The sequence below is a fragment of the Lissotriton helveticus genome, chromosome 6 (genome assembly GCF_964261635.1).
Source record: "Lissotriton helveticus chromosome 6, aLisHel1.1, whole genome shotgun sequence".
Lineage (NCBI taxonomy): Eukaryota > Metazoa > Chordata > Amphibia > Caudata > Salamandridae > Lissotriton > Lissotriton helveticus.
Window position 1 is genome coordinate 190815911 of NC_136067.1, and position 144179 is coordinate 190960089.

A 144179-nucleotide genomic window follows, 5' to 3' on the forward strand; every position below is an offset into this window, starting at 1 on the left:
CAGTTTTTTCATACCACTTAAAGCCCTGAGCAAGCCTAAAAGCACCATGTGTGCTCTCAGAATCACTGTAATATATTATTGACTCTGAAAGCACACATGGTGGACTTCCATGTACATTCCCCCCCTGCATATCCAGGAAACCATCTACAGATCTGATAAGTGAACTCATGATTATCAGTTTTAAAGAGTGGAGTAACCCCCGCCTTGGTAGAGCCATCTCTTTTCTGCAGAGTCTTACCCTGATGACCTTGAAAAATTCTTAAACAATTATTGCAAATAGCATTTTACTTTCATTTCTTTTGAATCTGGATAATGTGTGAGATTGTATTACAGACATTTTATGACAAATGTGTTTTTGTTTCATGCAACATCCATAATTTTTTTTAATTTTAGATCCAAACAGGATATCAGGTATGAGAAATGGGAGGATTTCACAGGGATTATTTGCAGTAGTATTAGTGAGCTTCTACTGTGTTACAATATTGGAAAAATACATCACTATCCCTGAACATTAACTATAAACGCATTTAGAATAAGAACCAGTACGTCTGTGCACTGTTTGTGATCTGGTCAAAAGGACACGAGAAAGCTGAAACTGGATCATAAATTCAAAGCTGATCCGCACAGAGGCCCGCAAAATACGTTTGGCCTAGGGCGCTCAAAGTCCTTAAGATGTCCCTGAGCCACCACTGTGTAGTTAGTTAGGAAAGAAGAGGTCCACTGGCACTGTGAAGGAGGCATGTTGACCCGGTTTCCTAACATATATTAGCATAGCTTTCCTGTGGTTGCAGATGCTCCGCACTGCACTTTCTCATTTCAAAGATGACACAACTACCAACCCCCTCCTCCCCCCCCCCCCCCCCCGGCTGGACTGACCTTAGCAGGCATTGTGCATTTGCCTGGGAGGCTAGAAGGGTGGGGGTCAGTTTTGGAGCAGTAGGGGCCAGTTGTGTTAGTGGGGGCAGTTTTGCAGCGATGCTGCAATATGGGCCCACAGTAACAAAAGCACCAGTTGCATGGACCGGTTTTAAGCAGTGGTGCTTGATACTTGCCCGCCCCCTCCACCCCACCCCTGGTGGGTGGGAGGCGGTGCGGCAAAATTGCCAGGGCTATTTTTGGTTCCCAGTCCGGCCCTGCCAGCCCCATCAAACAGGCCTCCTCACTTCCAGTACTTATCTGCACAATCAAGCAGGAACCCCAGTGTCAGAACCCCTGTTGCTGCACCCACACACGTGGTCGGGTTCTTAGCGCACATTGCCGTGGCTGGAGCGCACAGAGACCTCACACTGCCACACACGGAGGAAATAAATTAGAGGGAACATTGGCTGCAAGTGCCATGCCCACCCCCTGTTGACCCTTAGCCTGCTCGCTGTGCCCCTGCCATAATGCTTCCCAAGAGCACAGGTTTGATCTGCTCCTCTTTGGCTTTCACGCTCTGTCTGCTGTCCCTCTGTGCTGTCCCACGCCTAGCCTGAGCCCATCCGCTGCTTGCAACTGTGATGCCCGCATAGTAGGTGTGGGTGGGTGGGTTGGGTGGGTTTCACGGAGAAGGCACATGTCCTGGGTGGGGGAGTTTCCACGTCCTTAAATTCTGGTGTGCAACCAGTAATTTCCCTTGCTTACTGGCTGCCCGCTCAATGTCCCGCCCCCGATATGGGTTTGTCGCGGGCCCCTCACAGGTCCGGCTTCGCCTTCCCAGCCCACGTGCTATCTCAAAAGTATGTATACATTTTCTATACCTAGCTTCATATCCATCTACCTAGATTATATAAATATTGAAAGTATGTGATGATTTTACATACCTAGCTCCTCATCTATGTACACTGATTATATAAATATTAAAAGTATGTATAGATTTTGTATACCTAATTCCACATCTATGTACACTGATTATATAAATATAGAAAGTATGTGTAGATTTTGTATACCTAGCTCCACATCTATGTACACTGATTATATAAATATCGAAAGTATGTGTAGATTTTATACACATATCGAAAGTATGTGTAGATTTTCTACACCTAACAGCACATCTATGTACCTTGAAGTTATAAATATCGTCAAGGTACATAGCAGGTATAGATGAAAGTGTAGAAAATCTATACATACTTACCTTTTGATAATTTGTCCCTCAATATTTTGTCCATGATATTAGTCTCCCGTTTTATCCTGTACTCCATATTCAGGGTACAGAACATTCACTCTTTGTCAGGATATGTTTAAAATAAACATGTCAGAGACATGCCGACATGCTCTTAAAGTATTAATCTAGTCATTTGTAGAAGGACCCCATCTGGGTCTGGTGGCTTAGTGGACAAGTGCATCCACTGGAGGGCTCTGTGATCGACCTCATGGTCACAGGTTCAAACCCAGGACTTTAACTCAGTCTTTCATCCTTCTGCGCTCGATAAAATGAGTACCATTGAGCATTTGTTATTCAGCTTCAAGCTGACCTTGGGTGAAGCTGCGCTTTACAGTTATGTTATGCATCTCTTAGACATGGAATTCCACGGCTGAAATGTATTTACTGGGCTTTAAATGGAAATATAGACGTAAAATATTTTAATCCCGGAGAACCTGGTAGCTGCTAAAATTTATTCGTACTCTCCCATTAAAAGGGCTGGAGCGCTGATAAGTGTTGGTCCCCTTTCGAATTTAAAAAAAAGTGCTGGCACTATGTATCTGACAGAACCTACCACTTTAAAGCTGTGTGTGTATATATATTGATATATAATCATTTAATGTTTCCTTCTTGAATGCAAGAGGTGCTCGGTGGCATGCAATTGACCAGAGCGCGATGGCTATGTACACACCAGTAACCGGCCAAAGTGAAACACATGCCTAAAAAAATATGTTACTCTATAGTGTGTTGTCGCGATGGCATCTCGCCCGGACGGGGGCTGTGCGTCCTTCGGCGATGCTGGTCCCTTTCGCAGGAGGCCCCGCTTCCGTCAGTATATATCCCATCTGACAAGTACAAGCACTTTGGGCCCTAACTGAATGTGAACATTGTCAAAAGGAATTTGGGCTAAAAGGCGGCATCTGCAGCGCGGTTCAGATCCTGCTCGGCACCCAAGCCACTTCTGCCAACGTGGCAGGGTGGCTGGTGGGCAGACACCGGTGCAGATGGGAACTTCACATAATGTGTGCATCATGACCAACTGGAAAAGCCGTCACAACGAATCATCTGTTCCGCTGTAACTCTCTCCGGACCTTTCACATAAGATTTCAGTCTCCTTGACGCCGATTGCTTACGGTGGTTTTATTTTTTCGAAAGGCAGTTGGACTCAGTTCAAATGCAGCAATGGACGGGTTGCCTTTGTTGTGATACCAAAACACGTCGTTCCGACAACAGTCGCGGCACGTTGTGCATCTGGGGAAGGTATGGCGGGGAGCAGGGAAATAAGGTGGTGCAAAAGTGCACCTTTTCTATGTCACATGCATATGACTTACCCGAATTTCTATAGCTGCCGGGAGAACGAGCTGCAAGGCCTCGTTAGGGCTCAGCGCTATAAAAATGCAGTTACAATATAATACAATACTGTTGCAGTGTTGTGATGCCGATGCGCTTTGGGGCCAGACGCAGTCCTTTTAATACAGTACTTTTTATAAACCACAATTAAATATTAATAATTACATCAAAATGTTTTGTAGGTGATATGCTAATTTCTTTTAGTGTAATACAGCGATTCAGAAGTGCACAGTGATTTAGGGCCATATTTATGACCAGCTGTGCGTCGATCTTGCAACCACGCATAGTGGTTTAATAGCGACGCAAACCTTAAGTCATACTTTTGAATCCACGCAAAGCCACTTTAAGTGGCTTCAAAAATATGGAATAAAAGAACGCAAATTGCTGCATTGTGATCTTCTTCCCTGGGTAGGCATTCCATAGGCATTGCATGGGTGTTCCAACACAACTCCCATGGTATTCTGATGCATTCCCAGATTTACAAGACCTTGCAAACCTGGAAATGCGCCAAACGAGGAGAAATATCTTTATTTCTCCTCATTTTATCTCTTTCTATGTGTGCTGTATTCTGAAGCACATTTATAACGGGGAAAACGCCTCTCAGGATTGTGCCCCTTCATGCACAAAAATAACCCTGCCTGTAACACAGGCAGCGTTGCAACATGGTACAAAGTTTTCAGCGTTGGCACTAGGCTGCGCACAGAGCCATCCACGATCAAGGACCTGCGTACCTGAGGACGCGTTTTGCGTGGTATTTGCCGGGCCGCCCTTTACGTTCCACTTCTCAACATCTGTTGGCGGTTCCCCGCTTTAAGTGTTCTCGTCTTGGCGACCAGTCTATCACGATGAAGGCAGCTACGGGCTGGAACACTCTGCCGCTATCACTTCGCGCTACTGAGGATTTTATTCTTTTTAAAAAAGCACTCAAAACTCATTTGTTCAAACTACCATTTTAATTTCTTTAGATTTTTCTGTCTTCATTGCATCTCCACGCGCCAGGATACTCTTGAGTAATTGAGAGCGCTACAAAACCTCCAATACAATACGTCTTCCCCATACTCGCACCATACGCCCAGATCACGGTGGGTTGTGATTATCATGACGGTATATGCTAAGTTGGTGTTGGTATATAAATGGCCTTTGATTAGCCTGGTTGGTGACATTAAGTATGAATATACGTTTGGCACAAATAGACTCCCTGCGGAGCTTAATCCCTGATATGCAAGTGAAAGAAGTGAATACAAGTAACACATTATTATAAGTGTTTATCAGAAGGATGTATTAAATGGGTCCTTTTGATGGATGGTGGTGTGTTTCACTGCCAGGAGTGTCGAATGTGGATGATATATGATACAGGAGTTGTGTGAGTTTTACAGAGCCAACAATCTAATTGTACATGCTTATTTATTTATTTTAATATGTATTTTGATGCAAATAAAAAATGGTATTAAACATAAAATGTACAAATTGTTTATGTGCCTGATTATATACATATATATATATATATATGTCTTTAAAGTTTTGCCAGATAAGCACCACACGCACTCAGAAGAAGTACAGCTATAGGCGTTCATTTTCCAAAATAACGCTACGCGTTTCAGCACAGAAGTGCCTTGCTCACACGTTTAACCTGTGTCAGTGAGGAACAGATTTAAGTACAAACTTCCTGATTGAAAAATAAAGTAAACATAAAGAAAGTACAATTGACATCATGTTTTGCGGCGGCCATTAGTAAGTACCAAGTGGACCCTATTCCTCTATGTAACCAATATGTCATTGATCAAAAAACATGTTTTCCTATTTACAGACTGGTATATTCGTCAAAATAGCTTAACATTGTCTCTGTTTAAAGCTAAATCTGCAACGAATGGGCCAAATTGTTGTTAGACATTGCAGCATTGCCCATGTATCCACCATTTTGGAAAGGGGTAATCGTGATCAATTTCATTTGAAGAATTTAACCTGTATATACTACAAAAATAAATGAATAATAAAAAAAAGGGGATTGTCATATGCAACAATACAATATCTTGGTACATATTACCCTAAATAAATATTTTTAAAAGGATTCACTCGGTCTAGTGCCCGACACTTACGGACCCCATTTCCAGTTCTATTGGAGTTTATAATCAGTCTATAAAGAAGATCTAGTCTGTACAGTAGTGAACGATCAAAGTCTGTCACTAAATGTTCCTTCACAAAAAATCAGAGTGCGGAGTGCAATACAAAGGGATATTTTAGTCCCAATTGATGAATATCAATAAAAGTGAAGGTGAGTATCTTATCTTAACGTGGTGAAGTGATTCTCTTCATAAGTTGGAAGCCTTGTGGGAGTCAGTACAGTGCTCAAATTAATAAGTGATGTCCCACCAAATGCTCCTAGAAGGAAAATTACCGAAAAATGTAAAAATTATTAAAATGGTTTAAAAGCAAAAGTTTCTAATTCTTATCATTTCAAATTGCAGAGACTACTCAAATAACACATTTGATTGTACCAAACATAAGACACTATTATATCAGATCAATCTCAATAGTACATTCTTTACAATTGAACCACAGAATTTTTTATTCTATATGCAGATGGGTTGCAAGTTCTTCATCCCAGTTATGTCTCCCGGGGAATTTGGTTTCCAATTCTAATATCCATTTGGATTCTTTCTTCCTCAGGGCAAGTTCTCGATTTCCGCCCCTTTTGCCAACATTGACCTGTTCAATTGCATAATACCTTAACAGGTCGTTATTACATTGATGTCGATCTTGGAAATGTCTGGCAATAGGGTACTTGGGATCTTTGTTGGTAATTGCCCTCAAATGTTCTTGAACCCTTTTCTTTGCCATGCAGGACGTACTACCCACATACCTTTTCTGACATGGTCATTCCAAAATATAAATCACATGGGTAGAACTGCAAGTAAGAAATTGCTTGATTTGCCATCTTTTTTCCGTGCCTGGTATTGCAAAGTCTTTGACCATGACACTCGTGCGGCACGCCCTGCAGTGACCACAAGGATAGAATCCCTTAAGCCCTTGAATATGTTGGCCCTTTTTATCACTTATGTCTCCTTTAACCAACATATCTCTCAAGTTACGCCCTCTCCTGTATGTTATAAGAGGCCTGTTAGTGAGTTTAGGGCCTATGATGGTATCTGCTTTCAGGATTTTCCAATTATCAGCCATGATTTTCTGAACCTTATTGGACTCTTGATTAAATGTGGTAATGATTCTGGGAGGTTCTGTTGTTTCATTAGATTTGAGCTTTGGCACCAGAGTATCAGGTCTAAGGACTGTAGATGCTTTGGTGACTGCCTTAGTAAGTACCCATTCAGGATAACCCCTTTCTCTAAAACGTGTGAGGGTGTTGTTTTTTTCCTGTTCGTAATCCTCATCTCTGGTGCAATTTCTTTTAGCCCTGAGCAATTCCCCTTACGGAATGCTCCATTTTAGGGGGTCAGGGTGGGCACTGAGGGCATGTAGAAGGCTATTGCCTGAGGTTTCCTTCCTATGTAACTTGGAGATCAGTTTGCCATCCTGGACCTCAATACTGGTGTCCAAGAACTCAACCCGACTTCTATTGATGTTATAAGTGAGTTGGATGTTATAGCTGTTCTGATTTATTTTGGCAATAAAATCCACTGCTTCTTTTTCAGTACCCTGCCAGATTGAGGGAAATCAAAAATCCCATCTCAGGGGTTTGCACTAACACCTGATCCTTTAAAGCAGCATGAAAAAAGTTGGCACAGAATCTGTAATCAAGAGAAACATATTTATTAAATTACAACAAGTGAGGCCATGTCACACAGAAGCCGCAGCACTCTGTATGAGATGGTCTGAGGACTGAAGGCCACAGTATCTCTTATATACCCTCACAGGGGCTAAAAAAAGGCAGTACAAGTGCACATAAGAAGAGTTACACGCATAGATGGTCATACAGAAAATGCACAGTCGACTAGTAGGAGGAGCTAACAGTTTTGCCAATGCTAGCAAGCACATCCTGACAGTTACAGAATATTAGCAGCTGCAAGCACCACTGAGCATGTGCAAAGTAGAAGGAAGAGGCTAAATATACCGAGCAGAGAACAGCAAGATAGGACTGAGTACATGGTGAGCACATGGCCATCTAAAATGGCTGCCAAATACAAAATGGATTCCATAAAAAGACAAGATAGTCTCTAAATACAGGATGTCTTCTGCTAATGCTTAATCTAATCGCTGCTAAATTACGACAGACGACCCTTTCAGCATTAGCTGAAGACATTCCCATGATCCAGTAAGAACATAGAAAATATTTGTACATTCATTTTCACAATTTATCAATATCCTAATTCATTGCTATGGGAGCATTTTCCAGTCTAAACATTTCACTAAGGGTATCAGCAGGAATCCAAGAAAAACGGGCATTGGATCATAATAAACATACAGACAGTAGGAGAAAGCAATGGCCACTATTATAAACAGAATTATCATTTTTCTTGGCCTGAGCTAAAGCAAATCCTAAAATTATCTAGTAGACATTTTCAGGGCTCCTATGCATTTCAGTGACTATTCATTTTAAATTTCAGAATAGCTAACAGCTCATATCTAATAAAAACATTTTCCAATTGACTGTTACATTTTCCTTTTATGATGGCTAGAACATCAAGCATATCTGGGACCAGGAGGACCACACAGGGCCATAGGAATTAGGACCAAGAGCTGCAAAGGGCTGCTCTTCAAAAATGGGACAACTAAAGGGATACATTATTGACAAAAAAGAGGAAGTCCTTGGGGAAATTGAAGCCGTTGTACAACCAACCAGAGGGGGAGTCTTCTCCCTGTGTCCGTTTGAGCCTCACAGGCAGGCTCTTTGTTGTTTCCACGGTGGAGCTGCACAACTCGCAACTCAAGAATCACAGTCCAGTTTTAAGGAAAAAAGTCTCTTCTTTCAGGATAGGGCAGTCACCCAACAGGCAAATGCTCTTAGCGATCCTGTCCAGTGTCTCAAACAGTGCACCACTTTTCTTCACTTCAATCTAACAGGCACCAGAGACACAGCACTTGAACCCTAATCTCAAGTCCTTCCCTAACTCCTATATTGCTCTGCTGGCGCACTGCTCATTCGTTGGGGCTACACATTTCCATCCAGTGTACCCAGGTATCTCTTGACCAACAAACAAAGGTGCAAACTTGTATTCACTTTAGGACCAGAAATCAGAGGCCTCATTCTAGGATCTCTGAAGCAACCCTTGTTTCAGAAGGGGTCACCTCAAGCAAAACCTCCTTGCCATTCTGGTCGGTCTGTGACTCTCAGCTGGGCATGATCCACGATTTCTCCTTTCTGATTTGTGACCCCGTCTTTCGCTCAAAACAGTGGCAGGGGTACACACTTAATCACAGGGCTTCCGCCTTCACTGAGGTCCTAGTTGCCAGCAATGCCTGTGCTGGTTACCTTCACTTTGGCTTCAAGCTGCACTGGTGCTGACGCTGACTCCCCAGGCTGAATCTGATGTCCGGGCCCCTCTGGTAGTGGTTTGTACAGCAGCAAATATCTATTGGTGGACAGAACAAATTGTCTTTAGACAAGGCACAGAAACAGTCTATCAACAGAGTGTTAGAAAATACTTCCTAGTCTTGGGATGCCCCATATATTAGCAAGGCACCCAAGAACCACTTCCATCTATCTATGTGAGAGTAAAGAAAAACACAGGCTGGACTTATTGGCAAGTATACAAAAAACAATTCATTGCAGGGGATTTGCAAGCAGGTGGCCTGCAATCTTCAAAGGAGTGGCCATACACCAGGGGACTATAGTGATCTAAAACAAAATACTGTCATTGTCATAGAGTACAAAGACAAAAGGTAGTAGGTAAAACAGCACCTCTAGCCTCTTCAATTGGGTTTCCATGTGAGAGCATACCCTCTACCATCTAAAGGTAGACAACTACATAATGGATGTCTTCACACATAGTGGCATTGTCTAAGGGGGTAAGCACACTTTCCTCAATGATTAAGTCTAGGTGTTCCTAAATTCCTTATCTAGAACACCTCAAAAAGAGAAATCACATAATACAGATTATCAGGGACATGTAGACTAATTGTGCGTCAGGTGGACTATACAATACAAAAGCTAATAGCAATGTAGAAACAACAGACAAGAACTAGAGTCCTGGTATTTCTATGATTAGGACACATCTGATCCCACCAAAAATTAAAGCAGCAGGGAAAAAGAACTAAAAACCAAATTAGAATAGGCATTTGAATTTGTCATACTAAATACACGTGAAAGTATCTCCTATTGAGGTGGACAACTGATCTTACTATAATCTATCACTACCCTAACAGTCAGACTAGAAAACATCAGAGTAGGCCTGAAGAAATTTTGAAAACCAGTTTGGTCATACAAAAGGGAATTACACATATTATAGAGGAACCTGATACATCACTGTAGTCTGGAAATGTAAACCTCTAAATGGTGAAAGAAAAACAAAAAAGAAAATAGGACTAGAACACAGCTAAAATCCCTAAAAACTAGGCACAATGTGACATCAATCAGGGGAGAAGCAGCAAAAGAAAAAATCCATAGGAAGGACAAAAATTGACTTGGGTGATAATCAAGTTTGTGACATAATGCCAAGAGCATGGGTGATACAAAAAAGTCAAAAATAGTACACATATTATAACTCTACCGCTGGCCACTACACCATCTACGGTAATCTCAGCTAGTGATCCCATTCCTTCCTTTCTCAGGGAAAATGAAACCTGGTTTCCTTTTAAGACAGAACATCATTTAACTAATACTATATAGAAATTAGGTCACCTTGCATAAGAGTCACAGATCTATAATTGCTTCCTTAGGTCCAATCAAGGAAATATAAATGTGAGGCTGCCTTTTCCTTAAGGGAAAAGAGCAGTAACGTGAGTAAAGGTGACACACTTTGCTGTATATATTATAACCACATAGGCATGCACTTGGTGAAGTGCTGTCTGTTCTTGCTCACAATATAACAATATCATATATCATAATTTAGTATCAGCAAGTTTTACCTCTTAACAAGTTTTAACCACTGTTGCTCAAAGGATATACATCGTCATGTCATCCCTTCACAACACAGCAAAACTTACAAAAGCACCAACATGGATCACAAACATACATAATATAGGACATGTCATGCCAAGCCATCAGATATACTTCGCTGTATACCTAAGCACAGAAAAAACACAATAGCATGCAACACCATTTCATGCACTTTCTGCACAATAAACACTCCAATAACATAAAAAAAACATTCGGGCCCATTTTTATTTTGTCAGAATTATACCTAAATAACACCTTCTTTTAATCCATCCTCACCCTTTTGACAGCAGATCAAGCAGTCAGTGAAGATCAGCTTGTCAAATATAACTTACTGTGTCGCGTCAGACACACAGGAAAAGCAGGGAAAATTCATAGAAGAAATGCAAAAAACATAAAAATGCACAGATAATTCATTTCAAAGAAGTCATAAAAACACATCTTTGTTTCATCATACAGCCAATACTTCACATAACACGCAAAATCTCAAGTAGAACCACCCAGTTTTTGTAAATGTACAAAATCTCTTAAGCAAAAACTCTTTCACAGCCTCTGCGTGTCCCTTACACCAACCCCCCAGTTTAGGCCCTGCTGTTTATAAAAAGCCGTGTCAGGAATGCACTCTTCAAATGTCGACGTGAATGGCTCCTTTGCGTGACGCTTTTCCAAGCAATCATTTCACCAGTTGTTGTCACATACTCCTAAGCCCCCACCACACTGACGTAAAGGTCAAAATCTGGCTGGAGCACCAAGCTTTCTTGTAACCCCCCTGTGAAACTGACAAAGACAATAAGTCTCTGCAAGTCTGTGCAATAATCAACCCTATTTAAAAAAGATATTTTAAATATATTACTTTTTTTAGATAACTACAATTTATTTATTCTCAGAGCATTAACACATTTACTGTGAATAATTCATGGAACATAACAACACACCATACCAGCTTCAGAATAAATGTGTGTCACTGTGCCATGCAATATTTTATCAACCTTAAATAAATTAATGGCTCAGTAGGCCCTGCTGAAGTCAAAAACTTTCAACCCTGATATTAAACATAAGCCTCTGCGCTGGGCACATTGACTCACTAAGCCATGAAAAAGCAAACGTGCACATTTGTATTATACTTGAATGTATGCATTCACTGAAGCCTAAGGCACTATAAAGCTAGTTTAAATGGCAAGAAAGCCTTTTAAAATGGTCTATTTAACACAATATCGACTTTGCAATTTGAGGCACTTAGAAATAAATAACCTATAATTGTGTTACATATTAATCATCCTCAAAATGTTCTTTAGAGATTGCAGAAATCGGACTGAGACATATCTCATGTAAATCTTTTTAAAAAAATGAGTTCTTACGCCTGCGCCAAGTGAAGGTCCCATACATAAATGTCCTCATTATGCAGTACTGCACAACTTAAATTAAATTATAATGCTAGGAGGTCACAATATGAGTATTGAACTTTATGAATATCAAAAAACGATTTTAAAAAGCACTTATTTTTTTTTCAAAATTTTTTTTATGTCATAATTCAAAATTACTCTCCATATTTCGTTTTTGTAATAATCCTATATTTAAAACCAAGCTGCATCCCTATCATAAATCTGCCCCTTGCTTATGGTTTTAGAGCAACTATTCACAAGCCTAAGTACATAAGCTCAATTTTAAATATACGACAACTTCGCGCCACTTTTGTTTGAAAAGGACAAGGATTTTAGCAACAGAGCCAGACATGTGCTGACGAGAAAAATGCTAAAAGAGAAGGAAAACCGAAATTGAAATGTCTGTCTGTGATACAAATAATTAACCTTATTTTTGTAAACCTTGCTTCCAAAATAACACTCTGAGATGCAAAGTTGCACGTTTAACTAAGGAAGAAGTCCTGGCTAAATAAACATGGCCTGCGAAAACAACAGCTGTGTCCTTGACAGCAGGCCCTACCCAGTGTTAAATTTCCTGGAGGCAGCCTTACTAAAAACAGACATTCCAAGCTTTGAAATGCGTGTTTAAGAATACATATTTTAAGTTCAGAAAAACTCACTCCAGCTAAACTGTTTTGCCTGTAAGCATCTTAATGCAATGTATATTAAGTAAACACGCTATGAGTGTGTTGTCTACAAAAACACACAATTTCATTTTTCTGCTATAGGCCTTTAATATTCCTAGTGAATAAGAATTTTTAGTTTCATCCCTTAAACATTTAACAGTTGTACATATGCGCTATTCCTTACCCTATAACTTTAAGGAGAAACATATAGTTATGTTTAGCACATCACATAGGTCATTCCTGAATTTCTATCGAATTTTTATCCAATATTAATTAATCTAACAGTATGTTTAACAGACTGAAAACATCAAAAATAACCACAAAAATACATATGAGCTCAGTTCAGACATAAACAGAAAGGGGTAAAACAGAAAAGACACACAATACAGCGCGCTTTAGCCATGTTTCATAAATAGCGACAACGCAATGTACAAGCAAAAGTTACATGAATGGGGAAAAAACCACAAGCCAGCTAGACAGTTAAACACACCTTTTAAACCATGGGTCAACACTAAAACCAGAAACAAAACACTGCCCACAGACTGCATCCAAACCACCTATGTAAATTCCAGTTGTAAGTCATATTTACAAGGAGAAACCCTATTCTCAACAGTATTCTAAAAACTGAAGTAGAAATACTTTCAATTCACTAATTCAGGCTGGCAGAACACCAAAAACCGCTCTGCATATCTTCATACATAAAATTGCACAGAACAAAGGATCCTCATGTGTATTATGGGCATATTTAAATTCCCTGGGGAAAAATTTCACCAAGGAAGAAATATGTTTTCATACCTAAAACCTATTTTAAGTTTTCCCTCTAGGGGAAGCCGGCTAATTCAATTCATATCTCACTATGGTACCTCTCATAAAACTACACATTTTACATGTGAGTTTGGAACAGGCATGCAAACATAATGCAAAATGCATTATCATAATCTAAAATGGCACTTAATCGTTGCGCCGCTCATAACCATAAATGGAGAAACATATCCACATTACCTGCCTACATGTGTTGCAACGCATATATCACATAATCCATATCATAAATATGATCGATCATCCATACATATCCATATCCATATCCATAAGCCACAGCAAGCGTATCCTAAAACTGCCTTGCGAGTCACTGGCTACCATAAGCTCACAGTAATTACCATACAATGGTTCTTACCAAGCACGAGCGTCCAGGTTCTATCTGCCAAGTTTTGAATGACCTAACAGTCTTTTCTTTTAAAATATTCACGCCAGAAATGTTCTCAGTCAGGGGTGCCATCATGTGGAGGATCAAAAATCAGTAAGATCAGAAGTAGACTGGGCTACAGAGACTAAGAACCCCCAGAATTGGTACCTCCTTTAGTAGAATCCTGCCTTGTCTTCCTCAGTAAACTTCTGTCTCCTGACCGCTCCTTCAGATAGTCACCGCTCTGATGAGCCCCAAGTTGGCGCGCCAAATGAGGGAAATCAAAAATCCCATCTCAGGGGTTTGCACTAACACCTGATCCTTTAAAGCAGCATGAAAAAAGTTGGCACAGAATCTGTAATCAAGAGAAACATATTTATTAAATTACAACAAGTGAGGCCATGTCACACAGAAGCCGCAGCACTCTGTATGAGATGGTCTGAGGACTGAAGGCCACAGTATCTCTTATATACCCTCACAGGGGCTAAAAAAGGGCAGTACAAGTGCACATAAGAAGAGTTACACGCATAGATGGTCATACAGAAAATGCACAGTCGACTAGTAGGAGGAGCTAACAGTTTTGCCAATGCTAGCAAGCACATCCTGACAGTTACAGAATATTAGCAGCTGCAAGCACCACTGAGCATGTGCAAAGTAGAAGGAAGAGGCTAAATATACCGAGCAGAGAACAGCAAGATAGGACTGAGTACATGGTGAGCACATGGCCATCTAAAATGGCTGCCAAATACAAAATGGATTCCATAAAAAGACAAGATAGTCTCTAAATACAGGATGTCTTCTGCTAATGCTTAATCTAATCGCTGCTAAATTACGACAAGATGACAAAAAGGTCATCAATGTATCTCATCCATGTATGGACTTTCCCAAAATCCTCTCTAAGTTCTTCATCCGTCATGATTTCTTCCTCCCACTTGCCCAAAAAAAGATTGGCAAAGTTAGGAGAAAAGGCTGAACCCATGGCCGTGCCGCGAATTTGTTTGAATAAGACTCCATCAAACATAAATATATTATTCCGCAGGCATAGTTTCATCATCTCGATGAGCATTGCAGTGTGGTTGGTAAATCCCAGTTCTCTGCTTTTCAGAAAATAATAGCATGCCTCCATGCCTTGAATGTGGTCAATGATAGTGTATAATGCACTAACATCCATGGTTATTAATATGGAGCCTTCTGTCCATATAATTGTGTCTATTTTACTTAGGAAATCTGTCGTGTCTTTTATGTAAGAAGGAAGTTTAATGACATATTCTCGAAGGAAGTGATCAATGTACACTGACAGATTTTCATTGACACTTCCTATGGAGGATATAATGGGTCTCCCTGGAGGTTCTGACAGATTTTTATGGACCTTTGGGAGTAAGTAGAAGATAGGTAGTTTAGGATAATCACGTTTTAAAAAACAAAATTCATGCCAGGAGAGGAGCCCCTCTATTTGCCAGTCATGAAGTCTGTTCCAAGTCTCCTCGATGCTCTGATTGTATTCGTTGGAGTTTGACTTCGTATAAAAGATATTGCCCTCCAGTTGTCGTAGGGCTTCCTTAATATACAGATCCCTGCCCCATAGAACAATATTACCCCCTTTGTCTGAAGGTCTTAACACAATAGAATTGTCATCTGCCAGGGAAGAAATAAAGTCTTGTTCTTGTTTAGATAAGTTCATGTTCCACGAATTTATGTTATACCGTTTATGTTTCAATTTAACCAGTTCTTTGGAGACAACTTCCTGGAAAGTGTCAATAGGGTCGTGTGGCATGATGGGATAGAATACTGATTTAGGTTTAAAGTCTGTGCCCGCTGACCTATTCATGTTTGTTTCCCTTACACCCACAATCTGAACATCCTGTTCACTTTCCGCCATCACTTCCCCTAGATCATACATGTCCCGTAACAGTTCTTGATCATTAATGGCAAGTTCAGGGAGACCCATCTCCACAGCAGGCATTTCAACACATTGTCTAGGTTTAAGGAGATGCCATTTCTGTAACTTAAGTTTCCTCACAAACTTATAGATATCTATGCGGGTGTCAGAATAGTTAAACAGCTCACTGGGACAAAAAGTCAGTCCTAAACAGAGAATACGTTTTTCTTTGAGACTGAGTGTTCTAGAAGATAAATTAATTATTGTTTTATTTACCATTCCATCATCCATGGTTAGCGTCTTCTTCTGTAGCCGCCCCTTTTGGATCCCACCGGCTTTGTATTATTTTTGTCTTCTCTGCTGGAACTTGAGTCGTCTCTTTTGTGATCGGCTCTTCCTCTTGCTTGTCCTCTTGGTCTCCCCCGTGTAGGTGTTTTCTGAAATGATTGCTGCTGTTGCAATTCCGCCTCCTTTTTCCTTCTTGTTCTGAGGACCCTGAACTCCTCTAAAAAAGATGCCGGTTTCTTGGTAATCTCTATATCAGAAGCTGTGCTGGTAGATTGTCGTGACACATCCGAATCCGGTTCACTTGCGATAATGGTTGGTGAACTTTCTCCCCTGGCCTCTTGATACTCTGCTGTTGCCATTATTGTATTGCTTTGTTTGTACAGGTAATCATATTTTGGACTGTAGGTTAGTATTCTGCCACTGTCATAATCCCCACAGTCTCTATGTAACTTTCGTTGTTTACGGTATTTAATATCTTCTTCATTTTTCTTAAGGCGTCCCTTTAAGTCATCCTTAAATTTGTTTATGGTATCCTGATTCGGGTGGTTGCTGAATTCGTCCTCTAATTCTTTCAGTTGTTTAAGTATTATCTCACGATCTTCCCATGCATATTTTATCAAAATGCAGAGCATGTTTTTGCTGCTGGTAGCTGAATTCTCCGACCATTCCTCTAGCATTTTGGCATTGGGGGATTCATGTGACGGGGTTATGTAGATTCTTAACCCCCGTGGTACCATCTTTTTATCCACATAATCTTGACGGGAGATGGCCTCCCACCATTTAGATGTTTCTTGTTTCTTTAATCTTTCGTATTTTCGTAGTTGAGAAATTAGAGAACTATTATCCGTTTTTTCAAATACAGCTGGACCAATTCCCCTTTTGCCTGGTCCTCTAGCAAACAAATTTATTTTTCAAATCTTTTGTGCATTGCTGTGCATTGCTGTGGCAAAAAACCAAACGCGTTTCGGCGTTCCCTGACGCCTTGCTCGCTGGTATTCTGTATATATATATATATATATATATATATATATATATATATATATATATATATATATATATATATATATACATATATATAATCATGCACATAAACAATTTGTACATTTTATGTTTAAAACCATTTCTAATTCTTTGCATCAAATTACATATTAAAATAAATAAATAAACATGTACAATTACAGATATATATATATATATATATATATATATATATATATATATATATATATATATATATATATATATATATATATATATATATATATATATATATATATATATATATACCTTCTCTACATAGATTCAAAGTGCTGGGATTTTAATATTGTCATTGTAAAGACTGAAGAAGGTGGTTGGACCTGCTGATACCACCAAAACGTGTCGCTTCTTGGTAGTTTTTAAGAAAAAATTCATTTAAAAAAAAAAAAAATCTTGGAATCAGAATGTATAGTATAATAGGATAATGTCCTCAAGTTTGATCTAGGATGGAATGTCAAGGTTGATAACTAATGTGCACTTTGTATTTAATATACAATATTTGTGTAAGTTACTGTACAATAACCTTGAATGCATAGTTGTGGTATTGTTTATGAATTTTAGGGTGGATTGCTCTATTTGATCTGTTTTTAATTGTGTTACAATGAATTTTGATGAATTAATGAATAAACATTATACATTTGAGTGATTGGCTATTGTGATAGGCTCCTGAGGTTTGAGTGCAAAGTGAGAATTTGGTGTGCATATTTTGTTTCCCAAAGGGATCAATCTTTTGAGACATTTTGTTAATGCAGTGCAGCAATAATCAGTAGGTAGTTATAGGTAGGACCTAATTTCCATAGAAAACCCATTAATTATTTTGCCAATATCTATTGCGGCGTTCGAATCTGCATGATATTTTCAAAATAAGGGTTTACCTGTCGGGGGCCTTGGCCAAGTTCGGCGTGGGTGCGGGGTTCCGTCGTGCAGTTGGCCTGCTGTACAGTAGTCCAACGGCGCGCCTATTGGTCAATGGGGATCTGTCGTACCCCTTCTCCATAACCAGAGGGACATGGCAGGGCTGCCCGCTCTCCCCCCTACTGTTCGATCTTTATATCAAACCTCTCGCGCAACAACTGAGGGGAGAGACCTCTATTAGACCCTTTTCTTACAGAGGGTGGGAGAGGAAGGTTGCCCTTTATGCTGATGACCTGCTTATCCTCACATCAGATGTGACTACCGCTCTCCCTGTAATTTTTGAAATTGCTCGGGGGTTCGGTCGGATAACGGGGTATCAGATTAATACGTAATACGACAAAAACAGAGATGTTGGTCTGGAACGATAACGTGAGTGCATTGGAGATATAGGCAGGCGAGTCAATGCGGTATTTGGGCCTAAACATAATAAAAATATATCAATAAACTTGCCCTAGTAAACCTTACAGCAGTGGCTAAAGAATGTAGAAAGTTAATGCAGTCATGGTTCCACCTCCCATTGTCCTTGATTGGGAGAGTTAATTTGATCAAAATGTTGATTCTGCCCAAAATTTCATTTCTCTTTAATACCATTCCCCTTTATTTTGATCAGGCTTCTATATCCAAAATACAGTCAGATATTACATCTTTCATTTGGAACAAACAATTACCGAGAATAGCCTGGAAGAAGCTTAGACGGCGATGGGAGAAGGGGGGCTTAGCCGCCCCTGATTTAAAACTATATGCTTGGGAGTTTCAGCTGTCCCATACTCGTATGCTATTAAAAAGGCCCGCTGACCACGGTGTGGGCTTAATGTTTTCTGCTATGTTGGACGGGGAAGGTATTAGTCAGTTGGGCTATCTATTTAAATTTGGCAACCCGAAATTTTTTAAAAAGATTAAACTGAAGGTCCTTTATGGACTGGCAAAAATGTGGGGTGAGGTAACAAACTCGATTAAACAGGGGTATTTCTGCGATAAGACACCGTTATGGGGGCTACCTGAAAGTCCAGCATGGCTAGAGGACATCTTAGCCATGCCCTTAAGAGAGGCGGGCCTTGAAGTATGGGGAGACCTCTTCTACAAAGGGGACTTGCTTTCATGGGAGCACCTTAGGGAAAAGTACATTTATAGCAAACATTCAATTAACATGTGCCAACTCTCTCAACAAAAGCATTTAAAGTCATATCAAAAACAGCGACCTTGAATGTATTGCTGAATATATGATAACATAATTATTATTGATATACATATCTTTTTATTTGATATAAATAATAGAACCAATTATTGTTATTTCATTTAATATTATTTACCAGGTCAGATAGTCATTCAAGAGCGTATGAACTAAATCTTAGAAACAGATTACAATCCTACAACAAAAAAAACACACATATATTACAACAAGTCACACTGGACCGGTCAATGTTATATTGTAGTTGGCAAAGCGGTTGGATTTTGACTACGCGCGTTTCGGCATTCTGCCTTCATCAGGTGACCGTCATTCGCACATACATTGGACAGGACAAAAAATAAGTTTTATAAAAAGTTGGTAAAAGTCGATGGTTGATTTTAGATATTCTGTGGTGACATCATCAGGCTTCTAGTTATATTAACGATATTAATTTAGGCGTACAACAACCCATGTTAGAGATAGGCTATATCTTGAGTTTGAAAAAATTCAAACAGGAAATCTGGGTACACAGTAGGAAAACTCAGAAGGAATGCTTGATCACAAATAGTCCGTATCAACCTTAGGGTGGTCTAACCGTGTCACAAAAAATCGTAGATCCAAACGGGAGCAATGCTGGCTGGGATATATGCTGAGAACAGCGATATTCTTTAAATGTAACAGGGATTCACTGTTATAGACTAATTCTATGCCATGGTGTATCGTCATACATATTCAGCGAAGTCTTAGTGTAATGGTCCTTCTTAAGAGCCTTTTTATTTTCAAGCCAGATCTCCCGATGGTCTTCAACAATACGTGCGCCAAAACGATTTCATGGGAGCACCTCCAGAACAGGATAGGCTCAAACATATCGAGGTTTAAATACTTACAAATGAGCAGCTGGACGCAGGCCTATAAAATTGTACCCATTAAAAGAAACAGGTTTCCACTTGGAGGATATAGCCAACTAATTACCAACTTAGTGAACATCGGACCAACTAAGAGAGAGATCTCGCAATGGTACAAACTTTTACTCGAGGAAACTGATGGGGAATTTAATTTACCAGTCCAGCTGTGGGGTTACTCATTAGTAGACCAGGATGTGCAAGAACTTTGGTCCGCCTCATTTGAGCTCTTAAAGAGTATTGTAAAGCCTTCATGGCTATGCAGAAACCACCTCTATACCCTCCATAGGGCGTATTACTCTCCCCTGAGACTATCTAAATTTGCCATAGGTAATCCAGTTGCATGTGCTAGGTGTGGGATGGTGGCAGCATCAGACACACACATGTTTTTTGAATGTCCTTGATTAGCTACATTTTGGGAAGCAATTGGTAATACCCTTACAGCATCTTTAGGTTTCCCAGTTATCATTGATCTGTCTCTAGTTATTTTTGGGATCCTAGCAGGAACACAGAACGCAGCTAGAAGCCTAGTTTTTTATACTGTTCTCCTAGCAAGGAGGGAGATTTGTAGGAAGTGGAAGGACTCCTTACCTCCTTCCCATGGTGACTGGTTGGCATCTATTCTGCAGACGGCACGAATGGACCTCGCTAGGCCGGGGAATCAAAGCAAAAGAGCTTTTTGGCACATGTTTGTTTGGGCACAATGAAATATCCGGGTTTTTTTTCCCCGGGTCCAATGATTACACTACTATGGTGCCTTCTCGGTGTGTTCACCATGTGCACAGCAGTTATCAGGTCGTAGCCCGGTCCACGCCTGGCTGTAACTATCCCCAATGGTTGCCAAGTATGAAGCTAAGCCCAAAACAGCTGAGGGATGGTTGGTCCCCCAATACGTTTGCTCCCTTCCGGTTTTAATACTGAGACAGCTGATTTAAGGCTTGTTCTGTACAGCATTTTTATACCATGGTGGAAATGACGACAAAAAAAAAAAAGATATTTTCAAAATAAGTATGTTGCTCAGTTCAGCTGCTGTTTTAAAAGTTTCTGGGTGATCTGTCAAGCAGGGGCCGAGTAAAAGGGGTGTCCCCAAATGTTTCCCCATTTTTATATCCATAAAGATTTTAGACAGTCTGATTATTCAGTCGGAACTCACCCGGCTGCAGCGAGTTCAAAATGCTGCAGCCAGAGTGGTGATAGGTCTGCCAAGGCGATGTTCGGTCTCCAAATCGCTGCATTCTCTCCACTGGCTCCCTGTAATTCAGAGGATCAAATTCAAGGTACTTTGCCTTGCGTTTAAAATCCTCAAGGGTACGTCACCTCAAATTCTGGAGAACTTGTTGGTGCCGTATGTACCCTCGCGAACCCTCAGATCTCTGGGTCAGAATCTGGTAGTGGTTCCGCGTTTCAGGCTGAGTAGAGCTGGTGGCCGCTCTTTCCGAGTGTTAGCAGCAAAGTGGTGGAACTCTCTTCCTCCTCATATCCGGGTTCTTGATGACCTCCTCCAGTTTAGATGCGCCATCAAGACTATTCTATTTGTTTAGCTCCTAAACTGCATTCGGTGACCTCCTCTTTCTGGTCTTCTATTAGTGTTGTGTTTTGTGTACCTTGTTAAAGCGCCAGGACGCCCCTTTGCTGGGGCAGCTGTGCGCGGTATAAGTGTGAATAACATAACATAACATAACACAACTACAGCCTAAACCGCTAAACGTAATTATACCAAATTTGGCAGAAAGGTAGTTCTTGGTCCAGAAAGAGCCCTTTTTAGGTCTTGCCTATGCAGCACGCATGCGCTGTATAGGAAAGAGACCTAAAGCCATCGATTCCCTTTTTTAGGCAAACTCATGCCCGCGTTCCATTGCATTCAATGGCAACGTGTGCACCTGGGGAGATTGTCTCGCGGGAACGAGCGGCGATAATCAATAACATATGGTGCTGTGAGTGGCAGCGCCATATGGTATTAATTATCGCCGCTCGTTCCCTGCGAGGGAATCGGCAGGCCCCCTCCCCGTGCTGCGGTGCTAGGCACTCACGCGTGTTTCTTTCATCAAGTCCTGGCTGCCTTTCGGCATCTGACCTCTCCCTCCCACTGTCAGCTCGTCATTTCTCTGGAAGCACCCTTTCTCTTGCAGGAACTAGCTTCTCTCTGTCAGTGACCATCTTTTCCCTGTCTCTCGCCAGCCTTTCCCTATTGGTGACTACTCGCTCCCTGTCACAAATTACTCTCACACGCTCACTGATCAATCTTTCTATAAAACTTCAGATACACGTTTATGTGTGTACTCTGATCATACAGTACGTCATTCCATGGATTACGACACCGCTGCTCGTGAGGACGTGCCCACTGTTGCTTGGTAACGAGTGAGCATGGCAGGCGATAGCAGAGGTGCACGCGCAATCCTCATGGACAGCGCGTGGCCCCTCTGCAGTAGATTGAAGGGAGAGGAGGGTACGCAAATGCAGTGATAAGCAGTTATGTTTATTTTCGTGGGTTTCAGTGTTTTGCCAGGTGATGAGACGGTGTTACTTCAAGCTCGTAGCCCAACAGGTGAACGACATTCGTGCTTAAAGGCGGCAACTTGCGAGATAATCAGTGGGTTACTTTTCACGCATGCGCCTATACATTTTTTATTTTCCTAACTATAAGGTTGTTAAAAATGTTTAATCTTTTTTTCCCGCCTGTCAAACCAAGTCCCTACTCTTTTGCCAAATTCCGGAAACCGCCCTCCCTTTCTCACCGTGCATACCCGTACACCCCCCCTGCCCTCCCCTTCTCGCCGTGCATACCTGCCTTCCCCTTCTTGTCGTGCCTACTCCTCGTCGTGCATTACTCCGCCCGCCCTCCCCATCCCTCCCCTACCCTCCCTGCATTACCCCGCCCGCCCTCCCCTCCCCTCCATGCATTACCCCACCCATCCTCCCCTCCCCTCCCGTTTGTGCATTACCCCGCCCAACCTCCCCTCCCCTCCATGCATTACCCCCCCGCCCTCCCCTCTGTGCATTACCCCGCTCGTCCCTCCCTTCCCCTCCATTCATTATCCCGCCCGCCCTCCCCTCCATGCATTACCCTGCCTGCCCTCCCGTGCATTACCCCGCCTGCCCTCCCCTCCCCTCTGTGCATTACCTCGACCGCCCTCTCCTCCCCTCCGTGCATCACCCCTACCGCCCTCCCCTCCCCTCCGTGCATCACCCCACCCACCCTTCCCTCCGTGCAATACCCCGCCTGCCCTTCACCTCTGTGCATTACCCCGCCCTCCCTCCTCTCCGTTTATTAACTTCTCGCCGTGCATTACCCCGCCCGCCCTCCTCCTCTCATTGTGCATTCCCCCGCCTGCCCTTCCTTTCTAAGCATGAATCCTCTGTTCCTGACTTCAAGAGCTTCCCTCTCTCGACTTTCATCTGTCTAGCCTACTCTCCAGTTCCTGACATTTATCTTCACCTAATCTCCCATTTCTGTCCCCCACACATGCATCCTCACATTTCCTACTTTGATCAGTCACCGCCCTTGTCATCCCATATGCTCCAGGTCATGGACAAGGCCCTGAGAGTCTTTGATTCGGGCAATTCATTTCTGCTGAACATCTTTGGTTTGTCTGATGCCTTTGTACTGTCCATATTGGGGTATTGATTAGTTCTTTCAGTATTCTAATGTATATATTGTGGTAGTGTTCTCAATTGGTTATAAACCTATCTGGTCAACCTGATCAAACAAGGTCAATTGTTAGGACTCTCTTCTGCTGTTTGTACTTCTTGCAGCATGGATGCTTCACTTGTCTCCTTATACTGCTCCTTTTTTAAGCAATTCTTTTTGTTCTTTTTAGTTAAGTGGTCCACAAGAGTGCATGTGTTTTCCATCAGTCACTCTCTCCACTATGCTCCTTGTTGCTCTTTTCTTTCTCACCCATGGTCCCTTCGTGTTGTTCTCTTCTATCTCACCCATAGCCTTCTCCACTGCTCCCTCCCACATTGCTCTATTGTGAGGGTACTGCCTCACATTGCTCTCTTCTGATATTCTTCTTAAATACTTATACGGTCCAAAAAGCGAGACCTATTGGCTATGCCAAGGTTTGTTGTTATTTGGTGTAAATCCATTCAGTAGCTTTCAAGGTATTTAAAGAAAATCTAATTTGCACCTCTAGATTGAAGAATGCTAATCGCGAATGCACGTGCCAACATGAATGCCGTGATTGACTGGCCGTAACTTAAGCAGAAAGTTGTGGCTGCCATTTTATGTAACGGGTCCCAGTCCTGAGGGCTCTAAACATTTACCAAGAGTAATAGAAGGGGCAAGGCCATAGGTACCATGACCCCATGGCTGAAATATAGGAGTGTTTGTGGGACCCCTTATGTGTAAAACACATTGAAAAGCTGTTTATGATGCGGACCCCCACATGTAATGTCACGATGAATTCATGAATATAGCCAGAACATTAAAAAAAATATATTCACAGACTCATTCAGACACTAATGCATTCATTCACAGATGCCCTCACACTCTCTTACAACCACTTACAGACCCACTCAGAGGCTCATGCACCCACTCACAGACCCACTCCAACACTCATGGGGGGAGAGGTGTGGTCTGCGGCCAGGGCGACTGACGCTGGAATCTGGGGATCACGGTTCGATCCCCGGCTCCGGCGGCAGATTAGCCCAGCACCATGTGACTCTGGGCAATAGCTCGCTTAATCTTCCCGGCGGCCCCCAGCGCCTAGAGACCCTTACGGGTGATTGTGCGCTTTACAAATGTGGACTTTACTTTTTACTTACTCATGCAACCACTGACAGCCCCACAAAGAGACTCACTCACACTCTCACAGACACACTCTGAGACTCATGCGCCCACTGACAGACCCACTTAGAGACTTACGCATTCACTCACACACCTACTGAGAGATTTATGCACCCAATCATAGAATGAATCAGATACTCATGCACCCACTCACAGACCCACTCAGATACTCAAGCACCTACTCACACACTCACTCAGAGACTCACACACCCACAAACAGACCCATTTAGAGACTTACACACCCACTCACACACCTACTGAGAAACACATGTGCTCACTCAGATACTCATGCACCAACTCACAGATCCAATCAGACTCGTGCCCCCACTCACAGACCCACTCAAAGACCCATGCAGCCAAAGACACACTCAGTGACTCAAGCACCCAGTCACACACCCAGTCAGAGACTCATGCACCCACTCACAGACCCTAGTGATTCACAAAACCATTGTCTTTTAAACTGAGAAATCTTACATTTTAGAGTACATTTGGAGCAGTTTCAGGATTCATTTTGCAAAAAAAGTTTCAAAAATCCATAGCAGCCACAGATTTCCTGGTGGTCTTTTACTATTGTGTTGTCTATGTGGTGGAAAACCTGTATGTGGGAGATAGGTGTGTATGTGCACATTGACCGATATTTTCTTTCTTTCCACCACAAGGCAAGTTGGAGGTGTTCCATATTGTTGGAAAGTGGATTCTTAGTAGAGGTAAATATATATTTGCCACTGGCAATAAGGCCACTACCACAGTCTAGGGCTCAGAGTAGGTGTCAGAAATGTATTCCCATGCTCAGCCCATGGTAGCTTGGCTGCGAGCAGACAGGCTTAACTGAAGAGACAGGTATGTAAAGTATTTACAAACACCAATTCAGTAAATAATTAAGGCACAATACACAATAAAAATCCTACACCAATTTACAAAAATAGGAAATATTTTTATCATTAAAATGCCAGGGATATGATTTTTTAAAGAGTTAGCCCTAAATAGCACATAGAAACCTATAGTGCCTTTCGGGACATCTGGTCACACTAGACCGAGATTAATTCATAGTTTCAGGCCAACCACAATAGAGCCCTGTGTGGCTACCCCTCGCAGTAGGCCTCGGTCATAGTTTTTAGCTTCTGACTTAGAAACATTTTGGGAGCTTTTTCTCAGGAGTTCCCTTGATGCTCTTCACCAGGCTGGTTCTGGTGAGGGTCTGCCGGCTTGGCTTTTAACCACCTCCCGGTCAAAGTCTGAAAGTCGGACCTCCAGAACTTTTCAGCAGGATGAACTTGGAGGGTAGGCCGGCTTGCGGTTCAGGGTGACAGGCTTGGCTGGCCAGTGTGAGTCAGTCCACTTATAGAGCTTTTTTCAAAGTTTCTCCAAACTTCTTCCTGAAGTTCCTTTGAGGGTCTCAAAGTGTCCAACGCTTACTCTAAGGGGCTTGAAGCTCCAAGATGGTCCTTGAAATTTTGGGACTTCAGTTCCCACAATCCACGTGGACAGAACCCTTTCAAATCCCCTAAAAGCACTCCTGGCTGGGGATTCATTGTGGTGATGCTCCAGGTGAGCTCTATTAACCTCTATTTTGCAGGGAGTCTACTCTTTAGTCCCTTTGAAGCAAGTTTGGTCCACAGGGCTGCAGCTCCAGATTGTGCAACAGGTGCAGTCAGTCAGAATACAGGGTCTGGTTGGTGCAAATAAAACTTCCTGCATGAACCCTTCTTCTTCTTCTTGTCTCAAGCAGCAGATCTGAGAGGCTCTGCACCTCTCAGATACGTATTCAGTGTTCTCTGGGGTCAAACAGGAGGGCATTCCTGTCTAATGAGGTGCTGGGCAACACCCCAGAGCATGACCATTTCCTCCAAAGTGTGGCACAATGGTCTCCCAGAAAGCACTATTCTTTAAAAATGTAGTATGGCTGAACTCTCGGCAGAGAGGCAAGAGCTAGCTAAACCAACTTCCAGGATGGCTCATCTCCATAGTCTCCCTCCCCCTGGCATCTACACATTCCTTCCTTAAGTCTGCCATTAGGCTGTGTTCAGAGGGCATGGGTGTAGATGGACCTGGCTTCTACTGCCTGTCTCCTTCTTCCGTTGAAGCTCATGGTTTATGACCCCTTGCCCTGGCATTCCAGTGCAGCAGAACTCTCTTCTCCCAGATGGCTCCTCGCCCCAGGTGTTACTTATCACTTCATCAAAGCAGCTTGGCTAATCCACTTAACTCTGACCTATCAGGGCAGACCATTGGAAGGCTGAATCTTAGCGTACAGGCAAGAAAGTCTTATAACTTATTTTCTGTACATTTTAGGATAAATTCAACAATGGCATATTGTTGGATTTATTAATACCATTCTCCTAGGTCTTTGAATGATATTTTTCCTCAATCCCTAGCATTAGTTATTAATTAATAACTTATTGCCATATTAACCTATGTGGCTAGGGACCTAGAATGGGGAAAATGAACTGGGCAATTTCTCCAATACCTGGGCTTATAACACATCCTTTATAATGGCCCTGCCTATTTCTACAGAACCCCCACACTACTGGAACACCTAGGGGAGACTTTAGGAGTGCTGAATATTTAAATATAGTGTAGATCCTCACTCTACAGTTATCCTAGGACAAAGGTTGATTTTGGGAAGCACTTTACTTCAATGAGGTAAGTGAAATGTGCAATTTCTCTGTCCCCAAGGCATTTAAAACTTCTTTTATAAGGGCCCTCCTTATAAGTACCTGCCCTACACCCCTGGGACACCCAGGGAAGATCCAAGGTGTATCTAATATGTCCCCAAGGCATGTAAAACCTAATTTATAAGACCCTCCTTATAGGTACCCGACCCCCACCCCTCGGACATCTAGGGAAGCACCGGGGGTACCTAATATGCGAAAATATTATAGTTTGTCAATTTGTAAGTGCCCCAAACACGAAAGTCGAGTTTGGGCACAATTTACATTTAAAAGCAGTCCTGAAAGACAGGGCTGCTTTTAAACTGACCGCAGGCTCTCAGCAGTGCACACAAGCAAGTTCAGAATGGGCTGCAGGCCTCTAATCTACCATGTCCTATTATATGCTAGGGACATAGAGGTAATTTTAATTCCCCTGCCCTATTATGTACTAGGGCCTTATAGAGGATGTCATGCCAATGATAGGGGCACCCTAATCCACAGTGTACCTTAGTGTGCGTAGGTGTTTTCACTGTATTTTGCCACCAGTACCAGTCAGCAAAAAATGGGGGTGCCCAATGCAGAGGATGACTTTGCAACACATATCTGTTCCTATCATGGAAGCACTACCAACTCCTGTTACCAAACATCAACCAGCTGAGAAACACTTTAGGAGCAACAATATAACTTATCCCAGAGGGGTAGTGGTCATGCAAATTGCTTGAGAATACGCACAAACCTATGAGCTTGTGTGTGTTCCATGAGTTATCATGACCAGCCCACCTCCTTCCTCCTTTCCTACAATTAGCACTAAACTAATCGTACAGTTGTATTTTCATCATCATCAGTTCACTGTATGACTATTTATACCATATTTGGACTCTGTGAATAAGAATGTTGAATTTAGAATTTCAAATGCCCCTTGTGTATGCTGAAAATGTATTTAGATGCGCAAAAGTCTTGTGAATTGAACCCTCAATGGGTCTTAGAATAGTGACGTATAGTACAAACCATTAGAAATATAGCAGAACTCAAGAAGCAATGAGGAGACTCTAATGTTCTCTGGGAGGTTGTTTCACGCTTTGGGGGAGATGTACAAGTGGGCATGACCTGCCCGGATTTTCTGTATGTGGGGTACATGTGCTAGTGAGAGTTTGGCTGAGTAGTTGTGCCTGGAAGGTGGAAGTGTATACACCTGTTGAGGAAGGCAGGGCCTATAATGTGCATTTTTTTATGTGTTTATGTGTGGAGAGATAGTGAAGTTCCTTTAGGTATGACGTGATGTGGGTGCAGCACACTGTTCATGAGCAGTACTATCATTAAATCATTGTTGAATAGAAACGTGCTTCATAGTTTTTCTTAAATTTTTACAGACCACATAATATGACCATATGTCCAACCGGACAGGGTTCCTTCATTCTAGAGCTCAAGAACAAAAGTTCCACCTAAAGAGTACTTAGGTTCATTATAACCTCTCCTGGGGATTATAAATGTACTATCCCCTGAGATTTACAGTGAATTTTAAGGGTCATCGAGGGAGGGGCTTGGGGCAGGGCCGGCTCTAGGCTCACGGAGGCCCTGAGCAGAGCAGGGAGTGTAGGAAGGGGGCCCGAGCCCGCCAAATCCCTGCCAGGGGCCGCCACGCAAATATGTATCTAAGGATATATATTGGCGTGGCGGCCCTGTGCAGGTGCACAGCTTGCACATGCCTTAGGCCGGCCCTGCTTGGGGTTGCTGCACCTCCTGCAGTCCCCAACAACATGACTGAAATACATTGGTGATGCTTGTACCTCCTCTTGGGGTAACCCATCCACATAAATATGTAAACTCGATCCCTTCGCAAGGGATTACGGAGCCCTCCATGCCTGATTTCATGAATAGTTAATGAGCTGCTCTGCTGCTTTGTTTTTCTGAGTGCAGCCTCATGCCCTGTGTACTTTTATGCCATTTTTCTTTTGAGATCCCAGGTGCCCTGTTTTACCCAGGGTACCCACGGCCTTAGGGTCGTAGGGGGCCATAGGGTGGGAGCCCCATGGCTCTTTGGCCCAGCAGGCTACTCAGGAGCCGGCAATACTCTTACTGAGCCCACACCCTAGATGGGAACAATGCTCTCTTGGTCTCTCCTCTCTCCTGCTTGTGCTGGCAGTCAAGGAAACCCGCACCCCAAGATATGGTCACAGGGACAGGGCTATGTGCCTGGCCTGCAAAGGCTCCTCTCCTTTGTTCTGAGTCCTGGGGACGGGGTCAAAGAATCTATCGCAGGTGGGAGTCTGTTTCTGAAGCTACCTTCTCTACAGTGGGGGCTGTTCCGGGGCAGTAGTGGAAGGGAGGTGGAGGGGCTTTAAAAAAAAGACATGAAAAGAAAATATTACCTACCTGTTGGCCAGCAACCGCCTCTCCACCATCCTCTTTTCTTCCTGGCAGCATGGAATCACATAGGCTCCCAGACTCCCCTAGCCAATCACAACGCTACTGTCACCAGCGTGACAAAACTGTTGTAATTGGTCTGAACAGCCTGGTTCTGCACTTAGACATGGAGTGGGAGCCTGTGCATGTCCTCCACCCAGGCGGGGCAATACAGCCAGGTGCAGAACATGCTAAGTGCACATGACTGGCCAGCCCAAGATGGCCGGCCAAACCATCATGCGCACTTAAGTGAGCCAAGCACTCCTCCCCCCACTGGCTGTGAAGACAGCCAAGCACCACCCCACAACTGGCTTCAGCATGGAAAAAAATGATAATAGAATTGTGCTATTATCCTTTTATTTTTCCTTTTTTTGCACTGCTGAAAAGCAGTGGGGCGATGCCCCTTCGCCTTATCTGCTTCTCTATGGTTCTACAGTAGCATCTTCTCTCTGCTCAGAACACCCCCCACAAGGCAGCAGCATACTGCGCTCAGGTGCCGCACTGGGGGACCACAAACACCGCCTCTACGTGACTGGCTGATGGAAGGGAGCAGGGACATGAGGCGACAGCTGTGAATTAAAAAGGTTACTTACTACAGCGGTAGAACTGACAGCAACATACCCGCTCAGAGTGCGCTCCGAAAAGCAGCATTATGAAAAGGTAAATTAGGTTTTCCATTCTGACGGAAGGCATTTTATTTTAATGCTGCTTCGGATGCCGTACAGGTGGCATTATCCACAACGCCTCGAGCCTACAGTGCGGAGCCAAGTGACATGACAGCTTGTAATAAGTAATTTTTATACAGTTACATTTATCACTCAGGGAGGCTGGCAGCGTTTGATGCACAGGCTCAAAAATGCAGGGGAAACAGAAAGATGGAAGCGGGAGGCCAAGGTCTTTGTTGCTGCTTTTTCCCCCGCAGGTACTGGTTAATGTGGCACCTTTTAAAATATGCACTCAAATGCCTTCTAATTGTTAATACATCACCAGAGGTTACAAATAGCCCTATTGTGCCTGGGTGATGTTTATTTAGACTGTAATGAATTATGAGATTGCAACTCTTTTCAAGCAAAAATCAATTGCTTCAATTAGCGGATTTGCAGAGTTCCAAATATTTACAGACTGGCCAGGTGCACAAACTATTTGGTCGTCTAGGGGTATAAAGATAAGTGGGGCCCTAAATTCAAGGACAAAATTAAAAGGTAATGGAATTTAAATGTAAATAATCTGGGAACGCATTGCATTGTTTGACTAGGGCAGCAATGTATTTACGGTTTTATTTCACATGCAAACGTTGATTCCTTCACAGTGCAGAATAGGATCGGAGCCCCACTTCTATTAAAGGAAGAATAAATGTTGCTGGAATGGGAAAATGTGTCCAAATCACAGCACGTAGCTAATGTTCTGTGTTCGCAGTCCCTACTTTTGAAAAGGTGAAATTGAATATGGTGGTAAGCAAAGGAGAAAATTCAGTGGTACCATACAGGGAGGAGGAGCTCGCCAGCCAACTGGCACGTATAGAACACAACATAAGCCAAGCACCAAGCAGCTTAGAATAGAATATTTTCTACCCAAAGGTTCTCATAGTAATGGCTCTTCTAAGCAGGATGAGGCACCAGCTTTGGGGCCACCACACCAGGCATCAAGCATGGGAGTGTGCCATTTGCGCATTCAATCTGAATCACACGCCATTTAGCATTACCACTACAATGATCATTAGCTTCTAAACAATAGCATGTAAAGATACATTTCTAGGTAACCAGAGGACACTAGTGCCTGATTTAGAGTTTGGTAGACATTGTACTCCATTGCACCCCTAAGTGGCTTTATTTAGCGACTGCTCGACCTTCAGTAATCTGCTGACAGTGGCTCCATTGGTTCTCTCAACAGAATTCTTCCTCCAACAACCTGATGTAGTAGGGGGCCGTCGGAGGAAGTAAATTACACCATCTGTCCTAATTAGACTAGATGGTGTAATGCCTTTTGTTTCCTGTGTGTTGCCAAAATTAAAAACCTGATATGAGAGACAGTAAAGAAACAGTACTGATAAGATGTGGTTGGCGAGGCACCTGTTGATGGCTTTCTGTAGAACCTTGGCCGGGTAATTAAGGCGGGAGATTGGTCAGTAGTTTGAGAGGTTGGATGGGTCTGCCATGGCCTTCTTCAGGCGTGAGTTGACAGTTGTGTGCTTCCAGGCTTCTGGGAATGTGGCTGTGTCGATGGAGGTATTGGGAATGGTGGAGTGAGACCTTTATCGAAGGCGCGGTGGGGCAAGGGTTCTGATGGGGCCCCGGAGTAGATGGTCTTCATGATTGCTGTGGTTTCCTCTGTGGTGATAGGGCTCAATGTTGTCAGTGTGTCACTCATGACACTTATGGCTGCGAGTCCAAGGGGGAGGTGAGTAACCTGTAGAATGCAATTAAGTAAAAAAGCTATGGAAAGGCAAAGGACAGGCTTTTAATTATTTCATACTTAGCTACTTGTGAGTGCCTTGTAACTGAGAAGTTTCCGCAGCATGTCTTAATCTTATGAAGACATATGTTGAGCCCCATCTCTTCCAAGAAATGATGACATGAGGTGTCTGGTCTGCCTGCAACCACACGCTTCAGGCAGGGACGTAGCTTATATTGGTGCATCAGGTGGACTAGTGCCCATGACACAATGGCTACACCATTGACTTCATGTCACAATTATCAAAAACAATAACATTTACATTCATTTGGTGCTTTTCTGCTCCTCTTTGATGCATTTTTTCTGTTTTTTATTTAGGCCAATCATTCGAAAACTGACTAAATGTAAAAAGTGTATGATGGCTTAATGGTTTGTACAGTTTTTGAATAAGAAATATTTGAAGTAATTCTGTTGTTGTTCGTGCCCTGCCCTAAGAAAATAAAAAAACAGCACAGGGACATTTTTTCACACACAATCTCTTTACTGTTCCCTTTTTCTTCATAACTTTTTATTCAGGTATGCATGTGGTGTATGAAATGTTGTATGAAATTGATGGCTGAATTGGAAGTTAAATGTATCGATGCCAGTTCCTTTATATATCTGCACTCCGTCTTCACTTTCTTGTAAATATTCACACGTAGTTTTTAGTAAAAGGAGCTCTCCCCCCGTCGACCTATGTAAAAATGAAGGTTGTTTTGACTTAAAGGAAATTGTCAAACACTAAAAGCCTGTTTTTTTGACAATAAGAGAAATTAATTCTAATTAATGGTAAAACAAAATAAAAAGTTTTTTTGAGATAAAATTCTGGACTGTATGAGTGGTCTATAGAGATGAGAGATTGGTGGGTCGTCTTAGAATAGGTTGGAACAAGTTAAGCAGTATTGGCATTTGTTTTGTTAATCTTATGAAGACATATGTTGAGCCCCATCTCTTCCAAGAAATGATGACATGAGGTGTTTGGTCTGCCTGCAACCACAGGCTTCAGGAAGGGACGTAGCTTATATTGGTGCATCAGGTGGACTAGTGCCCATGACACAATGGCTACACCATTGACTTCATGTCACAATTATCAAAAACAATAACATTTACATTCATAGTGTGCTTTTCTGCTCCTCTTTGATGCATTGTGTGATTTTGGTCAGATATGGTTTTCCCTGTGCAATCTTGCTTGATGACATTAAGGGCCAGATTCATCAAGCCGAAAACGGCCCGCAAAGGGCCAGATTCTGAGAATCTGGCCCTTTGCGCGCGCTATTTTTGCATTTGGGATTCATCATCCCAAATGCAAAAATCGCATTTGTAGAAATCGCAAATTTGCGAATAATTGCATTTAAGGAATCTTAATTAGAGATTCCTTAAATGCAATTCATGAACCATTTAAAAATTGCGAATTCACAATCTGGGGCCGCTCTTTACCACGAAGTCTGACTTCGTGGTAAATAGCGAAAACTTAGAAAAATGCACTTTAGTGCATTTTTCTAAGTTGTATGTTACACACACACATGTCCTTTGTGATGGATCAAACCCAGATCTTTTGACTGGGTGTGAGTGTTTGATTGGTTCAGATGCTCCGTTCATCACCACCCCCTTTTGTACCGCTTGGCCGCCATAAGTGTGGCAGGGTATGCTCAGACGTGAGTCCCTTGCTCACTTTGCCACTTGTTTCAAGCAAGCTGGGCTGAAGACGGCTGGAATGCCAGAAACTGGTCCTCGGAAGCTTGTTTCCGGTCCAGGGAAGACATGGCTTGGCAGGTCGGGCTGGACTGTTCCCATGAGGCACAGGGTCAGACTGATTTGCATATAGCCATGTCTGAACTGGGGTGGCAGAGTGGGCTAAAGAACGGTGATAGATCAAACCCAGATCTTTTGACTGGGTGTGAGTGTTTGATTGGTTCAGATGCTCCGTCCAACACCACCCCCTTTTGTATCCCTTTGGCCGCCATAAGTGTGGCAGGGTATGCTCAGACGTGAGTCCCTTGCTCACTTTGCCACTTGATTCAAGCAAGCCGGGCTGAAGACGGCTGGAATGCCAGAAACCGGTCCTCGGAAGCTTGTTTCCGGTCCAGGCAAGACATGGCTTGGCAGTTCGGGCTGGACTGTTCCCATGAGGCACAGGGTCAGACTGATTTGCATATAGCCATGTCTGAACTGGGGTGGCAGAGTGGGATAAAGAACGGTGATGGATCAAACCCAGATCTTTTGACTGGGTGTGAGTGTTTGATTGGTTCAGATGCTCCGTCCATCACCACCCCCTTTTGTACCGCTTTGGCCGCCATAAGTGTGGCAGGGTATGCTCAGACGTGAGTCCCTTGCTCACTTTGCCACTCGATTCAAGCAAACCGGGCTGAAGACGGCTGGAATGCCAGAAACCGGTCCTCGGAAGCTTGTTTCCGGTCCAGGAAAGACATGGCTTGGCAGTTCGGGCTGGACTGTTCCCATGAGGCACAGGGTCAGACTGATTTGCATATAGCCATGTCTGAACTGGGGTGGCAGAGTGGGCTAAAGAACGGGGATGGATCAAACCCAGATCTTTTGACTGGGTGTGAGTGTTTGATTGGTTCAGATGCTCCGTCCATCACCACCCCCTTTTGTACCGCTTTGGCCGCCATAAGTGTGGCAGGGTATGCTCAGACGTGAGTCCCTTGCTCACTTTGCCACTTGATTCAAGCAAGCCGGGCTGAAGACGGCTGGAATGCCAGAAACCAGTCCTCAGAAGCTTGTTTCCGGTCCAGGGAAGACATGGCTTGGCAGTTCAGGCTGGACTGTTCCCATGAGGCACAGGGCCAGACTGATTTGCATATAGCCATGTCTGAACTGGGGTGGCAGAGTGGGCTAAAGAACGGAGATGGATCAAACCCAGATCTTTTGACTGGGTGTGAGTGTTTGATTGGTTCAGATGCTTCGTCCATCACCACCCCCTTTTGTACTGCTTTGGCCGCCATAAGTGTGGCAGGGTATGCTCAGACGTGAGTCCCTTGCTCACTTTGCCACTTGATTCAAGCAAGCCGGGCTGAAGACGGCTGGAATGCCAGAAACCGGTCCTCGGAAGCTTGTTTCTGGTCCAGGGAAGACATGGATTGGCAGTTCGGGCTGGACTGTTCCCATGAGGCACAGGGTCAGACTGATTTGCATATAGCCATGTCTGAACTGGGGTGGCAGAGTGGGCTAAAGAACGGTGATGGATCAAACCCAGATCTTTTGACTGGGTGTGAGTGTTTGATTGGTTCAGATGTTCCGTCCATCACCACCCCCTTTTGTACCGCTTTGGCCGCCATAAGTGTGGCAGGGTATGCTCAGACGTGAGTCCCTTGCTCACTTTGCCACTTGATTCAAGCAAGCCGGGCTGAAGACGGCTGGAATGCCAGAAACCGGTCCTCGGAAGCTTGTTTCTGGTCCAGGGAAGACATGGCTTGGCAGATCATGCTGGACTGTTCCCATGAGGAACAGGGTCAGACTGATTTGCATATAGCCATGTCTGAATTGGGGTGGCAGAGTGGGCTAAAGAACGGTGATGGATCAAACCCAGATCTTTTGACTGGGTGTGAGTGTTTGATTGGTTCAGATGCTCCGTCCATCACCACCCCCTTTTGTACCGCTTTGGCCGCCATAAGTGTGGCAGGGTATGCTCAGACGTGAGTCCCTTGCTCACTTTGCCACTTGATTCAAGCAAGCCGGGCTGAAGACGGCTGGAATGCCAGAAACCGGTCCTCGGAAGCTTGTTTCCGGTCCAGGGAAGACATGGCTTGGCAGTTCGGGCTGGACTGTTCCCATGAGGCACAGGGTCAGACTGATTTGCATATAGCCATGTCTGAACTGGGGTGACAGAGTGGGCTAAAGAACGGTGATGGATCAAACCCAGATCTTTTGACTGGGTGTGAGTGTTTGATTGGTTCAGATGCTCCGTCCATCACCACCCCTTTTGTACCGCTTTGGCCGCCATAAGTGTGGCAGGGTATGCTCAGACGTGAGTCCCTTGCTCACTTTGCCACTTGATTCAAGCAAACCGGGCTGAAGATGGCTGGAATGCCAGAAACCGGTCCTCGGAAGCTTGTTTCCGGTCCAGGGAAGACATGGCTTGGCAGTTCGGGCTGGACTGTTCCCATGAGGCACAGGGTCAGACTGATTTGCATATAGCCATGTCTGAACTGGGGTGGCAGAGTGGGCTAAAGAACGGTGATGGATCAAACCCAGATCTTTTGACTGGGTGTGAGTGTTTGATTGGTTCAGATGCTCCGTCCATCACCACCCCCTTTTGTACCGCTTTGGCCGCCATAAGTGTGGCAGGGTATGCTCAGACGTGAGTACTTTGCTCACTTTGCCACTTGATTCAAGCAAGCCGGGCTGAAGACGGCTGGAATGCCAGAAACCGGTCCTCGGAAGCTTGTTTCCGGTCCAGGGAAGACATGGCTTGGCAGTTCGGGCTGGACTGTTCCCATGAGGCACAGGGTCAGACTGATTTGCATATAGCCATGTCTGAACTGGGCTGGCAGAGTGGGCTAAAGAACGGTGATGGATCAAACCCAGATCTTTTGACTGGGTGTGAGTGTTTGATTGGTTCAGATGCTCTGTCCATCACCACCCCCTTTTGTACCGCTTTGGCCGCCATAAGTGTGGCAGGGTATGCTCAGACGTGAGTCCCTTGCTCACTTTGCCACTTGATTCAAGCAAGCTGGGCTGAAGATGGCTGGAATGCCAGAAACCGGTCCACGGAAGCTTGTTTCCGGTCCAGAGAAGACATGGCTTGGCAGTTCGGGCTGGACTGTTCCCATGAGGCACAGGGTCAGACTGATTTGCATATAGCCATGTCAGAACTGGGGTGGCAGAGTGGGCTAAAGAACGGTGATGGATCAAACCCAGATCTTTTGATCGGGTGTGAGTGTTTGATTGGTTCAGATGCTCCATCCATCACCACCCCCTTTTGTACCGCTTTGGCCGCCATAAGTGTGGCAGGGTATGCTCAGACGTGAGTCTCTTCCCCACTTTGCCACTTGATTCAAGCAAGCTGGGCTGAAGACGGCTGGAATGCGAGAAACCGGTCCTCGGAAGCTTGTTTCCGGTCCAGGGAAGACATGGCTTGGCAGTTCGGGCTGGACTGTTCCCATGAGGCACAGGGTCAGACTGATTTGCATATAGCCATGTCTGAACTGGGGTGGCAGAGTGAGCTAAAGAACGGTGATGGATCAAACCCAGATCTTTTGACTGGGTGTGAGTGTTTGATTGGTTCAGATGCTCCGTCCATCACCACCCCCTTTTGTACCGCTTTGGCCGCCATAAGTGTGGCAGGGTATGCTCAGACGTGAGTACTTTGCTCACTTTGCCACTTGATTCAAGCAAGCCGGGCTGAAGACGGCTGGAATGCCAGAAACCGGTCCTCGGAAGCTTGTTTCCGGTCCAGGGAAGACATGGCTTGGCAGTTCGGGCTGGACTGTTCCCATGAGGCACAGGGTCAGACTGATTTGCATATAGCCATGTCTGAACTGGGCTGGCAGAGTGGGCTAAAGAACGGTGATGGATCAAACCCAGATCTTTTGACTGGGTGTGAGTGTTTGATTGGTTCAGATGCTCTGTCCATCACCACCCCCTTTTGTACCGCTTTGGCCGCCATAAGTGTGGCAGGGTATGCTCAGACGTGAGTCCCTTGCTCACTTTGCCACTTGATTCAAGCAAGCTGGGCTGAAGATGGCTGGAATGCCAGAAACCGGTCCACGGAAGCTTGTTTCCGGTCCAGAGAAGACATGGCTTGGCAGTTCGGGCTGGACTGTTCCCATGATGCACAGGGTCAGACTGATTTGCATATAGCCATGTCAGAACTGGGGTGGCAGAGTGGGCTAAAGAACGGTGATGGATCAAACCCAGATCTTTTGACTGGGTGTGAGTGTTTGATTGGTTCAGATGCTCCATCCATCACCACCCCCTTTTGTACCGCTTTGGCCGCCATAAGTGTGGCAGGGTATGCTCAGACGTGAGTCTCTTCCCCACTTTGCCACTTGATTCAAGCAAGCTGGGCTGAAGACGGCTGGAATGCGAGAAACCGGTCCTCGGAAGCTTGTTTCCGGTCCAGGGAAGACATGGCTTGGCAGTTCGGGCTGGACTGTTCCCATGAGGCACAGGGTCAGACTGATTTGCATATAGCCATGTCTGAACTGGGGTGGCAGAGTGAGCTAAAGAACGGTGATGGATCAAACCCAGATCTTTTGACTGGGTGTGAGTGTTTGATTGGTTCAGATGCTCCGTCCATCACCACCCCATTTTGTACCGCTTTGGCCGCCATAAGTGTGGCAGGGTATGCTCAGACGTGAGTCCCTTGCTCACTTTGCCACTTGATTCAAGCAAGCCGGGCTGAAGACGGCTGGAATGCCAGAAACCGGTCCTCGGAAGCTTGTTTCCGGTCCAGGGAAGACACGGCTTGGCAGTTCGGGCTGGACTGTTCCCATGAGGCACAGGGTCAGACTGATTTGCATATAGCCATGTCTGAACTGGGGTGGCAGAGTGGGCTAAAGAACGGTGATGGATCAAACCCAGATCTTTTGACTGGGTGTGAGTGTTTGATTGGTTCAGATGCTCCGTCCATCACCACCCCCTTTTGTACCGCTTTGGCCGCCATAAGTGTGGCAGGGTATGCTCAGACGTGAGTCCCTTGCTCACTTTGCCACTTGATTCAAGCAAGCCGGGCTGAAGACGGCTGGAATGCCAGAAACCGGTCCTCAGAAGCTTGTTTCCGGTCCAGGGAAGACATGGCTTGGCAGTTCGGGCTGGACTGTTCCCATGAGGCACAGGGTCAGACTGATTTGCATATAGCCATGTCTGAACTGGGGTGGCAGAGTGAGCTAAAGAACGGTGATGGATCAAACCCAGATCTTTTGACTGGGTGTGAGTGTTTGATTGGTTCAGATGCTCCGTCCATCACCACCCCCTTTTGTACCGCTTTGGCCGCCATAAGTGTGGCAGGGTATGCTCAGACGTGAGTACTTTGCTCACTTTGCCACTTGATTCAAGCAAGCCGGGCTGAAGACGGCTGGAATGCCAGAAACCGGTCCTCGGAAGCTTGTTTCCGGTCCAGGGAAGACATGGCTTGGCAGTTCGGGCTGGACTGTTCCCATGAGGCACAGGGTCAGACTGATTTGCATATAGCCATGTCTGAACTGGGCTGGCAGAGTGGGCTAAAGAACGGTGATGGATCAAACCCAGATCTTTTGACTGGGTGTGAGTGTTTGATTGGTTCAGATGCTCTGTCCATCACCACCCCCTTTTGTACCGCTTTGGCCGCCATAAGTGTGGCAGGGTATGCTCAGACGTGAGTCCCTTGCTCACTTTGCCACTTGATTCAAGCAAGCTGGGCTGAAGATGGCTGGAATGCCAGAAACCGGTCCACGGAAGCTTGTTTCCGGTCCAGAGAAGACATGGCTTGGCAGTTCGGGCTGGACTGTTCCCATGAGGCACAGGGTCAGACTGATTTGCATATAGCCATGTCAGAACTGGGGTGGCAGAGTGGGCTAAAGAACGGTGATGGATCAAACCCAGATCTTTTGACTGGGTGTGAGTGTTTGATTGGTTCAGATGCTCCATCCATCACCACCCCCTTTTGTACCGCTTTGGCCGCCATAAGTGTGGCAGGGTATGCTCAGACGTGAGTCTCTTCCCCACTTTGCCACTTGATTCAAGCAAGCTGGGCTGAAGACGGCTGGAATGCGAGAAACCGGTCCTCGGAAGCTTGTTTCTGGTCCAGGGAAGACATGGCTTGGCAGTTCGGGCTGGACTGTTCCCATGAGGCACAGGGTCAGACTGATTTGCATATAGCCATGTCTGAACTGGGGTGGCAGAGTGAGCTAAAGAACGGTGATGGATCAAACCCAGATCTTTTGACTGGGTGTGAGTGTTTGATTGGTTCAGATGCTCCGTCCATCACCACCCCATTTTGTACCGCTTTGGCCGCCATAAGTGTGGCAGGGTATGCTCAGACGTGAGTCCCTTGCTCACTTTGCCACTTGATTCAAGCAAGCCGGGCTGAAGACGGCTGGAATGCCAGAAACCGGTCCTCGGAAGCTTGTTTCCGGTCCAGGGAAGACATGGCTTGGCAGTTCGGGCTGGACTGTTCCCATGAGGCACAGGGTCAGACTGATTTGCATATAGCCATGTCTGAACTGGGCTGGCAGAGTGGGCTAAAGAACGGTGATGGATCAAACCCAGATCTTTTGACTGGGTGTGAGTGTTTGATTGGTTCAGATGCTCAGTCCATCACCACCCCCTTTTGTACCGCTTTGGCCGCCATAAGTGTGGCAGGGTATGCTCAGACGTGAGTCCCTTGCTCACTTTGCCACTTGATTCAAGCAAGCTGGGCTGAAGATGGCTGGAATGCCAGAAACCGGTCCACGGAAGCTTGTTTCCGGTCCAGAGAAGACATGGCTTGGCAGTTCGGGCTGGACTGTTCCCATGAGGCACAGGGTCAGACTGATTTGCATATAGCCATGTCTGAACTGGGGTGGCAGAGTGGGCTAAAGAACGGTGATGGATCAAACCCAGATCTTTTGACTGGGTGTGAGTGTTTGATTGGTTCAGATGCTCAGTCCATCACCACCCCCTTTTGTACCGCTTTGGCCGCCATAAGTGTGGCAGGGTATGCTCAGACGTGAGTCTCTTCCCCACTTTGCCACTTGATTCAAGCAAGCTGGGCTGAAGATGGCTGGAATGCGAGAAACCGGTCCTCGGAAGCTTGTTTCCGGTCCAGGGAAGACATGGCTTGGCAGTTCGGGCTGGACTGTTCCCATGAGGCACAGGGTCAGACTGATTTGCATATAGCCATGTCTGAACTGGGGTGGCAGAGTGGGCTAAAGAACGGTGATGGATCAAACCCAGATCTTTTGACTGGGTGTGAGTGTTTGATTGGTTCAGATGCTCCATCCATCACCACCCCCTTTTGTACCGCTTTGGCCGCCATAAGTGTGGCAGGGTATGCTCAGACGTGAGTCTCTTCCCCACTTTGCCACTTGATTCAAGCAAGCTGGGCTGAAGACGGCTGGAATGCGAGAAACCGGTCCTCGGAAGCTTGTTTCCGGTCCAGGGAAGACATGGCTTGGCAGTTCGGGCTGGACTGTTCCCATGAGGCACAGGGTCAGACTGATTTGCATATAGCCATGTCTGAACTGGGGTGGCAGAGTGGGCTAAAGAACGGTGATGGATCAAACCCAGATCTTTTGACTGGGTGTGAGTGTTTGATTGGTTCAGATGCTCCGTCCATCACCACCCCCTTTTGTACCGCTTTGGCCGCCATAAGTGTGGCAGGGTATGCTCAGACGTGAGTCCTTTGCTCACTTTGCCACTTGATTCAAGCAAGCCGGGCTGAAGACGGCTGGAATGCCAGAAACCGGTCCTCGGAAGCTTGTTTCCGGTCCAGGGAAGACACGGCTTGGCAGTTCGGGCTGGACTGTTCCCATGAGGCACAGGGTCAGACTGATTTGCATATAGCCATGTCTGAACTGGGGTGGCAGAGTGGGCTAAAGAACGGTGATGGATCAAACCCAGATCTTTTGACTGGGTGTGAGTGTTTGATTGGTTCAGATGCTCCGTCCATCACCACCCCCTTTTGTACCGCTTTGGCTGCCATAAGTGTGGCAGGGTATGCTCAGACGTGAGTCCCTTGCTCACTTTGCCACTTGATTCAAGCAAGTCGGGCTGAAGATGGCTGGAATGCCAGAAACCGGTCCTCGGAAGCTTGTTTCCGGTCCAGGGAAGACATGGCTTGGCAGTTCGGGCTGGACTGTTCCCATGAGGCACAGGGTCAGACTGATTTGCATATAGCCATGTCTGAACTGGGGTGGCAGAGTGGGCTAAAGAACGGTGATGGATCAAACCCAGATCTTTTGACTGGGTGTGAGTGTTTGATTGGTTCAGATGCTCCGTCCATCACCACCCCCTTTTGTACCTTAATACTTATTCTTAACAGGGTGGTTGTCCACATCATGGGTACACAGGTGGATAGTCCCAAGCATAATGGAGTACAGAGAAGAGTACTGTCCCAACACTTGGTGGCCGTCTCTCTGTTGTTCAGAAGTTAGAGTGGGGGAAAGGATTACTCCTTCCACAGACCCATCCTTCTTTTTGGAGTCCAGCGGTTCACTCTCCTCTTCCTCTTCTCCATCTGTCACCAACAGCATGGTTAGCTCAGACCTCTAAAACTATAGTTTGAGGTGATTTACATACAGCACCCGGTTGGGTTGCCGTGTGATCTTGAGGTCCAATTGGTATATTGCCTCCTCCTTTCTTTCAATACCCTTAGAAGGCCAATTCCAGTGATCCTGGTGGGCCTTGGCTCTACTGGTTCCGTCACCCACACTTTCTGACCAGGTTGAAACTACACAGTGGTAGAATTTATGTCATACTACTCCTTCATGACTTCATGACTGTGTTCAAGGTTACTGGAAGCTTGATTCCATTACTTAGCCATCTGGCTTTTGAAGGCCAGCACATAGCTGACTACATCCTGAGGTACCTTCCTGGGACCTTGCTCCCACCCTTCTTTCACCAGACTCAGATGTCCTCTTACTGGGTGCCCATACAGAGGCTCAAAGGGGCTGAAACCCACACCTCTCCATGGCACCTCTCTAAGCAAACAACAGGCATGGTAAGAGGATATCCTACTTTTTCCTCAGGGCCCCTGGCAGGCCTCTCATCATGCCTTTCAGGGTATTGTTAAAGGTATCAACAAGTCTATTGGTTTGTGGATAGTACGTGGTGGAGAACTTGTAGGTTACTACACACTCCTTCCACATTGACTGCATATAAGCATACATGAAGTTTGCAGCCCTGTCAGACACAACTTCCGTGAAGAAACCCACTTGAGTAAAAATCTCCATCAGGTCCTTAGTCACTACAGGTGCAGTCATGGTTCTCGGAGGGATTGCCTCTGGATACCTAGTGGCATCATCCAGCAGAACGAGGATAAACCTCCTCCCTAAAGCAATCTGGGGATCTATAGACTCTACAATTTAAATGCCCACCCTCTCAAAGAGTGTTTCAACAAAAGGCAAGGGGCGAAGGGGGGCTTAAAGCCTCTGCCCTGTCTTCCCACTGTCGGTAGTTACATAATTCATTTAACAGCATTTATAAAGAAAAAGAAAAAAGGTAAATACATCTGCACTGATTTAATCAACATCAATTGTATTAATAAATTAATTCATTTTTCTGGTATACAATTAGGGTTATATCTTAGTCGGGCAGTCACAAAAAATGGTTTTGTTTGTAAAAAAGGTGGCGCAAACAATAAACTAATCAGTGATAAGGTGATCTAGAAGTGAAAAAGTGCTTTGGATGAAGAACATAACATATATACAGTGCTGTACACAATGTATATAAAATGTTAATTCAGTAGACATCACTCCCTATTTCATTGAATCTCCAATCCATACATGGTTCTGCTATTACATGGAGTGTAGAGAATGGGGAAAGATTGTGTAGGCAAGTATACGTTTCGACCCAAGAAAGTGCATGATTCAATTGAAGTCACTTCAGGTTCTTCCAGACGAGGTAGGACAGCCAGTAGTAGTAACCATGAAAGATCTGATGAGTGCTTCGATCAGGCTGGACAGAACCCCTTGATTCTCATGCAGTGGATGTGACTCACCTACATTCCTGCATTCAGAAACTGACTCAACCTACCCCTGATGGTTCTACAATGACGCAGTTTTTCATTCTTGACTTGTTTCAAACCCCTGGTAGATCGACCAATCGAAGCACTCATCAGATCTTTGTTGGTTACTACTACTGGCTGTCCTACCATAGTAACAGGGGGCAATGTCTATGTGATCCTCTACGAAGTTGAGCCCCCGCTCTTGATGACAGAAGATGATGGGTGCACTGTTTGGGGTCATCAATAGTCGTTTCATAAATTTGTTTTCCGTAACTTGTAGCTGACGGTTGTTATGGTATCCCCACACCCGTATGTTACAACAGGCACACATTTGGTTTTATAAGTGTTACCAGCTCAGTCACTGGCTTATGGCCCAGCTTTCGGGCCATGCAGAAAAGCCCCTCAACTACCCTGCTGCTTGTTGCATCCTTGCAGTAATGAGCGGATCCCAACTCAACCTATTATTAAAAACATTTCCTAAAGATTTAAAATTGATCAGTTTATCAATTCTCTTGTCTCCCACTATGTATTTCCTTGTTTTTGTCATTTTCGGGCCACACACTATGATATACGATTTTATAAAATTCACTTTTATATCAAGAGCCAACATAAAATATGTGAATGCGTTAAGCAGTTTTTGGAGGACAATTGCTGTCAAGGCCATTAACATGGTGTCATCCACATAGGAGAGTAGCGGGACCTGTGTACCACCAATACGCAGACAATCAATTTCTTTATCTATTAAAAAAGCCTCTAATCCATTGGTGTAAAGTAAAAACAGAAAGGGGGCCAAAATACATCCCTGACAGATGCCTTCCTTGGAGGCTATGGGCCTCGCTTTTTCCCCCTTGGGGGGATTATTTTATAACAACAGAGGTGAGTTGTTTTGGGGGCATGAAAGTAACTCCTTCTTTTTCTCTCTCCCCTCCTTCCTCTGGTGGGAACCCTGACTACCCTTTTGGTAGTCCCTCCAAATACCTTTTTGGACAATCTGGTGCTGGCCCAGAGGTCCACCTCTTCCGCAAGTATCTTGGAGTCAGTAAGCTTGCTGTAAACCAGGTGTTGGCACAGCTCTGAAAAACAAGTATCAAGAATGTCCTCCTTTAAAAACAAGTAGTACAACCCTTCAAAATCATAATCTTTGCTGTCCTTCGACCAGATTTTCAGTGTTGTCGAAGAAATCCACCCATGTTTGTGTAGAGAGTTTGTGACTGGCCATGAACTGTTGGCCGTACTTCTCATCGGTCAGCCCAAACTTGCTGACTAACATACATGGACCATGTGGCATTGTAGTTGGTCTGGCCCCCTACCTCTAATGTAAAGATTGTGTTCCTTCCCACTGTGGGCATGTACTGCCATAAACTACCCCCTCCCCTCAGAACTCCCCTGGAACCCTGGACACTTTCAAAGCCACTTATTAGATTGCCAACCATTTATCCATGTCACCCCCCCACCTTATAACTGGGCATCATATCTTTTGGGTTATGACATCTGGACTCATGTGAAGACACTGCAGGTATGCTACCACCAATATTATTGTTGCTGGACCCCATTTAGAGGGCTCTGCTATTCAGCTCTCTGAGGCTACACTAATGGACCATCTTCCTGTCCTCCATGGCCAGCCTTTTATCTTCTAGAGCTTGCTCCTTCTCAACCTTAGCAAGGGCAAGGGCCTGCTCCTTGTCCTTCTCCATCTTGGCAAGCTCCAGCTTTAGTTTTCTTTCCTCCCTCCTGTCATAAAGCACTTCTGGGGACAGGTTGTTTGAGGACACACAGATTAGCAGTCCAGTTGGGTCCTTTAAGCAACACAGCAGTTCTTCTGGCAGAGCTTCAGTTACAAGTCCAATGGTGTTTGACTTTACAGGGTCAGTGTCTTTGATGTGGGGTGACTTCAAAGCAGCTCTCTGAAGTGCATGAGTATCCCTTTCAACCCAGTCCTGTCTGTCAGGCTATCTGTGGGGGAATAATCAATCCTTTGTGTGGGGACTGGACACTGCCAATACAAGTGAAGTGTTAGCCCTTCCCTTCCATCATGCCCAGGCAAGGCCATCAAAATGTAAAGGTATGTAGATGGGTATTCAGACACACCTATCCTTCTTGTGTTTTCGCTGGCTGCAGGGAGGGAGTGCACAGAATGTAGCTATTACCCACCCCAGACCTGTATTGGGGACAGGCACAAAGAGCAGTAAGCGCAGAGAAATGTCCACTTTCCAAAAGTGGCATTTCTAAAACAGTAATGTTAAATCCAACTCCACCAGGAAGGAGGATTTATTATTACCATTCCAAACATAGGAAACATGCAAAAGCTACTCCTGTCTCATTATGAATTACAGCTTAAAAGTGTATTAGGCAATTCTCAATGCTAGCCTGTGAGAGGAGTAGGCCTCGCAGTAGTGAAAAATTAAATAGGCTGTTTGTCACTACCAGGACATGTAAAACTAAAGGTACATGTCCTACCTTTTACTTACACAGTATTCTGGACTTAGGGTTACTTAGGGCCTACATTATGGGTGGCTTATATATAATAAAAGGGGAGTTAGAGGTTTAGCAAGTAGTTTTAAATGCCAAGTCGAAGTGGCAGAAAACTGCACACACAGCCACTGCCATGGTAAGACTGAGACAGGTTTGGAAGGCTACTTATGTGGGTGGCACAATTTGAGCTGCAGGCCCACTAGCAGCGTTTAAAGTATAGGCACTGGGTATATAGTATATGTTAGAAATGGGTTTCTGGTTGGCTAGGGTATGTACCTAAGCCAGGCAGAACCCACCACTCTAGTCAGGGTAAGGGATTTATACACACAAGCTAACCCCTGCTCACCCCCTTGGTAGCTTGGCAGAGCAGTCATGCTAATCCCAGAGGTAATGTGTAAAACATATGCGCAACACACACACCAGTGACACCAGACACACCACAAAAATAACCTTCACAAAAGGGTATATACAAATATCCTTTGTATTATACATCAAACACATATTAGACCATAATCAAATAAATCAATAATCGCTTTGCCAACTAGGTAAGGGTCATACCATCCTATAAGTCATTTTTAACCAACTAGGCAGTTGTCATAGACATTACATAAAGTATAAATCACTTTGTAGTAGATAAAGCACATTAGACATAATCATAAATCACTTCGTCATCAGGCAACTACCACAACAGCATAGGTAGTGCAATAAAGTAAATACTTCTTAGTTGCCCATGTCATGAACGTTATCATAAAAATATTAGGCCTAACATTCCCATTAGGGCAAGAAAGCCAATTCTTATACCTGGCTCATATCATGAAACCATATGGGCATTCTGAAAAGGCACCATCAGTTTGGTTCCAAGCAAGAAACACTGGACTCCCCATATAGCCTTTATGGCTAACCTGATGCAAATCCTGACCTCAGTATTAAAAACAAGTGCAGTGATTATAGGCAGAGCAGACACAAATGCACTCCTTTGAACCGGCTTTCCCCTAACAGGGACACGCAGCTGCCCACAGACCTGTGGCACTGCCGAGACAAATGCAGTGGGGGACCCATGCTGGCTCAACCCGCAATGGCCACAAGAGTGAGGCGAACTGAGCTAAAGTTCTGGAAAAAAGTAGCTGCCCACAATCGCGCAGTGTAGCTAAAGGTGGCCGGATCACTTAAGAGAACTCCCCAAGTCTTGTGCAGCTACTTTGGGCGGGATTGGGTCCTCGATTCCCCCACCACCTCATGCAGAACTAGTAGGGCAGCCGCCGCAAACACGCAGTGCCACGGCCACATGGTGCAGCTGTCACGCATTGAACCTCAGTCCCCACTCACCAATCACTGGGGGCTGAGCAGGTCAGGTTGCAGACAAGGCTGCGAAGGTGAAACCGTGCTGGTGCTCCTCCTCAGTTCGCTCCTATCTGAGAGAACACCTTTGCCGTCTGTCTGCTCTTCGGGACTCCAAGGGTTCCTCCTGTCAACAGGTGGGGGGGCCTTTCTTGGTTCCTGCCAGTTCTCCTCACTGGAGAGGCGGGCTGGCCTGGTAATAGCTGATGTGGCACACCCAGCACGTCAGACAGCAACTCCCACCGCACCCCTGGTTGCTATGGCAATACAGGTGAGGCATGGGGAGGGCTTCCTGGGGTACGGCCGTGCTTTCCTTTTACAATGGCAACCCCAATGGACTTGAATCGCTTACCATGCGCTGACTGTTAAAAAATGAAGCAGGCTGACCACAGCACTGTCACAAGCAGCCAGCTCTCCTTTTCTCTTTCAAGATGCAGAGTGAGCCCATGCCTCGGGCTTGGGCAGCCCACAACGAGCACTGCTAGTGTACCCCTTTTTTTAAACAAGGGGGAGGGGGAACTCTCCCCACTTAGGCAACCAATTAAGTGCTCAACATGCACTTACTTTCTAAAGAAAAGGGAAATGTCTAGAACAGTCCAGTCCTTTGCATGCACCAGCCAGGAGCAGCAACTGGAAGCCATCCCACCCCTTACACATAGGGGGAAGGTCTCCTCACATAGCTCTCCGCCTCCCCCACCAGGCAGGTCACCTTTTTAGACCCAGCAAGTATCTTTTTCCATGAAGTCTTTGATTTCCCAGAGACTTCCAACAGGAGGTTGGTATAAACAAGCCCTTGGAGATTTACTTCACAAGCAAAATACCACAGCAGGGCAAAAAGAGTCAGTTCTTGTTACTCACCAAAGAGGGAAGCAGCACCTGCAAGCCAACCCATCCCTCACACAGAAAAGGCAGAGCTCCTCACGGAGTCCTTCAGCTCTTCTTTTCGGCAGGGCCCTTTTGTTCCTGGAATCTAAAGTTCTGGGGTTTAAGTTCCACTACTTATACCTCATTTTGTCTTTGTTCTTCTTTGTGCCAAGGTCTCTGAGCCCAGCCCAAACCAGTTCAGTCCTCACTGGTGCAGTATGACTACAGGGGGTGGAGACAGCATTGTGCAAGGGAGACAGGACCTATTCAGGTGCAAGGAAAATTCCTCCCACTACTCTAAATTCAAATCAGCTCTGAGTCATCCAGAAAAGGCAGAGCACACCTCAACCTCCCAGTGGCTGTCTACATTGAATGCACATCTCCAGCTCCTGTCACTCCAAAACCAGATAGTCAATACACAAACCAGCAGAGGCACACAGAATGGTTAAATAAGAAAATGGCTTATTTCTAAAAGTGTGATTTTCAAATACACAATTTAAAAATCAACATCACTAAAAGATGTAATTTTAAATTGTGAGTTCAGGGACCACAAACTCCAAATCTCCATCTCTTCCCAATTGAAAATTACACTTGTAAGAGGTTACCAGGATGTGCCAATGATAACCTAGGGGAGAGATAGTCCTTGCAATAGTGAAATATGAAATTGGTAGTATTTCACTATCAGGACATGTAAAGCATACCAGCATATGTCCTACCTTTCACATACACTTAATCCTGCCCATGGTGCTACCCTAGGGATGCCTTACATGTAGAAAAGGGAATGTTTAGGCCTGGCAACTAGGTGCACTTACCAGGTCAACACAATAGTTTAAAACTGCACTCACAGACACTGTGGTGGCAGGTCTGAAACATGATTGCAGTGCTACTCAATTTGGTGGCACAATCAGTGCTGCAGGCCCTGGGCACACACAGTGCACTTTAATAGGGCTTACCAGTAAATCAAATATGCCAGTCATGGATTCATCAATCACCATTAAAATTTAGACAGAGAGCATATGCACTTTAGCATTGTTCAGCCGTGCAAAGGGCCTAGAGTCCTATAGCCAGCAAAAATAGGTCAGAAAAATAGAAGGAATTTTCTGTTCCATCTACAATGGTCACACAGGACACTTAGGGCCCCATTAGGATGTTGGGTGGATCGCTACCACCCGACATCCTTCCCCGCTTGCCACCCATTTCCCCCGCCATATTACTATGGCGGGGGGACTGCGGCGGACAGAAAGACTGTCCGCCGCTCTTCCGCCCGGTCAACGAGTTGACCGGGCGGCAAATGGTTTCATATGGTGGCGGTGTCTGTTAGACACCGCCATCCATATTAGGATGTGGGCGGGAACATGCTTTTCCGTGGCGGCATTGCCGCCATGGAAAGGCATGTGGGAATGTCTTGCGGGGGCCTGTTGCCGGCCCCCAGGGACTCTGGGGGTGGGGGTGCACATGGGGGGTACCTATGGTACCCCCCTGTACTTCATTGTACAACGTGGCAGGCACCGCACGGTGCCTGTCACGTTGTGCATTGAAATGCGCAATGTGCATTTTTAGCATTGCAGCAGGCAGTGCTTTTAGCACCGCCCGTCGCAATGTTAAAAATGCGGCATGCGCCCGCCAGTGTGGCCGACGCATCCTAATGGCCCCCACGGGACCGCCACCCTTATGGCGGGCGGTCCCGTTTTACGTCGGGCCCGCCATCCTAATGGGGCCCTTAATTGTGTGAAACCAATTTTATTATTAGCCCTTGGGTGCCAGAGCACACACACAATTTGGCACTAATTAGCAGTCCCAATAACAGCAAAATTAAGGTAAACAAAAGACAAAATATCTGTCGTGACCATTCTTAAAAGACGAATTTGCTACACTTAGATGTTAGGAAACAAAATGGAATGTTTGATTAATGCCTTTGCACTATAAATAATCCGCAGCTTATAAAAAAACATTATTTTATGCACGCAAAAGATTTTGTTAACCATAATTACCGGACCAAATGACCTACAGGGGTCAGTAGTGATTCACAGCGCTAGAGTACTTTTGGTCCCTTCAAAGACCTGCAATGTAAAAAGTGTCCAGCAAGATGGCTTGAAAAGAAGTGGAAAGGAGATCCACTTGTATGGAATCAGTCTGAGATATGGGAGTTTGAGGATATGCCTGATGTAAAAATTTTTGCCATCTTCATATATATCTATATCTATATATATATTCACTGAAAAAACCATAGGTTATAGACCATATATAGTTAGGAATTTGCATTTACAAAACCTTGAAAATTCACTGAAAAAAACCATAGGTTAGAGACCATATATAGTTAGCTGGACATTTTATTGACATAAAACCAATGAAATTCCATATATAGTTAGTTGCACTAACTATATATCGCGCACCCGCAATCCACTGCTGATGATGTCACATATTACATCATTCATGACATGGTCAGTGACATCACTGATGACATCACTGATGACATCTCAAATGACATCACTGATGACATCAATGATGACATCTCAAATGACATCACTGATGACATCATGACACACCAATACCAGTTACTACATACGCACTCACTGATTCCTACGTCTACACACACATTCACTCATTCACCCATACAATCACTCATACATACAGTCACTCATTATTACAACACTATCATATGCACTCATACACCTATGCAGACACTCACACACTGCCACTCATCCATGGAGTTACTCACACACCTAGTCAGTCCTGTAAAGAATCAATCACACTTCCATTTCCTCATCTATACAGTTAAACACAGAACACCATACTTCAGTGACATCACTGATGACATCACTGATGACATCTCAAATGACATCACTGATGACATCTCAAATGACATCACTGATGACATCATGACACACCAATACCAGTTACTACATACGCACTCACTGATTCCTACGTCTACAGACACATTCACTCATTCACCCATACAATCACTCATACATACAGTCACTCATTATTACAACACTATCATATGCACTCATACACCTAGTCAGTCCTGTGAAGAATCAATCACACTTCGATTTCCTCATCTATACAGTTAAACACAGAACACCATACTTTTTCACACATATACTAACACATACTTACTCTCTTATACAATCACTGATACAAGTACACATTGATATGCACAGAGTCACACACCTCCCAGCCAGCCACACACACACTCAGTCTTCCATACATCCACTCATTCTTCAATATGTAAAACATATTTAAACTTTACAAAAACACACAGACACTAGATGATGTCATCAGTGATGTCATTTGAGATGTCATCAGTGATGTCATCAGTGATGTCATTTGAGATGTCATCAGTGATGTCATCAGTGATGTCACTGACCATGTCATGAATGATGTAATATGTGACATCATCAGCAGTGGATTGCGGGTGCGCGATATATAGTTAGTGCAACTAACTATATATGGAATTTCATTGGTTTTATGTCAATAAAATGTCCAGCTAACTATATATGGTCTCTAACCTATGGTTTTTTTCAGTGAATTTTCAAGGTTTTGTAAATGCAAATTCCTAACTATATATGGTCTATAACCTATGGTTTTTTCAGTGAATTTCATTGGTTTTTTAAAAGCTAATATCTATAGCTGTAAAATATATTCTTTATTACGTGACGTATCACGTAGCCACGTGAGACGCCTCATGACGCATCGCATAACCGTGACGTATCGGCTCTGCAGCGCAAACAAAACCCATAACGTAAGCGTGCCGGAGCACGCTTACAGATATATATATTTTTTTTAACCTTAATTAGACAAAATCCACACGTGCACATATCTTGAGGCCTTGCAAAGGCACATCAAACAAACAGTCCCTACAATTTTGCCAAGTTTGCTGGAAATCTATTCCCTTCATTTTTTTTTTACTGTTTCTCTTGGTTTTCCCCTTGTTACGCTTACCGGGACGCTACCCGGTACGCGAACCGGACGCTCCAAAAACACAAGATGGCGGACTCCCGTTACGCTGCCGGTTAGCTGCCCGGTTCGCGTACCGGGAAGCGCCTCTACCGCGAAAAATCGCGGGGGACTTTAATATCCCCCTCATCAATCCTAGGGGGTCAGGAGGGGTTTACCTTGCCCCCTTTCCTTCATTTCCCCCTTCTTTTTTCACCACATCTTGTCTCTCGAACCTACCGAGAGACAAGATGGCGGCCGCTCCGGACTGTTTACAATGTTGACAGCTACGCTGCCGGTTAGCTGCCCGGTGAGCTGCCCGGTGAGCTGCCCGGTTCGCGTACCGGGACGCGCCTCTACGGCGTAAAATCGCAAAAAAAATTATTTTTTGCCCCGCGGGGCACTTTAATATCCCCCTCATCAATCCTAGGGGGTCAGGAGGGGTCTACCTTGCCCCCTTTCCTTCATTTCCCCCTTCGTTTTTCACCACATCTTGTCTCTCGATCCTACCGAGAGACAAGATGGCGGCGGCTCCGGACTGTTTAGAATGTTGACAGACACCGGAGAGCCAATCAGCTTCGCTTCACGAAGTTCCGTTACGCGTCAGGTACGCGAACCGGGGCGCTAACCGGAGCGCTGTCACAGATATATATATTTTTTTAAACGTTAATTTCTCAAAATCCACTGGAGCACATATATTGAGACATTGCAAAGGCACGTCGGGCAAACCATATCTACAATTTTGCCAAGTTTCATGTAAATCTATTCAGCCGTTCGAGCTAAAAGTGAGTCCAACCGCCCTATGGAAAAATGAATGTGAAAAACGTGTTTTGGGACCCCCCTTTTTTCTCGGCCCCCCCTTGACGAAACCCCCCCAAATTTTTAGGGGCTGCTCAGAAACAAAATGTGCCATTTTCCTAAAAATTTCAGCCAATTTCGTCCACAAACGCCAAAGTTATTAGACATAGAATTTTCAGAAATCCCATAGAGAAAAAATCCTAACTATATATACCCACTGGCTATCGCCAGTAGGTAATATACATATATAAACATATATAATCTGCATATCTATATAAATATAAATGCATGCATACATATACATATATGCATACATATGCATGTTATTTACATGAAAGTTTTAAAAACACTAATAAAAGCAAAGCTAAAAAGCCACCTCATTACAAACAGAATGGCTTTAACTTAAACGAGGGCGAGATCTATTGCATTTTCAATGCTTGTTTACTTTGGTTCTATCAAGAAGGCATTCAGATGTGTCACACATTTGCCATAAATTCTGAATGTTAGCACTCTAGTTGCTCATTAGATCACTGTAGTAAAGCTAGTGCTCACCAGGGAAGTCTGCTGCTAATCATGGTTTGCAGCCATTTTCCCCGCATTTTTTATCCCGCAGACTTTCAGTCCGCATACCATTATCCCGCAAGGTCATTGACCTCGCATACCATTATCCCGCATTTTTTCAAAACGCATGTGCATTTATCGCGCATGCCTTTACAAAGAATTACGTTTTAAAGGCATGTATGGTAAATGCATTTGCGTTGTGAAAACCACGATGACGAGAGAGGTAAGTGGGTTTGTGTTAATTTTTTCGTGGGTTAGTGATTGTGTAGTGTAGTGTTGTGTAGTGTAGTGTTGTGTTAGTGTAGTGTAGAGTTGTGGTGGTTGTTTAGTGTAGGGTCATGCTGGGGGTAGTGTTTTAGGGTTTAGGGTTGTGTTGTAGTGTTTGCGTAGCGTAGGGTCATGCTGGGGCTAGTGTTTTAGGGTTTAGGGTAGTGTTGTAGTGTTTGCGTAGTGTAGGGTCATGCTGGGGGTAGTGTTTTAGGGTGTAGGGTAGTGTTGTAGTGTTTGCGTAGTGTAGGGTCATGCTGGGGGTAGTGTTTTAGGGTTTTGGGTAGTGTTGTAGTGTTTGCGTAGTGTAGGGTCATGCTGGGGGTAGTGTTTTAGGGTAGTGTTGTAGTGTTTGCGTAGTGTAGGGTCATGCTGGGGGGTAGTGTTTTAGGGTTTAGGGTAGTGTTGTAGTGTTTGCGTAGTGTAGGGTCATGCTGGGTGTAGTGTTTTAGGGTTTAGGGTAGTGTTGTAGTGTTTGCGTAGTGTAGGGTCATGCTGGGGGTAGTGTTTTAGGATTTAGGGTAGTGTTGTAGTGTTTGCGTAGTGTAGGGTCATGCTGGGGTGTAGTGTTTTAGGGTTTAGGGTAGTGTTGTAGTGTTTGCGTAGTGTAGGGTCATGCTGGGGGTAGTGTTTTAGGGTTTAGGGTAGTGTTGTAGTGTTTGCGTAGTGTAGGGTCATGCTGGGGGTTGTGTTTTAGGGTTTAGGGTAGTGTTGTAGTGTTTGCGTAGTGTAGGGTCATGCTGGGGGTAGTGTTTTAGGGTTTAGGGTAGTGTTGTAGTGTTTGCGTAGTGTAGGGTCATGCTGGGGGTAGTGTTTTAGGGTTTAGGGTAGTGTTGTAGTGTTTGCGTAGTGTAGGGTCATGCTGGGGTGTAGTGCTTTAGGGTTTTGGGTAGTGTTGTAGTGTTTGCGTAGTGTAGGGTCATGCTGGGGGTAGTGTTTTAGGGTTTAGGGTAGTGTTGTAGTGTTTGCGTAGTGTAGGGTCATGCTGGGGGTAGTGGTTTAGGGTAGTGTTGTAGTGTTTGCGTAGTGTAGGGTCATGCTGGGGGTAGTTTTTTAGGGTTTAGGGTAGTGTTGTAGTGTTTGCGTAGTGTAGGGTCATGCTGGGGGTAGTGTTTTAGGGTTTAGGGTAGTGTTGTAGTGTTTGCGTAGTGTAGGGTCATGCTGGGGTGTAGTGTTTTAGGGTTTTGCGTAGTGTTGTAGTGTTTGCGTAGTGTAGGGTCATGCTGGGGGTAGTGTTTTAGGGTTTAGGGTAGTGTTGTAGTGTTTGCGTAGTGTAGGGTCATGCTGGGGTGTAGTGTTTTAGGGTTTAGGGTTGTGTTGCAGTGTTTGTGTAGTGTAGGGTCATGCTGGGGGTAGTGTTTTAGGGTTTAGGGTAGTGTTGTAGTGTTTGTGTAGTGTAGGGTCATGCTGGGGTAGTGTTTTAGGGTTTAGGGTTGTGTTGTAGTGTTTGTGTAGTGTAGGGTCATGCTGGGGGTAGTGTTTTAGGGTTTAGGGTAGTGTTGTAGTGTTTGCGTAGTGTAGGGTCATGCTGGGGTGTAGTGTTTTAGGGTTTTGGGTAGTGTTGTAGTGTTTGCGTAGTGTAGGGTCATGCTGGGGGTAGTGTTTTAGGGTTTAGGGTAGTGTTGTAGTGTTTGTGTAGTGTAGGGTCATGCTGGGGGTAGTGTTTTAGGGTTTAGGGTAGTGTTGTACTGTTTGTGTAGTGTAGGGTCATGCTGGGGGTAGTGTTTTAGGGTTTAGGGTAGTTTAGTTGTTTAGTGTATGCTAAAGGCATATTCGTTCTAAAAGTTTTCGTTATTTTAATTTGCGGCCTAATAGTACATGCAGGATTTTTTTTGCGGACTGATGGTATGCGGGATTTCGTCATATATTCGCTAATCATACTTTCTATGGCAAAATGAACCCCCTCATTTTGTTCCTTTTTAAATTAAATGTTTTAAGAGTTACCACTTTATTCCAATCAAGATGGCTTCAGGTGTGCCATACCTTTGTAATAAGTAGGACTGTTAGCACTCTAGTTGTTCTTTAGAACACTCTGGGACATTCTGTCATTGGGCTATAGTTGGGCTACATCTGGCTGATATTTGGGCTACATTTGTTTTTTTTTGTCTCTGGTGGCCATCTTTGGGCTACATTGGGCTACATTGGGCTACATTGGGCTACATTTGGGCTCCAACATATATATAGCCCAATGTAGCCCAATATATATTTTTCAAAGTTAATTTTCGTAAAAACCACTGGAGCCTATATCTTAAGACATAGCAAAGGCACATTGGGCTACCAGTCCCTACAATTTTGCCAAGTTTGGTGTAAATCCATTCAGCCGTTCGGGCTAAAAGTGAGGCCAACCGCCCTATGGAAAATTGCATGGGAAAAACACGTTTTGGGACCCCCCTTTTTTCTCGGCCCCCCCTAGACGAAACCCCCCCAAATTTTCAGGGGCTGCTCAGAAACAAAATGTTCCATTTTCCTGAAAATTTCAGCCAATTCTGTCCTCAAACGCCAAAGTTATTCGACATAGAATTTTCAAAAATCCCATAGGAAAAAAATCCTAACTATATATACCTACTGGCTATCGCCAGTAGGTAATCTATATCTATATATATATATATATATATATATATATATATATATATATATATATATATATATATATATATATATATATATATATATTACCTACTGGCGGTCGCCAGTAGGTATATATAGTTAGGATTTTTTCTCTATGGGATTTTTGAAAATTCTATGTCTAATAACTTTGCCGTTTGTGGACGGAATTGGCTGAAATTTTCAGGAAAATGGCACATTTTGTTTCTGAGCAGCCTTTGAAAATTTGGGGGGGGTTCGTCAAGGGGGGGCCGAGAAAAAAGGGGGGTCCCAAAACGCGTTTTTCCCATGTTAATTTCCATAGGGCGGTTGGCCTCACTTTTAGCCCGAACGGCTGAATGGATTTGCACGAAACTTGGCAAAATTGTAGGGACTGGTAGCCCGATGTGCCTTTTGTAGGTCTCAATATATGTGCTCCAGTGGATTTTGAGAAATTAACGTTTAAAAAAAGATATATATCTGTAAGCGCGGACCGGGCAGCGGCCTAGGACGCGTACTTTTCGCGCAACGGAGCTTTGTGAAGCGAAGCTGATTGGTTCTCCGGCGTCTGTCAACATTCCAAACAGTCCGTAGTGGCCGCAAACAGTCCGTAGTGGCCGCCATCTTGTCTCTCGGTAGGATCGAGAGACAAGAGGAGGCCAAAGCGAAGGGGCAAATGACCATAAGGGGGAATAGTAGATCCTCGCTGACCCCCTAGGTTTGATGTGGAGGTTTTAAAAGGGCCCCGCGGGGCAAAAAAAAAAAATTATAATAATAATCTTACGGCTGAATGGATTTGCACGAAACTTGGCAAAATTGTAGGGACTGGTAGCCCGATGTGCCTTTGCTAGGTCTCAATATATGTGCTTCAGTGGATTTTGAGAAATTAACGTTCAAAAAAAGATATATATCTGTAACAGCGCACCGCTTCGCGTACTTTTCGCGTTACGGAGCTTTGCGAAGCGAAGCTGATTGGCTCTCCGGTGTCTGTAAACATTCCAAACAGTCCGTAGCGGCCGCCATCTTGTCTCTCGGTAGGATCGAGAGACAAGAGGAGGCCAAAGCGAAGGGGCAAATGACCATAAGGGGGCATAGTAGATCCTCGCTGATTCCCTAGGTTTGATGTGGAGGTTTTAAAAGGGCCCCGCGGGGCAAAAAAAATAAATAATAATAATAATCGAACGGCTGAATGGATTTGCACGAAACTTGGTAAAATATTAGGGACTGGTAGCCCGATGTGCCTTTGCTAGGTCTCAATATATGTGCTTCAGTGCATTTTGAGAAATTAACGTTCAAAAACAAGATATATATCTGTAACAGCGCTCCGCTTCGCGGAGATAAAATTATATCTGTATTACCTAGCTGTTGCTAACACCAGTTAGCGACGGCTAGTAGGAGATAGCGACCATCTTGGGCCCCACTTTGCATGTGAGTGATATTTATCACTAATGACATGCAAAGTGGGCATGCCAAGATGTTAGCGACTGGAAACAGTCGCTAACATCGCTATCTCCTATTATCAACTTTTGGAAATATTCGAGATAAGCGCGAATATCTCCAAAAAGTAACAGCTGCCCTGAGCAGTTCTTAGCCATGTTATCCTATGGGAGGTGGATAACATGGCTAAGAGGATTAGCTCGGTAATGCATGAATATCGCTGAGTTTTCAGCGATATTAATGCATTGCGGTCGGTTTTTATCGTATTTGCGATAAACTTTGATAATAGCAAGGTTTATCTGCGATAATTTCTGACGGTAAAAAAATCTTTGCAATGCATCGTTAGGGATAAATATCGCTTAACTTTGGTAATATGCCCCAACGTCTGTTAACGTTCGATTCGAAGGAAATCAGGAAGTGTTGAAAAACATTGTCTGCGCCATCTTGTCTTTTTTCAAATGCCACACTTTTGTCGTGCACGGCAGCCATTTTAGATGCCTTGACCAGACCCACTCTGTGCACGCTGTCGATCCTTAGCATGGCTCCCCACCCTCGCAAGCATCTCCCCCAGGCAGTGGTCACCCCCGCTCTCTGTCTTATGCATGGGTAATAAACCTCCCCCCATCTGCGCTGCTCTTTCCTGAGAATCACACCCTGTGCCCGCCCGACACCTCCCTTTCGCTCTATTCACTACTGCACCCTCTGACACTCCTTTTCCTCTGTGTCCGATTGTCCAGGCTGGTCCTAGGGTATCAGCTAGCCCTGCAGATGTAGTTTATGGCCACAGCTGTAAAGATTCACCCCTCTTCAAAGGAGTTATAGTAGATCAAGGCCCACACTCGATGAGATCCGTCACAGCAGAAGCGTTGCTATTATCTGAAAACCATCCTGTATTGTGATTGGGGAGGGGACCGAGCGTGAAGCGGAAGATTCCAGGGATGACTCTTTGTACATCAAAGTTTTTACAATTATGTGTCACATTAAAAATATATAGCACTCCGACAAAGTAGTAAGATTATAAAACTTTAATAATTTATAAATATATACAAGAAAACAAAAATAGTAATAACATATAAACATTTTTAGGGAAAAACAACGAAGTAGCGGTCGGCTGTGCGAATAGTCCCAACGCAGCACAACGTCCAGATTTCCGGCGTGGGGCGGGTCATCAGTAGCAAACTGTTGTGCGAATAGTTCCAAGGCAGCAGAACGCGCTGAAATCTAGATGACACGAAAGTGATGTCTAGTAAGTTGCCACCCAGCAAATAACGGCGTGGGGCGTCGCGGGGGGTGGGTCTTCAGTAGCAAACTGTTGTGCGAATAGTTCCAAGGCAGCAGAACGATGGCACCAAGGTGATGTCCAGTAAGTTGCCGCACTGGTTTTGGTATCCTACAATGCTGCTCCGAATAACGGCGTGGGGCGCCCCGGGGGAGGCGGCGTGAACGGGCCTCTCCAGGTGGAGTGTCATCTGTTGTAGTGGGGCGCCCCTTTACCGTTTCAGTTGCCATTCCGTCCGTTTTTGGTCCACTGTGTCAAAAGCCGCAATTCAGCTGAGTTGCGCCCACTCTTGCGGTGCAGCGATAGGCGGCTGTCACAGGACTCTCAAAATGGCGGCAGGCTCTTTCCTTTTTGGGCCTGGTCCACTGAAATGGCCCTGGGACACCTTGGAAATCGGATGCTTGTCTGCTAGGTCTTGGACCCCATTCTCGAAAGCGTCCCCTCCGCCTTGAGAATTCATCAAAAGTTTTGGGGGCCCCGACTCCTGCAGGCTTCTGGTGGGGAGCGGCTGCCATGATTGCTCGCGGAATGACTACGACGGAGCTACGAGATGGTGGTGCTCTCATGCTGACGCCAGCTTCAGTCTGAAACATCCAGAAACAAGGTGGGGCTTTCATCGTTTGGAAAAAAAAAAAGTTTTCATCCAATGAAAAGTGTTGTTTTTAGGTCATATGATCAAGCCTTCCATCATTAGGAAACCAAAAGTAAAATGAACCAATGAAAAGTTTTATAAACAAGTCACATGACCTGTTATGCGGCATAGGGTATAAAATGCGGAGAAAATACGTTGGCACGTGAGGCGGCGTCAGTAGCGGACCGATGTGCGAATAGGCCGAAGGCAACACAGCGCGCCAAGATCCGGATGGCACCGAGGTGGTGTCCAGCAAGTTGCAGCACTGGTGTGGCCATCCTACAATGTTGAAAGTCGGCGTGGGGCGCCCCGTTGGCCTGTGAGTTTGCGTCAGTAGCGGACCGATGTGCGAATAGGCCGAAGGCAGCACAACGCGCCAAGATCCGGATGGCACCGAGGTGGTGTCTAGTAAGTTGCCGCACTGGTGTGGCCATCCTACAATGCTGAAAGTCGGCGTGGGGCGCCCTGTTGGCCTGTGAGATGGTGTCAGTAGCGGACTGATGTGCGAATGGGGCCAAAGGCAGCGCAACAATATTTTCTGACTGACACCACAAGGCGCTGAGATGCCAAGATCCGGATGGCACCGAGGTGATGTCTAAGTTGCGGACTGATGTGCGAATGGGGCCAAAGGTAGCGTAACAATATTTTCTGTATGGAAGATACCACTAGGCGTTGAGATGCCAAGATTCGGATGGCACCGAGGTGATGTCTAGCAAGTTGCTGCACTGGTGTGGTCATCCTACAATGCTGAAACTCGGCGTGGGTCGCCCCATTAGCCTGTGAGATGGCGTCAGTAGCGGACCGATGTGCGAATAGGCCGAAGGCAGCACAACGCGCCAAGATCCGGATGTCACAGTGGTGGTTTCATAGTTGAGAGGCACTTCATCTGCAGTGGGGCGCCGAGATCCGGATGGCACCGAGGTGATGTCTAGCAAGTTGCTGTACTGGTGTGGTCATCCTACAATGCTGAAAGTCGGCGTGGGGCGCCCCATTAGCCTGTGAGATGGCGTCAGTAGCGGACTGATGTGCGAATGGGGCCAAAGGCAGCACAACGCGCCAAGATCCGGATGGCACCGAGGTGGTGTCCAGCAACTTGCCGCACTGGTGTGGCCATCCTACAATGCTGCGCCGAAAGTCGGCGTGGGGCGCCCCGTTGGCCTGTGAGTTCGCGTCAGTCAGTGGGGGCTGTTTGAGGATCTGACTGCATTGGAAAGCAATGTGATGCTGTGCGTCGCCCCCAAGATGGAGGTTCCTCGGCTGCAGTGGGGCGCCCCTTGGTGTTTCACTCGCTATGCAGCTGAGTTGCGTGCGCACTTGTGGCGAATAGGCCGAAGGCAGCACAACGCGCCGAGATCTGGATGGCACCGAGGTGGTGTCCAGCAATTTGCCGCACTGGTGTGGCCATCCTACAATGCTGCGCCGAAAGTCGGCGTGGGGTGCCCCGTTGGCCTGTGAGGTGGCGTCAGTAGCGGACCGATGTGTGAATAGGCCGGAACCAGCACAAGGCGCCAAGATCCGGATGGCACCGAGGTGGTGTCATAGTTGAGAGTTCTGAGCAGCGCTTGTAACACTGTCTGAAGCTTATTTGCACCTGCTGCAGCTTCACTATTGCCCTGGTGTGGCCTAAGATCGCCCATGACATAGGCGGCCACCTCCCGGGGTCCGGCGGAACTTTTTTCCTTTTCCTTTCTGCATCTTGTCCCAAATTCGTTTGACCTGAAGACACAACCAGGTCCCTGAATGTGTGCAGGGGGACGCTATTGATTGAATCAAAATGGCGGCTTCACACAAAGCTGACTCAAGCGTTTTCTGGTGGTTTCATAGTTGAGAGGCACTTCATCTGCAGTGGGGCGCCGAGATCCGGATGGCACCGAGGTGATGTCTAGCAAGTTGCTGCACTGGTGTGGTCATCCTACAATGCTGAAACTCGGCGTGGGTCGCCCCATTAGCCTGTGAGATGGCGTCAGTAGCGGACCGATGTGCGAATAGGCCGAAGGCAGCACAACGCGCCAAGATCCGGATGTCACAGTGGTGGTTTCATAGTTGAGAGGCACTTCATCTGCAGTGGGGCGCCGAGATCCGGATGGCACCGAGGTGATGTCTAGCAAGTTGCTGTACTGGTGTGGTTATCCTACAATGCTGAAAGTCGGCGTGGGGCGCCCCATTAGCCTGTGAGATGGCGTCAGTAGCGGACTGATGTGCGAATGGGGCCAAAGGCAGCACAACGCGCCGAGATCTGGATGGCACCGAGGTGGTGTCCAGCAATTTACCGCACTGGTGTGGCCATCCTAAAATGCTGCGCCGAAAGTCGGCGTGGGGTGCCCCGTTGGCCTGTGAGGTGGCGTCAGTAGCGGACCGATGTGTGAATAGGCCGGAACCAGCACAAGGCGCCAAGATCCGGATGGCACCGAGGTGGTGTCATAGTTGAGAGTTCTGAGCAGCGCTTGTAACACTGTCTGAAGCTTATTTGCACCTGCTGCAGCTTCACTATTGCCCTGGTGTGGCCTAAGATCGCCCATGACATAGGCGGCCACCTCCCGGGGTCCGGCGGAACTTTTTTCCTTTTCCTTTGTGCATCTTGTCCCACAATCCGTTTGACCTGAAGACACGACCAGGTCCCTGAATGTGTGCAGGGGGACGCTATTGATTGAATCAAAATGGCGGCTTCACACAAAGCTGACTCAAGCGTTGCTGCTGATGCTATACAGAGAAAAACTGGTTTTCAGTTTGTACATTCTTCAGGATTTTTCCATCCAAGGCTGGTTGAGAGTTTGTATAACAATGGCTTCAGATTTTCAACATACTACTCTTCAACATTCTTCCTAAATGTAACAATGTGAGACTCACTAGGAGAACGGTGTAGTGAGGGCCACAAACGGCTGTTTGTCTTTCCTTTCAAAATGCTGCCAACAATATTTTCGGAATGGAAGACAACACAAGGCGCTGAGATTCGGTTGGCACCGAGGTGGTGTCCAGCAAGTTGCCGCACTGGTGTGGCCATCCTACAATGCTGCGCCGAAAGTCGGCGTGGGGTGCCCGAAGGGGGGGGGGGAGGCGGCGCAAACGAGCCTCTCCCGCTTCTCCATGTGGAGGCAGTTCATCTGCAGTGGGGCGCCGAGATCCGGATGGCACCGAGGTGGTGTCTAGCAAGTTGCCGCACTGGTGTGGCCATCCTACAATGCTGCGCCGAAAGACGGCGTGGGGTGCCCGAAGGAAGTGTCCTTATCCAGGGCATTATCGCTGTATCATGTCCTCCACTAAAATGGCCCTGGGACACCTTAGAACTCGGACGCTCGATTTTTTTTTCCTTTCCTGTACATGCAAAAAAAGGTAAATGCCCGGTACGTTACACGCTTCATCTGCCACGATGAACTCTCCAGAGGAACCGAAAAAAAATATAGTTGTGGTAACTATACCATGCATCGTCATATGGAGAGGTGGCACCAATTAATTATAGTGCTGCATAAAAGAGAGATTTGGAGGAGAACCCCTGACCTGCTAGTACATTCATCAAAGAAGTGGCACTGAGAGCTTCAGAGGCAAGGGAAACGGTCCCAAATTTTTAGAAGAACTTTGGAAAGATTAAAATGACATGTTTAGATTGTGGCAAATTAATTTCATGTGGACAGATGAGTGTTACTCTAATAAATACAGCATATGAACATCATCATAGTCGATGGTTGGTAGAGACATTTTGACTATATCCTGGACCTGCCCGTCCTCGCCCAAAATGGCGCCGGAATAAATGGGACTCGTAACTCCTTGTTGTGTACTGGTTGCAGAACCTTGAAATCACGAGATACGTATGCAGTTTTGAAGCACATGGCGGGCGGGGACGAGAATTGATTGAATATTTCGACATCCCTATTGATATTAAGTTCTGATGTGTTATTGATTACTGTACTGTTGAAAGTTCGAATTAACGTCACCCATGGTACTTGCCCGCAAATGTATATCTAGATAATTTTATTGTAACTGGCCCTGTCGTATTTTAATTATAAAATGTACGTCCACCGATTCCGTAACTGTTAGACACCTTAGTTCTTGCAACCTAATGGCCCGCCCGTTACGTTCCTCTACAGTGTAAATGTCTACTCATCACATACGATTACAGTTTGCTCCGTGGCCGGCCCACGTGGTTATAGGCTCGTATTTGTATAATGAAATTTTCACAATAAAGGTTTTTAAAAGAAAACATGGTAGTAGTATATACATTGGTAAAGTTTGTAATAATAGTCACTGTTTTAGAATCATTAAAAGGCAAGTGAAATAAAGAAGACCAATTACATGAAGGGTAAAAGGTATAATACGAAGGAACGCAGTAAAGATAAATGGTCAAGGGCTGTTGTGTTTTCTATTCCTGCAACATAAAGTGATCGATAAGAATCTCATATTCAGGCGTATCGGCGACTAAGACAGCAGGTCGACCCTCTTTTGCTCAACGGCTCCATCATGGGACGAAGAAACGCTCTTTTTCTCGAAAAAAGAATATATTTTACTTGCAGGACAGTTGTAAAATTTCCGGGAAAGTACATTAGTCTGGAACATTATAACATATATTTAAGAAAAAATAATGTTCGGAAGTAATGAAAAGCGTAATTTTTAGGTCATATGACCAAGCCTTTCATCATTACAATAAGAAAAGTAAAATGAACCAATGAAAAGTTTTATTAACAAGTCACATGACTTGTTATGCTTACGTTACGCGCTGCGCGCCCCGGATGACTTCCGGATGCGCTAACGCGGCGCGTCATATGACGCATTACGCGACAACGCAGGTCCAGAATATAGTCAAAATGTCTCCACCAACCAGCGGTCGGAACACAACCCCTTTCAGCAGGCTAAATAGTTCTGTTAAATGAGAACAGAAGGGACAGGCAACAAGAACCATCAGTCAAAGAGGGGAGGGCTAGTTCTTCTCTACCGGGTTACATTGGGGCGCTACCGGAACTGATCGAATTGGTAGTCTACAGTGTTTCTGGATGTTTCAGACTGAAGCTGGGGTTAGCATGAGAGCAGCATCATTTCGTAGCTCCGTCGTGGCCATTCCGCAACCAATCATGGCAGCCGCTCTTTATCGTTATTTTGGGCGGGGTGGGTGGCGGAGCCGAGCTGTTTTGCAGCCATCATTGTGTGGAGTTCAGTTCATCTCACTAGTTTTGTATTTGTCATGAGGGGTTGTTCCTAATGTTTCTATTTTAGCGAGGTCAAAAAGAGATCCCATTAGTGGCCTACTGATTTTGCTCGATTCCTTTTCTTTTTTTTACACGATTTTTCGTTATCTGCAAAGACTAAACAGAGTATTGCGACTCTGTGTTTGTTTGTAAATAGAGAATGAAGCAAAGAGAACTAATTCTAAAACAGTAAATACTTGGATAACAATCAATCAAATGGAGAGAGAAGCAGGCACGACGGATTACAACGGGGGCAAAGGCCTGCGTTAACTACCTTTCACTATCTGCAAAGAGAGAGTACTCCTAATAGAAATGAGGGGGGGGGGGTACCATTCAAAGCAGATCAGTGTGCATAAACACGAAAATGTTTTCACTTACCACGTACTTGACATTCGACAGCTTATGATATTTGCTATTAAAAAACCATTGAAATTCACTGAAAAAACCATAGGTTATAGACCATATATAGTTAGGAATTAGCATTTACAAAACCTTGAAAATTCACTGAAAAAACCATAGGTTATAGACCATATATAGTTAGGAATTAGCATTTAAAAAACCTTATTTTACTCACACAAAACCATTGAAATTCCATATATAGTTAGTTGCACTAACTATATATTGCGCACCCGCAATCCACTGCTGATCATGTCACATATTACATCATTCATGACATGGTCAGTGACATCACTGATGACATCACTGATGACATCTCAAATGACATCACTGATGACATCACTGATGACATCTCATTTGACATCAATGACCACATCACTGATGATATTATTCATGTGACAATACAATGCATCTCTTCACATTTTAATATAACCTCTGTTTCACCCAGTGTTAAAAACAGAGTATAATTTTTGAAACCATTGACACACCAATACTAGTTACTACATACGTACTCACTGATTCCTACGTCTACACACACATTCACTCATTCACCCATACAATCATTCATACATACAATCACTCATGTTTACAACACAATCATATGCACTCATACACCTATACAGCCACTCACACTCTGCCACTCATCCATGGAGTTACTCACACACCTAGTCAGTCCTGTAAAGAATCAATCACACTTCCATTTTCTACTCTATACAGTTAAACATAGAGCACCTTACGTTTTCAACCATATACTAACACATACTTACTCTCTTATACAATCATTGATACAAGTACACATTGATCTGTACAGAGTCACACACCTCCCATCCAGCCACACACACACTCAGTCTCCCATGCAAATACTTGGGCAATCAATCAATAACCCATATAGTTACTCATATAGCTACTGATCAACACATGCAGCAGTTTACAGAACAACAGACATAATGATGCACAAATTAAGACAGTTTAGTCACTAACCCATGCACTCAGTGAGACACATTTAATCACTCACTCATACATTCAGTCATGCACCTACTAAATCCTTCGTCCAGACACTTATACATCCACTCATTCTTCAATATGTAAGACATATTTTAACTTTATAGAAACATACAGTCACTGGATGTTGTCATCAGTGATGTCATCAGTGATGTCATTTGAGATGTCATCAGTGATGTCATCAGTGATGTCACTGACCATGTCATGAATGATGTAATATGTGACATGATCAGCAGTGGATTGCGGGTGCGCAATATATAGTTAGTGCAACTAACTATATATGGAATTTCAATGGTTTTGTGTGAGTAAAATAAGGTTTTTTAAATGCTAATTCCTAACTATATATGGTCTATAACCTATGGTTTTTTCAGTGAATATATATATAGTTAGGATTTTTTCCCTATGGGATTTTTGAAAATTCTATGTCTAATAACTTTGGCGTTTGTGGACGGAATTGGCTGAAATTTTCAGGAAAATGGAACATTTTGTTTCTGAGCAGCCCCTGGAAATTTGGGGGGAGTTGGTCCAGGGGGGGCCGAGAAAAAAGGGGGGTCCCAAAACGTGTTTTTAACATTGAGTTTTCCATAGGGCGGTTAGCCTCACTTTTAGCCCGAACGGCTGAATGGATTTGCACGAAACTTGGCAAAATTGTAGGGACTGGTAGCCCGATGTGCCTTTTGTAGGTCTTAATATATGTGCTGCAGTGGATTTTGAGAAATTAACGGTCAAAAAAAGATATATATCTGTAAGCGCGGACCAGGCAGCGCCCCGGTACGCGTACTTTTCGCGTAACGGAACTTCGCGTAGCGAAGCTGATTGGCTCTCCGGTGTCTGTCAACATTCTAAACAGTCCGGAGCGGCCGCCATCTTGTCTCTCGGTAGGATCGAGAGACAAGAGGAGGCCAAAACAAAGGGGGAAATAACTATAAGGGGGCATAGTAGATCCTCGCTGACCCCCTAGGTTTAATGTGGAGGTTTTAAAGAGGTCCCGCGGGGCAAAAAAAAAAAAAAATTTTTTTTGTTTTTTTTCGTGGTTAGCGCCCGGTACGCGAACCGGGAAGCGTTCTGGGGAGCGTACTACAATGAAAAATGAATGATAGACTTTTCAAATGCTGTATGTTAATTGATTGTTGGTTTTGTTGATTATTTTTTTTTTTTTTTTTTTTAAGCATTTTTTATTGTGTTTCATAATTTATTAAACTTTCTAACATTTCATTGTCAGAAATTTCATTATTATCATGGAATATACATTGTAGTCTCTGAGGTTGTAAAATGTCCTCATTTGCAAGGAGGTTATCTACTGCTTGTACACATTGCAGTAGTTCTTGGTCCCAAGTTTCATCCATAAATTCAATCTCATTTGGATCAATGATTTCTGTGTTGGACTCTGGAAGGACAATTTCAAATGAAATTTTTTGTTCACTTTCCATTTTCCCTGAAATTTGCATAAAAAAATATATATATTAGTAGAGGTAGGGCACTGTTGGGATTAATTTTAGATAGGCAGTTTTTAACAGTGAATTTATCTTTGGGCAGTGTATAGTATCAGAGTGGAAGTAGGAATATAAAAAAGTGTATCTAAATTTATAAGTACTACAGAGGGATAGTATATAACTAACAGAAAAAGTTTGCCATATTAACTTAAAGTGCACAATATACTTCAGTTTTAAAAATAACAACTTACCTTTAAAAAGAAGTTGAAGTTATTAATGAAAATCCTATTGAAATGTACACCAGGAAGTAGTAGTCAAAATGGCTGTGTTTCCTTCTCTTCCTTTATATATATTCGGGTACATAACCAATCAAATGTCAGGTAAAAAAAGTAGAAAATGAAAGTAACATTTTAATTGGTTGTCAATTCCAACACTTCAGATGTGTTTTGTGAAGTAATTTACCTCACGGTATTTAGAGAGGTCTACAGGCTAAATGGCTAAATGGAATTCCAATCAAATTTGTGAAAATGGTAGGGATTGGTATGTAGTATGAGCTAATCTATATTTGGTGAAATTGTCTCAAGTGGCTTTTGTGTGAACTACTTTCCCACCTTTTTTGATGGTGCGCTTCCCAGGAAGCGACCCGGTACGCGAACCGTTGAGCGCCCCGGTTCGCGGACCTTAAGCGTTCCGGGAGTCCACCATTTTGTGTTTCGGTCGAATTAAGATACAAGATGGAGGGCAATTAATGTTCGGAATGGGTAGAAGGGGGCACGGTAGAGTTATCTTGACCCCCTAGGTTTTCTGAGGGTGGCTGAGGAGGTTTATATGTGCGAAAAAAAAACATTTTTTTAAAAAATTTCGCGAGGTTAGCTCCCGGTACGCGTACCGGGTAGCGCCCCAGGGAGTGTACTTTGTTGAAAATTAGTGAAAAAAGTTAGAGTAAAATAATAATTGTGAGTGATTAGATGTAGGGTAGCTCTGAGAAGAGCTTTTGGGTTTATGGTACATTTAGGTACTTATAAGTAGGTACCAATGCACATTCTTAAATTCAGAGTGAAAATTCTGTTGCCCTCATCTGAGAAGTGAACTCCATCTCCTCTGTAGATATCTTGCATGTAGTAACGCAAGTTATTGTTGTACAGGGAGCCCATTCCATGGTCTCTCATGTAAGCTGAAACAGATTTGTTTACATGCTTCCTCGACTTCTCAATTTGTGGACAAAATTGGTTTGACCACCTCCATTTCTGTCTTTGGCATATATTTGAATATACCAAGGCAGTCTGAGGAAAAAGTGCCATTAATTGCTCAAAGGTGTCCTTTAAAAGCATTTCCAGACCTACACCAGTCAAAGTGCCCAAGTCATTACCTCCACAGTGCACAATTAACAGGTCAGGTTTTGGCAAATGCATAAAGGTTTTCACCAATGGTATCAATTGGTGACATTTTAATCCTCTGTGGCCAAACCACTTAATTTCCACATCTTGTAAATTGAGGTTAGGTAAATTCCTGCTTTCAACGTACCTTTGAGCCCAGTGAATATAACTATGACCAACAATCCAGACAGAAAACATGGTGAGAGAAGGTTCTCCTGCAGTCAGATGAAGTGTGGCAATGAAATGGCAGTTGAAAAAATGAGAGTTTGAAATGAAAAAAACTGTGGAGTTTCTGTGTTCATGAAGCAGTAACAGTGATTGGTGGATTTTGATTGATGAAAACAGAAAGTTAGGGTGTACAGATGTGTTGTTTGAGAGATGTATTTTGAGTGGTCAATAAAAAATCATTAAATGAAAGAAAGCACTGGATATGCAGGTGCACTGAGAGTTCAGAGTTCAATTGCAACATTGTTGTGTGAACTTGCAAACACCAGAGTTTCTCCAAGAGGTGGTTGCTATGGAAAATAGGCAGAAATGGCAGAGGGGGGAAGGGTTTTCATTTGAAAAAAAGTGAGGGAAGAGTTTTGATTGGGTGACATGAGAAATATGTGTGAAGAATTACAGCATTTCTGTGCTTTTGATAGCTGCAGACTCTGGAGTGCATACCTTTTGCTCTGCTGAAGACAAATTGGTGTGTTTCTTAGACTGTTTTCAAACTCAAAGTATTTGCTAAGGTGAGAAAATATTTCTTTATTTTAGATAGAGAATAGTGTGCTTTAAGGAGAAAATTATGATTTATGTGGCGCAAATTGCTTGTAAATATGCTCTCACATGTGCATGGAAAAATTTGATTTTGAATGTTAGTGTTATATAGCCATGTTAAAAGTGACCCAACCATGCTGGAAAGTCAATCAAAAAATGATTTCATGTGTTTTAATGACATTTTAAGTCATTTTCTCATGTGCAGTGTTTAGAAATTATGATTTGAAAATCGTTTTTGTGGAAAAGGAATTGTTTTTAAATTCATGACAAGGATATAATGGTGTATGGTTCTTTATAAGGCAATTGACTGTCCCTGATGTTATTTTTCTCATTTTAGTGTAAGACCTTTCTCTGTGGCGCAAATTGCTTGTAAATATGCTCTCACATGTGCATGGAAAATTTAGATTTTGAATGTTTGTGTTAAATAGCCATGTTAAAAGTGACCCAACCATGCTGGGAAGGCAATCAAAAAACGCTTTCATGTGTTTTAATGACATTTTAAGTCATTTTCCCATGTGCAGTGTTTAGAAATTATGATTTGAAAATCGTTTTTGGGGAAAAGGAATTGTTTATAAAATCATGACAAGGACATAATGGTGTATGGTTCTTTATAAGGCAATTGACTGTCCCTGATGTTATTTTTCTCATTTTAGTGTAAGACCTTTCTCTGTGGCGCAAATTGTGTGTAAATATGCTCTCACATGTGCATGGAAAATTTTAATTTTGAATGTTTGTGTTACATAGCCATGTTAAAAGTGACCCAACCATGCAGGAAAGCCAATCAAAAAACGCTTTCATGTGTTTCAATGACATTTTAAGTCATTTTCTCATGTGCAGTGTTTAGAAATTATGATTTGAAAATCGTTTTTGGGAAAAAGGAATTGTTTTTAAATTCATGAGAAGGACATAATGGTGTATGGTTCTTTATAAGGCAATTGACTGTCCCTGATGTTATTTTTCCCATTTTAATGTAAGACCTTTCTCTGTGGCGCAAATTGCTTGTAAATATGCTCCCACCTGTGCATGGAAAATTTTGATTTTGAATGTTTGTGTTACATAGCCATGTTAAAAGTGACCCTACCATGCAGGAAAGCCAATCAAAAAACGCTTTTATGTGTCTTAAGGACAATTTAAGTAATTTTCCCATGTGTAGTGTTTTGAAGTTATGATTTGAAAATCGTTGTTGAGGTAAAGGAATGTTGTTAAAATTTATGTGCGCCATATGCCCCCAAATTTCTTTTTTAGGGTTGCAGCAGGGTGTTCTTGAGACACCCCTGCACCTTTGGAATAAATTCCTAATTTGTGATGAGCAAATTGTTAATCGCAAATTGCACCTTCATTTATATGAGCCTCCTAGCCCATGGAAATGAATGGGTAATTTGCAATTAGCAATTTTCTCATCGCAAATTTAGAATGGTAAAGAATCGCTATTTATTCCTTAAAATTCGCTTTTTTGGAAATGCAAAATAGTTATATGATACATATGGCGGTTGATGTCTAACAAGATAAGAAGCTTAGGGATACATTTATGATGACTGGCGCAATGAAGTAGAAATCACTTACTTCATTGGTAGGCCTTTACATGAATTATCTCCTCTGTATTCTTCATCAAGCGTAACTTTAATCTGCAATCCTGAGTAGGCCTCACCTTAAACAAACCTCTGGATAGGCCACATCCTATTGTCATCCTGAATTAATCATTTAAAATGCTAGGGACAGATTTATGATAGGTGTATACCTCTTTTGTGCCACTTAGAAAACATTGTCCATGGGGAAATGACTTAAAATGTCCTTAAGACACATGAATGTGTTATTTTAAAACGTTTTTGGGTCACTTTCAACATGGCTATGTGACTGAAACAGTCAAAATCTAAATTTGCAATGCACAGGTGGGAGCATATTTACAAGGAATGTGCTTCATGGGGAAAGGTCTTATAATGTAATATGGGAAAAATGACATTAGAGACACTGAAATGCCTTATAGAGAAGCATACACCATTATGTCCTTGTCATAAATTTGCAAACCATTACTTTTCCCCAAAAACGATTTTCAAATTATATTTTGAAAACACTGCACATGTGGAAATTACTTAAAATGTCAATAATTCAAAATTTGCGATTCCTTAAATGCAATGTATCAAAAAAAAAATATGTAAAAAATGATATTAAGGATTTGGAAACTACCACCAACTTCTAGTTTGTGGTAATTTGCGAATTCTTTTCAAAAAGCATTTTTTTCAACAAAAAAAAAAGGTCCCATATGACGCCCATACATGCCATTAGGGCATGTAGGTGTGCCATGTGCTCTCAAATTTCTTTTTCAGGGGTGCAGCAGGGTGTTCTTGAGATACCCCTGCACGCTTGAAAAAAATCCTATTTTGTGATGAGCTAATTGCTAATCACAAATTGCAACCTTAATTCCTATGAGCCTCCTAGCCCATGGAAATGAATGGGTAATTTGCAATTAGCAATTTGCTCATTGCAAATTAGGAATAGTAAAGAATTGCTATTTATTCCTTAAAATTTGCTATTTAGGAAATGGAAAATAGTTTGATGGTACATATGGTGGTTCATCTGTAACAAGATAAGAAGCTTAGGGATACATTTATGATGACTGGTGCAATAAAGTGCACATTACTTACTTCATTGGTAGTCCTTTATATGTATTATCTCCTCTGTATTCTTCATCAAGCGTAACTTTGATCTGCAATCCTGAGTAGGCCTCACCTTAAACAAACCTCTGGATAGGACACACTTTATTGTCATCCTGGATTAATCATTTAAAATGCTAGGGATAGATTTATGATAGGTGTATGCCTTTTTTCTGCCACTGTGCGTCACTTTTATGATGCAGCGGTGGTGCAAAATATTTGCTATGAGGTGACAACATTAAAAATTGATGCATTTAGGCAGATATGTCATGGTGTAAAAAAAAAACGTACCACATAAAACCCAATCAGCAGTAATGCAAAAGATGCACCATGTCGCAAGACAGGCCTCACTTGGGGCCATATGTATCAAGCTAATTAGCATTTGCAAAGATCAAAATTCTATGAATTTCGGCCTTTGCGAATGTTAATTAGACAAATGGTATGTATCAAACAACTTTGATGCAAAATAAGGAGTAGCAAAATTTGCTATTCCTTATTTTGCGATTGCACTGAAGCATTTGTAAATTTTGTGACTACTTAAATGCAATGTATCAAACAAAAACTATGTAAAAAATGACATTAAGGATTTGGAAACTATTGTGGTAAATTAGTGGTAATTTGTGAATTCTTTTCAAAAAGCTTTTTTTCAAAAAAACAAAAGGTGCCATATGACGCCAACACATGCCCTTAGGGCATGTATGTGTGCCATATGCCCCCAAATTTGTTTTTCAGGGGTGCAGCAGGTGTTCTTGAGACACCCCTGCACCCTTGGAAAAATTCCTACTTTGTGATGAGCAAATTGCTAATCGCAAATTAAACCTTCATTCATATTAGCCTCCTAGGCCATGGAAATGAATGGGTAACTTGCAATTAGCAATTTGCTCATCGCAAATTAGGAATGGTAAAGAATCGCTATTTATTCCTTAAAATTCGCTATTTAGAAAATGTAAAATATTTTGATGATACATATGGCAGTTCATCTGTAACAAGATAAGAAGCTTAGGGATAGATTTATGATGACTGGCGCATCACCAGGGATGTGACAGTCATCCTGCGCCACTGTTCCGCCACCCATGTTGTGCTGCATTTACAATGTGGCGCAGCATGGGGCAAAAACGGCACAGATGCGTGACGCATCTGTGCCGTAAAGGTGGTGCATTGCTGGAGTTGTATCGCAAGTGCGATGCAGCTCCAGCAAGGCTCAGGGGTGCCCCATCTCCACAATGCTGCGTCAAGACCTATGCCAGCTTCAATCAGGCGCAGGGTTTTGACGCAGCTTTCTCCTATCTGATTGTAAATGCGGCACACCATGGGTGGTAAAGCAGTGGTGCACATTAACTGGTGCATGCCTGGGGATGTGCCATTTAATATAAATCTGCCCTTTAACATTTAAGTATGTGCAGGGGACACAGAGTCGTTGAGGCTTATCCAAGGTTAAGAAGAGATGAGTCCTGTTCAGTGAAAAATTAGACATAGGCTTCACCTGCTCAGCATTGCTGGACATGGCTAAATAATAGCTGCAAAATGTTAATCTTGTTAAACAATTTTACTATTATAATCTCTGAGATTTGTTTCTTACTCTGCAACATCTCATTGTTGTTATCTTTCTTTAAAGATAAAGACAACATCAACATGAGCGACAATCAGCAATCAGTTGATTTTGACCTCATCATTGAACTCGTAATTGAAACATCAGTGGATGTTGATCCCTTGGATGATTTAAATCCTGAGGATGAAGAAGAGCGTGATGAGGATGCAGATTTGTCCGAATTATATGATATAGGATGGGAAGCTGACCTGCTTGAGCCTTTGGAATTATAAACATTTATTTTTAAAATTTATATTCAATAAAAAGTAAAAAGGTAAACCGTTTAATTTAAAAATAAAGACACCTTCAAAAACAGGTTATGTGTAGTGTCTTCAATAAAATATTAAAATATGCTCATAAAATTAGATCAGATTCACATATAAAATAGCATAGGTAACATAAATATAAATGTCATTTCTTTTCTGGTATTTCTGTATTGTAAAATTGCCAATGACTAAAAAATCTTCAAATTAAAATGTCAAGTAGTGTGTTATGTTTTTGATCACTATTACTGATTTACTGTTTGATAATAATGTTTATTAACATTTTTTATTATATTTTTCTTCAGATTCAACTGCAGATCATTTCAAGATTTTAATATGCCTACAATACAAAGACAGATAAAGGCTGCAAAACGTCAAAGACAGCAGGAGAAAAAAAAAACGCAGCAGTCCTCTAACAAAAAGATTTCTCAAGCCACGAAGAAAGCACCGGGTAAGAGCTCTAAATATTTCATAAGAAATATTTGTAATAAAAAAAATATTACTACAGAAAATGTTTCAGTCCATAACACGAGGAGTAAATCAAATGGAAAGAAAAGGACAATGGAAAATGTTACTGCTAGAGCAAGAGATAAATCTGTGCATGATAGTAGAAGGAAACAACAGTTTAGGGAGATTCGTAAACGAATGTTCCGCAACAGGATAATTGGCAATTTGTTAAAAAATATTAAGAAAGGTCAACAGAAACTAGTTTTTTATAAGAGAAAAAAAAAAGTTGAGAAAGTTATTGATCAGGCATTTGAAATTAAACGTAAGTTATTTATTTTGATAATCAATAGAATTAGGAAGCTAAACAAGGCAATTTTTGATTTCAAAAGAAATAGTAGATGGAAGAGAATAGTTAATCGTAGTAATTTTTGTGAAGTTTTTTCTGGAGAATGGATGCATAGTTCAAGCTGTGAGGCATTTTTTAATGAAGAGAGTTATTTCCAGGATAATGATTTGGTGCATGCAGTTGACATCAGTGGTCGTGCTTATGAAGTGAAAGATGGTTGTCCAGTTGAAAAAGAAAAACTTGTGACAACAGAGGCAGAAGAGTTGTTAGGTAATGAGGTTTTAGGAAGACGTGCTAAGGGTCCTGTGTACACCTGGAAGTGTAGTAGTATTTGCAGTGTGCGACAGGATTCCATCAATTTGCTTTGTGATTTTGTACGGTCATTTAACAAAAAAAGTTTGAAGCAGAAAATGAGGTTGTTGCAAGAATTAGATCCTTGCAGAGTAAGAGAAGTGACAGGTTTGCATGGTCATTCACTGGCTTGTCTTTCCAGGAGAGTATGCCAGAGTGTTTTTCATCATTTCAGGATGCTAGCAGTGCATCATAACAAAGTGAGGAAATTAGTTAGAATGTTGTATTATGCTAAGAGTCCAGCAATTATGCTGAAACAATTATGCGCTGCTCTTTTGCATGGTTCTGAAATAGATGTGAAGAATATATGTGAAGAAATTGAGTTTTGTTACTTTGGAAGTAAAGAGGAGAATGTTGAAATTGAGCAAGAAGTAGAGGGTCATTTGGAAGATAGTGTACATGTTTCCAGTACAGATAATTTCCAGAGGGAAATTGTGACGTTTGACATGAAATCAAGTGAGAGGCCTAATTTCACTTGTGTGTGTTGTAGACGCGCTTATTATAAGAATCAGACTAAGTTAGTGGATTTATATGCAAAAAGTGAAAGGGAAAATAATAGTGAATGGAAGGATTTTGCAACATACTTGATGGTAGAAAATTGTTTTGATTTGGGATTGGATCAACGTGTGTGTACTTATTGTTGTAACAAATTAAAACAAAACCAGATGCCTGCTAGAGCAGTTCATAATAATCTGGAATTGGTTGAGATTCCTTCTGAATTGAAGGACTTAAATACTTATGAATCTATTTTGATTCAAAGTATCCATCCCTTTCAGACTATTGTAAGAATGGAGCCAAAGACAGGGAAATTGCCTCCATCAGATTTACAGAGAGGATTAAAGGGAAGAGTTGTTTATTTGCCTCTAGATTTGAAGAAAAACATTAACACAATTGGAGTAGAAAAAGTGGAAGAGGAACCTCTGGTTATCTTAGTTAATGGGGTTCCGACAAAGAATAAGAAAATATGGCAAGATTTAGTAGATGTTAGGAAAGTTAAAAAGGCAACATTGTATTTGAAAAAAAATAATAAATACTATAAGAATGTATATGTTGCAGAAGAGGAAGTAAGTGAGGAAGAGGATAGCGATTTGTGTGCTGGTCAAATTGAGAAAGTAGAACCCTCTACTAGTGAGGAAATATATGAACATTATAGTGTTCATCCTTTGCATTCCAAGGAAGTCATGGGGAATGCTATTGAGTTGTTTCAAATGAAACAAGCCAAAGGGAGTCCCATTAGTGTTTGGGAGGAAAGTTTGGAAGCTCGGTGTTTCCCACAGCTTTTTCCAACAGGTCAGGGAGGAAGATATGATGAGCGACCTCATCAAATTCCTGCTTCTGAATACCGGACTTTGCGATTGTATGCAGGAGATGCTAGGTTTCGACAATGCATTCCTTATTTGTTTCATCTCCTGTTTGAAAGCGATCTGTCTGGACTGTCATATGCAGTGAACCACATCTTGAAAAGTGGTATACACATGCAAAACATCTCGGCAAGTGATTTTATGGATAAAGTGAATGTCCAAGATAGTATTTTGGATTCTCACCTGATTAATCTCATGGCGTGTCAGCGTGGTACTAATGAGTACTGGTACCGTCGTCATGGTGATTTAAAATGTATGCTGAGGAACTTAGGTACTCCCACATGGTTCCTCACTCTGAGTTGTGCCGAGTATGGCTGGGAAGACTTACTTCAATTTCTACGAGAGGCAAATGCTAACGTAGATAACATCGAATTCAAGACACCCGGAGAACTGTGCTCTTTGGATCCAGTCAATGTATGTAGGTACTTCAATCATAGATTTGAAGCTATGATGTCTTTCATCATGAATAAGAAGAATCCACCTCTTGGAGAGGTGTTGGATTTCTTCTGGAGAAAGGAGTACCAAGCAAGAGGTGCTCCTCATATACATATGTTGCTGTGGATCAAGGATGCACCTAAATTTGGAACGGATCCAGAAGACTCAGTGATGAGTTTCATCCAACAGTATTCTACGTGTGCTGTTCCAAACGCAAAGGAGAAGAAAAGCCTAAGAGAAAAAGTTCTGCGTTTCCAAAGCCATCGATGTGGAAAGTACTGCCGTCGTAAATTCCGAAACAAAGACAAGTTCTACACCAAATGTCGTTTCGGCTTTCCACGACCGGTGATTTCTAAAGGAAGAGTAAACAGTTTGATGTCTTCGCTGCGACATAATGTGATGAAGAAATCACCTAAAAACACATACAATTTGAAGAGGAATGAAGAGTCCAAGTACATCAACGACTACAACCCGGTGATTTTGTCCATGTGGAATGCTAACATGGATATACAGTTTGTGGCTGATAACTGTATGGCTGTGGCTCGGTATGTGACGTCTTACATCACCAAAAAAGAGAAGACAGAATTGAAGGATATGTGGGAGGACATTTCCCATGAAAAGAGCCTCAGCAAGAAGTTGTACAGTTTCAGTCTGAAGATGTTGTCGCATCGAGAAATCGGAGCGTACGAATGTTCTGACCGGTTGTCTTCAGCAAGTCTCTATGCCAAGTCCAGGAGTATCGTTTGGGCGAGTCTTGGTCTTGCTGCAACGCGTAATCGAGTTCTCAAACCTGTGCGGGAAATTGAGTATTTGGCGGAAAAGGAGCCAAACAGTACCGACATTTTGAAGACAAACATGTTGGATACATATTATCCAAATCGAAGCAGTCACCTAGAGAATGTTTGTCTGTATGAGGTTCTGCAAAATTACATATTCAAGAGGAACATCAAAGAAGATACTGAGAAAGGAGTGTATGCTGTAATAGGAAGTGAGGGATGTCTGGTCAAGCAAAGAAAATGCCACTTGATAAACCATCGAAAATTGAGTGGCGAATCTCCTGAAAAAAAGGAGTTTTTCTATTTAGCACTTTTGCAACTTTTCAAGCCTTGGCGTGCAGAAGAGGAACTGCTTGGAGATTTCCTCTGTTACGAAGACTCTTTCAATGCCGCCAAGGAGACCATAGAATGTCCTGCTTTTCCCAAATATGTAGAAATGTTGAATGCGGAAATTGAGCAGGAAGCAACGATTGCAGCCGAGATTGCCAGAGACAGTTCTCAGGACAGTCAGAGTTCTGCTTCATTGAGTCAGGATCCACTAGGAGGACCTCTTATTGAAAATGAAGCTGACACTGCTATGAATGAAGTGGAAAGAGCCATGGCACATGCTCAAGAGGATGCGGTTAACTTAGAAGAGTTGGAAAGGCAACTCAACGTTGAGCAGAGGAAAATATATGACGAAGTTACCATGCAAATTGATCATGGATTAAGTCATGATAAGAAAGAGTGCTCATGTACGTCGTTGAAGCCTGTCCGACTGTACGTGAGTGGAGAAGCGGGAACTGGAAAAAGTTTCCTTATTAAAGCAATTTCATGCTATTTGCAGGAAAGGACAGAGTCATCGCTGTCTTGTGTTGTCACTGCTCCAACTGGACTGGCAGCACATAATATTAAAGGGATTACTTTACATCGTTTACTGATGCTGCCAGTGGAGCATGACAACAAATTAGAATATCACAAGCTATCTGGAGATGCTTGTTTTGAAGTTTCAAGAATCTTGAGGAAAATGAAACTTCTTATCATTGACGAAGTAAGCATGGTTTCCAATGTCATGCTTGCCTTTGTGCATTTGAGGATGCAAGAAGTTCTCAAAACAGAGTATGATGTGTTATTTGGTGGCAAACACATCATTGTTTTCGGAGATCTTCTGCAGCTGACACCAGTGAAAGGGCAACCTGTGTTCAAAATGCTCACGCATGAAGATACCAGGAAGTGCCTAGGCAGCATTGGCAACGTCAATATATGGTTAAACTTCAATTATGCTGAACTGCATGAAAATATGCGTCAGGCGAAGGATGAAGTTTACAAGACTATTCTACAAGATGTTAGAATTGGAAAAGTGACTGAGCATGGGAAAGAAGTTTTAAATGCACGATTACTGTCAAATTTATATCCAGAACAAGATGTTGTGCCTGAGAATATTTTTCAGAAAATTACTGAAAAGAAATCTGGAATATGTTTGATGCCAACTCTTGCAGAATGTGCCAAATTTAACAACAAAATGTTGCATTTAGAAAAGCAAGAGATTGTGAAACTGGAAGCTATTGATAGAGTAGAGCATATGGGATCAACAATTATTTTGTCTGAGAATCTGAAAACTAAATTGGATTCATTAGAGAAGAGTATATCTAAAACTGCAGGTTTTGAAAAGACTCTGAATGTGTGCTTGAACTGCCGTATAATTTTAAGAAGGAATTTACATGTTGAAAGAGGTCTGGTAAATGGATCAATGGGTAATGTTGTTGATTTTGTGAAATACAGAAATAGAGATGGAATTGAATTTTTAAAAATTAAATTTGATGGCATTGAGGAAGTACAGCTAATTGCTCGTTGTTCTGCTAGATTTTTGCTTGTAAAAGACTTATATGTTCGCCGTAAGCAGTTCCCTGTTTGCTTGGCATATGCGGTGACAATCCATAAATCGCAAGGTTTAAGTGTAGACAGTGCATTGGTGAATATTGGCAGTTCTGTGTTCAAGGAGGGTATGGCATATGTGGCATTGTCACGAGTTAGAACTTTATCGGGATTGTACTTGATTGAGTGTGATGTCAGAAACATTTGTGCAGATCTAGATTGTGTTAAGGAATACAATAGGTTAAGAAGAGAGTATGCGCCACATTTGCCTCAGTTTCCTTTGTTTGAGAAACGTCTGGTAGGCCGGAAACGAAGAAATGAGAACAATACTGGGGAGGTTGTAGCAAAAAGACAAAAAGTGAATGAACCTAAAATTACAAGCAGAAACAAAGAGGATTCTGTTGAAGATGTTGTTGGTTTTCAGTTTGAAAACAGTTCTGGTGTCAACTGCTATGCTAATGTAGTAATTAATGTTTTGTTTTCTCTAAAAAATGTAAAAGAAGAGATTGTGGTCAATTCTGATCAAAGATTTTGCAGTTTGTTAAATTCTGTGTTAGAGAAATGTACCACTGATAGAAGAAACATAGAAAGTGTGTCTGAAATTAGAAATCTGTTAGATAGATGTTCAGGCCAAACACAATTCTCTCAAAATATTCAGCAAGATTGTCAGGAGTTTTTAATGTATATGCTTGATGTATTACATGCTGAAGGTGTAGATGTAGATCAGCTGTTTGGGCTTTCTTATCAATGGCAGCATGACTGCGAGAACTGTATGGTATCAAGTACTACTAGTGTAGACTCAGAAAGATTTATATATTTAACTTTGCCAGACAGTAAATCAGTCTCCTTTAATAAGCTAGTAAAAGCTGCTAATCACAACATGGAGTGTAGCCAATGTAAATCTGAAATGATGTCCACATTATTTATACGAACATATGGCCAGTACGTCATTTTAATGTTCCAACGATGTAGGCCTGATGGAACAAAATTGACAACTTTAATAAAAAAATTTGTAGCTTCGCAGTTGTCAATATCAGGAAGGACTTTTGTAACTACAGCAATTATATATCATGACGGCCCTTCAATAACATCAGGACATTACACAGCTTATTTAAAGTCTAGAAATGGCTGGTCATTCTGCAATGATTCTGTTTTAATTTTCAAAAAAAAATTGCCGTATGACCTTAAAAACTCTTACCTGGTGTTTTTAAAACCAAAATTTTAGGGAAATAATCTCGGGATGTGCTCTGTGGAATTTCAAGAAGTTCTAATGGCTCCTACACAATTTGGCCTTGAGGATAAGTGTAGTTCAGAGACATAACTTCTAATCATAGGACTGGACATCATGGAGATATATGTGCACTTTGAATGAGTTCAGAAAAACTGTTTCTTTTCATAAGCTAATTGAAGCAGCCAATCAAAACATGGAGTAGAGGGAATGTAAGTCTGCAATGCTGTCTACTGTTTTACATTGCTTTGTGATTAAAAGTGATGTAGAGAATTAAATAATTGTAGTACTCATAGAGGTAGTGTAAGTCTGCTTCATATTAAGCAGTATCAGTGTCATAGGAAATGTAGAACATGACTGAGCAAGAAGGGGAAGATATTACTATTCCAGGATTGTGAAAATGATCTTCAACATTTTAATTGTGAAAGTTGCGGAAATGCCAAATGATGGGATTGGCTTACAAGAAATCCAAGAGTTATAAATATCTCTGACTAGATTTGGCCTTGTGGAAAATAGTGGTAGAGAGCAAGAAGTCATTTATTGCATGTAACGTGTTTTTAAAAACGATGGAGGTTTTCTTTCAGAAAGTGGCGGGCTGAAAGTAATAACAGCACAAAAGAGTGTAAGCTGTTCATAGGACATCCTTGGACGTCATGGAAAGTAAGTTAACTTTAAGGAGTTCTGAATTTTAATTTCTGATGTTGTATGGGTTTTTTAAACACAATCATTTTGATTGTGTTTTTTTTCCCCCGCTGTTACATGATGAATACCTTCAAGTCACTGTTTTTAGTGAATTTTGATACATTCTGAGAACAGCAAAAATAAACCATTTAACATGTATAATTAATTCTGTACTGTTTGCATTTATGATGTATATGTAGAACTGTGTAGGAGGCATGGAGAAGGTGAGTTTTCTGTAAGTGTTAAATTTATTGCATGCAGTGCTGCACTTCTACGTATTCTTTCATATGCTGGACTACATCTGCACAATGAGATACCTAAGCAAAGGAAACACAAGTGATGTGATTGTGAAATGAGCAAAATAAATTGCACATATTTCAATTACATCACCTGTGTTTCCTATCATTATGAATCACATTGTGCAGATCAAGTTTAGGTCTGTCCAGGGAAACATAGGAGGTTTCTACTTTGTTGAAGAGTGCAGTGGACATGACTCACTTCATTGGTAGACTTTCACAGATATTATCTCCTCTGTACACTTCAACAAGTGTAAATCTCATCTTGAACTCTGAGTAGGCCTCACCTCAAACAAATCTCTGGATAGGAGACATGTTATTGGCATCCTGAAGCGACACTTTTCTGAAACAAGAGCAATGCAAAAGATGCACCATGTTTTAAGATAGGCCTCACTTCATCTGCATCAAGATACTGTTAGTTTAAAATGTATATCTTTAGGATTGTGTAGAGGACCTGGAGAAGCAGAAGCTTCTGTCAGTGTCAAAGTTGTTGAAAAACTATTTGTCCTTCAATATTTTCCCTTGTCTTTTGTAATTTTTAAATACATGTTTTAATATTTTTCAAATGTTGGTTCTCTCTTTCACAGATTGAAAGTATAAAAATAAAATGTGATTAATTTAACGGCAATTACAAGGTAAATAGTTGTACTCTTTTCGTTACATTTCTATCACATTCACCTACTATTAGATCCACTGCTTCACTTCTTTAATCCTCAGTTTCCTGCCTTTGCTACTTTCCTCATTCCTTTCTCTATTACCTACTTACTCAACTCCTTCCACTCTTTTTCTCAGTCCCTCTGTTCTCATAGTTCCTCAGTCTTGTTCACTCACTCCATCTCTATTACTCTTAGTGTCTGTGAATTACTTTCCCACCTTTTTTTTTGGACCGCTTCCCGGGAAGTTGCCCGGTTCGCAAACCAGCAGCGTTATGGGAGTCCACCATTTTGTGTTTCGGTCGAATCAAGATACAAGATGGAGGGCAAATAATGTTCAGAATGGGTAGAAGGGGGCACGGTAGATGTATCTTGACCCCCTTGGTTTTCTGAGGGTGGCTGAGGAGGACCATAGTTCTTCACTCTTGTTCACTCTCTCTGTTTCTATTAATGTCACTGTTTATGACTGATCATAAAATTTTTTTTAAAAAAAGAACAGTAACTATAAGGGAAGGAAACAGACAGTTATGTTAAAAGAAAGACAGCTATAGGGAGTAAACTAAGGATACTGTTACCTACAATCCACTGCTGTTGATGTTACTGACCATGTCATGAATGATGTAATATGTGACATCATCAGCAGTGGATTGTAGGTAACAGTATCTCTTGTTTACTCCCTAACGCTGTCTTTCTTTTCACATAACTGTCTGTTTGCTTACCTTATACTTACTGTTCTTTTTTTTAAAAAATATTTTTTTTGGTTAGCTTCCGGTACGCGTACCGGGTAGCGCTCCGGGAGCGAGCTAAGAGAAATAGAGGTTGGCAGAGTTCCAAATATTCTACCAATTTTTTTATAATGGGGAGTTAGTTCTGAAAAGAACTTTTTTTTTAATGTTTTTGTTGTTTTATATTTTTTTTAGTATTTTTTGAACATTTTTTAACTTTTTTTGTATTTTCTGAACGTTTTTAAAAAAAATTTGGTTTTTTTGGGGGGGGGGGAAACAAAAACGATCCATTGTAAAGGGCTCAACAGGAGCAACAAAAAAAAAAGAATTTATTTTTTGGGGCGTCTCGGACAAACATTAACATGATTTTGAATAGCTCGCAAAATCAAACTGATGCTACTTTCCCTGTAGCAGATGAAAGCGCCACATTCCACGCACACTTGCTTTACGTGCCCAAACAACATTTGGATGTTTGCGATCATCTCCCTCACCTCTGGTCCCGACACCTCTGGGACAACCGATCTTCTTGCCATTGGGAGGGGATTTTGTTGTTCGTCACGTAGCTGGGCAGCACTATAATTATTTGGGTGCCACCTACTCATATGCCGATGCATAGTGTGATTGCCGTAACTGTATTTTTTATCAGTTCCCCTTGACAATCTATCACCGCATATACGGCAAAACACGTAGCGTGCATTCACTTTTTTTTGCCCCTCAGGAATTCTATAGAATTGCCAGATGTAATTCTCCTTTCGATTGTACCTCCTGGGCTCCTCTGGCAAAAACTCAGGCTCTTCCTCCTCTTCCTCCTCTTCCTGTTCTTCCTCTTCTTGCAAAATTACTTCTGCAGGTGGTCCTCTCTTTCTTGGATTTGGTGGAGGTGGTGGGTTAGCACCAGCTGAAGCTACTAATGAAGCCATCTCAAAGTCTAAATAAAGGGTCTTTCTCTCACCAAGATGAAAGTCAGAGTGAGGAAAGAAGGAGGGGTTTTCATCATTTGGGAAAAACAAAAGTTCTAAACCAATGAAAAGTGTTCATTTTAGATCACATGACCTAGTATTACATCATTAGGAAACCAAAAGTGAAATGAACCAATGAAAAGTGTTATTACCGAGTCACATGACCTGCTGTGTTTACGTTACGCGGTCGGCGCCGCGCCGCGGATCGCTTCCGGTTCGCGTACCGCTGCGCTTCCGGGTACGCGAACGTAGCACGTAATATGACGTATTACGCGAGAACGCGAAACGTCATGCTGACGCGACGCGTCACGATGTTGTTTTGTAACGCGAGAGGTGCGCAAAAGGAACGTTTACCGGTTCGCGTACCGGGTCGCGCCTCCGGATTGAGCTAACGGGAAGCTAACCGGTACGCGTACCGGGAGCGAAACAAAAAAAAATTTTTAAAATATTGTATTAAAAACATGTAAAAAATATTTTTCTATTTAAAGAATAATACATTGTAAAGGTTTTGATATTAGCTATTAAAAAACCAATGAAATTCACTGAAAAAACCATAGGTTATAGACCATATATAGTTAGGAATTAGCATTTACAAAACCTTGAAAATTCACTGAAAAAACCATAGGTTATAGACCATATATAGTTAGGGATTAGCATTTAAAAAACCTTATTTTACTCACACAAAACCATTGAAATTCCATATATAGTTAGTTGTACTAACTATATATCACGCACCCGCAATCCACTGCTGATGATGTCACATATTACATCATTCATGACATGGTCAGTGACATCACTGATGACATCACTGATGACATCTCAAATGACATCACTGATGACATCACTGATGACATCTCAAATGACATCACTGATGACATCACTGATGACATCTCAAATGACATTACTGATGACATCACTGATAAAATCATTCATGTGATAATACGATGAACCTCTTCAGACTCTAATATAACCTTAGATACACTCAGTGTAAACACAGACTCACAGATTGTCACTCATCCATGAAGTTACACACACACCTAGACAGTCATGCAAACAATCAATCACACCTCCATTTCCTTAACTATACAGTTAAACACACCTTACTTATTCAAACATATACTAAAACATATTTACTCACTTATACAATCCTGGATACAAGTTCACAATGATCCATACAGCCACTCACACATTCACTGGCTCTTATGCACAGTTATTTATATATGTCAACTCTCACATGTATTGTATTTTACATATGTACTTAATTTGACATGTAGCACTGAGATATCTATTCACTCACCAATACAGTCATGCACACAGTCAACCGCCCATACAGCTGTTTCCAACATGCACTTTTGAACCCATACATCTATGCACAGAGTCATACACTTCCCAGCCACCCACACACACACTCAGTCTCCCATACAAATGCTTGGGCAACCAATCAATAACCCATATAGTTACTCATATAGCTACTGATCAACACATGCAGCAGTTTACAGAACAACAGACATAATGATGCACAAATTAAGACAGTTTAGTCACTAACCCATGCACTCAGTGAGACACATTTAATCACTCACTCATACATTCAGTCATGCACCTACTAAATCCTTCGTCCAGACACTTATACATCGACTCATTCATAAATATGTAAGACATATTTTAACTTTACAGAAAAATACAGTCACTGGATTTTGTCATCAGTGATGTCATCAGTGATGTCATTTGAGATGTCATCAGTGATGTCATCAGTGATGTCATTTGAGATGTCATCAGTGATGTCATCAGTGATGACACTGACCATGTCATGAATGATGTAATATGTGACATCATCAGCAGTGGATTGCGGGTGCGTGATATATAGTTAGTACAACTAACTATATATGGAATTTCAATGGTTTTGTGTGAGTAAAATAAGGTTTTTTAAATGCTAATCCCTAACTATATATGGTCTATAACCTATGGTTTTTTCAGTGAATTTTCAAGGTTTTGTAAATGCTAATTCCTAACTATATATGGTCTATAACCTATGGTTTTTTCAGTGATATATATATAGATATAGATTACCTACTGGCGGTCGCCAGTAGGTATATATAGTTAGGATTTTTTCCCTATGGGATTTTTGAAAATTCTATGTCTAATAACTTTGGCGTTTGTGGACGGAATTGGCTGAAATTTTCAGGAAAATGGCACATTTTGTTTCTGAGCAGCCCTTGAAAATTTGGGGGGGTTCGTCAAGGGGGGGCCGAGAAAAAAGGGGGGTCCCAAAACGTGTTTTTAACATTGAGTTTTCCATAGGGCGGTTGGCCTCACTTTTAGCCCGAAGGGCTGAATGGATTTGCACGAAACTTGGCAAAATTGTAGGGACTGGTAGCCCGATGTGCCTTTTGTAGGTCTCAATATATGTGCTTCAGTGGATTTTGAGAAATTAACGTTCAAAGAAAGATATATATCTGTAACAGCGGACCGGGCAGCGCTCCAGTTCGCGTACTTTTCGCGCAACGGAGCTTTGTGAAGCGAAGCTGATTGGTTCTCCGGCGTCTGTAAACATTCCAAACAGTCCGTAGCGGCCGCCATCTTGTCTCTCGGTAGGATCGAGAGACAAGAGGAGGCCAAAGCGAAGGGGCAAATGACCATAAGGGGGCATAGTAGATTCTCGCTGACCCCCTAGGTTTGATGTGGAGGTTTTGAAAGGGCCCCGCGGGGTAAAAAAAAATAAATAATAATAATCGAACGGCTGAATGGATTTGCACGAAACTTGGCAAAATTGTAGGGACTGGTAGCCCGATGTGCCTTTGCTAGGTCTCAATATATGTGCTCCAGTGGATTTTGAGAAATTAACGTTCAAAAAAAGATATGTATCTGTAACAGCGCTGCGCTTCGCGTACTTTTCGCGTTACGGAGCTTTGCGAAGCTGATTGGTTCTTCGGCGTCTGTAAACATTCCAAACAGTCCGTAGCGGCCGCCATCTTGTCTCTCGGTAGGATCGAGAGACAAGAGGAGGTCAAAGCGAAGGGGCAAATGACCATAAGGGGGCATAGTAGATCGTCCCTGACCCCCTAGGTTTGATGTGGAGGCTTTAAAAGGGTCTCGCAGGGCAAAAAAAAAATATATCGTTTTTTTAGTTTTTTTGCGTGGAGTGCGCCCGGTTTGCGAACCGGGAAGCGTTCTGGGGAGCGTACTTTCTTGAAAATTAGTGAAAAAAGTTAGAGTAAAATAATAATTGTGAGTGATCAGATGTAGGGTAGCTCTGAGAAGAGCTTTTGGGTTTATGGTACATTTAGGTACTTATAAGTAGGTACCAATGCACAGTCTTAAATTCAGAGTGAAAATTCTGTTGCCCTCATCTGAGAAGTGAACTCCATCTCCTCTGTAGATATCTTGCATGTAGTAACGCAAGTTATTGTTGTACAGGGAGCCCATTCCATGGTCTCTCATGTAAGCTGAAACAGATTTGTTTACATGCTTCCTCGATTTCTCAATTTGTGGACAAAATTGGTTCGACCACCTCCATTTTTGTCTTTGGCATATATTTGAATATACCAAGGCAGTCTGAGGAAAAAGTGCCATCAATTGCTCAAAGGTGTCCTTTAAAAGCATTTCCAGACCTACCCCAGTCAAAGTGCCCAAATCATTACCTCCACAGTGCACAATTAACAGGTCAGGTTTTGGCAAATGCATAAAGGTTTTCACCAATGGTATCAATTGGTGACATTTTAATCCTCTGTGGCCAAACCACTTAATTTCCACATCTTGTAAATTGAGGTTAGGTAAATTCCTGTTTTCAGCGTACCTCTGAGCCCAATAGATGTAACTATGTCCAACAATCCAGACAGAAAACATGGCGAGAGAAGGTTCTCCTGCAGTCAGATGAAGTGTGGCAATGAAATGGCAGTTGAAAAAATGAGAGTGTAAAATGAAAAAACTGAGGAGTTTCTGTGTTAATGAAGCAGTAAGAGTGATTGGTGGATTTTGATTGCTGAAAACAGAAAGTTAGGGTGCATGGATGAGTTCGTTGAAAGATGTATTTTGAGTGGCGAAGAAAAAATCATTAAATGAAAGATTGCACTGGATATGCAGGTGCACTGAGAGTTCAGAGTTCAATTGCAACATTGTTGTGTGAACTTGGAAACACCAGAGGTCTTGCAAGAGGTGGTTGCTATGCAGAAAAAGCAGAGAGGGGGCAGAGGGGGGAAGGGTTTTGATTTGAAAAAAAGTGAGGGAAGAGTTTTGATTGGGTGACATGAGAGATATGTGTGAAGAATTACAGCATTTCTGTGCTTTTGATAGCTGCAGACTCTGGAGTGCATACCTTTTGCTCTGTTGAAGACAAATTGGTGTGTTTCTGAGACTGTTTTGAAACTCAAAGTATTTGCTAAGGTGAGAAAAGATTTCTTTAATTTAGATAGAAAATAGTGTGCTTTAATGAGAAAATTATGAAGATAGTTGTGTTTTTCAAATGTTGCTTTGTCTCAAGTGTTTTACAAATAGATTTTGTTTCTTTGAGAAATTGTAATTGGAGAAAATGTGAAGTATTAGTACTGACAGGGTTTTTATGTGCATAGGAGCTGTGAAGTGTTTTCAAATTATGACTTGTAAATCGTTTTTGAGAAAAAGCAATGGTTTTAATATTGATGACAAGGACATAATGGTGTCTGCTTCTTTATAAGGTAATTGAGAGTCTCTGATGTTATTTTTCCCATTTCAATGTAAGAAGTTTGTCTGTGGAGCAAATTGCTTGTAAATATGCTCCCACCTGTGCATGGCAAATTTAGATTTTGAATGTTTGCGTTACATAGGCATGTTAAAGGTGACTGACACATGCTGCAAAGGCAATCAAAAAACGCTTTTATGTGTCTTAAGGACATTTTAAGTCATTTCCCCATGTGCAGTGTTTTCAAATTATGAGTTGAAAAACATTTTTGAGGTAAAGGAATGTTTTCAAAATGTATGTGCGCCATATGCCCCCAAATTTCTTTTTCAGGGGTGCAGCAGGGTGTTCTTGAGACACCCCTGCACCCTTGGAAAAATTCGCAATTTGCGATGAGGTAATTGCTAATCGCAAATTGCACCTTCATTCCTATGAGCCTCCTGCTGCATGGAAATGAATGGGTAATTTGTAATTAGCAAATAGCTCATCGCAAACTAGGAATGGTAAAGAATCGCTATTTATTCCTTAAAGTTCGCTATTTAGGAAATGCAAAAAACTTTGATGATACATATGGCGGTTCATCTCTAACAAGATAAGAAGCATAGGGATAGATTTATGATGACTGGCGCATCACCAGGGATGTGTTAGTCATTCTGTGCCGCTGTTCCGTCACCTATGGTGTGCTGCATTTACAATGCGGCGCATCATGGGGCAAAAACAGCACAGATGCGTGACGTATCTGTGCTGTAAAGGTGGCGCATTGCTGGAGTTGTATCGCAAGTGTGATGAAGCTCCAGCAAGGCTCAGGGGTGCCCCTGTCGCAGGGTTTCTGTTCTCACACAGAACTGTGGACAGAGGATTGGAACCTCGGCGAATTAGGGTGCCCCAAAACTCACCTTAGTAATCAAAAACCCCTTAGCAAGCTAGGTACAGTGTCACATTGGATATAACAAACTCTCAATGTTTAGACAATCCAGAATATGAACTTATAGTACCTCAGGATACGTGGAACTCATGAACAGTCGGTCGTTATATATTTCTTAGAAACCAGAACATGGAGTTAAGAAGAACACATGTGTATTTGAAATGTTTATTTACTAATGCCGTCTTCTCAGGCGTAGTATCTTAGATAATACAAGTACACATATTATCAGTAGCAAAATTACCAGCATAGTTACTAGTACATAAAAAGCGAATGGTGACAGTATGTTAACATGCTGTAAATGAATAAGAGTTAGCAACACTTATAAGCAGCCGCGGGCCGTGGAGGGAGTTACGGTGGGGCAGGGAGGCGGGGAGGGGGAGGGGCAGGGTGGAGAGGGCTCCACCCTGCCCCTCCCCCTCCCCGCCTCCCTGCCCCACCGTAACTCCCTCCACGGCCCGCGGCTGCTTATATCTGACCCTCCCTAATACACATATTATATTATTTGCTAAGAAGGTCTCTTTGTGTTGGTTTAGGGCGTGCCCATACTTTAGTGTCTTAGATTTGAAGGAATCACATCAGCATACACCAGCTCTCTCTTCATGTGAACCGCATCAAGTGTTGTGTATGTGTGTTCGGCAAAGCAATATAAAACCCGCCTCATGTCGTGGAGATCAGACCTCATAACAATTCTGTATCGTGTTGTTCTTGAAACTTCAGCAGTCGCTGTACAGATATAGTTTAACAAGCAAAGCAGATAGTAGAGCAATAACATATTATTCTCATGTAAACCACGATGAACTACTAGGTTGAAAGCTAAAGCAACAACTAAGTGTCGTGTGCAGAAGTTGCAAAAAAGGAAAAATGGCGTTTAAACCGGTAATGAGCCCATGCTAACTTAACACGGTGTAAAGATATCCAGGATCTAGATGACACCTCCCCATGATCCGGAAACGAACTGAATAAGATAAAAGAAGTGGCATGTCATGAGAGCAGATTGCAACTTTATATGTGGACGGTCCGCAAGGTAAAACATTAAAAACTAGGATAATGTAATGCTAAAGAAAAATAAAACAGCCAACTACTTTATCGAGGCTTAAGCCAATAGGCAAGCTAAATAATAAAAACTTGACAAATAAGTCAATGAATTGTCAATGAAATGCTAGTACTCAGCATATCAAACATGAAAAAGGTCTATGACATAACTGTGTATGCAAAATAAGCTGCAACAGCCTCCAATAGGAAGTCACCGTCTTCATCCGAAAAGAGTTCAGCCATCCAATTTAAAAGCGGAAAAGAACATACGTGCTCTCCCAGCACCGGATCCTCTATCACCATCAGAGGACAGCTCGGTGGGTTTTCAAGAAAGCTCTGTTCCAAGAAAGACTGTGTTGCCGCCAGTAAATTCCAGGGACAAATTAGTCCATGCATCAATGCCACAGCCATAATCCTTTCGCCAGGACAAACCAACTCGTGAGTAATGATAGGAGTCATCAGCTGATTAAAGTCGACGTCAGGAGAAACCGGTCCGCAGAGACACAAATCAATGGCCCAATCGAAATCACAGGTCAGGCAGTGAAATACAGGCTGGACACAGGTGAAGTAGGAGAATCGAAAAGATAATCCATATGCCGTGCTTAATATCGCCAACGGCATTGTGCCATAATATTCAAGCATGCGATTGCGGAACAGCGTCAGCAGCTGCAGGGCGGGAGCTTGCACAGGAGGGACATCCATATTTAAAAATGTAAAAAAGCACAAGAGCGTCCGCTGGTAATGCAAGTAAAAATGGGAATCCACCAAGCACAGTGGAAAAAATAGAATGAAAGAAAGCAGGGATGACTCCAAAGATTTTCTCAAATGAAGTCACGAGACCACTGGTAACAACTTTAAAAAAGTGCGCCAGGCCCTTTGTGGAGGACGCGTTAAAGATAGTCCGAACCATCTTGCTGAAATGGAAAGGCAAATCTGTATTTAAAAGGGTCTGCACCTCTGTACGGGTGTTCGCTATGTGAAGCACGAAAGTTTCACCGGCCGAACTCAAGGCCACCTCTCTCTGAGACAAAAGAGCTCTTATTCTTGCCATGCCGTTGAAATCTGCTCCCAAGGTTGGTATTTGTGGCCAGATTGAAAACTCCCTATGTTCATGTGTGGGAGGAAATAGAACATTTCTGCAGCAAATAACCCGTTCACTTACTGTTACGATAAAAGGAATACTTTTAATTAACCCAGAACAATCTTCATTATTGAGCATCAAATAACTACCATTTTCCAACCACTTGAACGTGGGGATGATAGCAGGAACTGGCGTGCCTTGCAACACGCAAGCCATATTTGGTCGGTGTTTGTTGCATGAACCATGTAACTGTATGTGCCTACACATTAGTGAATGATCTGGCGTCTCAGTGCATTCCTCTCCATTCAGATAAACTTCTTGATCATCTTTGAAACATCTGTATGTGTATGGAAGCGACCAGACCTCATGAAGAAAACCACTACCTAAAGGTGCATAACGACCTATTGGTATATATTTCATACAATTTGAAAACTTATATAAAGCAAAAGGCAGCGTTATTAAACCGTGGATAAGGCACGTTGCCAAAGCAGCCAACCTTTTGGATTTATACTGGAAATGTTAAAGGAAGAATTATGGAGTAGGGCCTGTAAATCTTTAATGGACAACCGAGTAAAATTACTCCAACCATCATATTCCTCTAACTCCGGGATAGTAGGGGTGTTTAATTTTTTAGAAGTAGCCAATCCAAAGCATTTGGTCTGGGAAATTGTTTCATTCACAAACAACATATGATTTGGGATGAGATATGCACGGTGCAAAGCCTCAGTGCCTTGTACCTGCCAGGTTTGTGAACCCCAAACTGATGTAGATCCTGGATATCTTTACACTGTGTTAAGTTAGCATGGGCTCATTACTGGTTTAAACGCCATTTTTCCTTTTTTGCAACTTCTGCACACGACACTTAGTTGTTGCTTTAGCTTTCAGCCTACCTGCGTCAAGATCTATGCCTGCTTCAAGCAGGCGCAGGGTTTTGATGCAGCTTTGTCCTATCTGATTGTAAATGCGGCAGACCGTGGGTGGCAGAGCAGCGGTGTACGTTAACTGGTGCATCTCTGGGGATGTGCTAGTTAATATAAATCTGCCCCTTTCCATACATACTGAGCATGTCATGAATGATGTAATATGTGACATCATCAGCAGTGGATTACGGGTAATAGTATCTCTAGTTTACTCCCCTATAGCTGTCTTTCTTTTAACATAACTGTCTGTTTCCTTCCCTTATACTTACTGTTTTTTTGGTTCGCTTCCGGTTCGCGTACCGGCGAGCGAACTGGGAAGCGAACTAAGAGAAATAGAGGTTGGCACAGTTCCAAATATTGTACCAATTTTTTAATACCGGGGAGGTAGTTCTGAAAAGAACTTTTTTTTTATTGTTTTTGTTGTTTTATATTTTTTTTATTATTTTTCTGAACATTTTTTTACTTTTTTTGAATTTTTCTGAACAGTTTTATATTTTTTTTGTTTTTTTTTTGGAGGGGGCAACGAAAACGATTCATTGTAAAGGGCTCAACAGGAGCAACAAAAAAAAAAAAAGAATTTATTGTTTGGGGCGTTTCGGACAAACATGAGCATGATTGTCAATAGCTCTGTTGATCAGAGTGATGCTACTTTCTCCGTAGCAAATGAATCCACTGCAATGTACGCAGACTTGTTTTACTTCACGAAATCTCGTTTGTATATTTGGCACCATCTCCCTGCCCTCTGGTCCCGTTACTTCCGGTACAACAGATCTTCTGGCCATAATAGGGAGATTATCTAGGTCGTTACGAAACTGTGCAGCACTGTAGTTGTTAGGATGCCACCTAGTCATATGGCAATGCATTGTGTAGTTTCCGAAACTGTATTTTTTGTCGGTCCCTCTGGACAGTCTATCTTGACATATAAGGCAAGTTACGTATCTTGCATTTACTTTTTTCTGACCTTTGGGAATTTTAAAAAATTGCCAAATGAAGTTTTCTTTCCGGTGAGACGTCCTGGGCTCCTCATGCAAAAAGTGTCTCTCTTCGTGCTCTTCGTCCTGTTCCTCTTCTTCCTCTTCTTGCTGAATTATAACTTCAGCAGGTGGTCCACTCTTCCTTGGATGTGGTGGAGGTGGTGGGGAAGCACCAGCTGAAGCTACTAAAGAAGCCATTGCTCACTGGTAACAAAGGGTCTTTCTCTCACAATGATGAAAGTCAGAGTGAGGAAAGAAGGAGGGATTTTCATCATTTGGGAAAAACAATAGTTCTCAACCAATGAAAAGTGTTCATTTTAGATTATATGACCTAGTCTTACATCATTAGGAAACCAAAAGTGAAATGAACCAATGACAAGTGTTATTACCAAATCACATGACCTGCTGTGTTTACGTTACGCGCTTTGCAGGGCCTCACGGTTTGCTTCCAGAAACCTGCGCTTTGCGCCTCGCTTCGCGTACCAGTTCGCTAACGTAGCACGTCATATGACGTATCACGCGACAACGCGAAACGTCATGTGGACGGGAGGCGTCACGATGTTGTTTTCTAACGCGGCAGTTGCGGTAAAGAAACGTTTACCGGCTCGCGGTCTATTTCGCGGCATCAAGGTCAGCTAACGGGAAGTTTCCCGATTCGCGAAGCGGGAACGAAGAAAAAAAAATATTTAACATTTTTTTTATTAATAAACATATAAAATATATTTTTGGATTTAAAGAAGAATACATTTTACAGCTACAGATATTAGCTGTTAAAAAACCAATGAAATTCACTGAAAAAACCATAGGTTATAGACCATATATAGTTAGGAATTAGCATTTACAAAACCTTGAAAATTCACTGAAAAAACCATAGGTTATAGACCATATATAGTTAGGAATTAGCATTTAGAAAACCTTATTTTACTCACACAAAACCATTGAAATTCCATATATAGTTAGTTGCACTAACTATATATCGCGCACCCGCAATCCACTGCTGATGATGTCACATATTACATCATTCATGACATCACTGATGACATCACTGATGACATCTCAAATGACATCACTGATGATATCTCATTTGACATCAATGGTCACATCAATGATGATATCATTAATGTGACAATACAATGCATCTCCTCACACTTTAATATAACCTCTGTTACACCCAGTGTTAAATACAGAGTATAATTTTTGAAACCATTGACACACCAATACTAGTTACTACATACGCACTCACTGATTCCTACGTCTACACACACATTCACTCATTCACCCATACAATCATTCATACATACAATCACTCATCTTTACAACACTATCATATGCACTCATACACCTATACAGACACTCACACTCTGCCACTCATCCATGGAGTTACTCACACACCTAGTCAGTCCTGTAAAGAATCAATCACACTTCCATTTTCTAATCTACACAGTTAAACATAGAGTACCTTACATTTTCAAACATATACTAACACATACTTACTCTCTTATAGAATCACTGATACAAGTACACATTGATCTGCACAGAGTCACACACCTCCCAGCCAGCCATACACACACTCAGTCTCCCATACAAATACTTGTGCAACCAATCAATAACCCATATAGCTACTTATATAGCTACTGATCAACACATGCAGCAGCTTGCACAACAACAGACATACTGATGCACACTTTCAGACAGTTTAGTCACTAACCCGTGCATTTAGTAAGACGCATTTAATCACTCACTCATACAGTCAATCACGCACCTACTAAAACCTTCATTCAGACACTTATACATCCACTCATTCTTCAATATGTAAAACATATTTAAACTTTACAGAAACACATAATCACTGGATGTTGTCATCAGTGATGTCACTGACCATGTCATGAATGATGTAATATGTGACATCATCAGCAGTGGATTGCGGGTGCGCGATATATAGTTAGTGCAACTAACTATATATGGAATTTCAATGGTTTTGTGTGAGTAAAATAAGGTTTTCTAAATGCTAATTCCTAACTATATATGGTCTATAACCTATGGTTTTTTCAGTGAATTTTCAAGGTTTTGTAAATGCTAATTCCTAACTATATATGGTCTATAACCTCTGGTTTTTTCAGTGAATATATATATATATGAATTCCACAATCCTGTATCTGATGAATGCCTCGATCATCCCCACACGTCCGGACCACAAACCCGGAGATTTTTTTCAAATCTTCATTATTTGATGCAGTTTTAAAAGTGCAAGTGCGATGTCACATTGTAGCAAGTGCCCAGCTTGACGCATTTCGACTGCCCCACGGCAGTCTTGATCACATGACACGCCGGACCTATCAACATGCATATATAGTGAAAATACAGAGCACATGATTCGAGCTCTCCAATGTGTTTAAAGAAAACAGCGCAATCTTGTAGTAGAGGCTAGTAAATCCGATTAAGCTGATTTAAACTTGCTCATTACATGTATACTTCTTTTAAATACCTGTCACAGAAAAATAAAAGCTTAGTGCTTAAAAGTTCTTGGTGTCAAGTTCAAATCACAGCAAATAATACAATTAGTATACTTCAAAATTGTAGCATAGTGCTCATACTTCATACTTCAGTTGTAGATGCCAGTAACCCGTTCCTACACACATGTATATTAACCAGTGGCTAGCCTTTCTTAATGTCAGAATTGGCACTCCTAGGTTTACATCTTTATACATCACAGATTGGCAAATCCTCATGTGCAAATATGTGCAAAAAAGTGCACAAGTGAAAGTGCAAAATACAATATACACATAGCAGCGCATTATTAATACATCCCTCATAGATTCCATTATTAAGTAAATTTGTTCTTTTGTCTTTTTCCTTTTTTGATTCTAAAACATTGCAGTTCCCATCTCTGGACTTGACGTATATTTTCTGTATCTAGAAGAGAAAAGAAAAAATATCACCTAACATTTCATAGTGGTGACCCAAACCTTACAATAAATTGTCTTTATTCAAGGCGAACATCAGTTCCATAAATTGCACGCCTACAGGTATAAGCCTTGATCCAAATACACAAACCTAAAAGGATGGCAAGATGGAGATAGCCAGGCATAGTCCCGTAAAACTCAATAAAACCGAAGAAACCTCAAGTAAAAGTAAGTAAAAACGGGATCACCCCAACATATATATATATATATATATATATATATATATATATATATATATATATATATATATATATATATATATATATATATATATATCAACCAACACAAGTTGCCTGCATAAGGAGGACGCCGCACCACTTGGTAAATATCCGCCCAAATAGGTTTTATTCAAGAGAGTTGCAGCCAGTATAGATAACTTCCTCCACATATTACTTGTACAATCCAACGCGTTTCGTAGTTCACTTCCTCAGGTGTATTGGACTCGAGTATAGCAGCAGAACAGTTTTGGCGGCAACACTTATAATTCCTATTCTCCGCCTCCGTGGGCGTGGCCCTCACACAATGGCCTGCTGGTACTGGTAGTGCCACTTTCCTTCTCAAGTGAGTTGCCTGCTGCTTAACTCGAATAATTTCAATAAATAACATCCCAGTGGATCGTGGTGCTAGAGTCCAACTAGCCCACCAGGTACATCCAGTAAGCAACACAGAGCTGCGTAGCAGAGAGATGTAAAAAGGGGCACGGCCTAGACCACCTCTCTGCAACGCAGCGCAGTGGGAGCCGCGTTGCAGAGAGGTGTTCAGAGGCCACGCCCCTTTTTACACCACTCTGCAATGCAGCTCTGTGACGCTCAGGCCCCCAGGGACCCTCAAGATTGAAGAGGAATTAATTCCTTAACTTAAAAAGCACCACAGGGTGCGTTTGCACAATGGTGAAGGAAGGGGGCGGGGCCTGAGGTGACATGTCTGCAAACACGCCCTGTGGCGCGTTTTAAGTTGGGGAATTAATTCCTCTTCAATCCTGAGATCTCCTGGGGGCCAACTAGCCCACCAGGTACCTCCAGTATGCGCCACGGAGTTGCGTTGCAGAGAGGTGTTCAGAGGCCACGCCCCTTTTTACAACACTCTGCAACGCAGCTCCGTGGCACTTACTGGAGGTACCTGGTGGGCTAGTTGCCCCCCAGGGAACCTCAGGATTGAAGATAAATTATTTCCCCAACTTAAAACGTGCCACAGGGCGTGCTTGCACACATATCACCTCAGACCCCGCCCCCTACCTTCACCAGTGGCGTGTTTTAAGTTGGGGGATTAAGTCCCCTTGAATCCTGAGGTCCCCTCGGGGTCAACTAGCCCACCAGGTACCTCCAGTAAGCGCCACGGAGCTGCTTTGCAGGTGTAAAAAGGGGCGAGGCCTCAGAACACCTCTCTGCAACGCAGCCCCCTGGCGCATACTGGAGGTTCCAGGTGGGCTATTTGGCCCCCAGGGACCCCTAGTATTCAAGGAGAATTTGTTCTCCATCTGCAAACGTGCCAGGGGGTGCATTTGCAGAGTGGTGCAAGAAGGGGGCGTGGCCTCCTGCGTGATCCTATTTTTTTTTTTTTAAGAAGGGGGGCTGTGTGGCCCTCCTTCGTTTTCTAATTTATGGGCCCTGGGGTCCCCATTCCCCAGGGCCAGCCCCCAATTTTTTTTTTTTAAAGTAGAAATCGGGAAGGGTGCCGTGTGGCCCCCCTCCTGAGGCCATAATTTGCCCCAGGGACCCCATCCCCCGGGGCATGGCCCTTTTTTAAAATTATTACTATTTTGGAGGGGGGCTGACTTGCCACTTATGGCCCCGGGGACCCCATCCCTCGGGGCAGGCCTTTTTTATTTTTATTTTTTTATTGTTTTCTTTTAATTTGAGGAGGGGGCCGCGTGGCCCCCCTCCCGGGCCACTAATAGCCCCGGGGGATGGGCCTCTCCGTTGGGGGCCGTGGCGGCCCCCCACGGTCCCAGCCGGCTCCAAGCGTCCTGCAAGAGCCGGTATTGCTTTTCCACATGGGGAGCAGCTAACATGCTGCTCCCCCTGTGGAAAAGCAATCTGCTTTGCTATTTGGAAGAGAGAGCAGGTTTCCTGCTCTCTCTTTCAAATAGCAAAGCAGTTTGCGATGACAGGGTGGGAGCCGCGAGGCTCCCGCCCTGTCATTGCAAACTACAGTGTCCCGGGGGTGGGCACCCCGGGACACTGCAGGAGCCGGCCCTCGGGGGTGGCGGTCGCCAGGTCCCTTGAGGGCTCCAGGAGGGGGGACGCATGGCCCCCTCCCACCTTTTTCATAGCCCCGTGGGGTGGTTGTGCCCGATCTCTAAATATGTAAATTGGGGGGTCCGTAATGGACCCCACAGCCCCGGGGAGCACCACCCCACGGGTCCCACATATTTAGAGCCCCGGGGAGGTAGCGGTCCCCGGGGCATGTTGGGGGGGCTTAAGCCCCCCCCCCCCACACAGGGTATTTAATTTTTTTTAAAAGCCCTGGGGGGTGGCGGTCCCTGGGGCTGTGGGGGGGCGTGAGCCCCCTCACCATTCTTTTGTAAAAAACCCGGGGATGGTGGTCCCTGGGGCTGGAGGGGCCTGAGAGCCCCCCACCTAATTTCAATGAGCCCCGGGGGTGGCGGTCCCCAGGGGCTGGGGGGGGCTGAGAGCCCCCACACACAATTGAAAGAAGCCCCGGTGGTGGCGGTCCCTGGGGCTGGGGGGGCCTGAGAGCCCCCTGCACATAATTTAAAAAGCCCCGGGGTGGCATTCCCCGGGGGTGGGGGAGTCCTCTGGGCCCCCCTTTTCATAACTATTGCCCCCAGGATTTGGACCCCCTCTGGCCCATTACCAAAGAAGCGCGGGAGCCCGCACTTCATTTTTTCTTTATCGTGGAGTTGGGCAATTAAAAAAATAATAATTTATTTTTGGCCTTGGGTGTCCTTGTGGGACCCCCTGAACAGGCCTTGGGGGTCAGGGTGTTTCTACCCTGCCCCCTTTTCGTGTTTTGTGTGTTGTTTATTTAGGCTTCTTGTGCCTTGGTTCTACCGAGGCACAAGATGGCAGCCAACACTTCCTGATTTGGAGCGTTGACAGCCAATTAGCATGCAGCTCCTGCACGGCAGGGTGCGCGGATCCTGCGCTGCCATAGATATATATGTACTTTTAAATGTCATTTTCTCAGGAACTACTGAACAGATTTACACTATTTAAGCAAAAGGCACAAGTCTGAACTAAGGACTACCTCTTTGCCAAATTTGGTGTAATTCCGTTCAGCAGTTTGGGCTGTAGCCGCGATGAAATCCGTTCAGTAGTTTCTGAGAAAATCAACAGTAAAACCATAGATATATCTATAGATGAAGTACCGTACGAGTACTGTCCGAGGATAGTGTGCGTACCATTACTAGCACAAGCTGCATGCTAATTGGCTGTCGACTGTCTGTCAACACTGGGTTGGCAGCCATCTTGTGCCTCGGTAGAACCGATGTTGTAAAAAACAGGGTTAAACCCAAAAAGAGTCACTGGGACCTGGGTAAACAATTGTTATGGACAGAAAAGGGGTCCCGGACATCATTCGATATAACCATAAGAAGGTTAAAATAGTTGCTGTGTGAATAAACAACACTGCTTCTTTATTCAATCTCTTTTCCTATTTTCTTAAAAATGTTCATGTCGGTAGAACCGAGGCACAAGAAAGCAGCGAAAGAAACACAAAAAAAATGCAAAGGGGGCAGGGTAGAAACACCCTGACCCCCTAGGCCTGCTCAGGGGGTCCCACAAGGACCCCCTAGGCAAAAACGTGTTTTTTTTTAAAAAGTCGCGATATACGCGTAAGGTACGCGTATGCTGTGAAAAAGAAGAACAAAATCCGAAGCCCGCTTTATTGTTAATTAGCCCCCAAGGGGGACCGAATCCCGGGGGGGATGTTTTTATTTATAATGGGAGGCCCAGAGGGAGGCCCACTCCTCTGACCAGGCCTTGGCCAAAATCCTCTGTAATGAGATAACAAGACAAGAGGCACACACTTCTCGTACATCATGGCCAAGACCTGTAAAGAACTCCACCTCAGCATCAGATGAACCCCCACACTGAAAGCATTCAGAAAGAGCCATAACACCTGCCTTTTTGAATGACGAAAGCTGCACAAATCCCTCCCACATACTCCCCCAGCGCTTGGAAATCCTCACATGTGAATAGTGAGGTCTATTCATCCCTAATTGATTAATTCATACGCCACCACAGTTTGTGTTTGAGTGTTATGAACAGGCCCTGCCATTGCTTTGGCTGTCTGTAACTCTTAAGGGTAGTGAAATGAGCAGTACTACCTTCTTTAATATACACAGAATCTCTGAGATTGGTTTGGCTTCACGTCTGAGAGGTACTTTTAGGGTGCTGGTGAGCTACCAGTAGTTCCTGAGCTAGTAGTTGGAGACCCCTGGTGTATATATAGTGAGTGGGGAATTGTAGTCCTGCATAAATGTAAAGGTTATTACACCACAAAATGCATAATACATGGTACTTTGAATCAGTGCATTCCCTAAAGCCTGCCTCACTTCATGAGTACATGCTTACTGAGTGAATGATTACATTAATATACGGTAATAAAGAGAATTTAAAAAAAGTTTTTAAAAAAGGGAAGTTACTAGAATAATTAGTAGGAAAAAAGGGGAATGAATGTTAATACTCCTATTAAAAAAATAGTAACCTATAGAAATGCTTTGATAATAAAAACGAGTTTAAATAAAGCATTTTAGATATACAAAAGTTAACAAGTATGGAAAGAGGCACATTTACATCAACATGTGACACGCTAAAACAGTGGAAATGAGAACACCTGTCAACTAAAAAACATGAATTAATAGTGGGAGGAGCAATAAATTGATCCTATAGACTGTTAAGTAACCAAAAGTATATAAACCACACCCGTGGGATGATTAGTTTAGTTTCAGAGAATCAATACGGGCGAAGAAACTACGAGCAAAGGAATGATTCAGAACTGCGGAAACATCTTCACATTATCTTTCATTTCCTCCGAGAGTACATATTGTTAATGTACATTTAAAAATACATAAAACCATATGTACTTTCCAGAGGAGTTAGATGAATTTCTATGGAGGATGGAAACAATATCGAAGAGAGGTAAATTATATGAATGGAAATATAGGTTATTTAATGAATTAGTACGTGCAAAGTATTGATTAAGAGCGATGCCATAATCTTCAATTTATCTTTCATTTCCAGAGAGGGATCATATTGTTAATGTATATTTTAATTTATATTAAACTGTATAATCCTTCAACTGGAGTTGATTGACTTACAACTGACATTTTTTTTTTGCATGCAAGTATTTCTTTATGATTGAAAAATGTACTAAAACCAAAGCTCTTTATCTTCTAGAGTGAAATTGGACTAAAAGTATTTATATTAAGTAATGCTTTTTGCAAATTTCGCTCGTGAAGAATAGGATTATCTTCGGAAGCACTTTTTTGAAAAAAAGTAATATAATTGTGGTTTAAAATGTCCTGATTGTTAAATGTAATAATGACATGAAATGTACATAAAAAAAGAAAGATGAAGTAGTGAGGGAGTGTTTGTCGTAGCACTTCTATTCTACTTTATTTGAAAGTAAACGAAGCCCAAACATTTATAAAAAGATGATGGGCCAACACTTATATAATGTAAACATAAGGAATGAGTGCCTATGATAAAATAAAATAAATGTGGTTGAACGTGTGATACTAATGAATGTAAAAGAATGTTTGCATTTCACCCATATGATGAATATAAAAGACTCAATAAAAATATTTTGAAACATGAGCATTTTTCTTTCAAGGATGGTTTGAAAGTTATACATTTTATAAACAAATATAGTACTGCACGCTAAAGGAGAAAAGTCAGCACAATTATGATAGAAAAGAAAATAGAATAATGGTTTTAAATACTTTTATAGTCAACAAACTCGTAAGCAGAGTACACAGTTTAAGTTAAAAGCACCCTACCACAACTAGTTTTTGAAACGCATAGTAAAATAAAGTGTGTCACAAAATGGGCTACATACATGGTGACTGTATTGTAATGTCACATAGAAAAAAGAAAGTCAATCAAAATGCGCATGAGGAAGGTAGACGTAAGTACACAACAGCCAATCACATTTTTTTCAAAATCTGCGCAAGGAAAGGGATTGGTCGCTAATACGTTTTCTTACAATGCTTCACAACCAATCAAAAAGAGGTGTTGAAAGTTTCTGTTTTTAACATATGAGTAAATGAGATATCTTTGCATGTACACGTAGCGAGAGGGAATTATTAAAGATGACTTGCTTTTGCAAGACCCCGAAAGGCTTCTTCCTGAATAAGTACGCACTTCACTGCCAAACCCCATTTAATGATTATCCAGGCTCTCTCACCTAAACACATCAGAAATCATCTCTCATCACTTTCTCTTCTTTTTAGTGTATTGTGTGTGGCAGATTGCGTGACCCTATGCCCAGAGCCCTCGACGGCCCTGGAGACTGCCACGCCGAAGACCAGCTCCTGCAGTGTCTCGGAGCCGGGCGGCCCCCCTCCCAACATTTAAAAACCCCGGGGGGAGGTGTAAATTAATCGAGACTGAATACATTAGTACAGCCCACTCCGCTTACGCTACCAGGAAAACACAATAACACTACATGGCCAGATTTCCATGGTAGTGATTTGCTAGTTCCAGGTCTAGTTGTCAGATCGGCACACACACACTCCCTCATGGTTGGTATACACCCACACCACACCCATCCAGCGCATCCGTCACTACACATGTGACCCTATCTATAAAAAAGACGGAGCGCACGTGTTGTATGCCATTTTAGAGTTGTTCCCAAACTACCGATCAAGGGGGCCCACTACCACATGTGTGGCCTCTTTGGTCACTGAGTTAGTGGTACCCAAAGCACTGAGCGGGTGAAGAACCTGCGATGATGATGATGATGGGAGCACAAGTATGTCGTTAGCCATAGAGATATCAAGACTCAGCACCATATATGAGACTTCTTTGTTGCAGATCGGGACTACATGATGCAGAAGGTGTCTTTTCCACAAAAAGGTGAGCAGTGAGGCCTGGGTACGCATCGGAGGGAGTCAAAGGGTTGTAGCAGACTAGATACAAAAAGGCGACGCAGCAATTTAGACAAACGCACTCCTATATAGTGTATCAATTTACATGTATAAATTTTTCTTCCATTAGCAGGAACGTTTTTATAATCACTGAAACGTCTGGAATATTACCTATACAAATAGTTTGTATAAATGTGAGAAGGAACGTGTATGAAAGCGCAATGTTATCTAACTGCACATTAAGATGGTAACAATTACCAATCATAACATCTTCCTTTTAATATCTTTTAGATGTAAAGCATTATGTCCGGCACGTGGTGAAAAACACCGGTGACAGAAAGGTGAGCTGCGAATATTGTTTTTAGTCACTCTCTTATTTCCTCTCTCCTTTCATAAAAAAATTACACATGTTTACTACCTTTTTATCTTACAGGTTGTGTTTTACAAATTGATGAAACCCCCGCAAAAAAAACCTACAAAGCTCGACGTTCGTGTATTCTGCGATGATGCGTGGCTACTGTAACAACGACTGAGAAGCCTGCTTCTACACGTAGTGCATCCTCTTAGAATGACGCCAATGGCTCAAGGTGAGCAAAGAAGCTTGTTTCCGATACAATGACAAGTTATCTGTGAAAGGAGAGAATAGGTAGTATGCAGCAGGCGCGCAATACCCATTAGGCTAACAGTGCCTCAGCCCCCCACCCATCGTGTGTGTCTCTTCCAAGTTTTAATGTCCTTTTTTCTCTCTCTTTTTTGCTATCTCTCACATCATTTTTTTTAGTTTTTTACAGTTATGGACGCTGCTGTGTCCACTGTGCCGTATAGAACCTTACCTGAGTTTAAGTGGTGAACTCTGTTGGCTACTGTGAAGCCTGCTTCGAGACGTAGAGCACCCTCTTTTAATCATGCCTACGGCACTAGGTGAGCAAAGAATTTTGTGTCCGAAACAACAACAAATTATCTGTGAAACGAGAGAATGGGTAGTGTGCAGCAGCTTCACTGTGTAGAAATTTATAATTACCTCCGAGCAGTGACAACAGATAGGTTACAACAGTCTGAGGAACAGATCTACAAGCTTATTGCACCATTTTTGTGTCACTTTTAACATGGGAAAAGTGGCGCAAGGAGCTTGTAAATCTGCGTCTGACTTTTCAAGAAAAAGTCTTATCTCCAGACTGTCCGAGTCAATGGGGTGCAACAGTCTAGGTACGGAATATTAAGAACTCACATTAAAATTCACTTTTGTCAGGAGTTTCGCAACTCAGTTTACGGTGATTAATCAAATGTCCTTTTGTTTGCTTCACCAAACATTCTTCAGAAGCAATCACGGCATATCGAGCAACAGCAATGGAATTGTCCGCAACGTATTGAATATACTTTGACGTGTAGAAGCAGAGTTAAATTCAAGTTGTGAACTCTGATGGCCGCAGTGTTTATACAAGGTAAGCACAGCGGCCTAGATATACAATGCCTCCAATTAAATGCATTAGAAATAAATCGGCGTATTTACAATCCCGCACTAGGCACTTCCAAATAGACACCACTTGAACGCACAACTATAACAGAAGTGAAATGTACAAGGCACACTGCACACATAAAATCGTAGTGTTACCTTTACTTCTAATGTTTCACCTCATTTAGTCACATGGACATAATTTTAAACTCTAATTTTCTTTTTTGTTTTGCAGATTACCTATCGTACGTCTTTTGGAGTCCACATCACAATTTGGTTATAATATTGTTTTATTAAAGTTATTTTTCTAGTTATTTATTATATTGTTATCTTTAAGTTACGTTTACAGTTATTGTTGTTTTAATAAAATTTAATTAAAAAAATATATACGTCTTTTTTTTGGGGGGGGTGACGGTCCACAATAGAAATAATATTTATAATTTGAAGTACTATGGTAAGACGTTTGAGAGTAGGGTTGAAACGTACTGGCTGTACAATAAGTTATATTTACTCTGGATGCTCTACAAGACAGAAAGGAAATCAAAGTAAAACAAAACAATGTGTACCAGATTTACAAACCCCTTGCGCCACTTTCACATGCAAAGCCACCCCTCTACAAAATTAAAAGTGTGTGGGCCTCAATGACGCCCTTCAAACCTCGGAAACAACGACCCCCCGGAGTTTTCTATATTGTGTGAGGGGGGCTGCGTGGCCCTCCGCCTGGTGCCCTAGAGTCCACCACGCTCAGACCCGGTTCCTGCAGTGTCCTGGGGGGGGGGGAAACAGCCATTACAACGCGGTCATAACCACGCGTGACCGTCACCACGAAGCCATTAGCACGCATATGGCTTTACCACGCATGCTTTTACGACTAGTATGCATTTACTACGCATGATAAAGGCATAAGCGTGATAATGGCTTTGTGGTGACCGTCATGCGTTGTAATGGCAGTGGCTTACGTGCTTCAAATTAGTTTTTAGGTATTCGTGTGACCAAGTCTGATAAGATCGGATGCCAAGGACAAACACCGTGGTGTCTGTGGTAGGAAATCTCATAGCTCACAGAGAAGGTAGGTGGGGGTAAAATAAAAATGAAAGTGGCAGGTATAATAAAAATAACGGAGGAAAACTACTAAAATGGCGGAGGACGGAGTATGTAATCAAGGTTTGGCGCCCCAGGCAATACGTTTCAAATAAATATAGATAGAATATGATTATTAATATATTATAAAAGTGTAGCAGTGGATGAGGCACATGGCCTGGGAGAAGAAAGCGGCAATGTAATACCTGAAATGAGGAGAGGTTTGCTTGGCGAACTTGAAGAAAAAGAAAGAAGCATGGTCTTGGAAACTAGGCTGCGCATGCTTACAGACTACAACTGGTGCAGAAAAAAAACTGTAAGTTTTACATACTATCATAGAAATATAGCTCTTTTTTTACCAGTAAAGTTAGTTCTGAAAACAACTGTTTTTTTGGTCTTTTTTTTTAACATAAAAAAATAAGTTGGAAAATAAAACAGTGTCCAACAGGAGCAAATAAACAAAACAAATTGCGTCGTGAGCAACGGTGCTCCTGTTTGCGCCGTTTAATTAAATTAATTAACTGCTCCCCGTAGCAGAGAATCTCATTGCAAAATTTGCAATGGATTATTAAGTCAGCAAAATCCGGTTAGATATTTGGATGCGAAGTCCATGGCTGTGTGGTTGGTGCGCTTGAAGTGCTGGCAACAGCAGGTGATAGATTATCCCGTAACCTATCAGAGCAAGCTCTTGCATAATTGTGAGGATGGTAGTTTTTCACATGACAAACCATGCTTGCTGTCCCAAATGAGTACTTCTTGCTCGTATCTTCTCTTGACAGTGTGGTGTCACAGATTTTGCAGGTGACCTTTGCAGCATTTTCCTTTTTCTGTCCTTCTGGAAAGGTGAAAAATGTCCAGATTACTGCCTCTTTTCTTTTTCCCTGTGACTCCTCAGGTATAAATTCCTCCTCTGAAGAATGTTCTGAAGTAGATTCCAGAAATGCAGCCATATTAAAATTGTTTTGTCAAATGACAGGAGCTCCCGACAAGAGATGGTTCTTCTGTGAAAGTCAAAGAAGAATGATTAAAATGGGTGGGGTGTTTCAACAGTTGGAATTGAAAGTGTTATGACCCAATCAAATCTCTTATTTTAAAGTTACATGGCGTATGCAAAGGGTGCGCTTACGGTGCGTGAATGGACGATGTACGCCGCCATTTGCGTAATTGCTTTTAAAAGTAACATCGCTTACTAAAGGTTAATAAATATTATTTTAATAATTATCCTAGCTAATGTCTTCCCTTAAAATTTACATTAAATACATAGATATATCTTTTTAAACATTAGGAAACTTTTGCGGTATGCGTATAGTGCACCGAACAAACGTACATGACGTCACCCGGAAGCGTTGATCCGACGCGGAACGTGAAAACATATTTGTAACGTATGCGCGGTTGCGCGCACAGTATGATTACCCGTACAAAGGATGGTGCGATCACCGTATGCTTAGCGTTCGAGTACTGAAAAAAAATGCAAAAAGAAAATATATAGAATTTTATTTATATATATTGAAAATATATATATATATATATATATATATATATATATATATATATATATATATATATATATATATATATTAGAATTTTGTTTTGTAATATTGTATATTAAAAATGTGTAATGTAACTTAAAAATTTAAATAACTTAAATAATTATTATAAAAATGTTGGAATTTACTATAAAAAGAAATAAATATAATAATTAATACATTTAAAAATTATCATTTACAAAAGCTTTGAAATTTACTGAAAAAACCATAGGTTTCAGCCATGTTACAGTTAGGAATTAGCATTTAAAAAACCTTGCAAATTCACTGAAAAAACCATAGGTTCAGCCACATTATAGTTAGGAATTAGCATTTAAAAAACCTTAGAAATTCACTGAAAAAAACCATAGGTTTCACACATTTTATAGTTAGCTGGACATTTCACTCATACAAAACCATTGAAATTCCCCTGGTATAGTTAGTTCAGCTAATTATAACTCGCGCGCCCGCAATCCACTGCTGATGACATCACATATTACATCATTCATGACATGGTCAGTGACATCACTCATGACATCAAAGATGACATCTTAAAAGACATCACTAATATTCCTGTATTCGCCATTCCCGTGATCAAGACAAACTGCCGAAACGCGTTGGGAAGATGAAGGGAGCGTTGTTGCAATGATTAAAGGAGACAGTTTCAGCTTGGGTGTGCCCCTTACTGCTTTCCGGGGTCTTCGTGGGAGCAATTGTAAAGACATATATATATTACCTACTGACGGTCGCCAGTAGGTAGTTATAGTTAGGACCTAGTTTCCATAAGAAATACGCAATATTCTATTTGGAATAACTTTGGCGCCGGTCATGGAATCTTCACGAAATTCTCTAAGAAGATGGGGCACTCCGCTCCGCTCCTATCCTGAAAGTTTCGGGGTGATTCGTCAAGTGGGGGCCTAGAAAAAACGGGGGTCCTAAAACGTGTTTTCCCCATGCAATTTTCCATAGGGACCTTTAGACACGGCTACAGCCCGAACTGCTGAATGGAATTACACCATTTTGGTAAAAAGGTAGAGTTTGGTTCACAGATCACGCTTTTTGTTAAATGGTGTAAATCCGTGCAGTAGTTCCTGAGAAAATCAAAAGTAAAATCATAGATATATCTATGGACGAAGTAGGGTACGCGTATCCTCCGAGGAGCATGCGCGTAGCTTGACGAGCACGAGCTGCCTGCTAATTGGCTGTCAACTGTCTGTCAACACTCCAAACCAGGAAGTGTTGGAAGCCATCTTGTGTCTCGGTAGAACAGAGGCACAAGAAAACTGAAAAACAAGTGCGCAAAAGACGCAAAGAGGGCAGGGTAGAAACACCCTGACCCCCAAGGCCAAAAAAAAAAATGTTTTTTAAAAATCGCCGGGTCAGGGACTGTGTTCCTTTAACTCCTTAAGTTTCTGGATGAGACTTGAGTCAAGGGGTTTGATTTTACAAGAACATTTCCTTGGCGATGGGAAGCTGTTTTTTTTTTTTGTCATCCTGCGGTTGAGGCCCAACTGCCAAAAACTGTGTTTTATCCCGTTAGTCTATTACCTCTTCTGGTGGTAGCTGATCCCCTGAAAGAAAGACTTCAGCAAATCAACAAGTCCCCTCATACCTGGGGGGCAAAAGGAATTCACCCCTCCGTGCCTTGGGCGTACCTTCCTGCATCCTACATGAATCTCTGCTGCACACGGGGTGCCAGCGAGGCAATTTTGCTTCCTTCGGCAATGAGATGCACGATCAGAGAGAGCCTCAACGACTAGCAGTGACTGCCACTACGCCAATTCCCCCACAACTACTGCCCCAACCAGGGCCACCGTCGACGAGATGCCCGGGAGCTGGCGGACTCAGGGTAATCCCCGGCTCCACTGGCTCAATCTGCAGCGTTGCGGAGGTAGGAGAATCAGAATCTAACAAGTTTATGGTTGGTATGATGTTTTGGGTGCTGTACCTGCAAAGGTTACAGAGATAAAGTACAGATCTTGCAGGCGGCAAAGCGATCTGTGACTTCCCTGGGAACCCCTGGCGGCTCCCGCCGTGCCAAGGGGCAGCACTCCACAGGCCCCCGTACTGCACAGGCACCCGCAGCTCCTACCAACAACCAACAGGTAACGCAGCAGGCAGCACCGTGCACTGCCTCCTGCCCAGGTAATGGTTCAGGTGGGGGAAGACCGGGGGGAGAGGGGGTTGAGTGTCATAGCCGCAGCCAATGCTCTGAATCCATGACTGAAGCAGGAGCAGCTGTGGAGAGGCGGGCGGGGAAGCAGCAAGAGTGCAGAAGGGCTGCGGTCTCCCACGGAGGTCACAGAGCCGGTGCCAGCTATTGTACTTGCTGTCCTTGCTGGCCGTGGGTGCCAGTGCCGGTTGCCAGTTGCAGATCCTCCGGGTCGTGAGTGCTGGTCACAGGCCTCGAGAGCCGCGGCGGCAGCAGCCTCTCTCCTCACCAGATTCGCGCATAAGGCGACAAAAACTATATACGTTAGATGCCTCAGACTGCACACTAGAATTGGAAAACATAAAGGACAAAACCATAACCAAAACCTCCAGAAGAGAAGAAGTCTTCATATTATAAAAAAAAAAGCTCTCAGCAGCCTGTAAGGGATCCTGTTCCAATTATGTAGATTGTTATGGCAATCTAACCTAAGCCTGGCTTCTTCAGCCTCTTCTTATAATTGGCACCAGGGAGGACTATTCCTCCTCTATATTTACCCAAGAATACTTTGATTGCCAGTACAAGTGACTGCTGTTTCTATAAGCTTGGAAAATATATCATGTATAAGAGTGCTGTAATCTCAGACATTACTAGTCTGTCTATGCCCCACTTCTTAATATCGTAGAGTACAGGGGAAATTTGTAGTGTGTACGAGTTGTTCATTTTAAAAAAACAAAGATTGATTCTGCCATGGATGGCCTTTCCCAGAAAACACAGGAAGTTATGCAAATGAAAGTTGGGGAGCAGCAAGGCCATTTACAGTGATAGTTCTAGGGTTGCTACCAACCACTGCTTAGTTACCCCTGAAAGTTAAGGGTCACTGCACTTGGAAATCAAAACACTGCTTGAAAGTGGAAGGACAAGAAGAGGACAACTGACAACTTCTGGCAGATTATTCCGAGTACCCAATGAGATCTTGCTTTCTTTTGAATGTCCTTTATAAAGGTCTAAAAGATGCTGGTGTGTTGCTGATCACACAAGGGGAAGAGGGACTAAGGAGTAAGCAGTTGAAGCCACTGCAATGCCTAAGCTCTTTTGATGATTGAGAAAAAAACAGAAGATGGTCACAGGAACAGAGCGCACTGTGATGCCTTAAAGAAATCCAGCAGGACAGCTTGGCACTGTCTGAGATCCTGATAAGATTGGTAGAGAAGTCTGACTCCCATTAAATGCATAACTGGTACCTCAAAAAGAATTCCTGGAAGCTTGGAGAAATTGAAATATCAAGGACTTAGATATTCACCTTTTGGTAAAGTTTAACTACCGGAGGACTGAAAAACAGGGCCAAGCGTACACAAAAAAAAACATTTTTGGTGCCAACTTTTTTCCAAATTTTTCATTTTGTAGCTTTTGAGTGAAATGTTCATGGTGACCTGGGACCCCAAAATAAGAAAAATCCATGTTTGGCTACATCGCCCGGCCTTGCTGAAGGACGTTGAGCTCGAAAAACGTTTCTAAGTATGAATGTTGATGAACTTGATTGACAATTGATGATTGATGTCTCGCTTGGCCTTATCCAACCCTTGCCCCATTGCCATGAGCCTATTTCCAAGTCAACCATGCACCAGAGGTTTAGGGGCACATGCATCATTCATAGATTTTGCGATTCTTAATTTGCGAAAATTACCGAATCGCAAATTAAGAATTGCAAAATGCTATGCATCATTTTTTTGGCTATTGATTTGGGATTCGGTAAAAATCGCAATTTTTACCGAATCCCAAATCAATAGCGAATTCCTAAGTGCATTTTCGCAAATCCCATTGATTCCTATGGGCCAAAAGGCCCATAGGAGTCAATGGGAAGGCATTTACAAATTCGCAATTTGTTGATGCATTCCAAGGGTGAAGGGGGGGTCCAAAGGACCCCCCCCTGCACCCCTGAAATGCATTTGAAAGTGCATGTTTCACACACACATGTCCTAAGGACATGTGTGTCTGTAACATGACAGTTTAAAAAATGCATTTTTTTGCTTTTTGACAGATTTTCGCAAATTAACACGAGGGTCAACCTCGTGTTAATTTGCACTTCCTATTTCATAATTCGCATTTTTTTTTTAAATGATGCATTGCATTTAAGGAATCGCACAAATGCGATTCCTTAAATGCATTTGCATTTTTAAGAAATGCAAAAAAATGCGAATTCCGAAAAAGTGTGTGATGCATCCCAAAAACGTAATTAGGAAGTGCAAACGGCCGAATTTACCGATTCGCACCGTTTGCACTTCCTAAATAGGTTGATGCATGTGCCCCTAAATGACTAAAAGGTTTATCATTCTTTGCTATGGATAATTTGTACTTCTACTATAAAAGTGATACCTTCTGATCCTCTTAACCCTTTTGGTGTTGTTTTAATTTTTAAACTGCATTTTTATTTCATTGAATTCCTTTGGAGATTGTATCTGATTTATTTCTAAATGTTAATGTTGTTCAGTTACTGTTAAAAACAACTCATGTGTTTCCTCTAATCAATCAATCAAACCATTTGTATAGCACACTACTCACCTGTGAGGGTCTCAAGGCACTGAATGGGGTGGGCGGGGTAACAGCTACTGCTCGAACAGCCAGGTCTTAAGAAGTCTCCTGAAGGTCAACAGAACCTGGGTCTGACGCAGATGGGTGGGGAGGGTGTTCCATGTCTTGGCGGCGAGGTAGAAGAAGGATCTGCCGCTGGTGGTGGTTCTGTCTTTGCATGGGACGGTGGCGAGGGCGAGGTTGGTGGAGTGAAGCTGGCAATTTGGGGTGTAGGTGAGACGCTTGTTGAGGTATGCTGGTCCGGCGTTGTGGAGTGCTTTGTGTGCATGGGTGAGGAGCTTGAAGGTGATCCTCTTGTTGGCGGGGAGCCAGTGCAGGTCCTCCAGGTGGACAGGGATGTGAGAGTGGCGGGGAATGCCGAGGATGAGGTGTGCGGAGGCGTTCTGTATACGTTGGAGTTTTTTCTGGAGTTTGGCCGGGGTTCCAGTGTAGAGAGCGTTGCTGTAGTCCAGTCTGCTGCTGACGAGGGCGACCTTCTTTCTAGGTCCGGGGGGGGGGGATCCAGCTGTAGATCTTGCAAAGCATGCGGAGGTTGTTGAAGCAGAAGGAGGATATGGCATCTCTAAGAGAAGAAGTCTGTCAGTTTGTGCCAAGCCATCATGAATCAGCACAGATTTCTTGCAGAAACCTGCTTTTAGGTGCTTGATTATTTAACTTTGTGGAGCTCAGGAACAGCTCACATCCAGGATCTCTCTACGCTGATAGCAATACAGTTTACTGCACTCTGTCACGGTGGACAAACATCTGCGCACAGCATGTAACTCAGCACTGGTGGCCTCATTCCATGTTGTGAGTTTAGACTATACAGATTATGCTATGAAGGTACCGAAAACAGAAAGATATTTTATGTTTACAAACATTTACTGTCCTTGTCTGAGTTTCTTAACAGGATATTCACCGAAGACTCCTAGCACCAGGTTGTTGGGGCTTTTAAAGTGCCCTGTGGCAATAGAAACGTTACAAGTTCACAATACACATAACACTCTAATTTCAGCTCTGGCTGAAACATAGTTTTTGTAACCTTCAACACAACAATCAACAGTGAATAAATGAATGTAGTAAAAAAAGACAAGCTTAGTAGAAATCCTAAACTAAAATCACGTTCTAAATCTAAGAAATATTCCATAGGGAAAGCTGAATGGGGACATTACATAAAGGTTGAGCTGGTGCAAAATAACAGGAAAAAGCAGTGTCCACAGTGTGGCTATTATTTAATAGACAGTAGAAAAAGGCCTGTGCTCCATACAAAATATTTGCACTTTGAAAAAAAAACATTGAACAAAGTGATCTGACACTATTTGTGCTCGATTTACATATTACATCTGAAAGAAGGGGTTAAGTTTGAGACTTAATCAGTTTGCTACATGCTTTCCTAAGTAAAGTTATTCAATAAAACTTAGTAAATCATTATATAGCACATTTATAATTCGTTGTAAGATTTGCAGTGCTTCCACAATCCAAAATGGGTTTTCTGTATTATCCAATATGGCACAAGCAGCAGAGTAATACTACTTTGTTTTCATTGTCGAATGCACCGGTAGTTTTTATTATAAAATGATAGGAACAATGGTGGTGCTTTTGTGATTTCCTATATTCTAAGCAGCCCCTTGATGTATTCTGGGACTTGCACCCTTAGTTAAGATAAAATGTACAACTACAAATCCCAGAATTCTGCCCCTGCAAAACAGGCGCAGCACAGCCGCTTCTTCCCTATTAAAACAAAGCCATCTGGTCCCGCAGCCCGGGGGCTCCTGCAGTCCGCCGGAGCGTGCATTTCTGGTGAACTGCTCTCTGCAGCTTTAACCTTGCGTGTGCTTCCTGTCCCAAAATGTTCCAGATGGGTAAACAAACTTGTGTCTGCGAAAGCCACATTCTGCACATCCCATCAAATGAAAAAGCCAATTTCCTGATTGTTTTTATTTAATCGGACTGCTTCTCCAGAGGCCGGCCTATTTTGGATCAGAGGCAGCCGAGCATAGATTTCCTGCTCGCCCTGACCACTCGGTGACTTTTCCGCCGGATCTCCCTCGCGCGCAGCGTCGCTTTCATTCCGAGTCAGCCATCTTAGGTGGTGGATGCGGGATGGCACATTCGCCGATTTCAAATCCATTAAAACACATTTCAGAGCCATGCTGTTTGAAGTTCTTTCGCTTCAGAAACAGCTCTTTTCAATTAACTCTGAAGCCTCTTTTCAACAGCCTTTTCAGAAATAGGCCAACATCAATGGCGCGCGCGCAGCCAGTGTGTATCTCTAATGGAAACGCACAATGGGCCATGCTCCATGCCTGCAGGGGCCTCATCTTCCATTGCAGACAGATTCAATGAGAGGGTTCGGCGCTAACGCGGGGTCTCTCACTTTTTTTTTTTTGCTCAGGATCGCTCATCGCTGATCAATGAGCGGTCTTTTTAATCATGCTGCTCGTCCTGTAATGATTTGTTGTTCGTCAGAGGCATGTATTCTTTTTTAGTTCTTGCAAGAATAAGCTTGACAGAAGGAGTTTGTGAGTAATTGCACCTTGTCCTGTGCACTGAAGGGCATAAATGCTGTCAGATTTACCATAAAACAGCTGAATATTCGCTTCTGTCGCATGAGATGGGGAGATTATATATTGAATTCAAGGCACATCATGAGAAGGCACATCATGGGAAGAGATTCAAGAGATAGGAGATACTCTTATTTTTAGGATGATTGTGGCAAATTTCACCTGATTCCATGAAAGTCAACTTGAGAGACTGTAGATTTAATATGGGATTGTAAAGGTAATGCAATGCTTGTTTCAAAACAGAGCAATATGATGCTTGGATACGGCAATTAATAAACACGGTCCCTTTCCAAACATCACAGAGGAAGCTGAATTAAGAATAAATCAGCCGTTGTGAAATTCAAGCAAAGGCCTCAAACTTCAAAACTTGGCCATGCTGGTCTTGAAATGGCTGCAAATGTTTTTAAGACAACACACATTACTTTTGTTAAAAATAAAACGCAACACATCGGGAAGCCCTCCAGTCAGTGGCATAACATTAGCCTCCGAGGTGCAAAGTGACCCCTGAGCTCCAAGGGGCCTCCTCCAGCGCTGTGCACAGGTGGCGGGCCCCTGACCTGAGCTCATGAGTGGTTGGGGGGGGGGGCTTCATGTACTTTGCAGGGGGCCCCCTCAAGTTTTGTTATGCCACTGCCTCTAGTTGAACATGTGTTTAATGGTAAAATAGCAAGCAGCATAGCAAATAAATAAAAACATCTGCTATTTCAACTAACCACACAGCACTCGCTAGAACAGGATCCGTTGCAGCCTAATGCTAGCATATTAGTACAGTGTATGTAGACGTTCTCTCTCTGGAATCTAATCATGTTACATAACTTTGTTACTTTCTTTTTTTTTTTCAACCAGTTTTTATTGAGAGATTTTTATACATACAGTACAGTATATATACAGTGAGGGTGGTACAGTTGTTCAATCGACTTCTGAGAGTTTAATAATTGGACTGAAAAAGTCCAGATCTGCTTGCAAGAAAACTGCTGATCACCTTTAAGATGGGACTAATGTTGCTAGGATCCAAGCAAATTGTTTGATGGATGGACTCATCATTCAATCAGATGTACATTGGGAATACACCCATAGGCTCCACAAAATAAAGTAAAAAATCGCTGATTTGTGTTTTACTTTCTTCTTGACCTCGAAGGGCATGTGAATGGACTAAGTAAGAACTGTGGGCATTATAATCATCTTCTAGGGAAGCTCAAGCCTTTCCTCAAGGTGGAACTAAGAGCAACCATGCACAAGCTATTACCAGGTCACGCAATGACCTCTGTAACAGGATATTCATGTGTGCTACCGCTGCAATTAGATAGCTTTGAAATAATTGCAGCACTACTGGCATGGACTTCAACATGTTTCAACATGTTTTCCCTCTCAGGATATCTCTTCACTAGATCCAAATAGTTATAGTGTAATGTTTACAGTTTTGGTTCATGTGCATACATCTCAGTAGTAATTTGGTCCCAAATATTGGTCTATTCTGGTCCCATTGCACTGACCTAAGTGAAACGTAAGGTCGGCAAATGTCTAACCAGCATGTAGTCATCCATTCAAGAAGCCAAGAAGAACATATTTGGGGGAATGTTGGACTTGGCCCTTTTTGCAGGGTCATCCCTGAACTTTTTGCCTTCCTCCTGTATTTTGTCTGACCTGTTTTTGTTGGTTTTATGACTATGGGCACTTTACCACTGCTGATCAGTGCTAAGGTGCATATGCTCTCCCTATTGTAAATTGATGTATGGATTCGTGACTCCATGATTGGCTGGTTTGGTTTACTTGTCAGACCCTAGTACAGTGCACTGAGTGTGCCCGGGGCTTGGAAATTAAATGCTGCTGGTGGGCTTGCAGCACTGGTTGTGCCACCCACAGAAGCAGCCTGTACAAGTCTGTATAAGGCTTGCCATTGCAGAGCCTGTGTGCAGTCTGGTACTGCTGTGCTGGCTGGGCAAGTGCACCCACATGCCAGTCCCTAAACCTTCCCTTTTATTCATACCAGACACCCCAATGGTAGGCCCAAGGGCAGGGGGCATTGTAAGTATAAGGTAGGACATGCCCTGGTGTGTGTGTGGCATGTCCTAATATTGAATTACAGCCATTTTCTTTTTTCAATATTGCAAGGCTACCTGTTCTCCATAGGCCAGAATGGGCAGTTAGATTATTACATCTTATAATCCTTACTGACTCAGGGAACTAGGTAGAAATTCGAGTTTAGTGTGTCTGAACTCAGAATGATAAAATACATCTTCTAGTGAAGTTGGTTTCAACATTCTGTGTTTGAAAATACCACTTTTAGAAAGTAGGTATTTTCTTGTCTAACTATCCAAGACTGCCTCTGCTAGGTTGTGTATTCCTTGTCTGGCGTTTGAGTGACAGGGGCTGGGGGGATTCAAAGAGACAGGGTGAATCAGCCCAGTGGTGAATAGGGAGATCTGCATCTAGATGGGAGGGAGGAGTTGCACCTGGGACCTGAATAGGACTGTGCCTTCCCTCCACAATGCCGGCTTCACCCCGTGGTGCGTATGATGGCTCTGCCCTGCACTGTGAACGGAAAGAAGGAATCATGTAAACAGAGTGCTCCAGGACTGACCAGAACTGGTTTGGACTAGGCAAAGGCATCTCTTCCTTCAGAGAATAAAGAGAAACTGTGTATAAAGAGGGGAACCAAACCCCAAGGAATTAGATCACTTTTGGACAACAAGACAAAACCTTTGCTGAGGAGTGGAACCAGAGAGACTGAGGAGAGACTATCCCTAAGCTGAAGTGCTGCTTGGGGGATTGGCCTGCAGTGGTTGCCTGTCTGCCAAAGGAAGGAGAAAGGAACTTTCTGTACTTTATTTCAATTTGTAAGGATCTCCAAGGGCTTGGAACAGAGTTTGCCTTCTGCTGAAGTCTCAGGGACAACAGACTTCACCCACCAGCTCCCCAAGAGTCTTTCTGAAGTGCCTGCAGTTGTGCTGGACTTTTTGAGGACTTGCGCGTCACAAGGAGCTGGAAGCGTGACTCAAGAACAAAAAGTGTGTCGCCGAACTGCCGCTTCACAACACGAAGCACCTCGCATCACCGGAGTAGAGGATCTACGTCGCAGCAGACACCGCAACATCACCGGGAAGCGTGTCGCAGGAGAAAAGGATCGATGTTGCATCAGACGACGCCGCATCTCCGAGAAGCCTGTTGCAGGGCCTGTCGTGACTCATCACCGGAGAATAGGATCGACGTAGCCGCAGACGCCGCTGCATCACCTGGAAGCGTATCGCAGGGCCTGTGGTGGCTCGCATCGTTGTGGAAGCAACTCGCATCGTCAGGAGAGAGGATCGACGTCGTAACAGATGCCGCCGCATCACTGGGAAGCGTGTCACAGGGCCTGTCGCGGCGCGCATCATGGAAAGCATCTTGCATCGCCGGAGAAGAGGATCGACGTCGCAGCAGACGCCGCCGCATCACCGAGAAGCGTGTTGCATCAAGGAGAAAGCGCCATCTTTATTTCTTTTCACCAGATCTTCAACACATCACTGTCCTTGTGTGTAAGGGACTACCGCATCACCTTTCTGCAACACTTTCGTTGCCCTGCGTGGCGCATCTTAAGGTACATTGACTCAAAGTGTCGCATTTTAAGATCTAATGAGAACTAAGCTACCATTTAAAGTACAGCATTGTGGATTTTTGTTGTTTGTGGTCTTTAGTTAAATCTATATAAAGAATACTTATTTTTGATATAAAACTTGTGTGGTGTACATCTGTAGTGTTGTCACTTGATTACTGTATGTGTTCACAAATGCTTTACACACTGCCTCTGTGATAAGCCTGTCTGCTTGTGCCAAGTTACCAAGGGGGTGAGCAGGGGTTATTTTTAGAGTGTACCCCCTTACCCTGACTAGAGGCAAGGGTCCCTATTTGTCACAAATACCTACCTGTGCCACCTAGAGACCCCCAAATCTAACAGGGAACATCTGTTTAATCAATTGGTTTGTAGTGACAGAAGGATCTCCCCTTTTTTAAGTCGAGCCTAGCAGTGCTGTTCTAGGAGTGACCTTTAGAAATCGGTCAGCTCCTTTCAATGTAAATGTAAATGTTATGTAAATGTTTTTGAGCTTGTAAAGCGCACTGCTACCCGTCCATAGGTCTCCTGGCGCTGTATAACTCTGGGGAACCCGTCCTGGCTTTCCCTGTGGGATGGTCCCTTGCTGGGAGTCCCCAAGGTGGAGCCAGGCATCCCCGGAATTGGTGGGGCCGTTGTGGAGATAAGGCAAGCTGATGCCCAGAGTTGCCGAGTGGAACCCCTGATTAGAGTAAGCACCGAAGCGAGAATTATCGAGTCCGCTGACCAAGGTCCACGACCCTGCCGCGTCGGGAATTGTACCCTGGTCCCGGGCCGACTTTTGTTTTCAGACCTGCCGCCTCTAACCAGTGAGCCACACTACTCCACCCGTTCATACCCAATATAGACTGGATTGAGTAGCAAAGTATTTTCCATGAGAAGTTATGTCTTAGCCAAGGATTAGCAGCGACGTATATACCCTTGAGTAGAACATGCTGTTCACAAAAAAGATTCTTGTGAATTGGGCCTGTGAGTAAGCATATCCTACTCCTGGAAATAGTTCTAGTTGAAACGTGTAATGCCTCATCCATGGGTATTAAGGAATTATCACTCCAGAGACTGGGAAATGCTTTAGAGAAGCTATGTTTTATATTGTTTTAAAGACTTTGACATTCACAGCTACTAACAACAAGCATTGGTGTAGCCAACAGGTCTCGCCTTTGGGGAGTTATAAGTGTTTAGACAGAGCTATTGGCTTTGTTAACGTTTTTAATATGTGTTGCAGAGCATTGTGAATGGATGGATGGATGGAAACACTCAATGATGGAGATATGGATGGAACAGTGTCAAGGAAGGGAATGAATACAAGACCGGAGAGTGGGAGACAATGAGGGTTAGAGGGCAGGAGTGATGGATGGTGGAAAGATGGAGGGAAGAAAAGGCGAATATTTAAGGAAGGACATAACAAGAAGGGAAAAACATGCTAAAAACATAAAATATAAAATAGTTGTGGGAGTAAATTGGTTGATAAATGGAGCATGGTAATGGGAGGACCAGATGGTTGTATGCAAGGATAGACGGATGAATGGAAATGGAAGAGAATGAGTGTGAGGAGGGTGTGGCTAATGGGTGTGGAAAGATGGGATGGATGTAACTGCAAGATAAATAATGGGGTTGTGGCTGTATGACTGAATGAATGGACAGATGGATAGATAACATAAGGACTAGATGGATGGATGGAATGTGAATGGTGTGATTAACGCAAAAATGGAGAGAGGGAGACAATGAGGGTGAGAAGAATGGATGGATGGAAATTGGGTGGATGGATGGTATATTTTTTCAAATATAAAATTTATCATTACGGAAAATATAAACACATAAAGGTAGTTAGTGGCAGAAGTCAAAGTTGTTAATAATTATAGTAAGCAATGTGCCTTTAATAAATGAAATAGTGCTTGTGGTGTCATCCACCTTGCGGGAGTGAGCAGCGGGGCACATGGGCCATCTGTTTGTAATTAACGTGGCCGCGCACGCTTGTTTATATTGCTCTACTCTCGCTCCCCTGCTTGTCTAACCCTCGTTTTCTGAAGCCAGGGCACGTTTCATTTGGAAATGAATTCCATTTATTGAAAGAGAAAGCCCGTGGAAATTGAACCCTTAAAAAACACGCTTATGCCGAGTTTAATTTGTTTCTCATGCAAACACAACATTGTAAAGAGCAAAACTCACCAAACAACAGGCCGCTAGAAGGTCCTGCATGTATGGTATTAGGGAGGTGTGCGGCTCATGCCCACGCATGTCTCAAGGCATGACTTGTACAGTAGAAGTTTAAGATATAATTCGTAATCTCCAAGAACTCGCTTGCTTTGCATTTTCTAATGGTTGTATTACTTTGGTGATTTACAGCCTACTTTATTTTGGTGGCCTAACTACTGAACCTATGATGTGACAGAAGCCCTTCAAGTGGCTGCTGCAACGGAAAATGTATTACTGACAGATACTGCAGTGGGCATTTATCTCCCCCACCCCCCAAGACATCACCTGGATGAATAGTACAGGAGGTACCTCCAGAGAAAAAAGACTGTGGCAACTCCGTCCTATAAATGAGGCACACTCCACATTTTGAAAGTCCTGTTCTATTTTAGAGCGGCATTGCTCACATGATTATCATTCTAACTCTTTTCATTCATTCCCAAGAGAGGGCTATTTGCTGTGTGGTCCTTTTGTATAAGAGCTTGTTATTGTTAATTTGACTATTGTCACATGTGCTGCAGCTGCGGATATTTCATTTATTAAAGGCACATTGCTTACTATATTTATTAACAACTTTGACTTCTGCCACTAACTACCTTTATGTGTTTATATTTTCCGTAATGATGAATTTTATATTTGAATAAATATACCATCCATCCACCCAATTTCCATCCATCCATTCTTCTCACCCTCATTGTCTCCCTCTCTCCATTTTTGCGTTAATCACACCATTCACATTCCATCCATCCATCTAGTCCTTATGTTATCTATCCATCTGTCCATTCATTCAGTCATACAGCCACAACCCCATTATTTATCTTGCAGTTACATCCATCCCATCTTTCCACACCCATTAGCCACACCCTCCTCACACTCATTCTCTTCCATTTCCATTCATCCGTCTATCCTAGCATACAACCATCTGGTCCTCCCATTACCACGCTCCATTTATCAACCAATTTACTCCCACAACTATTTTATATTTTATGTTTTTAGCATGTTTTTCCCTTCTTGTTATGTCCTTCCTTAAATATTCGCCCTTTCTTCCCTCCATCTTTCCCCCATCCATCACTCCTGCCCTCTAACCCTCATTGTCTCCCACTCTCCGGTCTTGTATTCATTCCCTTCCTTGACACTCTTCCATCCATATCTCCATCATTGAGTCTTTCCATCCATCCATCCATTCACAATGCTCTGCAACACATATTAAAAGCGTTAACAAAGCCAATAGCTCTGTCTAAACACTTAGAACTCCCCAAAGGCGAGACCTGTTGGCTACACCAATGCTTGTTGTTAGTAGCTGTGAATGTCAAAGTCTTTAAAACAATATAAAATATAGCTTCTCTAAAGGATTTACCAGCCTCTGGAGTGATAATTCCTTAATACCCATGGATGAGGCATTACACCATTCAACTAGAACTATTTCCAGGAGTAGGATATGCTTACTCACAGGCCAAATTCACAAGAATCTTTTTTGTGAACAGCATGTTCTACTCAAGGGTATTCATGAATACCTCGCTGCTAATCCTTGGCTAAGACATAACTTCTCATGGAAAATACTTTGCTACTCAATCCAGTCTATATTGGGTATGAACGGGTACCACTTGATGCTAATGGGGCAATATGTCCCCACATCGTCCCCTAATCGGCAGAACACTAGATTGCGAGTTTGTAGAGGCATATCTGGAGATGCTTACGACAAAACACACTGCCTGGAATTCAAGCAGCTGCCTGAGTAGCCATGGTAGCTCAAACAATGATCCCTCTTGAACGCATCATCTATAGAGTGATTGAGCAAAGCCTTTGTTTGCTTGGCATTCAAATAGCTGGCTAGCTATCATCTAGGGTTTTCTGGGTGCTAATGACAGCATATTTGCATTTAAGAATTGTATTAAGAGGTGACCAGTTAACTTGAAAACAATGTGATGGTCCTCATTCATGGACATTGAAACCATGTTGGCGTCATTACATGCCATTGGGAGGTGTTTAGCAAGCCAATGAGAATTCTATCTTTTGGGTACAATGTTGAGCATTTGTTCACTTTTGGTGGAAGGCATAGTGTGCATGTGCCAAATGGACCATGAGGTTTCAATGTTGCTATCCTATCCTATTACTAACCTATCTTACAGTGTTGATATGCCCATTTTGTGACCCCATGGTCATACATTTTAATAAACCGAATTTGGTCAATTAAACCACTAATAATCACTATTTTTGTACTAATTGCTCACAATATTCCATTCTGTATATTACAGTTAATCCCCACCCTGTTCTTATTATTCATTTTGATAGATTTGCCTAATTATTTATTCAATTCAACATAACACCCTCATCCGATGCGCTCTACTCACATAAGAAGCAGATACAAAACTTTAAAGGATTTGATCAAATTAGTCAAGGAAACTCATAGTAGAAATCATAATCAGAACTGAAAAAGGAGCACCCAGCAAATAATCCTTCAGATATTTAGCAAACAAAAACAGAGAAAAAAGAGAGACAGTTGTGCTTGGGATGTAATTCCAGAATTTGGGAGCAAAAGAAATCAAGGAACAAAATCATTAGGGTACACGAGATCGATGAGGTTCCTCTGAATGTATAGAGAGGCAATGGAGAGCAATGATAACATTTAAAATGAAAATAGAGAGAGGAAGTGGAAAATGAATGTAAAGTACCAATGGGAGCTAGCTTAGTAGTTGACGCAATGGAGAATTACATGGTGGAGCTGAAAGATCAAATAAGCAAAGTGCAGAAGATGTTTTAACACGTTGAATAGGGGCTATTCTGATTCTCCGATTATACTACCCTTTTTGCACTCATGACCACCCTTTCCCTATATTTAATGCTGTCTAAGTGGATAGCGCTATGTCGGAGGAGTGTGCCGAGGCGCGAGTTCCGAGGTCGCTGTACCATAGGAATCAAGCTTTGTCTGACGTTTGAGGCCCAACAACGGAGGCACTGGTGTAGGGTTCCTTGATTTATCATAAAGAGGAGACCTCACCTTTCTGTTCAGTCTGGTCATCTATTGTGGGGTGGTCCCAAGACTGAGTTAAATATTTCTGGTCCCTGTTTATAATGGCACAAATGAGCTAAAAACTGATGGATTGGGGTGTGAACCAAAGTAATTACTGATGGCTGTACTTACAAATACACACAGATTTTGTTTCCCTTTGACATTACTGATATTTCACAGTTTTGGCTTTATTTCTTTCTTTCAATGTAGAAAACTTATGGGACTTTTTAATTTATGAGTTGTTTTCTGGAATATCAACTTGTGTATCTTGTTTCATTTCCTCCAGACTCTGGGGCTATCTTAGCTAAAACCCAAAATCACTTGGTAAAGTACTTCTTTAGGTTATTTTAGGTAGTAATATTTTATGGATATTTTCTTGGTCGGTTGTGATGGAGCAGGGCATGGGTTTGCGCAAGGTAAATTCAAGTCCCAGCAGCACTCGAGTGGGTAGACCTTCGTCTCGAATTAAGTCTTACCATCAACAGTTCAATAGCATATCAATAAGAGTGAAGCACATTTTTCCCCACAAGGATGATAGAGACAAGCAGCTTTGCAAACCATAAAGGTTCTATTAGCAGAGTAGCAAAGCTACAATCCCAAATCATTCACTTTATACAGGATAGGTTGGTATAACCCAAAGCAAGTCAGAATTGCATGTGTATTGTATTGTATTGTATTGTAATTGCATTCATATAGCGCTTACTACCCCTGATGAGGCATCAAAGCGCTTTTTCAGCAAGTAGCAGCTATTCCAGAACCCATAAAGGATTAGTGTTAAATTAGTATAGTGAAATATGAAAGTAATTTGAGTGGTGGCTATGTTAGTCAGTTATTTGGATTCAGATGGATAGCGGAGGGATAGAAGAGGGAAAAAGGTATGCATTTATATAGCGCGTGTTACCCCTGATGGGGAATTCAAACACTTTTTGGTGAGTAGCACGCTACTCCGGAACCCATAAAGGATTAGTGGTGAATTAGTATACTGAAATATGAAAGTAATATGAGTGGTGTATATTAGTCAGTTATTTGGATTGTGAAAGATAGGAGATGGATAGAAGAGGGAAAAAAGTTTGCATTCATATATCGCTTGTTACCCCTGATGGGGTATTGAAGTGATTTTTTCGGCAAGTAGCACGCTACTCCGGAACCCATAAAGGATTAGTGGTGAATTAGTATAGTGAAATATGAAAGTCATTTGAGTAGTGGATATGCTAGTCAGTCATTTGGATTGAGAAGGGTAGCAGAGGGATAGAAGAGGGAAAAACATTTGAATTTATTTAGCGCTTGCTACCCCTGATGAGGTGTTGAAGCGATTTTTGGAAGAGTAGCACGCTACTCTGGAACCTATAACAGATTATTATAGTGAAATATGAGTGGACATGTTAGTCTGTTATTTGGATTGAAAAGGATATTGGAGTGATAGAAGAGGGAAGGATTTAGATTTTTTTTAAGGTCATAGCAGTAGGCGGAGGCTTGGGATGAGTGAAAAGGGATGTGGAGAGGAAGAGTTAAGAGGGAAGGGTTTAGAAAGGCTTGTTTTGGGGATCGGTATAGTAGAAGAGGTATGAGATGATACAAGGAGGGGTAGAGTAGGGAAGTGTCTAGAAAGGGTTTATTTATTTACATTTATAAAGCGCGCAGCTACCCGGAGGTTTCCCGGTGCTAAAGAACACAGAAGGTCAGGATGAAAGGCTGAGCACAAAAGAGAGGGGGGACTACTGATTAAAAAGCCAGGTTTTTAAGTCCTTGCGAAATTTAAGATAGTGTTGTTCAGTACGTAAGTGAGTAGGAAGAGAGTTCCAGAGGGAAGGGGCTAGATAGGCAAAGAAACAACCTCCCATTCTAACTCGTTTGATCCTAGGGACTTGGAATTTGTGTTGATTCGAGGATCGAAGAAGGCGTGGGGGATGATAGTGCTGCACTAAGGCCTTTAGGTAATGGGGGGCTATGACGGAGTTAATTTTATGCATGTAGCATAAGGCTTTAAATTTGGCTCGACTGTCAATTCGCAACCAATGGAGGTCGCGTAGTGAGGCTGAGGTGGAGGTCCTATTTGGAAGTTTACAGAGTAATCTGGCAGCAGAGTTCTGTATTTCCTGCAGCTTGCGCAGGACTTCCTTGCTTGCCCCTAAGTAAAGAACGTTACCATAATCCAATCTGGATGCTATAAGGACTTGGATGACAGTTTTTTGGGTAGACAAAGGGAGCATCCAAAGAATTTTTCTAAGCCATTGAAGAATGGCAAAGCAGGTGGAGGCCACCTTGACCACTTGTTGCTTCATCGTCAGTTGGTCATCAATAATGATGACACCTAGATTGTGGGCTGATTGGGATGGGAGAGGAGGAGAACCCATTTGTGCAGGCCAATGGTGGGGGCCCCATGGGGTTTTGTTTTTACCAAAAAGAAGGAGTTCGGTTTTTCCACCATTAAGTTCTAATTTATTGACATGCATCCAGTCAGCAATGTTTATTAGTCCAGACCAGAGTGCTGATGAATTGTAGGTGTCTTTTGATGAAAGTGAAAAGATGAGCTGAGTGTCATCTGCGTAGGAGTAAATAGTTAGCCCAGCTTGCTCAGCTATCACAGCCAAAGGGCTAACGTATATATTAAAGAGCAAAGGGCTCAGTATGGAGCCTTGGGGGACTCCATACTGTGATACATGAGTTTTGGAATGAGCGGTAGGGGAGAAGACTTGAAAGGTCCTGTTGGATAGGAAGCTGGATAACCATTTGAGTGCTAGGCCAGTGATACCATGTGATTGGAGAGTATTTAGTAGAGCAGTATGAGAAACAGTATCGAACGCGGCACTAAGATAAGTGCCACGGTTTCTCCTTTGTCGACCTGTTGTCGAATGCTATCAGTGACACCCAACAGTGTTGATTCCGTAGAGCAGCCTGCCCTGAAACCAGACTGAGATGTATGAAGGATATTATGTGTCTCCACGAAGTTAGTGAGTTGGGAATTGATATGTTTTTCCAGAATATTAGAAAAAACTGGAAGAAGGGAGATGGGTCGGAAATTTGATGGTACCTCTGGATCGGAATTAGCTTTTTTCAGCAGAAGCACGATCATGGCATGTTTCCAAGCTGCAGGGAACCTTGTTTCACATAGAGAGATATTGAGTAGTTCCATGATTAACTTAAGTATGGAAGGGTCAAGTTTTTGAAGGACCGAGGGAGGAAGTGGATCCTTAAGGGACCCAGATTTAATTCTGGTAAGAATATCAAGGAATGAGGAGATGTCAAGTAGAGTCCATTTATCTAAACAGGTGTCGCTGTTGGCTTGAAAGGGTTTCTGAGAGAGGCTTTGTTTTAAGAGATTATCAGATTGCGAATTAGTTAAAGTGGATGTCTGTTTATCAAAATCGGCATAGATGTTATCAATTTTATCAACAAAGAATTCTGCTAAAACACCGCATTGCTTAGAATCCAGGCATGGGGATTTAGGCTGACAGGTGGCACCCAAAAGCTCCTTGACAACTTTGAAAAGTACTTTGGGGCAGTTTTGTGCACGTAAGACAGTTAGATTGACGTGCTCTGCCCGAGCCATATTACACAATGAATGATAATTGCTTAGGGCTGATTTGTATAATGATTTTGTTTTGGGATCGTAGTTAGGGCTGATTTGTATAATGATTTTGTTCTAGCATCGTAGTTGTTTCGCCAACGTCTTTCTAAGTTTTTGCATTTAGTTTTTTCTTGCTTGAGTTTTTCAGAAAACCACGGGGCTGGTGGGTGGTGGTGATTATATATTTTTTTGGTCAGGGGTAGACAGGCATCAATAGAGGAGGTAAGCCAATGATGAAGGACCGCGTCATCATCCAGATTACTAATGGAGGTAACCGGCATAGTGTTTTTTAAAAAGAGGTTGAATTTGTTAATATCTAGATCTTTCCAATTTCTGCCGTTTCTAGGCCCTGAGGGGTATAAGGGCTACTTGAGATTTAGCTCATGTTTAATTTGAAATTCAACTAAAAAATGATCGGACCATAGGATTGGGATGGCAGGTTTACATGATACGGTGGTAAGGTTGAAGAAGATAGGATCAAGTAAGTTTCCTGCTTTATGGTTGGGGCCTCATTTGTGGAGAGTAACGTTCAGAGCAGCCAGGTCAGCAAAAAGATTGGCGCTAGTAGGGCAGGTAATCTCGTTGAAATGTATATTAAGGTCGCCCACAATTAAGAAGTTAGTGGCTTGTAGTAATAGAGGGGCAATGTGATCAGGGAGTGAAGTGGCCCAAGCACTGGCTGGTCCCGGGGGGGGGGGCGATAAATTAAGGTCCCTGAGAGAGTAAAATTAGGTGAGAGAAGGAGTTTGAAAAGACCGACTTCACAGTCCTGGAAGTCTAGATCATCCCATTTACATGTGTAGGAGGTTTTGAAAATTATTGCTATCCCTCCTCCATCCTTACCGACACGGTTTCTTCCAAGGTATGTGTAGTCAGGGGGAAGTGCAGTAGCGATATCAGGACCAGAACTATCGCTTAGCCTTGTCTCTGTGAGGAAGATGGCTTCAGGTTGAGAAACAATGAGCAGGTCATAGATGTCTCTTTTATGTTTCGGGAGAGATCTGCAATTAAGGCTAAAAAGGAAAAATACAAGACTGTGGGAGTTTTTTTAGTATTAAAAGCATGTGCAGGACCCAGTTCACTAGTATTCGGGTTAGAGTAGGGAGGTAAAAAGGAGAAACCACAACAAGAACAGTGTGTCCCTGGCCCAGTGCATCATGGGAACAGGGCAGACCAAACTACCAAGCCAATTCTTCACCAGAAAGGACACAAGCTTCCGGGGACCGGTTTCTGGCATTTCAGCCTCGTCGGCCCGGCTTGCTTGAATCCTGATGGAGCAGTGAGCAAGGGACTCATGTCTGAGTATACCCTGCCACACCTATAGTGGCCAAAAACGATTCAGAAAAGGGGGTGGTGATGAACAGAGTGTCTGAATTAAGCAGACCACTCTTACCCAGTCCAAAGATCAGGGCTTGATCCAGCACCGTTATTTAGCTCACTGCCCCATCCCAGCTCAGAACCTGGCTATATGCAAATTAGTCTGTCCCTGGCCCAGTACATCATGGGAACAGGGCAGACCAAACTACCAAGCCAATTTTTCACCAGAAAGGATACAAGCTTCCGGGGACCGGTTTCTGGCATTTCAGCCTCATCGGCCCGGCTTGCTTGAATCCTGATGGAGCAGTGAGCAAGGGACTCATGTCTGAGTATACCCTGCCACACCTATAGTGGCCAAAAACGATTCAGAAAAGGGGGTGGTGATGAACAGAGTGTCTGAATTAAGCAGACCACTCTTACCCAGTCCAAAGATCAGGGCTTGATCCATCACCGTTATTTAGCTCACTGCCCCATCCCAGCTCAGAGCCTGGCTATATGCAAATTAGTCTGTCCCTGGCCCAGTGCATCATGGGAACAGGGCAGACCAAACTACCAAGTCAATTCTTCACCAGAAAGGATACAAGCTTCCGGGGACCGGTTTCTGGCATTTCAGCCTCGTCGGCCCGGCTTGCTTGAATCCTGATGGAGCAGTGAGCAAGGGACTCATGTCTGAGTATACCCGGCCACACCTATAGTGGCCAAAAACGATTCAGAAAAGGGGGTGGTGATGAACAGAGTGTCTGAATTAAGCAGACCACTCTTACCCAGTCCAAAGATCAGGGCTTGATCCATCACCGTTATTTAGCTCACTGCCCCATCCCAGCTCAGAACCTGGCTATATGCAAATTAGTCTGTCCCTGGCCCAGTGCATCATGGGAACAGGGCAGACCAAACTACCAAGCCAATTCTTCACCAGAAAGACGGGTTTGCCTGCGCGTCTTGAAAGGCATCTATCTTTAAGGGCGTTGATTCGTCAGCTGCGAGCAGCTGATTGGCAGCCTGACCTGGAAGTTGTGAATCACTTCCTCAAGGCCCGGTTCCCGTCCCTCCACACAAACCAAACTCTTGGCGGTGGACCGGGGACACAGAACACAAAGTAGGTAAGATGTTTCAATTTGCTCGTGCTCAGTACAAAGTAATCGTGCTAAGTGCAAGGTAAAATGAATAAAAAGCTAATATTAGGCAGGAGCGAAGACGAGTGAAATAAAACACAGACTGCAACGATAGGTTAAAAAGTGAAACCGGAGCCCTTTCCCAGGCGCTCCTCTTCACCAAGCTCACACTGTGACTGCCTTTCATCCAGTGCGTCCGCTGCACGTCTTGAAAGGCATCTATATTTAAGGGCATTGATTCGTCAGCTCCGAGCAGCTGATTGGCAGCCTGGCCCGGAAGTTGTGAATCACTTCCTCAAGGCCCGGTTCCAGTCCCTCCACACAAAACAAACTTTTGGCGGTGGACCGGGGACACAGAACACAAAGTAGGTAAGAGGATTCAATTTGCTCGTGCTCAGTACAAAGTAATCATGCTAAGTGCAAGATAAAATGAATAAAAAGCTAATATTAGGCAGAAGCGAAGACGAGTGAAATAAAACACAGAGTGCAACGATAGGTTAAAAAGTGAAACCGGAGCCCTTTCCCAGGCGCTCCTCTTCACCAAGCTTACACTGAGACTGCCTTTCATCCAGCACGTCCATGTTATTTTGTGGATCATAGTAGTAGGATGGGGTTTGGGTTGAATGAGAGAGTGGAGGTAGAGGATATATTGATAGGGGTATAGGGTGAGAAATAGGGTAGGGCATTGGATATGCTGAATTAGATTAAAAGTAATACTTATATAGATCCATAAGTACATGGAAAATATATAGAGGCATAAAGGAATTAAGTATATGTAGATTAACTATATTGATAGAGGTATAGGGTGAGAAATAGGGTAGTGCATTGGTAAGAGTAGTAGAAAGAGGTTTGAGATGAGTCAGAGAGTTGAGGTAGAGGATGTATTGACAGAGGTATAGGGTGAGAAATAGGGAAGTGCATTGGATATGCTGAATTGGCAGAAAAGTAATAAATATATAGATCCAAGTACATGGAAGGTATATAGATGCATAAAGGAAGTGAGTATATATAGATTAAAGATGCATTAAATAAACTCTGGCTTTCAAATGTTGCTGTACTTAAAAATTGGCAGTTTAGTGATGAGATTCTCCATCAAGCCAATTACTAACGCTGACAAATTATTATATATTTGTATACCATTACCATCATTTATCTATATAGCAACCTTCTAATTTAGGGATGGAAATCCCACAGGTCTTTGAGTTTCTAGCAGTCAGTGTTACCTATTTCCACAAAACCTTTAAACATTTAGTCAGAGCTTAAGTTGAATTTTACTAGAGCTGGTACTCACTAGCCCAGAGTTTTGAGAAGTGCCATTACTCTCCCAATAAAAGTATTGTACCAGTGCTGAGAAGTGCTGGTACTTGCTTTTACAAATTTAAGAAGAACAGACACTCAGTACCCTCACGGTTGAGTAGCCACACTTTACAAACTGTGATTGATTGATTGATTGATTGACAGTATCCGTCCATTGTTAGCCCTGAAGCACTGAAGACTCCTTAAAGCCATAGTTAAATATTACACCATGGCCTCCTCAGCATCCCTGTGCCTTATTACGAAGGTGTGTGTTTGAGCACTTGTTTTTATGTGACTGCACTTTCTAAAGCGCATCCATTTAAGTTAGAAATTAGTGCACAGCTCAGAAGCAGAGGGGGACCTTCATCACTCACTATTTTTGAACAGTGATGATGTCTGTAGCACAGCAGATCCAACAAAGATGTACATGGTTCCTTCTGGAAACCATGCCTATGATTTTATGGTATTTAATTTCCGGTTGTTAGCCCTTTGTTTATACTTCTGACTAATGGTGTTACTGTCCTATGAGATAGAGGACCCTTGGATTGACAATACTAGTCATGCTATAATAAACATACTTTTGAGCACATTTCCCAAAATTTGACAGTTACATTAAGGACCTAATTGCGAGTTGGCTGAATTTCGGAGCGGTAGCTTCTTTTGGCAGGCAGTAAAGATTCTGGATGGTAACCCTGTATCTAAATATGTCTATTTTGAGTTTTGTTCCAGGAATGGGAACCAATTATGCAGCACAAGAATTACCAGATGTTGCTGTTGATAATACCAGGCCAGTATTCCCACACTTGGAAATCCAGGTACCTGAACACTGGACCTCTTGTGGTGAGGCGGATCTGTTCCCCACTAGGTAACACCACCCCACCTGATCAAAGGCATAACTTCCATGTGGAGTATCACTGGGGCTCAGTGTCCTCAGGGGCCCACTGAACCCTGATTACTGGTGTTTCACATTTCAATAGGTGGCTAGAGAGTCCATTTCCTTCCTTGCATTAGGACCCATGCCACATTGGCCACGTCAATTTGCCATAGGTATTTCACTGTACACTTTATTTATCATATATCCGATTGCCTGCTGAGAGGTTACTGTCTGTGATACTTTCAGTTTGTCAACAAGATACTTAGGGGCATATTTACAAGCTCCTATCGCCACTAAAATGTCCTGAAAAGTGACATTGTGGTGGCAATAGGGGCATCGCCTTATTTACAAGGCAGCGTTAAGCCACTTCACGTGGCTTCACGCTACCTTGTAAATAAGGCCCCCTTTCACTCTACACATAGCGTGAAAGGGGTGGGCAATAGGTGTTGCGTGGGTGTTCCACTACAACACCCATTGATTTTGATGCTGCCCCTATTCACAAGGGTGGCTTAAATAGGAGATAACGCCAAATGAAGACGAGGGAAAACCTGGTCTTACCCTGGCGTGACAAAACCCAAGGCTGACCCGAGCGACCTCAAGAACTTCAGGCCCATCTCCCTGCTTCCGTTCCCAGCGAAAGTCATGGAAAAGATCGTAAACTCCCAGCTCACCCGCTACCTAGAAGACAACAGCATCCTGGACCCCTCCCAGTCAGGCTTCCGCAGCAATCACAGTCCCGAGACCGCCCTCATCGGCGCCACAGACGACATCAGAATCCTACTCAACAACGGCGAGACAGCGACCCTCATCCTCCTGGACCTCTCTGCCGCCTTCAACACCGTCTGCCACCATACACTACGCACACGCCTCTACGACACAGGAATCCGAGACAAGGCCCTGGACTGGACCACCTCCTTCCTCACCAACAGAACCCAGAGAGTCCTCCTCCCCCGTTCCATTCCGGAACCACCAAAACCATCTGTGGCGTCCCCCAGGGAGTCTCCCTCAGCCCGACGCTGTTCAACGCCTACATGGCCCCCCTCGCTCGCATCGCCAGACTACACGTCCTCAACATAATCTGCTACGCCGACGACACCCAGCTGATCCTCTCCCTCACCAAGGACCCCCTCAACGCCAAAGCCAACATACACCAGGGCATGAAGGCCATCGCCGATTGGATGGAGGCAAGCAGGCTCAAGCTGAATACGGACAAGACGGAGATCCTCATCCTCGGGCCCAACCCCTCAGCGTGGGACGACTCCTGGTGGCCAGCATCACTGGGAACCCCCCCGGCACCAACTAACCATGCACGCAACCTAGGAGTCATCCTCGACTCCAAGCTCAGCATGACCAACCAAGTCAACACAGTCTCCTGCTCCTGCTTCCACACCCTCCGCATGCTCTGCAAGATCTACAGATGGATCCCGACAGACACACGGAAAACCGTCACCCATGCTCTCGTCAGCAGCCGACTTGACTACGGAAACGCCCTCTACGCCAGAGCCCCGTCCAAGCTCATCAACAGACTCCAAAGAATACAGAACGCCTCAGCACGCCTAATCCTTGATGTCCCGCGCAGGGACCACATCACCCCGCACCTGAGAGACCTGCACTAGCTCCCCGTCGACAAAAGAATCACATTCAAACTCATGATCCACGCACACAAAGCACTTCACAAGACCGGCCCTGCCTATCTCAACAAAAGACTCGCCTTCCACGTACCCAACAGGAAACTCCGTTCCGCCGACCTGTCCCCTGGTCGCCGTCCCGCGCATTCACAGAACCACTTCCGGGGGCAGATCCTTCTCCCACCGCACCGCCAAGTCCTGGAATGCCCTCCCCCTCCACCTACGACAGACCACAGACCTCCCGGCCTTCAGAAGACTGCTCAAGACCTGGCTCTTCGACCACTAGCTGCAGCTGCCCCCCTTCCCCCCCAGCGCCTTGAGACCCTAGCGGGTAAGTAGTGCGCTTTACAAATCCCCTGATTGATGATTGATTGATTGATTGATTGACGAGGAGAAATGTTTAATTTCTCCTTGTTTTTGCTATTTCCATGTGTGCTGCGTTGTGCAGCACACATAGAAACAGCAAAACGCCATTGATTGTTTATGTGCAGGAAGATGTCCCTTTCTGCACATAAACATTCATTTAAAAAAAATGATGTTTTGCAATTTCTCTATGTGCTGCATTAAGCAGCACACATATAAGTTACAAAATAACATTTAAAGATTAAAGAATGGGAGACCTTCATGCAAATGAATTATCTTCCCCTTAACGCAGGGACCCTTGCAAGGGTGTCTGCGTTGGCGCTAGGCTGCTAAAGTTAGAGCCAGCGCAGGGGGAAATGCAGGGCTGCACCATATTGTTGTAAATATGGTGCAGCCCTGCGTTTCAGAAGTGGTGGAGTGCGGCATTGTGCCAGGAAGGCTAACGCTGCACTCCGTCACTTCTTAAATGCCCTTTATTTTCTTGTGGAACTGCTCTAAATATGATGCAGAGAGTTTAACAACGATGAGAAGCCATTTAAAGAAATGGACGACTGTGGGATGCGCCCGTGACCAGTCAGTGCTGAGTGAGAAGCAGCTTACATCTTGATTTTGGACGATTCATTAGCATCTTATAAGTCAATGCCTCAACAAATGATCTAAAATCCAGTCGAGGGATGAAAGTTGTTGCCTCAGCCATATATCGAAGTGCTAAAAAAAATCTCCTTTTGAAAGCGCCGTCAAATATAATGAGGTTCTGGATCTAACCTATGTCAGGAACTTGTATCTCTTGGCATAACAGCTCGTTATTTAATATTCTTTGTTGTGTTTATCAGCACTGTACAATTATCTATATAGTTAATACAAATGATAACAAGATGAATGTATTTCCTTCCCTTTTGGCATAAGCGATGAATCTTACATTGTGGCTAATTTCACTTGACTTTTTCCAATAAGCAAACCATTTAAAGTTTTCTAGAAACCTTTGAGTGCGGTAAAGTTGCACTTCATGGTTAATAAATTCAATAAACAAACTTTAACGAAGAAATAAATGTAATGGCTATCACTATAGTTTTTTACCTAATCATGTTACTCTGTTTACTTGTTAGTGTTTAAACTTACTTCCGGTCTTATGTGTTTTCTGATCTTATTAAGCAAGGCAAGAATTTGTCAAATAGGAAATGCTGGCTTGTGTTAGGAAAGGCTAATCTGCGAAACCCTATAACCTACATCCCACTCACAATTTAAAAGGATGTGGACATGTGCTGTGGGTGACTATCCGCTCTGTTTTCCATAAAACTGGTGTTAACAGGCAATGGAGGGAGGCCCCCGGGCAAAGGAATGGCCAGCAGAATATGTATTAACTGAGTTTTAACTTGAATAAATATCCCAAAGTGAAACAACTTAGATCAGGAGACAGGCCACCACAGTAAATGGGAGTAAGGGACCCCTAAAGGAGTGTTTTTACAGTCTGGAGCAGACGTGTGATCTTGTAAATCTTGATTAACTCCAATTGGGGTTCCTTTTTCATTTTGTAGGGCATGACTACAAAGCCCTGCCAGAACAGCAGAGAGATTGAAGTGGCTACTGGAAATTTAAGAATGGTAAATATGGCTGTACGTGGTAGTTTATTAGGGAATTCTGCTATTTATATGTCGGAAGGGACCTATAAATGCGTAGTATTAAACCTCTGTGTTTTTTTATTGATTTACCTAAAATGTCCCCACTCCTGCAGAATAAAAACCTTTGCATCTGTATAAAAAAATGTGGCCTAGCGTACGATTGGGCGTCAATGCATACCATGCAGAATGGATGCCAGCAGGTACTTGTCTTCCGGCTTCTATTCCCCAATGATCGCGCGATAAGGCCACAAATTTCATTTTGGGCCAATAATCTCATTTTGGGCCAAGGCTCACGTTATGATGAAATCATAGATGTTTGCACCCACAACTTACGGCTGGTGAAACCTTGGGGAAATCGTGATGGAGTCCTAAATCTTCTCTTCTTTAAGTTAATCTCTAAATTTGACTCTTCAACTGTTTGGGAATTGAAAATTGTATTATTGATTTCAAATCATGCAATATAATGTCAGTAATGTTATAGAGCTGGGTTATGTTATGGTTAATTTGTTTTGAGGAAGATGCACACTGCCTACGATGGGCAGGATTTGGAATAGACGTCAAAATGTAGGATTTCTACTGATCCTCTCATTAGCAGCTATAAGATAAGGTATGCTTTCTATAATAAATAGTGCCAGGCGCGGTTAGTGGGTGGAGAGTGATTTTACTAATATCTGTCTCCCGCTGCACAATCAGTGAAAATTAGTCGCTTTGTCCATATTTTTTCCAGAATGTTTGAGTCTCACTTCAGAGTCCCTGTAGGTGTTATGAGCGACCCTGTGGACAGTGGAAGGGAAGCTGTCTATTGCCCTCCAGGAGTTGGTGTGACTACCCAGAGCCCACCCAGCACTAACAGGTCTTGTGGAGTCTCACATGAGGCTCCTGGAGGGATGACCTGTTATAAAGCCAGCAAGAGGAGTGAGGGTCATATTTTGAGAGCATTTTACTTTTCCTGCTCCATAATCCTTAAAGGGTTAGACCACTGACAGAAACAGGGGTGCACCTCATGTTCATAATTTCATGAAAATAAGAGCAAAGTCAAAAAAAGGCCTCAGCCATGTATTCTGCCAGCAGAAAAACAACGACCTCCAAACACCCTTTGATGACCGGCAAGTCAGTACCACAAACATAAATCTTCTATTTCTACCGGCTGGTTGTGAATACTGTAATGTAAGGAGGGTCCAAATATTCAGGAAGAGTGATACTCCAAGAGTGAAACATAATTATCTCCAGGTGCTGCATGTCTAGAAGCTTAGCGTATCCTGTCCAAGGCTAAGATTTTTTCCCATGTGAATGTTTTTCCTTACTTCATAATTTGTGGACATTGCCTTTTCAGCATGCTTAAACAGTCATGAACATTCTCTTTCCTAATATTTGAGCCACTGCCATTATTAGGTGAAAAACATACGCTAATCCAAATATCATGGGACCTATTCACCCAAAAAAGAATTAAATCCGCACCCATCAATGCACTCCTTTCTATGGGTGCAGATTTGCTATTCAAAATTCACCAACTTCCCCAAAAGTATCTTTAAAAAGGTGCACCAAGAAGTTTCCAAGGGTACTACAGGGAATATTAGGTGACATGTCCCACAGAGCCCTATTCCACTGTGCATGAATCGACGTAGAGTACAATTTTGCATCAGGTGAATGGAGACTCCTGTTCAAAAAAAGATTAATTTTTTTCTCTGTGAGGAAAACATTTTTACTTGTGGAGAAAACTCTTCCTATGTGCTCTCAGCAAATCTGTGGGTGAAATGTCCCCACCAGATCCTGAAAGTGAAGTTATCGCCAAATCTTGGCTAGTGTACATTTCCAAACACTTTCATGGTGGGAAGATGTCAGATCAGTGTATGAGAATGATTAAAAGTGTGCATGTTTGTGCGCATTCCAAAACCTCCAAGAAGAACCATGCCATGTAATGCCCACTTGCCACCCCCTTAAGTGGGATTTGTGACTGCAGATTTCCCTGAACTTGTGGTCGAGAAATACAGAGTAATACATCTATTTACACAAGCCAGGAGACATTTCATGAATTCTTGACAGGTGTTCATAGTATTTATAGCTGTAAACCTGTGTACACAGCCAAAAATAACTCTATGGGAAATACCTTTGTGGAAAACACCTTTGTAAATAGGGCCCAATTTGTTTAGTTTCAGCACTAAATGTCGAGTTTTCATAGAAGAGGAGAAGGATAATTACATTATTTTTGTGCTTTAAGTGGACTAGAAGCAGGGCTGGCTTTAGGGCAGTGCGACCGATGCGGCCGCACTGGACGGTGACCTCGGGGAGGTGGGGGGGGGGTCAGAGGGGGCTCTGTGTTTAGCAATAACTTAAGATTGGAGAGATGAGATGCACATTTGCCTGGTGGTAGTGAGAGAATCCAAGGAAGCGGTCATGGGTGTGGGGGCACCAAAAATGATTTTCGCACCAGGCACCTCCAAGGCTAATGCTGGCCCTGTCTAGAAGTACGAAACTTGAGCTTTTTAAAAAAAATGGATTTGCACTACCAAGTACCACCAAGGTGTATATCATATGTAAGCTTTCAAGTGTTTGCACCTTTGTAGAGAAGCAATTCTGTCTTCCTTGTTACTACTACTGCTTTTGAATGGAATATGCATATTTTTTTCCAAATATCTGAGAAAGCAAACTTTACACATAACCAACCCCCCACTAGATTCTGCAGATGCCACAGTCATGAATTTGTGCCTTCACTAAGAGACTTGGGGCCAGATGTAGGTGGCCATTTACCGGCCGGTAACGGCCAATTTCGGCCGTTATCGACCGGTAAATGGGTTATTGGGATGTAGGGGGCCAATTTTACAGAATCGGTAAATTTACCGAATCGGTAAATTTACCGATTCGGTAAAATACCGAATCGGTATTTTTACCGATTCGGTAACTTCTAGATGTAGGTGGGACTCTTCTGAGTCCCAAAGGCCTTTCAGATTCAGTATTTTACCACCCAATCCAATTGGATGGTAAAATACCGAATCCAGGTGTGCATGCACATGTGTGCATGCACACGTGTGCCACATGGCACACATGCCTGTATATGGGGTGCTAGAGGGTGTCAAAGTGACACCCCCTGCACCCTTGCTGGAATCTGTATTTACCGAATCGGTAAATACCGATTCGGTAATGCCCATTGATTCCTATGGGCTTCAATGCCCATAGGAATCAATGGGCATTACCGAATCGGAATTTACAGAATCGGTAAATACCGAATCTTAACGATTCGGTATTTACCGAATCTGTAATACCTACATCCCCCTCCCTCTATTTTACCACTTCTTAAATACCGAATCGGTAAAATTCGGTATTTAAGAAGTGGTAAAATGAAATTACCTACATCTAGGCCTTAGTGCCTGATTATGATCTCGGCACACAGGGTTACTCTATCACAAACATGATGGATATCCCGTTCACCATAGTACAATTCAATTTGAAGGAAGTGACCCGATTAGGGCCACCCGGGTCACTCGCGGCCACCTCTCAGCCTTCCTCACAAATGAAGAGTCGGTCAGACAGTAGAGAATACAAACCAAAGATATTTAGTAAAAGTACTCTCAAGTGGAGTTCGGTCTGACCAGCCTCTTAGATTACTGCAGAGGGACTGACCTCAGACAACATGGTAAGGCATAAACTACATTTCCAATACCCGTAAAGACACGCCCAGACTGGAATTTTCCAGTCTTTTAGCTGGTGAAATAAAGAGATACAGAAAGATGAGTTACAATCCTGGGACGCGGCACACGTTATCTTGCATTCAAGGGTATTCTGCCTGTCCCACCGCTCTGAGCGGTGGGAGCAGGTCTATCTAGTCAGAAAGGTATGCAATGATGAACACATTCTATTCATTAGCACAGCAAACTCTGCCTTGAAGAAATACATGCACAGAAGATACATTGGCAGCTGCTTTTCGGTGAGGCAGACACAAAGTGAGACAGAAGTTAGTTTTGATCATTGCTCAAAATGGCGGCTAAATACAAAATGGTGCAGTGACTGCTAACTCAAATTGTACCGTGCAAGGGGAATTCGGCAAAAGCATTTTTCCAGTCCAACAAATTATATACTATGGAACTTTTAATACGGCAGATGGGATATACGTCACATTTGTGACGGAGCATCCCATCCGTCAATATCATAATTAGGCCCTAAGTCTATCATTATTACTGGGACTGAGATTGCTGCAACCTCTATTGCACATAATAAAATCTGACTCCACTGAGAAAATTATGGGATGGGATAAACACCACACAATTTACAAGTTTGGTCTTGTTATGGGAACAACATTCCAATTTTGGTGCTTAGCCCACCAAACTCCACATGTCCTGAAACTTACCAGGCATTTCCCCTGGATAAGTATCAATAGGATTACACATGTCACAATTTATATATGGATGTGATTTTATTGCAAAACTTATAATTACAATATGTGCATTAACTATAGCTACCGTAAATATTGGAATCTAATGGCCACTTCTCAATGGTGTTTCAAGACACACACCACCACAGAAATGAGGTAAATGCTCACCCCTGGAGACGTCAATGTTGTTTAATCAAGGAGTTCCTAATGGCTACAAGACAACTGGACTAGGACTCAAATGGCTACAAGACAACTGGACTAGGACTCAAAGATGTATAATAAGAGGGATGAGGCTTACACAATTGAAAAGTTCCCAGCACATGGGAATCCACCACCACCGCAAGAAAAGATGCAGCAATCAAGTAAGGAATCTACATCGTAGATTAAACTGCGATCCAAAAAGGCCATTGAGATCTGGTCACGGTGTCAGAGCCCTAGAAGTGTGATGACCGAGGCTCTGGAGCACCTTTACCCACAGCCTGGGAGCAGCCCCCAACCACATGAGGTTGGAATTCTTCAGACTTGCTTTTAGCTGAGAACAACCTTTTCATTTTTTTTAATTTAAAATTTGTTTATTGGTATTTGGTAGAATAACATACATCATAGCATTTGCACATTTACAATATCAATATCATTATTATTGTAGTTATTTGTCACAAAAAACAATTATAACAACAAAACTAACGGAAGCAAGACAGTATAATATCTTATTCCATGAGAAGACTCTGTGGTTTAGTTACACCCAACACGTATCTACCGTTCCTTAGCGCATCAGTCCTAGGTCCAGGTTGCATAGTGTAGTTATCTAGGTGTTGCGACATGGTAGTGATAATGTTGTCTCCAATGAGGCAGTTAATCGTTGTCAGTACATATGGTATGGTCAAACTTGCTTCTATGCTTTTAAGGCAAGTCCAAGGTTACATTATAAGTTGTGAGCCAAGTTTGAACGGGCCCCCATGTATCTCTGGGTCTGGACGCCGGGGGCATCAACTCCCAGAATGTTATCAATTGTTCTTGACAGAATGTGGTGTCTAAAACCCAGGCCTTGATCATGGGAGCATTTGGCTTTCCCCAATGTATGGTAACCCCACGTTTCACCAGGAGGAGGAGCATAGCTAGGAGCCGGCGAATTTCAATCGAGGCTTCCTGTAAATGTCCTAGCACTCCCATTTTAGGTGTTGGGTCTATGCTTATTTCTAAAATTTCTCGAATTATTTAAAACATCCCAACCCAAAATATTGCCACCCGTGGGCATTCCCAAGCTATGTGTAGGAATGAGGCGTGCGGACCCTGCACCTACAGCAATTCGTGTCTGCTTGGAGTCCCATGCGCTGGAGTTGGATTGGGGTACTGTACTTGTGATTTAGAAATTTAAAATGTATAAGCCTTAGTCCGTAATTTGGGGACAGCAGTACTGGCTGGCCACAGCAGAATCACCATTGAGTATCTGACATGGGCTCTACTAGCTCTGAGTTCCAGCCTTCAAGAGCTTTGGACTCCATCACAGGGGATGTTCTTTGCATTATATTGTATAATCCAGTAATGAGTTTACGCAGAGATGAATTAGTCAGCATTTGTTCAAGAGCGGGTAAGATGGGTGGGGGTTTTGGAAATGTACTGTGGATCTCACGGCATGTACCCCTTATGGATAGTAAAACAACAAATTAGAGAATCTAGAGGACATATCCTGACATAGTGGAGGGGGACAGGAATGCATCATTAGGGTAGAGGTCAGTGAAGGTAGTGAGGCCTAGTCTCAGTGCTCTCCCAGCATTCCCCTTGTCTGTAAGAGGGGGCATGTGCAGGTTTTGAGCTAGAGCAACAGATCGTGCATATAATATCGGACATCCTGCTCTGTTGCGCAGCCTGTCCCAGGCACAATATAGTGTTTCATTTCTGTTTAGTTCATTAGCGATTCACTTATGAGCTTGATACACGGCTACATTTAAAGGTGTCAGGCAGCCCTATCAGCTTCCACTGCAACGTGAGGCTGAAAAGGTGTCAGGAACATCCAATGATGGAGAAATTGCGCCTGAGCGCAATAGGCATAAAGTGATATATCCAGAGCCCCCATGCCACCCTGAGTTACCGGGAGTGTGAGCACCTCCCAAGATATGCGTGCCTGTTGGCCTGCCCGTACCAAGGAGATCATTAGAGATCACAACGTCTTCAGAAATGCTTGAGTTAATGTAAGTTGTAGGTTCACAAAGATGTATAACAATTTGGGGAGGACAATCATTTTAGCTATCGCTATCCTCCCAGCTACGGATATGGGAAGTTTAGACCATATACCTATTTGTAGTTGAGCTTATATAGCGCACAGCTACCCGCAGTGGGTTTCCCGGCGCTTGCTTAGGGAACCCTTCCTGGTATTCCCCTGTGAGATAGCAGGGTATCCACAAGGTGAAAGTCAGGCATCCCGCCGCGAGGGGCCGTTGTGGAGATTAAGCAAGCTATTGCCCAGAGTCGCAGAGTGTGAACCCGTGAGTCGAGGAGGCACCGGGGCGAGAATTATCGAGTCCGTGGAATTTTTAGCCCAAGACCCCGCCGAGGCGGGGAATTGAACCCTGGTCCAGGACCGATCTCAGCTTCCGGGTCTGCTGCCTCTAACCCCTGAGCCACACTTCTCCACTATTTTCCCCTCTAGCCATGTAACCACCCATCCGTAATTAATGTCCCATAGTTCCTATATGTCACAACTCAACCAAATTCCCTGGTATTTGACCAGGACGCTATATTGAATTATGTCTCCACAAATGTCTTCGTTGGGGGAGGTGGGGGGGCGGTAGTCTCCAGGAGAATGCACGGAGGGGCGGCATTGGGATTCTCACCTTGAGGAAACAGGGGGCATGATCAGACAAAGTCCTGTGTTAGTGTGTAATTTCCTCAGTCCAGGTCGCCACGTCTCCTGACACCAGCCAGAAATCAAATCGGGACCAAGCATTGTGCTGTGCCGATATACACGTGCCCACCCTTTCCCACATGTGGTGTTGGCGGCAGACATCCACTAAATGGTTATCTGATATAATCGTGTTTAGTACTCTACTTGCTCTGGGGTGTAAACTACGTGATGCGCCCTACCTATTGGTGGAGTCGTTCTGTATAACATCAAAGTCACAGCCCCATATGATGGTGTCACAGCCGAATGCTACCGCTCTTGCCCATACATCACTAAAGAAGTCAGGGGTATCTGTATTTGGACCATATAGTGCAACCATAGTTACTTTAGTGCACCCAAGTGTGCCCTGGAGTATAATGTAGCGACCTTCAGAATCTATCTGGGAATGGGAGGTTGATACCTCTGTGTATTAAAATGGCAACACCTCCAGTGTAATTAGAGTATATGGCGGAGTAGACCTCACCCCATCTCTTATGGCGTAGTTTGTTGGGTTCAGTACTGTTTAGGTGCGTTTCTTGAAGGAAACATATATCATTGCAATGCCGGGCTAAATAGGCCTGAATGAGGTGGGCTTTTCTATGATTGTTTAAGCCTCGGATGTTCCAGGTTAAAAAGGAATAGGCTG